Source organism: Ceratotherium simum, chromosome 5 (assembly GCF_057802395.1).
Source record: "Ceratotherium simum simum isolate JZ-2026a chromosome 5, ASM5780239v1, whole genome shotgun sequence".
In the NCBI taxonomy this organism is placed as follows: Eukaryota; Metazoa; Chordata; class Mammalia; order Perissodactyla; family Rhinocerotidae; genus Ceratotherium; species Ceratotherium simum.
This window is the reverse complement of record NC_141904.1, coordinates 32,524,078-32,668,256: the sequence shown is the minus strand read 5'-3', so window position 1 is coordinate 32,668,256 and position 144,179 is coordinate 32,524,078.

The following is a 144,179-nucleotide window of genomic DNA, read 5'->3' as shown; positions in this document are numbered from 1 at the left end:
TTGGCTTTAAACATGTCATATTTGAAGTGCTAAAAAAATGCACAGGAGGAAATGTCCAATAGGTAGTAGGCACTGGTGGTAATGGTAATCATGCCTTCCTTCTTTCAGTTCTCCCTTCTTAGTGTCCTGAGAATACAGAACATTAAGCAGGCCTCTGTTGTCTCAAGTTTGTCCCTAACAATTTAAAAGAGTAAGTTTCTTTTGTTGGATTCTAGTTTGAAATCTTTGAAAATTGGTTATCCATATGTGGTATATGTGGCACATCCCATTAACCAGAATATTCTGTTTTCTGAGTGCCTCTCAAACATTAATGTGCTTAAGAATCACCTGTGGATCTTGCTAAAATGCAGGTTTTGATTCTGTAGATCTGGGGTGAGACCTGAGAATCCCCACGTCTAACAAGCTCCCTGCTGCTGCAGCTGCTGGTCTGCAGACCACATAGACCACACTTTGAGAAGGAAGGATCTAAAACACACTTCACTTACTCCGAAGTGTAATTTTCTAAGAAATACTCTGAGACTGAGTGACACACTGATAGCAGCAGTAGTAGTAGAAGCAGTAATAGCTGACATTTATTAGTTACCTTTGGTAAGTAAGTATCACTTACCCATATACCAACCCATTTATGCCTCACAATGACTAAGAGGTATAAGAATAAAAAATGGTCGATCTTTTAATAAGCTGATTACTATTCCATGCTGAGAACTTCAGAATACATGGGTGTAAACCTATACAAGTCCAAATATTTGGAGTTGTTTTGCCAGAAACCACATTATTTCTAAGATGAGAGGATATTTTTGGGAAATGAACACAGCCTAACATATTCTTATCTAGGGAGCTATGGAAAGGAACCCAGAAAGGGGTACAAGGTAGCAATGAATGCAGTAGCCCCCATGGCTGATGTCACAGGTGACCACCTATTTAAATTGTTGGATTGATTTCAAAACTCCGTGTAACCCCCTCTTCATCCCACCCCTGTGACTCAGCTTTGGACAGTTGAGTCTGAAAATGACAAGGATGACTCAAGCTTTGAAATCTCTGTGAAAATAGGAGACACCTCTTCCCACCCTCGGTGATCTTTGTTTTCTTGCAAATGCTAAGAACCCACACTTAAAAAAAATACAGAGGGCTGGCTGGTGGCGTAGCAGTTAAGTTCGCGCTTGTTCTGCTTCGGTGGCCAGGAGTTCGCAGGTTTGGATCCTGGGTGCGGACCTACTTACTGCTCATCAAGCCACGCTGAGGTGGCGACCCATATAGAAGAACTAGAAGGACCTACAAGTGGGATATACAACTATGTACTGGAGGCTTTGGGGAGAAAAAAGAAAAAAAAAAAAAAGAGGAAGATTGGCAACAGATGTTAGCTCAGGGCCACTCTTCCTCAAAAAAAAAAAAAAGATCAATTTAAAAGAAAATATATCATCACAAAATATGTACAGAATCTTCTGACTTAATCAAAATAAATATTTCTACAGATCTGATCCATTTCTACTTTAAAAAAAATTGAAATAAGGTTCAATTAGCAATTGAAAGAGGAGTATACCACTGTATTTCCTTGTTTTCAGAAATCAAAAGTTAGGGTATGATCAGGAATATTCAGAGTTGTGATGAGAACCTGTTTTTCTTTTGAATCAGGCTTTATCAACAAGAAGATTGGCTATGGCTTGAAAGAAAAGTATGGGCATATCTATTTCTATCTTATTAAATATCTAGGATCTTTCATGAAGTATGTGTTATGGCTACTCTCTAAGGCACAGATTTAAAAGTTACAGTTTGTTAAGATGGAGCAGAAGGAAACAAGCTGACTGTCTGGTGGGGAGATAACATAATATGTCCCTGGGTTATGAATTAAGTTGGGGGAATGTGAGAGCACGTGCATTTTGGTGTTATCATATGAGTGAAGTAATCGTAAAGTATAACGGTAATGAATCCAACTCTGAAGGTCCACTCATCTGTAAAAAGAAGTGTCTTTTATAACACCCAAGGAAATCAGATGATGGTAAACTCAGGCAAGAGAAATTGGACTCAGGCTCTGTCAATTATGCTTGTTCAGCAAATGAGCACGGAGCTGGAGGTGGGATTCTGACCGGAGGGTGAAATACAATGTCAGGTGTTTAAAACAGGAAGTAGTCTTTCCTGTCGTTGGGAGGGGAAATTAACTTATGAGGTTGGCAGAAATTCCCAAACTATATTATATGGAACAACAGGTGTTGTGGGTGATAGAATTAAAAGGGCTCCTTTGTCAAATAAGTGTGGGAAACCATGCATGCCACATTTGCTTGTGGAGATTCACAAGGTGCACAAACATACAAGGGGTTCTGAGGAGGTCTGCTTCTTGTTTAAGTTTGCTGAAAAAGGATTCTCACAAATTAGTATTCTGTGAAACTCTGTTCAGGAAATGAGAGAGAATTTTTGGAAAAGTACTTGATTGCAGAGAGGAGTGTTGTCACTTGATCAGTAGGTTGAGTTGCCCACTAAAAAGATGCAAAGAAGCATGCTTTCTTAAAAGTATAGCCATAATACTTGGCCAGATAATGTACTTCAAGCAAACTGGGAGAGAAAAAATTGAGTTGAAAAACTACCATGTGAGTTAAGAGACCTGCCCAGGAAGCAGGCCAATCAATTGTTTTACTTTAGGTACTTCAGTAATAAATAATCTGTTCCCAATGAGGTCATTTCTTTCTATGCCTTTGGATGAATGTATGTGGGGACGTGGGGGTGATGGTGGTGAGGCGTGCAGCTCTCCCCTCAATTTTCTTGTAAATAAAGTATTGATTCTTATTTTTACGAATTTCTAAAAAATTCTATTTTTACCTAGGTCTTGGAGGTAGAAGGATTACATTTTTGAACAGAAAATGACAAAATCTGAATATTTGACATCAAAATTGCCCAGCTTGAATTCTTGATCAGCATGGCAAAGGAAACCAAGGTACCCTGGAGTCCAGGCATGGTTGTACCATACACAGAGCCACAGCCAAAAGTCAGAGAGCAACTGGCTAAGATTTATAGAAAGAATTAAAAACATGCCTAAGAGAGCATGAAGCTGAAACTGTTCTCTTCCCGCCTGGGCTTCTTTTCACGATCTCTATTTGCTTGAATTGTTGGTGCCTTTACTCACGCTTTGGAAATTCTCAACTACGATGGAGAGGAACAGGGGATTTCTGCCTCATCACTCTCTCTTTTTCTTCTTGTCTTTGTTCAGTTTGTGGCCCTAGTGCCATGCTGATGCTGAGCTGTCACTTCGGGCTTGTTAGTCAAATTATGGTGATTAATGCAAACAGCCAACATGAACTTTGGGCTGCTCAGATGTTAGATAACCCACGAGCTGGCAAGGAGCCATCCTTCTACATATCCTAAGTGACTCAGACATCTTTCAACACCAAAGAAGGTCTTCCTCAAGCACAGAACTCTGTGATTCTTAAGTGACTCAGACACCTTTCAAAACCAAAAGACAGCCTTCTGGTATTTGATATAAATTTGATGGCCAAGTTCTTTTCAGAAGACAAAATTAATGAGGCAGTTCAAAAACAAATGGCTTCTGGTGAAAAGGGTTATCTTCTATTGACTCCTACTGTGTATGTGATGCCGATCCTTACTAGACGGTTTTCAACAAAATCCAAGCCTCTAACATCTTTTTCTCGAAATGTGGTCATTTTCTTTAACTGCGTTTGAGAAACAATTAAGAACCCACTCTATCGCTGGTTTACTTTTTATATGTGGTAAACGGTGATGTATCCATTGTTTTCCAAACTTGAAGCAGATGTTTTGGAGACTAATAAGAAAAATAAATATAAGATACTTAGAACTTTGAAAGAAACTTACTATAGAAACTCGAGAGGCTGTTGTTTATTACATAAGAAGGAAGACTTCATTCTGAAATTCTCCAGAGAATATGTCACCAAACTTTGTGACCTAATATGAACTTAGAATTCTTGCCTCAAGGGATTTCCTGCCTAGATTGGTGCAAGGAAGTCAACTGTGAGAAAAATGTTCCATCAACATAAACTGAGGTTTTATTGCTGGGGAATACCCTATGAAATCAGCTATTTCCATTAGTGCATCATTTTATGATTCTATAAAGTATGCTCAGAAGGGCCAACACTGGCAAAATTTTGATACAGTTGGTTTTTTCCAACTGTTTCTTTCCTGGGGGCTCATCATTCAAGACCAGACTTCATTCCAAGGTCCAGCGCTTCATTCTAACCCCAGTGCTCACAGCTTATTGATACTATATTTTATATTCCGTCATGAAGAAAGGTCTGTCTACGACTCCATCATAGAGAAGTGAAACAATTTGGTGTTGTCTTGGACCAATTTTTCTATTTAACCCATTGGTTAGCGTTGGAAGTATGGAGTTCAGGCTGAAGATTCATTATTTGGAGATGGTAGACTGACCAAGCATGGTCATCTAACTATGATTTGTTTTTAAAGTCAGGTTTCACAAGGTATTATTTATATAAAGTAAAATTCATCCTTGTAAGTGTATACTTCTATCAGTTTTGACCAACATAGTCATGTCAGCTACAATTGCTATCAATATGTAGAACATGTCCATCACCCCAAAAAGTTTCCTCATGCCACATGTAGGCAGTCACTCCCCACACTCCCAGTCTCTAAGCACTCACCGATTTATTTTCTGTCTCTATATCTTTGCCCTTTCAATGTCATATAAATGGAATCGTACAGACTGTAGTCTTTTGAGTCTTTCTTCTTTTACTTAGCATAATACCTTGAGATTTATCCATATTACTACATGTGTCATTAGTTTGTGACTCAACTACTGGGTAGCATTCCATCATTTAGATAAACCATAGCTTGTTTATTCATCCACTAGTTGAAAGACATTGTCTTGTTTTCAGTTTCGGAAATAATGAATAAATCCCCTATAAACACACATGTGCAAGTTTTTCTGAGTTATAAGCATTACTGAGTTATAAGACAATTGTATATTTTACTTCTAAGAAAGTGCCATGTTCTTTTCCAACATCAGCAAATTATGAGAATTCCATTGCCAAATTTTAAAAATAAATTTTAGCTATTCTAATAGGTATGTAGTGGTATCTTATTGTGGTTTAAATTTACATTTCCCTAATACTTAGTGTTTAATCTCTGAATATTTATAGAATTTCCAGATATCTTTTTGTTACTGATTTCTAAGTTAATTCTGTCATGGTCAAACAATATATTTTGTATGATTTCAAATTCTTTTACATTTGTTAAAGTTTGTTTTATGGCCTAGAATATGGTCTATCTTGGTGAGTGTTTCATGTTACCTGTTGGGTAGAGTGTTCTATAAATGCCAATTTTGCCAACAATAAGTTTGTTGGTGGTAGTGTTGTTCAGGCCTTCTATATATTTACTGATTTTCTGTCTACATATTCTATTAATTAATGAGAGAGCAGTGTTGAGTTCCCCAAGTATAGTTGTACATTTGTTTATTTTTCTTTTTAGTTATATCACTTTTGCTTCATGAATTTTGAAGCTCTGTTGTTATATGCATACACATTTAGGATTGCTATGTTTTCTTGGAAAACTGAATCACTTATCATTATGATATTCTCCTTTTTATTTCTGATGAAATCTTCCTTGTTCTGAAGTTTCTTTTGTCTTATATTATTATTATAGCCACTTTAAAGTCTCTTTTCAAATAACAAAATATCACTTCACAAGAACCTTACTTTCAATTCTTCCCTTCCTTTTTTGTGCTTTTGTTGATGTTTGTTTTACTTTTACATATGCTATTTACCCAAAATACGTTGCTGCTATTCTTGTAGTCAATGATCTTTTAAAACAATTAATGATAGTAAAATACGTTTTTTATGTTTACCTTCATTTTTGACCATTTCCAGAGCTCTTCATTTCTTTGTATAGGTCCAAGTTTCTGTCTGGTATCATATTTCTTTTGCCTGAAGAATTTCTTGTAATATTTCATGTAGAGCCAGGCTATCGATAATGAAAACTCTCTGATTTTATTTGTCTGAAAAAATCTTTATTTCACTGTCACTGTTGAAAATATTTTCACTGGGTATAGGATACTGGGTTAGCCATTTTTGTTTTTAGTATTTTAAACATATCACTTAACTGTCTTCTGGCTTGCATAGTGTTTGTCAAGAAATCTGCTATAATTCCTATCTTTGTTTTTTGGAAAGTAGTATGTATTTTTTTCTTTTTCCTCTGACTGCCTTCCAAGTTTCCTCTTTATCTGTGATTTTCAGCAGTTTGGATTTAATATGTCTAGTTGTGTGTGTGTGTGTGTGTGTGTCTGTGTGTGTGTGTACACATGTGTCTGAGTGGGGGGTATTGATCCAGCTTGAAGTTCTCTCATATTCTTGGATCTATGGTTTATATCTTTCATTATTTTTAGAAAATTTGTGGCTATTATCTTTTCAACTGTTTTTTTTGTTTTAATCTTTCTCTCTTCTTCTGGGATACCAGTTACTTGTATGTTAGGATGTTTGATATTGTCTCACAGCTCTTAAATGCACTGTTCTTCTCTTCCTCACTGTTTTTCCTCTTTGAGTTTCAGTTTTGGTAATTTCTATTGATTTCTTTTCATGTTCACTGATTATCTCCTTAGCAGTATCATGTCTGCTACTGAGCATATCAAAGTCAGACTTCATCTCTATTATCGTGATTTTATTTCTAGCATTTCCATTTAACTCTTCCCTATAGTTTCTATTCTTCTGCTCAAATTCCCCATTTTTTCATGAATGTTGTCCACTTTTTCTGTTAGAAATTTTAACACGTATATCATAGTTATACTAAATTCCCAGCCTGATGGGTTCCAACATCTGGGTCATGTCTAGGTCTGTTTCTATTAGTTTCTTTGTTTCTTGTTTCTTCTTGCTTTTTTGTATATCTCATAATTTTTTATTGAATTACAGACATTGCATGTAAGACAGAAGATACAGAGGTAAATAGTATTTATTCCTGCAAATAGGCCATTTTTATTGATGCCAGGCCATTAATGTGAGGGTTGAGTCAATCAGTCTAGAATTGAGCTGAGTCTGGGTTTTGTCATCGCTGTGGTCACCTTCAGTACACCACTGGCTTCAAATTGCTTTAGCATTATCCTGTGCTTGGAGTGGTGGCTGAGATATTGGAAGACTTTTCTTAATATTTCTGGTCCCCCCTTCAGTTTTTGGCCTTCCCTGGGATCCTGCACCACAGAGAAGGTCTCTCTTTTTGAGATAGTCCCCCAGTGGGAGAAGGCTATTGCTGGTTTCTCAGTGCTTACTGGCTTGGAGTGGGGGTGCCAGGGGTGGTTCCCCATTGTTCTGCTCTAGCCTCAGTCCCAGTGACCCTGTGTGCCTGAGTCTTGTGTGGGGGTTATCTCAAACCTGTACTTCCTGCCCATGCCTGTCAGACTGGGATGTAACTTTGCCAGTTTTGTGTAGAAGATTTTTGCCCCTCTCCCAACAGTAGAAGACCTCTAATAATATTTGTATGGGATCTTGTGCCCAAAACTATTTCCTGCCCTTCCATAGGGATGGTTTTTCTCTTCATTTTTCCTTCCCTAGACACAATGAGTTTTCACTCGTGTCATTGAGGTGACAGGATTTGCTGCTTCTCCTCTAGCATCTTAAGGCTTATGTTTGGTAGGGTAGAAGGGTACAGGTGGGGTTTCGTTCTTTTCTCCAGTAACAGCTCCTCCCCTCCTCCAGACTTTCACATGAGTACTTGGTGGAGTAGCCATGGGGAAAACCCTGTGAGTGAGGGGAAATTCCTCAAATGTCTGAGTATCCCATGGGTTCTATGCTGTCATGATTGCCCTCACTCAATCTTTAGTAATATGTTAAAAATTTTAGCTGAATCCTTCATACCTGCTTATGTGGTACCCAGTGTCTTCATTTCATCTTCTGCTACAAGCGAGCCAATGCTCTTATCCTGTCTTTCCTTGGAGGAGCCTCTCTTTCTTTGCATTTCAGGCTACTTGTTTGCCCTGCAACCTCAGCAATCTGAAGAGTTCAAGAAAAGCTATGATTTTGTAATCCATTCAGCTTTTTCTTGTTGTTGTTAGGTTAGCAGGGATAGTCTCTCTAGTTTTCTATATCCTGGGCCACAGTGGAACTCCGAACCATGATTAAAAAAAAGGGTAGGGAATGGGTCAGGAAGGGGATGGGAAGACTCCATTCAAAGATGTGATTCCAGCAGAACTTGCAGATCATGCAATTTTGGGCTATGGATCTGAACTTGAATTGGCCTGCAGAAAGGAAGGGGTGTTCTCTTACTTCTAGATCAGCTTAAAGAAGCCTTAGGAAGCTAGATTGATTCCAGTTTGGATTTTATTTCTAGCTATGCCCCCTCAGCTGACCCAACACTGGTGGTAGGTACTAAGCCTGTCCTCTGGTCCTGACTACTATAGTGCATTTTCAAGCTACTTCACCCACAGTAGCTTTTCCTGGTGTGTGTCTGTAAATGTAACATAGGCCATCTGGTCTTTTCCTCCTGGGTGAACAAATATTATCTTGCCTACCGCCTTCATTTGCTAACACTATGTGCTCCTGAAGTGATGACTCTGCCTGAATGAAAGTGAAAAGAAAATAGAGTATGAATGAGACAGTAACAAAAACCAATGCTACTTGTTATCGAGCACTTGCCACATACCAGGACTATGTGAAATGCTTTACTACATTGTTTCTTTTGATTCTCATAATAAGCCTATGAGTAGGTACTATTATTGTCCCATTGTAAATATAAAGAATCAAAAAATGAATTAAATTAATGGTATTGGGAAAACTGGACAGCCACATGCAAAAGAATGAAACTAGATTACTATCTTATACCATACACAAAAATTAACTCAAAATGGATTAAAGACTGGAATGTAAGACCTGAAACCGTGAAACTTCTAGAAGAAAACGTAGGTAGTAAGCTCCTTGATATCAGTCTTGGTGATGATTTTTGGGTCTGATTCAAAAAGCAAAGGCAACAAAAGTAAAATAAGTAAGTGGGACTACACCAAACTAAAAAGCTTCTGCACAACAAAGGAAATCATCAACAAAATGAAAAGACATTGTACTGAATGGGGGAAAATATTTGCAAATTGTATATCTGATCAGGGATTAATATCCAAAATATATAAAGAACACATACAACTCAATAGCATAAAAACAAATAATCTGATTAAAAAACGGACAGAGGATATGAAGAGACATTTTTCCAAAGAAGACATACAAATGGCCCACAGGTACATGAAAAGATGTGCAATATCACTAATCATCAGAATGCAAATCAAAACCACAAGGAGATAGAACATCACACCTGTTAGAATGGCTATTATCAAAAAGACAAGAAATCACAAGTATTGGTGAAGATGTGGAAAAAAGGGAACACTTATGCACTGTTGGTGGGAATGTAAATTGATGCAGCCACCATAGAAAACAGTATGGAGTTTCCTCAAAAAATTAAAAATAGAACTGCCATATGATCCAGTGATTCCACTTCTGGGAATTTATTTATCTGAAAAAAATGAAAACACTAATTTGAAAAGATATATGCACCCTCATGTTCATTGCAACATTATTTACAATAGCTAAGATATAGAAACAACCTAAGTATCCATTGATGGATAAATGGACAAAGAAGATGTGGTCTATATATACAACGGAATACTATTCAGTCATGAAAAAGAATGAAATTTTGCCATTTGCAACAACATGAATGGACCTTGAGGGCATTATGCTAAGTGAAACAAGTCAGAAGGAGAAAGAGAAATACTGTATGATCTCACTTATATGCGGAATCTAAACAAACAAAGAAACAAAAAGCCCCACTGAGATCATAATACAGAAATCAGATTTTGGTGGTTGCCAGAGGCAGAGGGTAGGGGGTGGATGAAATAGGTAAAACAGGTCAAAAGGTACAAACTTACAGTTATAAAATAAATAAGTCATGGGAAGATAATGTACAGCATGGTGACTATAGCTAATAATACTGTATTGCATATTTGAAAGTTCCTGATAGAGAGAGGGAGTCTGAGGTACAAAGAATTGAAGTAATTAATACAGGCTTGCAGATTTAATAACAGAGAGATCCAGCATTCCAACTTAGTATCTTAACTACTCCTAAAGTATTTTGCTATCTGTCTGATACTGTTTTTTTTTTAACTGTTTGATTTGAGAGTGATGACTCGCAAATAGAATGTCTTGAGTTAATGGAAATTTTCTGTGGAAGAGCTGACTTTTGTAGATGATACCAAGAGTCTATGAGAAAGAGAAAGTTTCATTCCCTCTGAGAAACCCTGTCATTCTTGGATGGTGGAAGTCTTCCCTCTCTCCCCAGCGTCAGAAGCCTGCTCAGATGTCACCCCTAACAACAACAGTAGCTGTGACAGTAAAAGGCAGACAATGGAAGGTATAACCAAAATCCTGAGTCCCTGCCTCCCACATCAGGGTTGACAAGCTACACTGAGACCTGTGGCCCGGGTTTGGGACTCAGCTGCTAAAAGCACTTTCTTTGGTTTCTCCTAAGTGGGCTCTCTAAGAAGCCCAGTGATTGTGAATGCTTTAGACAGGCACAGCTGTGGGGGAGCAGGGACCATCTTGTTGCATTTCTATAAGAAAACAAGCTGGCCGTATACTTGGATCTATTCAAGGATGCTGAATGTACTTCTTCTAAAGGTTTTTGGAAATTTCAAGGCAGAATAAAAGCATTCAGGTGGTAGTGGCCATACTTTTTCCCAATCTTATACACATTTCATTTTTCCTGTGTGTCTTGTGAGCGTATGTCAGTACATTTTATTCTTGTTATAAAAAGTGATAATGTCATACATTGTGTGGCTCTTTGTATTCTGCAAAACATTTTACATACCACACTATTTCATTTCTTCTTATGAGAGCAGTAGGGCAGTTGGGGAAATTGAAGCACACTCTAGCAAAGAGACTGCACTAGAGAACAAAATGAGGAAGGGTCAGAGCTGGGTCTGGATCTCCATCCTTTATGATGATGTAACTTGTTGACACAACTTGTCACCTGGGTACCTATGGTCCACTTCCCCAGTCTTCATCCTGGAGATGAGTCAGTGGGACCATACCATTCTTGTTCCCTCTCTCTGTGGCTCCCCACAACTTGGAGAATCCTGACCAATTTACAGTTCTGTCAGCAGTGTCTGTTTCTCTACATCCTCACCAACCCTAGCTATCAACAACTGTTAAAAGTTTTGCCCGTTTTATTACAAGTGGAAAATGGTACCTCACAGTAATTTCAGTTCATTTTCTTACTCGTAGTAGAGGCTGAGTATCTTCTCATAGATTTATAGACCATTTATATTTCTTCCTTATGAATTGCCTCTTCATCCTCTGTGATATATGTTTATAAATCTCCATATTTTCAATCTTTTCAGATCAAATTTTAAAGTATTTTCCTTATAAACACCATATATGCAATTTTTTTCTTTTAAAAACTAATTTGAAAGTTTTTGTCTTTTGATGGGGAAGTTCCAGCCATTTACTTTTACTATGATTACATGTATATTTGATCTTATTCCTGCTATCTTCTTTTCTTTTCAACTTGCTGTGATCTTCTTATTCCCGTCACTGAATTGACTGAACTTTCTCTATTCCTTTTCTGGTTTTGGGTTGCATTTTGCTTTGTTTTATATCAGTATTTTGGAAGCTACATCTTATTTCTAGTTATCTCATGCTTAGTCATATATTTTTAATGCATTTATACATATTTTCCTATTGTTCAGAATAAATCAATATTTATAACCCACACCCCTCAAACAAATGTTTTGCATACTTTTCTCTCTTTCTTTTCTTTCTTTCCTTCCTTCCTTTCTTCCTTCCTTCCTTCCCTCCCTCCTTCTTTCCCTCTTTCTTTCTCCTTTTTTTTTTTGGTGAGGAAGATTGGCCCTGCGCTAACATCTGTTGCCAATCTTCCTCTTTTTGTTGGAGGAAGATTGTCCCTGAGCTAATATCTATGCCAGTCTTCCTCTATTTTGTGTGTGGGATGCCACCACAGCATCGCTTGATGAATGGTGTGTAGGTCTCCACCCGGGATCCAAACCTGTGAACCTCTGGCTGCTGAAGCAGGAGTGTGCAAACTGAACCACTACGCCACCCAGCTGGCCCTCTTTTATTTCTTTCTTTTTCCCTAGAATTAATTTAGTCCCGGATTTTAATTTTTTTATTTATAATTTATGTCTCTCAAATGTTTGGTGATTCTTGTTTTTGCATTTAATTTTATAAATTGAAGGCTGGAATGATTAGCATAGGCAGCTAATGCGGGTTTTTCTCAACATATATGAAGTATTATGTCTGCAGTGGGTCTCTGCTTTCACTGGGAAGGTTCTCTTCAGTGAACAGAGAAGGGCAGAATTTAGGCTTCTCTAGGGATGTGGGCCAAGAGCATGGTACCTCCATTCATGGTCGCCAAATTTAGGAAGCAATGTGTTTTAATACTTTGCTCTTCAAGAAGGAGCTGCCTTTCTATTTTATACCCAGATTCAGAGTTGTAGTCCACTTTTATCTCCTGTCGCATTACTCACTTTTCATCCTCAAAATAGAGCCCTTGATTTATTTGGAAACTGTTCTCATATTTTAAACCTGGGCACCAAACCACGGTCAACTTCTGAATAAGAGAGGTGAGTGGAGGTGGAGATCATGTGGCATAGCTATTCAGCTGTCTTTTCATTAATTATTTCAGAGACCATCACTTGACTCAGCCCTTGCTGAGTTTCCATTGAAGATGGTTGTACTGCCTTAGACAGTACCTCTTACTCATGGTACAGTTTGGGATCACCAGTCTATGCTTTGATTTTTCTATCAATAAATCATTTCTTCTTCTGTCTTCCAAATAGCCCCAAAATTTCTGATCCAGAAATGGCAGTTTTCCTCATTTACCACCTTTAACCAGAATTGCTGATATTTCACAGACAAAAATACCTGAGGCTTAGAAAAGGCAACCTTGAGAAGTAGGAGATATCATACAGGGACAACATGGGGCTCACAGTAGTGATAAAGTGGGGAAGCAGAAAACCATTCTTGGGAGCCAGCTCTGCTTCTCCCATCACTGGGCAGATGAACACCTTCACACTTTTTAAGCACCAAATGGTACTCTCTTCTCAGCCCGACTCTTTAGTAGGATGCTGTTTACCTGGTCTGATCCAGCTATGTGAGATGTGCTGTGAGCCATCAAGAGCTCATTGTCTTTGGGCAACTGGAGAAACATGGTAGCTGAAGCACATAGAAATTTATGAGGAACCCATCCTCCCATCACCCTTTTGTTAATTTATTTAACCAAAATGTGTTGAGTGCCTACCAGGTACCATATACTCTGTTAATACTGGGTTCACTATGGTAAAGAAAATAGGCAAGCTTTCTGTCCTCATGGAGCCTATAGTCACTACTGTGGCTTCACACTGGCCATCAGCACTTGGTTTCTACTTTTCTTCTTTTCTCTCAATTCTCCTCAGTTAGAGACTCTACTAATCAATGTAGTGAAGCAACTGTTTTAACAGAACTTTGAAACTATCTCTAGTATCGTATTATTAAAGTAAAGTAAGATTTTACCAACATTTAAATTTGATTAAGAGGGTCATACGTTTTTTAAATGACTTTTTTTTAGGTCCCTTTAGAAAGACATTGGATGAAGATTACTAGCCCAAAATTAGTATATAGATTCAGGGAAGGCTTCTGAACCGTCTTTCTCATCTTGAGTGGTGTATTGCCATCCTAATCAAATGGGGGTGTATAAAATATGCAGCAAAGGGGAGAAATGAAGGGAGATTTATGGTGGGATCAAACCTTGAGACAATGAATGTCTTTGGGGATATTCAGGGCTCATATCTGGGACTCGTTCTCCTTCTCCAAAAAATAGGAAAATGGCACTAAAGGATGTCTAAGGTCTTCTAGCACTAATGTTTACTGGGCCTATGTTAATAAAAAATAATACAACAAACTCTGTTTTCATCTTTTTTATTTCCACTCACATAGGACTTTCCTTGAGGTTAGTGGAAGTTCTATGGAGGAAGAAAAAAGGAGAGAAATGGCAACTGGACCTACAAAGTAATAGTCTTACAAATCCACAAGATTGCTGTTGGTGATATATCTTAAATTCCCTAATAAGGAATCAAAATGAGCTACTTTCTGAAGAAGGGCTCGTGTTTTAATAACCAGGTAGATGCCTTCCTTTGTTGTTCTGTGAAATCTCAATGACAATAGAGATCAGCGTGGGGAAAAAAATCAAAGCAGGATGGTTACTTTGTATAACATAGGGTGAGATGCAAAGATTCTTTCTGAGTTTTGGATTTTTTTCACCCTTCTGTTCTCCCCTCTTTCTCATCACCCCTACCTGCTACTCCTGCCCCCTCTCAGAACAAAGCTGTAGAAAGCAAGCTTTGGGACCTGAAAAGGCTAGGACTTACTTTTTACTGCAGTTCACACCTTTCCCAAGGAAATTCCTTAGAAACCCCAGTAATTGGTGAATGATGTTTATTGAATTGGTCTCCTCAAATTGTCACTGGGATGGAGTGAGAAATTGTGATACATCCTGCCAGCAGCCTGCTGCTGCTGCTCTGTTTTAAAGGGCCCCTTTGGACTACGCATAGAAGATGTGTCCATTAAAAGTTGTTCCAAGGCTCCTAAGTTGCCTCTCTTCTCTTTATATTTCTTTTTGCTCTTGTGTCACCTCTAGCACCTTCCCTCCAAAACTCACTTATATACATGTTGGACACACACATACACACACACACACACACGTACACAAGGGACAGGAGAGAAAAGTGGGTGTCCTTGTGGAATATACTTAAGGGCATGAGCTCAGGAGCCAGATTGCCTGGTTTCTCCATTTAGCAGCTGAGTGATCTTGGGCAACTCACTTAACCTTTCTGTGCCTCAGTTTCCTCTATATCACAGGATTGTTATGAGGATTAAATGGCCTCATCCTTGTCCAATATTTAGCACAGGGCCTGGCACATTGTGAGTGCTCTATAAATGTTAGATATTATGCTCATGATCAACTTGCATTCTTTTGGAGTCCTGGGGGAATGGATACGTTGGGCAGTGAGACTTGCAAGTAAGGTGCTCTCAAAAGACCAGCCCAGATTGAGCTAGGTTTCCACGTGTGGGAGTAGGGTAGGTAAAGTGCTATGTGGCTTACCCTTTGTTCTCACATAAGTTCAAATCCCAAAAGCAGCTTGGGGACTGGGTGGTAATGGCCTCCAAGTGCCCTTTCAAAGAACGTAAAGTTAAATGTCACTTGCCAGGTGCTGAAACTTAACTCTAAGGACAATAAGTTAAGGGAACTTGTTGTATTAAGCAGAGCTGGGTAAACGATCTGCTGTGGTCAAAACCACTCTGGCAAAGCCCCACAGTGTGTTCTCTTAGGTACGTGTTCCCATTGCTTCTGCACACAGTTCCCTCAGCATCACTTCAGGAAGAGCGAGGGAGAGTAAGTGGGCGGGTACTTCTGATTTGATGCTGACAAATACCAGCAATTGGAAACTTAGTTTCTGTCCATATGAGCTCCCTTTGTTTCCTTTTTTCTCAGTTGTGATGGGCTCTGGTTTCATTTAAATTTAGTTTTGAGTTTCAACCTTAAGTAAACTCTGGTTGCAAGGTCAATGTGATTGCCTTGTACAAGAGCTGTGGTCACATGCACAGGGATGAGAGAGACACCAGCCTGGTTGGGAAGGATCTACCCTGCATTTCCCAAACTTGGCTTCCATCAGGTGAAACTGAATCGTATTCCTTTTAAACTCCCTCTTCTAGTTTAACAATCATCCACAAAGAGAGCAAATGAGAGATACTTAACTGCCATACATCTTGGTGTTGTGGGTGATGGGGCACAAATTTTCTACGCTGCTGAGAAAGGAAGAAAACCCATGCATCTTACAGTTTGAGGAACGGGACCAAAAATATCTTTCCTCCTTTCCATTTAATGTAATAAATGGTTCTAGTTAACACGCATAGAACTTACCACACAAACTTTCTGTAGCATAAACTTACAGGTCCCCAAAATGGACAAATTTTATAAGAAATCAAAAGAACAGAACGTAGAGAAAATGCTCCACCCCCAGTAGTACACAAAGCTTTGTGTAAACGCCAAAGAAGCTATCAAAAACTGGCAGTAGGAAACTGTTATGAGTTTATCGGGGCCCTCTACCCTGTTTATGGTAATAAATCTAAACCTTTCATGAATAGAAGTTCTTTTTCATTTTTTTGAGTCCTGATGCCTGGGAGGGGACAACAATGGTGGCACTAAGCACACCAGGATAGTGTCTGGCAAAGCTATTGAATAGAGGTGTGAGAATAGTGTTTTGTGCCTGTATCGTGGGCTTTTTCCAGCCAGCATTTATTCATTATTCATCCACTCATCCATTCATACTTCTAGCTAAGAGTATCAGCTAAAAGTAACAGCCATAGCTGTTGGCTAGAAAAAAAAGCGGGAGCTGGCATAATGGCTGAGATCAACTATTCTTCCTTCTTCTCCCAGAGAAAGTCACAGATCTAAACATCCAGAGATGTCTAAATGCTGTCCTCCGGGAAAAACAGAATTTAGGAAAAAGCTATGCATTCAGGGTCAGGCATAAAGCTTTGCTTATAAGACTTACAAATTCCTGCAAGCTATGGAGGTTGGTCAGGACTTAGGCTGCTGCTCTGGAAGCTGCGTGGGAAATTAACTGCTTATGTCTTTGCAAACTACTGGAAAATCCAAGTGTCCCTTTCAAGGGGCCCACTCCAAGATCTCCCTGAGGAGGCAATCTTTCCCCCATGAGCCCTGCACTATGAAAGTATGTAAGTCCCATTTGCAAGAAATCTTATACCCAGAAACATACTCTCTTGTTGATCTTTGTCTGTGAAGTACGGGTTCACCCACAACATGTGACTCAAAGAAACAAAAGAAGTGGCAACCCCCATGGCCAAGGGTAAGGTCGTTATCTTATGAGAGAAGGTAGTTTGGAGATTAGTCACACCTCATGCAGGGTAACCTTTGCCATTCCCTGCCCACCTTCCTTACAGCTAATTTCAAAATAAATCCCTTTCTTTTTCAAGACATTTAAAAAAAAGAAAGACAGCCTCTAGCCAATTTACATATATGATTATATCAGCCTTCACAAGAGTTCTGAAATGTGTCTCAGACTCATAGCTGGAAATTTCTTTTATTAAGTGATCTGCTGGTATACCTTGTGATCCTTGCTTACTCCTGGTTACGTCTCTAAATGCAAGGAAGAGAATTTGAGACCTTCAATTTTTAACTGATTATATTTTAGCTTCCAAAAGTAAGATGATCATGGATTTGCATATCTCCTTTAAAGGCATTAATGTTTGAGCTGGAGAAATAATAAGCCTAAAAAATTCAACTCTCTTTCCTAAAATGTGAGCAAATTCCATGGAGTCCAACTGGATAATAAACAACAAACATGAAAACCAACCTATCTATTGGACTATATGTCCAACCATACTCACATGGAGACTGTCTTACAGTTGTTAGTTGCGTCTATAATCGTCATCACAATCCAGATACCAGTAGCTCAACGAGAGGGGCAGAAATAAATTAAAACTAACATGTCAATGCATGTCTTTTAAAATACACATTTGCTGTCTTTTGTAAAACCATACTATTAAACTATTCATAATCATTACAAAAATTCAGATTGGCCAGAAATGTAAAATTTCAAAAGCACAGTTTTCTCTCCCTCTACCTCTTAGTAGTGTCTCTTCAGATACTTTTTCTCTTTTTATATAGAGGATTCCTTTTGGACCGTGTTTTTCTCAATCACTCAATAAACGACCAATCACAAATAGTCACCAAGAACCATATCTATACAAACTATAGCTCTTCCTTCTAAACCATATTAGATCTTCCTAGCCCACCAGATGGGATATGCCCCATCTGTGAAGGTATCTAAGTAGTACTGCAGATGACCTTTCTTTCTGTTTCCATAGCACTTAGTACATATCTTAGAACATTGACTTATACTAAGTTGTATTCATATGTGATTTTCTAGTGCATAGGCCATCATATATAGATTTTTATATGGTTTTACCTTACATCCTGGTCCCCTGGCTGGCACATGAGTGTTTCAACTGGCTTGTATATGAGTGCATTTCAAACTTCATCAAAGGATGTCACCATCTCAATTCCAAACTTTTTAAAATTAGGTTTTCATTGGTACTACAATCTGGTGTATTAGATTGCTAGGGCTCGCATAACACAATATCACAGACTGGGGGGCCTAAACAACAGAAATTTATTTCTCACAGTTCTGGAGGCTGGAAGTCCAAGACCAAGGTATCAGGAGATTTGGTTTCTCCAGAGACCTGTCTGCTTGGCTTGTAAATGGCCACCTTCTCTTTGTGTCCTCACATCGCCTTTCCTCTGTGTCCCATCGCACTCCTAGTGTCTCTTCCTCTTCTTATAAGGACTCCAGTCCTATTGGATTGGGGCCCCATTACAACCTCACTTAACCTTAATTACCTCCTTAAAGGCCCCATCTCCAAATATAGTCACATTGGGGCTTAGGCTTCAACATATGAATTTTGTGGGGACACATATAGTCCATAACACCTGCTATGGTAGGCAGGATTCTAAGATATCCCCTAGATTTCCCTCCCCCCATGCACATGTCCCAGAACTATGAAGATGATGGATTTTACTCCCTTGATTAGATTATGTTACATGGCAGATTTGACCTTCAGATAGTGAGATTATCCTAACCTAATCACATGAGACAATTAAAAACTGAGTTTTTCCTGTCCAGTAGCAGAAGGAAAAAAATCAAAGAGATTTTACCTGATATGAATTTGACGCCAGGGAGGTAATGTGTTGCTGAGATGAAGTCACATGGCAAGGGCTTAAGAGTGGCCTGCAGGAACCAAGGGTGGTCCCCAACTGACAGCTGGCAAGACAACAGGGACCTCAGTCCTACAACTACAAGGAGTTAACACTACCAACAACCTGAGTGGTCTTGAAGTGGGATTCCTCCCCAGAGCCTCCAGATGAGAACACAGTCCGGTCAGCGCCTTGATTTCAGCTTTGTAATGTCCTGAGCAGAGAATCCAGCCTGTTCTGCAGGACTTTTGACCTAAGAACTGTGAGATAATAAGTAGATGTTGTTTTAAGGTGCTAAGCTTATGGTAATTTGTTACACAGCAATAAAATACTGATACACTTAGGTATTAATAGGTCTTCTGGGTCACCCACAGACCCATGGGAAGAGAACCGACTGAACCTAATTCCTCTGCTGCCACATCCATGTCTTTTGTACCAAGTTTCCTAGTGTTTCTCACACCTTAATATACATGAACATTTCCTCGGGACCTTGTTAAAGAGCAGCTTCTAATTCAGTAGTTCTACAGTGACCCTTGAGATACAGCATTTCTAACAAACTCCCAGGGGAGGCTGATGCCATGGTCTGAGAGTCGTACTTAAAGTAAAAATTATAGACTTTGGAAATTGGTTTTATCCTCAGAGCTGTGAGAAGGCTGGGTCTATCTTCTCTTTGCTTTTTAGTAGTTGATTGATCACATTGCTCAAAGGACTTGGTCCAGAATTTCTGATGTTAATGTTAATGGTGTCAGAAATTTGAGGTTTGTAATAATGATAGTAAATATTCATTGAAGATTGCTATGTGCCATGCACTGTGTTTATATGAATTACCTTATTTAAATCCTACAACCTCTAATCAATCAATGCTGTTTTCATCCCCACGTTTGGAAACCAAACCTCAAGGAGGGTAAATAACTTACCCAAGATCACATTGCTTATAGATTGGAGTTATGGTTCTAATCTAGAACTTTCTGATACTCTTAATCATTACTCTATAGAACCTTTCATTCTTAACATTACTGAAAATATAAACAAAAGAAAACCCACATGTTCTTCCCTTGCTCTACTAGGGAGAAAACGTATTTGTCTTTTCTTCCCCTCTCAAAGACTTGTTTGAGAGGGACCTCTGCCTAAAATTTTGATCTGGAGTATGTTCAAGAAAATACTGCAGTTTATAAGTTTCTGAGAGATTTTTTTATAAAGCTGCGATTGGAGGCCCTTTGGTTTAGCAAAGGCCTTGCTGAAGTTTTTGAAATGCAGAAATAGACCAAAAACTTAGTTTGGGTGGGAGAGCAAAACATAATAAGTGAAGAAGATGCAGGGGTGGAGGGTCGGAACTGGCAGCTGCAGGTTGAGGACAAGATGGGGATAAGTAACATGGTAGGTGTCAGGGCCTTAGGAGAAGAGATGAACCATGAATAAGTCCTAGCAAGAAAATATCTTTGAAAAATTGAATTGAAATATCTTTCAATTCAATTAAAGGACAATTGAATGCCAATGTATCAATCTACTCCCTTTACTGAACTCGCTGTTCTGTCCCTCCTTGACCTCAAAACTTTCAGTCAAAGGCTTTTGTGTGAGAGAGGAATGAAGGGACAGTCCAGTGAAGAGGAGGGTAATCTTTTCCTCTCAACACTGTACTAATACCAGCATGGTGACAGCAGCAGCATGCAGAGAAATGACAAAATCGCAGAACTGCAGTCAGTGAAACCAGCAGAGGCACAGGGCCAAGCCAAGGACTGCAGACCAGACTCTGTGATGACTGAGTAGCAGCCTGCAGTGAGCAGGGCATTGGCAGGAACTCAGGTCCCTACTACAGGGTTTCTCAGCCTTGGCACTATCTGGGGCCTGATCATTCTTTGTTGCAGGGGGCTGTCCTGTGCATTGCAGGATGTGTAGCGGCATCTCTGGCCTTTACTCACTAAATGCCAGTAGCACCCTTCTCTCCCCAGTTGTGACACCAAAAATGCTTCTAGACATTTCCAAATATCCTCTATGGGCAAAATCTCCCTGGTTAAGAGCTAGTACCCTACATCAAACCCTCCAGAGATACCGGGGAGGGTTGAGACACCTGCAAAGCATGGGATGTTGACTTAAGCCATAGGACTAAAGGAATCCAGGCTGGAGATCTAGGTTACAGTAGTGTAAGCAGAAATGTGGAGTCAGAAAGGGTTTAGGATGCAGTGGGAGTTAGAGGTGGTTGTATCTGTGTGTCTAGGTGTTTATGTTTAAAAAGAACTTTGGTCTCCAAAGCACTTTTCCCTCAAGAAATAAAAGTTCTGAGTGTCTTGCACTATTAGCAGGCTATGCTGTTTGCCCAGCTCAAATACAGTTTTGCTTTTTAAAAAAACCCTACGTATTTAATCGAAATTCCAAAAATGAAGACCCAAAATGAGATTTTTCAATTTTGGTTACCAACAGGCAAAGATTGTGATTTGGTTCAAGCCTCTTGTGAGCCGTCTGCCTGCCACAGGCGCTGCATTTACAGCGCCCTTGATTAGATGTGACATTTTCTCACTCTGAGTATTTTGCCCATATTTGAAGAGACCCACACAGGGGACCTTATTAAAGTCTGCAGAAGCCTGTGAATATGTGAGGATGCACTTATGTGAACGGGAGGGAGAGAATGGATTTTTCATCTTCTGGGAATCTGGTGGTTTTATTTTATAGGAGCTTACAAAGAGATGAGCTTACGAAGGGGAAATAAGATGCTGATCTCATTTCAAATGGACTGCAGTGCCTCCTCTGCTCAAAAGTCCAAGAGGCCAGGGTAAAGCAGAGTTTATTGCTTCCATGACCCATGAAAGTGGGAATTGCTTCTTCTGTTAAACTCTAAAACCTTTGCTAATTATACTGAAGAGACGTTGTCGGTAGCACAGAGCCACAGATTACAATGACTCTAAGTCTGCTAGGTCTGGCCCACTCGGGTCTGTGTTCATGCTCACAAAAGATGTGAATTCCACCCTACTCCAGTCCTATTTGTCCCTGATTTGCTTTTCTAGTAAATGATCTGGGCGACAGGAGGACAGAATGCAGACAAACCTCCAAAAGAAGGCTGACCCTGTTGAAGACTGTGAAGTAGCCAGTTTGTCCTCAGTTTCCCTTTTCTGTCCCCTTTCTATCTTGATAGGGCCCTCTCCTCCCACATGTTCATAGGCCCTCAAATTCTAATACTTTTCTAGATAAATCATTTTAAGTGAAGCACTCCCCTTCACAGGCTCCTATGCAGACCACCTGACTCTGGTTCTGCCGTCGTCACCCACCCACCCACAGCCACATATGATTGGATCAGGGGTGGGAGCTTGAATCAACTATGACAGGAGAGAAAAGATGAGCTGGATCTATCAGATGTTACTTTAGGAATCTACATTAAAAAATGGTGAAAAGAAACAAACATTAGCAGCGGGAGCTGACGCCAAGATTTTGAGGCCAAGTGGGGCTGAAGAAGAGGAAGTGGAAGAGATGCCATGGAAAGCAGAAGGTCATTGATTCCTTTAGCAAATATTTATTGAGCACTTACTGTATGCCACACACAGTTCTAGGTCCTGGGGACAGGACAGTGAGCAAAGTGGGCAGAGCCCCAGGTTCATGGAGCTTGCATTCCAGGGGAGGCATTTTGGCAATGAAGAGGTAAACAAATACAAAAGATATTAGATAATGGTGAGTGCTATGAAGAAAACAAAAGAGGAGGAGTGATAGAGGGACCACAGTGGCCGGGGGCGGGAGCGGGGTGGTGGTGGTGCTGCTTTGGGTTGGTGTGGTCAGGGAAGGTCTCTTTAAGGAGGTGAGATTTGAGCTGAGTCCTCAGTGACACAAAGGGATAAACCTTGGGAGACTCAGAAAGAACATTCCAGGCAGAAGTCTCAGCAAACACAAAGGCCCAGAGGCAGGGTGGGCATGGCACGTTCAAAGAAAGAAAGAAAGAAGGGTGTGTGGCTGGAACACAGAGAGCAAGAGAGAGTGGCACAGGATGAAATTAAGAAAGGTAGGAAGGGTAGGTCACAGTGAGGAAAACAGGGCTTTATCCTGACTGCAATGAGAAGCCACTGCAAGCATATAAACAGCACCTAGAAAGTGAGTAGAAAAAAATCAACAATGCAAAGTCCGTGAGTGGACTGGTTATAGAAAAAAGAAAAACGGAAATACAAACAGCTCCTACTCATATGAAAAGATGCCCAATTTCAACTTCTGTTGGCAAAGCAGTAGAGAAGCAAGTGCTCTCATACACTGCTGGTGGGAGTGCAAAATGGTACACCCCCTTCTGAGGAGGGGACTTGCTGATGGATTAGATATAGGAAGAGCACAAAGGTAAGAATCAAAAATGATGTCTAAATTTTTACTTGAATAGCAGGGTGATTATGATGTCGTTTACTGAGATGGGGAAGACCACAGGGAGAACACGTAAGCGCACAGATGGGTGCAGGAGACCATTTCCAATATAATCAATCCAAGTTCAGTTTTGGATGTGTTATGTTTGAGATTCCCTATTATGAAGTCAAGTGATGATGCCAATAGGCAGTTGGATATGCAAGTTGGGAGTTCAAGGCTAGAGACATATATTTTGAACTTGGCAGCCTATCTACGGCATTGAAAGTCACGGCCTGAATGGGATCCTACATGTTTGCTACCTCCATCACTGTCCGCACCTGAGGTAGGTCATAGTGGTAATCAAACTTCAATGTTCATAAGAATCACCCGGAGAGCTTTTAAAACTCTATTCCTAGGCCTCAGCCCCAGAGATTCTGATTATGCCTGCAAGCATTGGGTTGGGCCCAGGAATCTTCATTTTTAATACGTATACCAAGTAATTTTGATGCTAGTGATCTAAAGACCACACAGTGAGAGACACAGCCCTAGAACTCTGCAGAGCCCAATTCACAAACCACAAGAATACCCTGTTAAATTATATAAACCACTAACATTTATACCTACGTAGATCTGGAATGCTGGCTGAGTATTTTATGTTTGTTAACTCATTCAATTCTTTTTTCTAAATTTTTATGTCTTAAAAGATTACCAATTCACATGGTTAAAAGTCAAAACAATATAAAAAGGGAGATGTCAAAAAGTATTGCTTTCCACTATTGTTCCCGTCCATTTTATTTCCACCTCTGTGTCCCATAATGACTCATTTCTATTAGTTTCTTTTGTATACTAAAAATATTTCTTTTTGAAAATTAAAACAAATATAATTATATTTTCTTCCCCAACTCCTCACCTTTTTATACAAAGAGCAGCCCACTGCATACGGTATCTGCTCCTGGATTTTCTCACTAATAAATATTAGAGATTTTTCCATATCAGTACACAGAGAACACCCCCATTCTTTGTCTTATAGCCGTCTTATAATATTCCATAGTGTGCATACACCATGGTTTATTTCCCTGTTGATAGGCAGTTGGATTGTTTCTTATCTTTGGCTGTTAATTAATGCTGTATATTAATGCTTATTCATTGTGTGATATATATGAGGTATATCTGTAGGATAAATTCCCAGAAGTGGGATTGCTGGGTCAAAGGGTAAATGCATTTGTAATTTTCATAACGATTGCCAAATTGCCCTCTGCAGGGGTTGCACCATTTTGCACTCCCACCAGCAATGTATGAGAGTGCTCATTTCTCTACCACCTTGCCAACAGAGCGTGTTGTTAAACTTTTGGGGTTTTGCCAATCTGATAGGTGAGAAATGTTATTTCAGTGTAATTTCACTTTGTTTTATCTATTATGAGTGAAATTGAACCTCTTTTCGTATGTGTAAGTGCTGTTTGTATTTTTTTTCTATAAACAGTCAATTCATGAACTTTTTGATCATTTTCTTCTCAATTTCTAGAAGCTCTTTATATATTAAAGAGATGAGTTCTTTGTGACATAAGACACAGATATCGTTCCCAGTTCTTCTTTCATGATTTGATTTGCTTACCTTTTAAATGTATTTGAATGTACCAATTTTTCTTTTATGGCCCCTGGATTTTGTGTACTTGTTAAAAGGCCTTCCCCTCTCCAAAGTTATGAAAGAATTAATTCATTACCTTCCTTGTTTCAACAATCCTCTAAGTAGGTATCATTAGCCTTATTTTATGGATGAGCAAACTGAAATCCAGGATTCAGAGCTAGGTCTCCCTTACTCTTAAGCTTTCTCAGAACACAATTCAAGGAGTAAGAAAATGATTTCCTCTTTTCAGAGTTACTTTGCAAACATTTTGCTGGAAGATTTGTGAAGGTTATTCTTTGTTTTTGGTTCTGAATCTCAAATTTTAATGCTAAAACACCTGCGGCCAATGCAGGAAAACTTTTGCAAAGTGTTATTTAGGTTGTTAAAGAGAGTGTCCTGTTATTTCTGAAGCTTTAGAAAAACATAAAATTGCCCAGGTTCTGTAAACATTGATATTTGCATTTAAACAAACACAAAAAATCTCCCAAATCTTATAAACATCGATGCTGGAAGCCAACATGTTAAAACTGCCAGGACCATGAGCACCACCTACGGACGTCAGCAAATGTCCCTTTTAATTGAACGCTCAAAAGGATATCTGCGGGCAAGCAGAGAGGCCCTGCGGGGGCCACGTTGGACTGCATTAAGGGACACCTGGAATCCGTGGCAGCGCTTCAGCCCTGTCTCTCCCTTTCTCTCTGCCAGAGCCAGCAGGTGGGGAGAGTGCTGACGTGTCTATTGAGGACTAGGAAAAATACTCCGTTTGAGAGCCAGTCCTCTGAAGGAGGATGACCCAGTTGAAGCCTTACACCTGCAGTCTCCTCTTCCTACAAAACTCCAGAACCCTGAGAGGCCACTCTCCACAGAAACAGGGTAGTAAGATATTCCCTCACATGTTTGGCAGGGGAATGGCTTATGCAAGGTCACCTTTCAGACCCAGAGGTTGTGATAAGTTTTTCTCTAGCATTAACTCTGATCAGTTGGTAAAAGCTGCTTAATGTGCTATGCTGAGATGGATTCCAAGGCCACGTCTTGGCCCAGAGCTGTATAATGCTGAGATTCATTAGCCATGTCTGTTGCCGACAGAGTAGGGGCAAGAAGTCACATCCGTGCCAAGCATCTGCCAATCCCTATTTAAAGGGTTACGGTTAGTTTATGGAACCAAGGCGTGATGGAGATGACTGAGATAAGCTTACCCACCCCAAATGCCCAAATATTAGCATGCTTGGTTCTAGAGAACTTGCTCTGGCTCGTTTTCCAGAGGGTGATATTTACTATCTAAAAGGAGAGCCTTGCGCTTGGTTTTGCTTACCCTGCAATTTGCTCACTCCTTCATTTTCTGCTCTCAAATCCAGTGCTCCAGGCTCTAACACAGTGCTTTTCAGTAGCAGACATTCAATGAACCCTGAATGGAATTACATCACATATAGCAGATCAAGTTTTAGAAAGTACTTTACACATATTCACATTTTCATTCAATAAATACTTATTTAGCATCTACTTACTAGCACAGTACTAGTTAGGTGTTGGGATTACAAGATTGAATGATTAGATATGGTCCCTAAAGTATAGATTTTCCCCAAAGGCATGCATGAAAAATTTTAAATTTTGATGAAGTACAGTGCATTAATTTTTTCTTTTACGGCTCATGCTTTTGGTGTCAAGTCTAAAAACTCTTTGCCTAGCTCTAAATCTTGAAGGTTTTCTCCTATTTCTTTTATATAGTTTGGTATTTATGTTAATTATTCACTTTGGGTTAATTTTTGTATAAGGTGTGAAGTTTGGGATAAGGTTCTTTTTATTTTATTTTATAAAATTTATTTGTTTATTATTTATTTATCTATTTATTTGTTTGTTTATATATGCCTTTGAATGTCCAATTGCTCTGGCACCGTTTGTTGAAAAGGCTATCTTTCCTGTAATTAGTTGCATTTGTGTCTTGTTCAAAAATCATTTGGGCATTTTTGTGTGGGTTTAGTTCTGGATTCTTTACTCTGTTCCATTTCTCCATGGGTCGATCCCTCCACCAGTACCACACAGTCTGGATTACTACAGACTTGAAAAAAATAAATCTTGAAATTGGCTCCTCTCACTTTATCCTTTTTTTCAAAACTGTTTTTAGCTATTCTAGTTCCATTGCTTTTTTGTATAAATTTTAGAATAATCTTGTCCATATCTACAAAAAAATCTTGCTGAGATATTGATAGGAATTGTATTAAACCTATATTCCAATTTGAGGATAATTGATATCTTTACCATGTTGAGTCTTCCAATCCATGAACATAGTATGTCTCTCTATTCATTCAGATATTTATTGATTTCTTTCATTAGTGTTGTATAGTTTTCAACATACAAGTCCTGCACAGATTTGTTTAGATTTATGCCTAAGTATGTAATTTTTTGAGCAATTGTAAATGGTATTGTATTTTTAATTTCGATATCCATGTTTTACTGCTAGTATATAGAAATATAATTGATTTTTGTATGTTTATCTTGTATCCTATGACCTGGATGAACTCATTTAATAGTCCAGGATTTTTTTGTACAGTCTTTGGGACTTTTTTCATAGATAATCACATCATCCACAATTAGGGACAGTTTTATTTCTTTCTTTCAGATCTGTAGGCCTTTTACTTCCCTTTAATGCCTTATTGTACTGATTAGATCTTCCTGCACCTTGCTGAATAAGAGCTGTGCGAGTGGGCATTCTCGCCTTGTTTCTGATCTTAGGAGGAAAACCTTTCATCACTAAGTTTAATGTTAGCTGTAGGATTTTTGTAGATGCTCTTTGTTGTGGAGGTTCCTCTCTATTCCCGTTTTTCTGAAGTTTTTTTGTCATGAATGGGCGTTGGCTTTTGTCAAATGCTTTTTTCTGCGTTGATTGCTGTAGTTGTGTGATTTGTCTTCTTCCGCTTGTTAATATGGTGGATTACATTGATTGATATTCAAATATTGAATCAGCTTTTGATCTCTGGAATAAATTCCCCTTGTCCATGATGTATAATTCTTTTTATTTATTGTTGAATTCTATTTGCTAACATTTGAAAACACCTTTTCCTTCTTTGTACTGTTTTTTTATGGTCTTAGTGTAAGGGTAATACTAACTTCATAAAGTGAATTGAGAAGTATTACCTCTTCTATTTTCTGGTAAAGACTGTGTAGAATTGATGTTAATTCTTCTTTAAATGTTTGATAGAATTTCCAGTGAAGCCATTTGGGCAGGAATATTTATTTTGTGGCGTTTTTAAATTAAAAATTCAAAGTCCTTAATTGTTATAGGGCTATTCAAATTATCTATTTAATATTGGGTGAGTCATGGTAGTTTATGTTTTTTGAGGAATTGGTCCATTTCTTCTAAATTGTCAAATATACATGCATAGAGTCTTTTTTGTAGTATTCCATTTTGATATCTGAAGAATCTGTAGTGATATCCCCTGGTTCATTACTGATATTGGTAATTTGTGTTTCCCTTTTTCTTTTGTCAATCTTGCTAGAGGCTTGTCAATTTTATGTTATAATTTCAAAGAACCAGCTCTTTATTTCATTGATTTTTCTCTACTGTGTTTCTATTGTCAATTTCATTGATTTCTCCTCTTATTTTTATTCTTTCTTCCTTCTGCTTGCTTTGGGTTTATTTTGCTCTTCTTTTCAAGTTCTTAAGGTGGAGGCTTAGATTACTGATTTGAGACTTTTATTCTTTTCTAATGTATGCATTTGGTGCTATAAATTTGCTTCTCAGCACTGCTTTAGCTGCGTCCCACAGATTTGGATATATAGTATTTTAATTTTCATTCATTTCAATGTATTTTTTATTTTTCTTGAGAATTTAATCCATGGATTACTTAGAAATATGTTGTTTATCTTCGAATTATTGGAGATTTTCTTGTTATCTTTCTGTTATTGATTTCTACTTTGATTCTATTGGGTTAGAGAATGTACTCTGTATTATTTTAAACTTGTTGGAGTTTATTTTATAGCCCTGAATATAGTCTGTCTTGGTATATATTAAGCGGGCACTTGAAAACAATGTGTATTTGTTTTTGAATGAAGTGTTCTATAAATGTCAATTAGATTCTGCTGATTGATGGTTTTGTTGAGTTCTTTTATATCCTTGCTCATTTTCTATCTAATTTCTCTATTAATTGTTGGAGTGTTGGAGTGTTGAAGTCCCTTATTATAATTGAAGATTTGTCTTTTTTTCTTTCAGCTCTATCAATCTAACTCACATGTTGAAGCTCTATTGTTTGGTGCATATACATTTAGGACTGTTATGTCTTCTTGGTGGATTGACCCCTTGTCATTATACAATGTCCCTCTCTGTCTCTGGTAATTTTCTTTGCTCTGAAGTCTACTTTTTTCATATTAATATAGCAACTCCTCCTTTCTTTTTATTACTGTTTGCATGAAATATCTTTTTTTACCCTTTTACTTTCAACCTACCTATATCATTATATTTGAAGTGAATTTCTTATAGACAGCATACAATTAAAACATGTTTTAAAATCCATTCTGCAAATCTTTGTTTTTTAATTAATGTATTTAGAACATTTGTATTTAATGTAATTATTGATATATCAGGGCTTAAGTTTGCCGTTTAAATTTTTGTTTTCTGTCTTCTCTCTGTTTTTCATTTCTCTGTTTCCTTTTTCCTGCTCTCCTGTGGTTTACCTGAACATTTTTTCAAATTCCATTTTGATTATCTATAGTGTTTTTGAGTGTATCTCTTTGTACAGTTTCTTTAATGGTTGCTATAAATATTACATCATATAAACATATCACAGTCTACTGGTGTCATCATTTTTCCATGAATTTCTTTAGATTTATCCTATGTAGGTTCACTCAGCTTCTTGAATCTGTAGGTTTATGTCTTTTGCCAAATTTGGGAAGTTTTCAACCATTATTTTTTCAAGTACTTTTCAGTCCTGCTCTCTTTCTCCTCACCTTCCAGGACTCTGATGGTATGAATGTTCAATCATTTATTATCGTCCCCCACAGGGACCTGTGGGGGACGATAATAAATGAGCTCTGTTCATTTCCACTCCTCCCATTTATTTTCTTTTTGTTGGTCAGATTGGATAATTTCTATTCCTCTATCATCCAGTTTACTGATTCTTTCCTCTATCCCTTCCACTGTGCAGTTGAGCTGTTCCACCGAGCTTTTCACTTCAATTAGTGTATTTTTCAGTTCTAAAATTTCCATTTATCTCTTTATATTTTCTCTTTCTCTGCTAAGACTTTCTATTTCTTTGCTGAGGCTTTCTGTCTTTTTATTTGATTCAAATGTGTTTTTAATGGCTCATTAAAGCATTTTTACCATGGCTTCTTGAACATCCTCACAAGCTAATTCTAACATTTCATCTTGGCCTTGGCATATATTTATCATCTTTTTTCATTTAATTTTAGATCTTCCTCATTCTTGGTGTGATGAGTGATTGTCAATTGAAACTCGAACATTTCATACTACGTCCTGAGACTCTGGATATTATTTAAACCTTTCATTTCTCTGGCTTTTTCTTATACCACTCTGGCAGAGGAGTGGGAGACACTACTTTGTTACACCAAGTGTAGGTAGAAGTCCAGGCTCCCCACTTGGCCTCCATGGACAACTGAGGGATTGTGTTCCTTGTTACTGCTGGACAGGTGTGGGAGTTCTAGTTCCTTACGTGGTCTCCACTAACACCACAGTAGAAGTGGCCACATTACTGCTGGGCAATGGTGAGAGTCCTGACTCCCTACTAAGCCTCCTCTGACACCACTCCAGTGAGGAGGGGAGAGGTACCTTATTAATGCAGGTTGGGGTGGATATTCAGATTCATAATGTGATCTCTACTGACACTGCAGCAGGGAGGAGGCCTTGTTACTGGCTGGAATCAAAGATTGGCTCCCTACTTGGCTTTCTCTGACACTACCCTGCAGGGATGTTGGGGCATCTCATTTCAGCCTGGTCTAAGCTCCCAACTAGGTCTTTGCCAGCATGGAGTGGAGTCAGGCTGTAGTCTTTTCTGTGGTGTTTGACTGGAATAGAGAAGGTGTTGTCTAAAAGTTTTCTATCCTCCTAAGCACACCCTTTCCTGGTCCTTTGGCTTTTGCTGGGGCTTTGTGTGTGTGTGTGTGTGTGTGTGTGTGTGTGCCTCTGTGTCTATCAGCATTTCCACTTTCCCTGCCTCAGTTCTGGGATATATGAGGCAAAAAGAAAATCCGAGGAACTCACCATGTTATTCCTTGAGTCCCAAGGTCCCTAGCCAGACTTCTCCCTACTTTTCAAGTCATCTTATGTTTATTTTATATATAATGTCCAGGGTTTTTACTTGTACCTAGAGAAAGGAATAGAGATATGTACATCTATTCCATTTTCCCAGAAGTAGAATTCTGTCACATGCTTCATGTCTTTTTTCTCCTTGGATCTTTTAGACGAAGGACCTATCACAGGACTCTGCACACAGGAGATGCTCAATAAATGCAGTTTTATTTTATTTCATTTTAGAAACACTGAAAACAAGTATTTTATTTTAGACCAGGGTTTCTCAACCTCATCATTACTGACATTTTGGACCAGAAAATTCTCTGTTGTAGGGAGGAGAGAAACTGTTGTGTGCTTTGTAGGATGTCTAACAGTGTCTGTGGCCTCTACTTATTAGATGCCTGTACCAGTCTCAAGTTGTGATAGTCAAAAATGTCTCCAGATATTGCCAACTGTCCCGTTGAGGGCAAAATCACCCCAGGGTGAGGACCACTGATATAGACTCACACATTCAGTTTTTCTCATAGATAGTGGGTTTTTAAAAAAGTACCACCGAAACCCTAGCTTGCCAGATATACTGCCTTCTATACTATTGCTTTTCTTTCTCCTGATAGTCTGGCCTTTTAAAAAACAACAAAAACAACATGAAAGAAAGACTTTCTCTTTGAAAGTTGTCATATTGACTGAAGTGTTGCTTCACTTAGCACTTTTCTTGCTTGTAGGACCTCTGAGGGCCTGATAGGGTGAATGAGTGTCTTCAGAGTGGCAGTGCAGTAGGAGGGGAAATTTTTTAGCCTTGTGTGCTCTCCAAATGCTTCACACAGGAAGATGAGAGAGGAAGAGAATTGTATTTCAGAGTTCATATTTCTGTGTCAAATCTAGAAATGGCAGATAGATTTTTAGCAAGATCCTTTATCCTTTTGTTAAATACAGAATGGAAAGACCTTTAGCTATCCACTGGGCAATATTGACTTGCTCGGAATTTGAGTTTATAGTAAAAGACAAAAGGAGGATTCTGACCTTTCCCTGTACACTTCGGAGACACCGGAGTCACTAACCTACAAAAGATGAATAACTGAGAACAATGAATGGACCCAGTTCTGCTGCTAAATAGCTGTATGTGCAATCACTTGGTGCCTGATCCTTCACCTGTGACATGAGGATAATAATAGCTACTACTTTATAACTATAAATGAGTGAATATATGTAAAAAGCTGAGAACACTGTCTGGTGCAGAATGTGGGATAGAGAAGGGTCTGCTATAGTTATTGTTATTGTTTTTGTAAGTTGAGGGGCTTTGGCCGATATCAAGAGTGCAAGTAAATGCAATGTCAGGTTTTCAGATAACACTCAAAGTTTCCAGGTAAATGTCTCATATCAAATTAACAGAGCCCTGTGGTGACTGTTTTGAGACTGATGCTCTGGTTAAGAACCCCATTCAGGTGAGTGGTACTAGAACTACCTCTTAGACCCACAGAACATACATCAGGTTACGGTTTCAAGGTGGAGGGAGAGACAGTCTTTGATTGAATTTGCCAGGGTGTGTTTCATGTAAATCTATTCTTTTTCCTTGTTACATTTTGTTGTTTTTTTCTTAGGACATTTACACAATCAGCAATGAGATTAAGTCACTTGTGTGTGTATTTGTTTAATATCTCTTCCCTCTGCAAGATTGTGAGTGCAATAAGGGCAGGGATCACATCTCTTATCCTCACCATTGTATTCGCAGCGTCTAACACCGTGTTCAATACGTGGTTGGTCCTCCAATAATATTTGTTGAAGAGATGAGAGAATGTTAGAGAATTGTTATCCAGATAGGATCAGTTAACAGCAACAGGGTACACAGATAGCAAAAAATAAAGGAAAGAAAGAAAAGAAAAAATTATATAAATTCGGTTTCTGAAAATTAATGTTATTTTTTGAGCTTTACTAGAGCGAAAGTGTGTAAAGTGCCTGTTAAGGGGTCTGGCTTAATGGGGGGCCTAAGGACTTACTAAGAAACAGGATGCCTTGCCGTCTACACAAAAGCCAAAATATAATGACGTACCCCTGAAATTTACACAATGTTATAAACCGATGTGATCTCAAGAAAATTTAAAAAAAAAAGGAAAAAGGATGCCTGCTGTTCCCTTTAAAGTTGTTTATCTTGATGCTTCCATCTCAGCTCAGAATTCTTCAATAGAGTCTGCTAAACTTACAGATCCTTCCTCTATCCCTCCCTCCTTGCCTGCCTTCCACTATTCATTTCATAGAGACTTAGTGACCCTACTATGTGCTAGGCACTCTTCTAGACTCTGAAGATACAAGAGCAAACACATCAAACTCCCTGATCTTGTAGAGCTCACATTCTAGTGGGGAGACACATAACAAGCAAATAAATTAATATCCATCAAAATGTCAGCTAAGGATCAATTCCAGAAAGAACAATAAAGCAGGCTGAGAGGAAAGGAGAGTAACAGAGACAGAGGCGCCATTCTGTACAGTGGAGGTCACGGAAGGCCTCTGGACATGACATTTGAGCTGAGACTTGAATGAAGTGAAGGCAGAGCCATGTGGATATCTGGGAGATAGTGATCCAAGCAGAGGGAAGGCTGAGTCAAGGCCTGTGGCTGAAATGAACCTGGTATGCTCCAAGGACAACAAGGAGACCAGTGGGACCTGAAGCAGAGTGAGTAGGGGGAGCAGTAAAGGGGGACATCAGAGAGGTGGGTGGGGCCAGTTTATTCTGGGCTTTGCAGGCCATGCTTAGGATTGACGTTTTATGTTGAGTGAGATGGGAAGCTATTGGAAAATTTTGGTGGAGTAACAAGATCTGATATGTGCTTTAAAAGGATAGCTCTAGCTGCCTTCTCTAAGCATGAAAGAGCATCTCCAGGCTCTGCTCCCACCCTGCACTCCAGCCTTCAGACCAGCAGCACACCCCGGGACCCTTATGCTGGGGCCAGTTAGAGCCCCAGCCCTATGACCAATTAACTCCCCAGACAATGCCTGTAGTTACATGGTGTGAAGTATCACTCTGCTGCATGTAACACCTTATAAGAGGGGATTCATTCAGCTTGAATTACTGGAAATAATAATGGGTCTGGCAGTCAGGAAACCCACACTCTAATCTCTGTCAATAACTAACTTTGTGCCCCTGAGCCATATTTCTGACCTGGGTCTTGGTCTCCTCATCTGTGAAATGTAGGAGGTTGAACTTGAAGACCTCTGAGGTACTTTCCACCAGACAATCGCTGTAGTCTCCTGACCGTTGATGCACAGCTTGTGCATCAGGACAGCTGCCTTTGGATAGTAGGGCTGTGGGGAGGACTTGGGGGCCAACTTATTTATAATAAATAGTTCACATTGATGGGAGCTTACCATGTGTCAGCTACTGTGCTAAACACTTTATGTGTGATATTTCCTTTCCACTTACAGATGGAAAAACAGAGGCTTAAAGAGATTAATTTACTCAACCTTACAGGTCTAGTAAAGGCTAATTCCCCTTACTTTGTGATTCTGCCATTCACTATACATTTATATGTGAATAGGAACCTACCTTGTGAAAAAGAAAATTGACGAGTGTCTTATTGCCATTGTGGTTGACGCTGAAACTATAGCTGGATTTAAGTTAAACAGACATCTGTGATCTCTGTCAAGATTATTCTCAATAAATACTTTTTGATCTGTTTTTCCAAAAATGTTGGCTAAATTGTTGCATATTCTGCTGAGTAAATATCTATGTAACAGAGCACACGAACTCTATTAGTATAGGTTGGAACTGTAAAAAGATGAGCAAATCCCAACATTCAAAATATGTTTAAAGACAAGAGTTCTAGGTGGATTGAAATGAAAAGCAGAACAAGGTTGCAGGTTTGGAGTGCTCATCGAGCAGAAATAAGTTAATTATGATGTATTGAGCCTTAAAATAAATCTAAAATATTTTCAGGAGGTTTGGGAAGAAGCATGTTTTCTTCCCTTCCATTCTTCTCTCTTTCTTTCACTCTCTCATTGGTTGTTCTTCTCTTTGGAAATTTCTATTAGAATAATATTCATGAAAAATGCTCTTCAGCTAAAATAACTTGTTAACTGCCCGAAGACTGAAGATGAATATCTATTTCCAAGGTTGATAAAATCTGCAAACTTCAGAAACGAAAGATTCTGACCCATATCTCAATAATTTCTGTGATATTTCCTTTCTTCAAGATATGAAAAGATGGAAGTATACTGATACATGTTTCCAAGGTGGCTATGTAGTTGTATAGATTAACTGAAGATTCTTTTGAGCAAATCTCAGCTCATTTGGTTATACAATGTGAAACAAGTACAGTTATCATCTATTCAGAACTAGAAATAGTGGGGTGATGAGTAGAAATATCTTTTAGGGACATAAAGACAAAATACTTGAAATCAGGATCATCCCACAAAGTCCAGGAAGTACACTCTACAAAGAGGTAAGCTATGATTTTTATTGTTGTTTTTAAGTTTGTTTTTATTGTGTTGCTGTTATTGCATCTTTAAAGTGCAGTGGCTTTCTAACTGTTCTGGGAAAAGTCACTATTGCTGTTTAGATATCACTAGAAATGACGGGTGAAAGGAAACAGGACTTAGGTTAGTGAGAGAGAGAAATCTGGAGGATGGAACCCAGATCTGCAGACAAAGAAATAGATCTGACCCTCAACTCCAGCAAATTTGCCTGATTTGCTTGCAAAGCATCAACTTCATGGAAACATGGGGGTATTTCTGTATGGTTTGCCATGTCTAAAAATAAAAGACATAAGTTTTTAAATTAAAATAAAGGAAAATATAGCCACAGCATTAAGTAAACCAAACATTCAGTGCTATAAATAAACTATTGTTTGAGAGAAGCAACACAGTGTAATGGAACTGATCATGTCGTGCTCAAAACCGTCTTCAAGCTTCCCATAATACTTAAAATAAAATATAAAGTCCCACCATGGCCTACAAAGTCCTATATGACCTGGCTCCTGGCTCTCTCGCCAACTTCATTTCCTACCACAATTCCCGGAACCTACCATCATTTCTAGCTTCTTATCCTCCATTTTCTTTTTTCTGGCTAAATGTTATAGTCTTTGGTCGACTTTCTATCTTCCCCACCAGACTTTTAGCTTCTTGAGATTTTAGCAGAGACATTTTTTCCTTGCTATATTCCAGTGTCAGGCCTATGGGAGTTGTTTAAAAATTGTTTTTTAATCAATAAATCAACAAGCAAAGCAACAAAATACTAGACTACATATTTGTTGATGTGAAAGTCAATTTCTTCAGTAGATGACCTTTGGAAGATTGCTTAACCTTCTTGTGCCTCAATTTTCTCATCTCAAAACTAAGGAGTTTAATGAAGATTTTAAAGTCTGTGTACTAAAAAAATTATTTTTCAAAAATAATGAAAGTCAGTTTTTTAGATTTGTGTATGCTTAACATCAATTAACAATACTCTTTAAAGGTCCTAAGGAATGAGGACCTGCATGGCTGAATTTTCTCCGTTTTTATTTTGAAATTTGTTTCGAAAAAATTGATAGTGTGTGCATACCTATCACTCCACATCTTTGTATTGTTGAAGTGCATTTCATTTTCTGCCACTGGACATCAAAAAGATGGAAGCCCAACTTTGTCATTTTTGCCACCTATATTTTATGATTCTCATACAGTGACAGGAACTAGTTGGAGTAATGTGGGCTTCAAAGCAAGACTGAAATACAGTGAAATGATTGAAACTAGATTTTTAAACAGCCCCCATTAAAGTCGCAGGGAAAATCCACACTCAAGTGTTTTATGATTTTCAGTTTGACTGATACTCTTTGTTTCTTACAATTAACTCAGCTTAGAGGTGTTGCTTTAGAGAATATGAAAACTAGATTGGTATATAAAACCCAGTGATCAAAAAACATGCTAACATTTGATGGATAAATAAAGTATAATAAAGAATTCTATTTCCCTTTAAGCCTATAAGTCTATGGATTATATCCTTATGTAGGATCCAAAAGCTGGGACATTTTGAGCTAACCAAACATTCTCTTTCTTTTATGCCTTGTACACCATTGCATTTGTATATATATATATATGTTTTTAAGCTATGTTTCAAATTAACTAACCTACCTCCTATTATATAGCCATGGGAATAAACTGAAAATGAGAATGTACAAATCAAAAATAGTAATGTTTAGAAAGAATCAACATGAACACTGGCCACTAACTCTGCTGTAATCTACAGTGTCCCGATAAAATTGTACACACCATTTAGACATTTATAACATAACATTTATGCACTAGCTTTAGTAATGAGCATCTTGAACAAATATCACATTGAAATAAACAAACCAGGTGTTGGTTAACATCTTTCCACTCTACTCTTCAAGCTAAGACGTTCAGAGAGACAAGTATTTCTTTTTTCAGACAAACAGGATTAAATGAGAAAGCCAAATATATCACCAGCTCTCATTAAATATGTTTCCCTTCTCTGTTATGTCAATGCACCCCATTACACTGGTCAATCTGCCAATGGCTCATCCCTAACCAACTATTTGAATGTTGTTTTATTTCTTGCCATCACCCAGAGGAGCACAGTAGCCCTATGCTCTGTGATAGGGACAATCTGTGTGGTAGTGGAAAGAACACAGACCTTGAAGTTAGACTAAGCTGAGTTTGTTTCTATTTGACATTTTAACTCCATATGTCTAAGAAATATGCCTATATTGCTACTTGTTGACGTTTCAGTTTTAGGCATTCTGTATTGACTTTCCTTATGGAAGACAAAGACTTAGTTCTCTTTCATCTCTCTCCACTCCTACCCACTCATGAACTCATCTTATCTCCTTATACTGTTATACTATTGATTATATCATGGTCAGTGTTCATATGACTGTAAATTCTTGTCACAGTTGAGCTGTGGAATATACTATGCTTTTATTTTCCTGTATAACTTTATATTTTTCTTTCAGTTAATAATAGTGTTATTTGTTATTGTTGTTACCAGATTAAAAAACAAAAAACACTAATCAAATTTTCATTCACTCCATTTATCATCTAAATCTCCTCTTAAGATATTCAGATGTATCAGGTACATACCAAAACTCCATTTATCATCTAAATCTCCTCTTAAGATATTCAGATGTATCAGGTACATACCAATCTCTCATTCCTGTAGAAATATAGAAATAGAAGAACTTCTGACCTGCTTCAGTGTGGACTTGCTGTTGTCTACTCCTGCGTGGCTAACAGCTTGGGATCTCCCTTCATCTCTCTTCTGAGCTGAATCCTCAATTTCCTTTATCTCATGTCTTTCTCTTTCTTGGTTTACTTTCTCATTTTGGTGGAGCATATTTTCCAGTTGCATCCTAAGAAAAGATAAATAAGAGGTAAATTTTTGAGAAGTCATGTCTGAAAATTTCTGTATTGTACTCCATATTTGATTGATAGCTTGGCTAAATATTGAGTTCTGGGTTGGAAATCACTCTCCTTAAGAATTTTGAACGCATTTCTCCAATGCCTTCTAGCTTACAGTGTTGCTCTTAAATATTCCAAACCTACTCTGACTTCTGATTTTTGTATATACTAATTTTATTTTTTTTCATTCTGGAAGCCTGTAGGATCTCCTGTGGGGTCTTATCTCTAGTATTGTGAAATGCTCTGGTGATATGCCTGGGTGTGGGTCTATTTTCCTTTTTCCTCCTGGGCACTTAATGGGCTCTTTCAATCTAGAAACTCATTTACTTCCTCCTTTCCTTTCTTCCTAAGAGTTCTTCCTTTCTTCTTAGGAATTTCAGTTCTTGAAAACTGTACTGAATGATGTTCTCCCTAACTTTCTCCCATCCATTTTCTCTGAATGAGACAGTCTTGAAGATCATGTCACAGATTTTAGGAATGGAAGGGATCACAAAAGTACATCAACACCAAGCCTCCAGGGGCTGAAGTCCTGCTAAGGATTATTATTACTACATAACAGATAAGGCCAACTGATATCTAGAGTTTTTAAGTGATTTGTCCATTGTCACTCTGCCAGTTAGTCTTAAAAAATAACTAAATCCCACTTCCATGATTGCTAGGCTTTCCTCTACATAAGATTGTCTCCCAAGTAAAGAATACAAAGACTTTTTATGAGTTTGTTAAGTTCTTTCTTGGCATTAATTGAAAGATGATGAAAATTTTGTGGGAAAAATGATTACCTCTTAGCTCCATTGGTATCCTACCAGCTAGCTCCAAGCCCAAGTGACTTTATATTTATGAAATGACAATGCCATTTGCTTACTTCACGTTCATTGTTAGATTTCATTTAATGGCTTATCTTATGTATCTTTTGTATTCTTCAGAATTTCTAGCACATGCTGTGCACATAAATACTACTTAAGCTCTTGTTCAATTATTTTCTTCCTATTGCGTTCTTAGATATTTATTCATTGACAAATTGAGAGTTTATTCCCTATACTCAAGGGACTCAAATATATGACAAAATAGTCTTGTGTCACACATAGTTTTGGGGTTTTTTTTTTCTTGGATCTTATTGTTTACTTCTTAATTCATTTGACCTCAAAATGTTTAATCTATTGCTGTTTTTCACTTGGAAAACTTTTCCTCACCCAGAGATTTAAAAAACATTCACTTTACCCCACCCAGAGATTTTAAAGATATTCATTTGTTTCTTTTAATTCTTCAATTCATGTGTATGGTGTGAGCAAATGGTCTTAGCTTGTATTTTTTCCCCCAGTAATATTTCAGAATTGTTGCTGAATAATATTTTCCTTGCCTATTGATTTACAATGTCTACTTTATTATACATTACACTTTCTTTTATTCTAAGATTTGGTTCTGAATAATTTGTTGTGTTTCATTGTCAAAGTATTTTAAAATTAATACCACATTGACTTAATTGTTGTAATTTTATAGTGTTTTTTAAATAATGTGGCAGTCTTTATTACTGTTTACAAAGATTTTTGAAAAGTTAATTTGCACATGTTTATGGCATCAACTGAATTCAAGAACAGTGCTTCCCAATCCCAGAGTCTTCAATCCCCTGAATAGGGCACATCAGAACTCAAGCGATACCCTCCTCCCTTTGCACAGATTAGAATGTGCCCTGTTGGGAATTACTCTGTGTGAGGAAAGACATTGCAGCGGGGTTTATGTAATGCCTAGGAGCAGTGTGGAGGCAAGAAAAAGAGGATACAGAGATTTTTTAAAAAATCAAGTTCTAAATTAAATTCCATTGAGATTTTGTTTAGGCTGGCTTTACATTTATACATTATTTTGAGGGAAAGTGTGGATTTTTACAGTATTCAGCCTACTTGCATGGAAACATAGTATGTCTTTCAATTTATATGTCTTCTTTTATTTCTCTCAGTCATTTTGTAGTTTTTTTCATTGAAGCCCCACACGTCTCTTGCTGAGAGATGGTACTTAGTTTAGGTTTTTTGTAATTTATGAAGTGGAATATTTTAATATCATGTCTATCTGAATGTCTTAATGTTAATGATTTTATATATTTATTTACTTATTTCTTGTCACAGTACCAAACTGCTTTGTTATAGACCCTCAATCCTGGGAGACAGATTTATTTTGAAATTCTGAAGTTTAAATTTTTGGAAAGTAACATCGCACCTATAGCATGTATATAGAATATCCTCAGTAGGGCCTAGGGCACAGCCTATAATCAATGTGCTAGTAGACTGATAGTCATATTTAAAAAGGATAAATAAAGACTATAAAGAGCCTGACATCCACTGAACTCAGATTTTACTGACAAATGGGCGTGGGCATCAAACTTAGGCACAGAAGTCTGACTTCAGAACTTTCTGGATTTCTGAAGTATAGCTAAGAGTTGGTGACCAGTAGTTCTAATGTTTTCATGGTTCACTCTCTTATATGTTCTAGGAAAAGAATCACTTTTTTCCTTTTCAGTGGATATACCTACATCTGTTTCATTTCTTACTGTATTTGCTAAATCTTCCAAAACAATATTTAGAAAATAATCATGACACTGTTGTGTGCTGCTCCTTAAAGTAGGTTGTTGACTTTGTCATGCTAAAAAAGTGTCCTTTACTAAGTTTCTAAAAAATCAACATTGAATATGAAATTTTATGGTCTTTTCCCCTTTGTGTTAGTTTCTGGTTGCTGCTGTAACAAATTACCTCAAATTTGGTGGCTTAAGACAATAAAAATTTGTTTTCTGACTGTCTGGAGGTCACAGTTCAAAATCACTCTCACTGGACTAAAGTCAAGGAGTTGTCAAGACTGGTTTCTTCCGGAGGCTCTGAGGCGAGAATCCTTTTCCTCGTTTTTTCCAAGTTATAGAGGCCACCTGCATTCCTCAGTTTGTGCCGCCTTCCTCCTCTTCAAAGAACATCACTCCAATCTCTGCTTATGTTGTCACATAGCCGTCTCTAACTTCTCTATCTCTTCCGCCTCCCTCTACTACCTTATATGATGTAATTCAGGATAATCTCCTCATCTCAAGATCCTTAACTTAATCACAACTGCAAAGTCGCTTTTATGTATAAAGTACATATTCATCGTTTCCAGGGATTAGGACACAGACATTTTTGGGGGGTCAGTATTTACCCTACTACACCCTGCTTTTAAGATGATCATATATGTTTTGTTATTTGAACATTAATGTGATTCTGTAGGTTATGTGGACAATTTTTTTCTAATATTAAACCATCTTTGTGTCCTGGGGTAGACCCTATTTGGTTATGGTAGGTTAGTCTTTTTATATTTATATATAGTTTTAATGTTTTTTTCATGATATTTTTTAGTAAGTTGGTTCTATATTCATACTTTATATTAGCCTACAATTGTGTGTGTGTGTGTGTTCTGTTTTTTTTACTTAGGTTTGGTAACTGAGTTAACCTGACATTGTATAGGAGTCAGGTAATAAAAACTCAACTTACACTAGCTGAAGTGAAAGGGGAGTTGTCTTTACTTATATAGCTGGAAAAGATACTGAAATATCTCAGAGGATTGAAGGAAAAACTGAATTAATTATACCTCAGGGATTGCAAGTAATAACTGTTGACCCCAGAGCTTTCTCTCAGTCTGTCTTTCTCCCTCTGGATGTCATCTGCATTTTATATTAGGATAGACAGGCCCTCTCCATGCGCCAGGAAAGATGGCCACCAGTAGACCAAGCCCAATATTTCTAGAGTAAAGAAGGAGCTCTTCTTTCCCAGCATTGGGTGTTAGAGATGCCTCATCCAAGGTCATGTCCCTTTCCAAAGGTGACCTACATCCAAAGGCTGATTGATGTGGGAGTAAAAAGCATGGACCACCTCATGCAAACTTAGGGCTTTTCTAGCTTCAGAGCTCCATGTGGGTCTTCCTGAGGATGTACTGGGGCCTGTATCACAAGTCAGCTTCTCCCTCTGTCCACTCCTGTTCCTTCTGTCTCCCTTCAGAGATGTTGATCCTTAGGACACTCCTTAATAAACATCCTGTCCGCTAAACACAGTATTTCAGAGTCTGCTTCCCAGGGAACACAACCTGGACTACTTGGGATGGAACTGTTTGCTGGGAAGATTAAAAACTAAAACTGCTCTAATCATTTCAATTTTAGTTGATGCTATCATATTTAGTACTTTTTTCCTACTTATTCATACCTGAGATTTAGCTATAGTATTCTTGGCAGGGGTAGGAGTTGGGGTTGGTTCTTATCCAGTTTTATACCAGTGTTGATGTCTTTATGAGAGAAAATGGAATGAGGTGTTTTTTTTTCTTTCTTTTTTAACTCTGCTATGGCATGGATTACTATAATTAGAAATTTTCCATTTTTCAACTTTAGGGAAAATTTTCCTATAAAACTAGCTGGGCCTAGAATCTTTTTTAAAGACTAATTTTTTTATAAAGGAAGCAAATAATCGCCATGTGATTGGTGAAGAAGAGAGGACTGTGCCTAAGGTTCAATTCTGTGCTGCATTTATACCCTTGAGCTAAATAAAGGCAGGCAAACTTATTTAACTCCTCCATCCCGTTTGTTTTTACAGCTTTAACCCATACATGCTATTTTGCTTTGGCTTCAGAAGGGAAAATGTGGGAATTTCAAGATTATGTTTCTCTGACCAACCTCATCAAAGCTATAGTTAATAGAAATTCTCCCCTCACTGTAGCATATAGCTTTGCCTTTTTCCCACTTTAAGAACTGTTTTAGTCTCTCTCTCCTTGTATTTTTCATGTCCATGTCCATTGAACACTGAGAGAGGATTTATCAGGAACTGTTAACATCCCACCAAATTGACACAGAAATCCTAATGTCTTCCTATAACAGTAGAAAAGTTCACACTGGCCTATGCTACAACCTCTCCTGCTCTCTTCACCCAAAGAACAGCTCTTACACACACATACACACCAGAGTACTGAAGGTGTTCTCTTGATTGCATTAACTGTGGATAACAATGCATAATATTAGCACTTCTATGGTGTTTGATAAATATGATCAGTTTCAACTTGGGGCAACATGATACTGGGGAATTCTTAAGGCAGAATTTCCCTCTTGGATTCCACAGTTGTCTTAAAGAGTGGTGAAATGACAAGGTGCTTCTCCAAGGAAACTCCCTGACAAATCTTGTTTTCTAAAGAAAAGTAGAAAAGAGGTGAGGAGTGAGGAGAGGAGAGAACAAATTTAATTTCATAGTCTTGTACTTTCATTCAATTGGTCATGTTTCTTGTTTGGCTATGAGCTTGCCCATGTATTTAATTTTTTTTACTACAACTGGTATAAACAATGCCTTATATCTGGCAATATGATTGTAGACCAAAATAAACTCCGATTTTCTTAAAGACAATTCATATTTTTTAAATCTTATAGAGAACTGGATTTGAAATGTAGGGTATTTGGTTCCAGTAACTGAAATTTTAGAGTGGCCCAAAGGTTTTTAGTGCACCCTTGAAAATTGCTGCGCTAGGGACCAGCCTCGTGCTGTAGTGGTTATGGGTTCCCGCTCCGCTTTGGCGGCCTGAGGGTTCACAGGTTCAGATCCCGGGTGCGCACTGATACACTGCTCGTCAAGCCATGCTGTGGCAGTGTCCCATATAAAGTAGAGGAAGACAAGACACTGATGTTAGCTCAGGGCCAATCTTCCTTGAAAAAAGGGGAGGATTGGCATCGGATGTTAGCTCAGGGCTGATCTTCCTCACCAAAAAAAAAAAAAAAATTGCTAAACTAAAATAAAAACCATTTAGACAGAGTAGGGAGAAAAGGTAATTGCATTCATTTGTTTAACTTAATGGAATCAGCATGTTGCCGATGCCTTTTCATGTGAGCTGGTAGAAGGAGATTTTATTTTTGATCCCAAATAATAATTATTGGTCCTGAACAAATGAGAATGGATGCTAACAGTGTCATTGTTTTTTGTTTGTTTGTTTTGTCCTAGACTACCTCTACGACTGGTAGGGGTTGATGAAAATATATTTATCTGTAAGATTTGATTAAAACAAACATTTTGATCCCTGAAATCTTCGAAAGCATTCTCTCTTTTTCAGTAGTATGGTCAGTGAGCGGAGCTTCTCAAACTTGAATGGGCACATGATTCACCCGGGGATCTTGTTAAAATGCAGATTTTGCCTCCATAGATCTGGGATAGGGCCTGAGATTCTGCATTATTGATCAAGTCCCAGGTGATCCTGGTCTATGAACTACACTTTCACTAGATCAGGATAACCCAACCCTTCTTGTCCTAGGTCTGTCAGTAAGGAACTATGTGATCTTGGGTATGTTACCAATCATCTTGAGAACTTGGATTTTCTCTTTTTTAGTGTAAGGTTATTTGCCTACCCACATGTATAGAGCCTCTTAAAAAAATCTAATATGGGAATTCCAAGGTATCAAATGATGAATCACAGGTAGCTATCTTCATTTAAAAAACATTTCTTTAAATAGCATCTTAGAATTCACAAGGGTACATTGAAGGGATATTTTGGGCCAATAATTCCACTTAATTCAACAAATCTTTATTGATCCCCTTTTGGGTGAAGGCTTTTTGCAAGATACCTTCAGGCAAACCAAAGATAGTGATGACTCTGTTCCTACCCTATTAAAATTTGTAAACTGGGAGGTTATTAGGAGTACTGAGTAAAATTTACCTAATATCTTGGGAAGGATCTCATGTAAGGGTGAAAACTTACCCTGAAGAGGGAGAGAGTCTAGTGGGGTATCTATGGCAAACCTTAGGAGCTTCTTTTTTTTTTTTTTTTTGCCAGTTCATATACTAAAGAGAAGTTTGAGGTACAAGCCTGTGGGAGCTGTGCTGGAAACTTTGGGGCCAACCTGAGGAACGCTTATGAGTTCGTTTTTCATACAGCGTCTTGCGTACTCATGTCAACAATTACAGACAGAAAACCAAGCAGTCTTCTGCGGAGCTCTGTCAGCTAACTATCACACATAAGCCCCAGGAGGGTTTTTCCTTGCATACCTGCTTAGTCAGGGTCTATAGCGGGGGGGACTATGACTATATTTCTGCTATTTGTTGGCTATAATGCCCACAAATATAATCTGGTAAACAAAGATAGAGAAAGATAAATGCAACAAAAGAAGGACAGATTGTCATAGTGGTCAAAGGAGTCAGAGATTATATTTTAGTGCAAAACCATCCAAGACTCCATAGAGAAGGTGGTGTTTGAAATGGATCCAAAAGGAGAAAGAGGATTTCAACAGGAATACAGGTAAAAGAGGCATTTGGGATGGGGGAGATGCAGCTGGGAAAGCAAAGGGAAGTTCATCAACTCCTCTAGTTTGGCCAGTCCAAAGCACATGTTTGAGAGTTTAGTAAGAGAGAATAAGACTACAATGGTAAGCAAGAGTCAGATTGTGAAAAGCTTTGAATGGCAAGTGAAGGGTCTGTAATTAATCTGCCACACAGTGGTGATTCATTAAACATTGCAAGTAGGTAAATAATATATTTGAATGTGGGCATTAGGAAAATTTATCTGGCTGCTGTGTAGAAGATATATTGGGAAGGAGGTTGGTAGGGAGAACCGTAATGAGGGCAGTGGCAATAGGAAAAGAAACAAGGGGTGATTTGAGATTCCTTTTAGATGTTGATTGAAAAGACATGGCAATTTGTTTCGTATAGAAAGAGAGGGAGAAGACAGTCACAAATCAACTGATAAGCTGAAGATTGGAGAGGATAGAAACTTCCATTTTAAATGTTGGTGCCTGCTGTTGATGGAAGGTCATTGGAAATAGTCTCTGAAATAATAATAAACAAACATTTAAAGTGCAATTTGTCTGAGACCCTGTAAGGGTTTTTGGAAACACATTAGGCCCAGCCCATTTCTCTGGGGATTGATAATTGATCAGGCCATATATGAGTAAATTACCAAAAATTTTACTTTCTCTCTATTAACATAGGTCAGTTATGTAGGCCATTTATTTTATTTTATTTTTTTGTGAGGAAGATCAGCCCTGAGCTAACATCCATGCCAATCCTCCTCTTTTTGCTGAGGAAGACCGGCCCTGAGCTAACACCTATTGCCAATCCTCCTCTTTTTTGTCCCCAAAGCCCCAGTAGATAGTTGTATGTCATAGTTGCACATCCTTCTAGTTGCTGTGTGTGGGATGTGGCCTCGGCACAGCCGGAGAAGTGGTGCGTCGGTGCGCGCCCGGGATCCGAACCCAGGCCGCCAGCAGCGGAGCACGCGCACTTAACCGCTAAGCCACGGGGCCGGCCCCCTATTTTTTTAGAAAAAAAATTTACCAGTTATCTTATTTATGGTTGCCCTTCTATTATTTTAATCACGGAATTTGGGAACTAGAAAGGATCTTAAACTTCCTCCAGTGTGACTCATGTATTACACTCAGGGACATTTAAGTCCTGACAGAGTAAATGATTTGCCTAAGGTCATACAGCTAGTTAGCAATAGAATGATGCTGGTCTAATTGAGAGAGAACTATCCAACACAGCACTTTAAACCTGGCCAGTTAATAGCAGAATTTTGGATATTTTGGATAGTTAGGCCAAAGCACATTTCTTAAAACAAAATAACTCTGAATTGGCACATTTACTAAAGATTAGGAGCTCTCAAATCAGTGACACTTGATTTATTTTAAAATCTGGTTGTTTCTGCTTTCCACACACACAAAGCAGGTGGGGGGGGGCAGCAAAATAACCACATTATTCAGCAGCCCTTGGAAAATGGTCACTAATCTCTTATCCCTCATCTACTCTTACTTTTTTTGTTTTGGTAGAGGTTGTAAATAAACTCTTGTCATTTGACCAGTTGGCATGGGGAAAGTCTTTTTTTCCTAAAGTATAGATACCATTTTACCCACTATACTCAGAATCCGTTCAGCCATAAAAAAGAGCTCCATTTTGCTGGTTGCCATCATGGAGCACTGCTTTGTCTCTCCACCAAACATCAAGGGTGGCTGACAGATCAGATCATTGACAAGCATTCTTGTCTTTGTGTCACACTTTTCAGCCCTTTTTGACACTATCTCCATCTATTGATACCCTCCTCCCCAAATCCTCTTTCCATTATCTCATATGACATACAAACCGATGAGGGACAGTCTTCAGCTGAATACGCTGTGGCCCTCCTCATTTCTCGCAATTCCCCTTGCCCCTACTTCCCCTGCTGGCACACAGCAGTCACAGCTTCAGGAGTCCCCTTCTGACGCTGCACGCTCTCTGAAATGGTTATGTTGGCACTGTATTCCTAGAAGAGCTGGCAACTCTACACTCTTCCCTCTTACCTATTTCAGCCATTACCAGGTTTTTACTTTGTTTTTTCTCCCCTTATAAAAAAACAACATAATGTGCCATCTTGGGTACTTCTAACTGCGGGCCCTGCCTCTATGGCTCATTAACATCATTTCTCAGTTCAGCTTCATCCACTAGTCTCTGCAGTGGTTTGACATCCGTCTCATTTCTGTGTTAAGTCTGACCCAATAAAAGACATCTCTTCCCAGCTTATCCTTTTCTTCTCGCAAGTGTGAATATAAGATTTATCAGTTATTAAGCTGTTTATTTTTTTAAAGGTATATAGCTTTGTGTCACTGTTGATTTCACTATTTGCAAACTGGCTTTGTCATTTTATTGATAGCACTTGAGTGAAGAGCTCCCTGTTAATATATGCAAACTCACAGCTCCCAACAAGCTTTCCAGCCCTGCTAATGAGAGGATTAGCAAGAGCACTGCAATGTATTTAACCTGCAGCACTAGCTCTGTTTCAATAAGACTTCAACAGTCTATTAAATGGAGTGGGGGCTCAATTAACCCACACAAAGGCCACTCTACTGAACGTGGCAGGGAGGACCACATTTAGCATCTGCCTAAGCAGCTTGTTGGAAGCTGGAAATAAAGAGGGTGACATGTTCTTGCCTGGAGCTATGATATAACTGAAATGGTGATTTTAGTTCATCTGGACTGACTGAATAGGTGACAGCATTGAAACCTACTACTATCTCACCATATGACAGTTTTTTAAAAAATCAGAATATACTCAACGGTCACTCCATCCCCCATGCCTTCTTCCAAGGGAGCACCTCCATTGTTCCTGGGTCAGTAGGAGTCATGGATTATGGATTTGAAGACGGAGGGTGTCAGGGTGTGACATTTTGTGGTTGGGGAGGAGGCACGATGGTGTACACAAAGATGTCCCAGGAAATGCGTTATGTTCACACAGCATTTCGTCATATAATTAGAAGCTAGAATTGGGTCCTCATCTGTTGTAAGTAAGCATGTTTCACCAGCCAGCCAGCCAGCCAAGGGCCAGCCATTTCCTTCTGGGATTCAATGTACAAGTAATAGCAAATCACTATACTGGATTCTTCTAAACCTTCACTTGAATCGTGTTAGAATTGTTCGCTTATGTGGCTTGTAGAGTCAACTATCTGTCAGGAAATCCAATGTGTCTTGATTGTTCCAGGATTTCAAGTCAAAAATGGAAGTTGACCAATTAAGTAGAATGGTATTTGTTTTCTCAGGATGACTTGAATCCAACTGTAGTGATAAACCTAAATCTCCTCTAATTTTCCACATGTGATAAAATCAGAGACTTAGTTTAAAAAAAAAAGAAAAAAGATATTTTGGTTGATGTTTTCTCTCCAATTTTTGGTCGGGAGTTTCTTTTTTAAACTACATTTTCCCTTGAAACTCAACCATACGCAAATATTATTATGTATTGGGCATGGAACTTTGTCTATATGCTTTGATTTTTTTTTCCCATTGCACTCCCAAGGATAAAAGTATGAAATACGTGCCATATCTAAATATTAATTAACTCCCCCTTATCCTGCTTTACTCCCCCCTAATTGCTTGTCACCTTCTAACGTACTATATTATATACTTATTTATCATGTTCATTGTTTATTTTCATTATCCCCTCAGTAGAATGTAAGCTTAACAAAGGCCAGAATTTTGTTTTGTTTACAGATGTAATTCAGGTCTCTAGAATGATGTCTAGCATATTGTAGGCATTTAATAAATATTTGTGGAATTAATGAATACAAAGAAGAAGCACAGGTTATATTCTGGTTATGGAACCATAACCAAATAGTTCATTAGACAAGTTCCTCTATAAGAAAATAGTCGCTTCCATGCTCACGAAGTAAAGAAAAATCTCTACATTCTAGATTGACAGCCTAGGTGACACGCTAGGTCACCAGAGTGGTTCCAGTAGGATGGTGCACCATCCCTTTATACTAGAGTGGTGAGGGACTGATTTCCAAAACTGGATTGGACCACATGGTCCAATGATGAAGTGGGCTGCATACTCACTAGATCTGAATCCTTTTAATTTCTTATTCTAGGGTATGCTAAAGGCACAGGTTTAATCAGAGAGAATTAGAGACACAAATGACTAAGGCAAGGCATCGCGTCCCAGATGCACACGTAGGGACTGATAGAAATGCTGCGTTAATGCACCACGTTCATTGCAATTTTGCGCAAAGAATTGAGCTATGGATTGCTAAAAAGGGATCACATATTGAAGATTTCATATAACGCTATTTATTGTAAAGTTATACTAATAAACCATTTACTGTGTAAACTCATTCACTTATGTTTCCAGACTTAAGGCTACCATGAAACTAGAGAGCGTTTACACTCTTGATCCTGAACTCTTTGTATTAACAGCACTGACAGCTATAACTTTCATTTGTATATCTGAGTGGTCTCAGAGCTGGGACAAATTCTAAGTCTTTTCCCTTTAGATATTTTTTGTAAGCAGATTCCCCCCTCTTCCTTGGGGAAGCTATTGCTGGGGTCAGTTCTAACTCCAAGCCTTAGATATACTTTGGGCATCTTAATGTAAGCCGGGTGAGTAAGAGCATTTTTGCGGCTGTGTCCTGTAGAGTCAAGAGGCATCTTCTGTTTGCAAAAAAAGAGAAATGAGCCTTGTTCAATGTAAAGCGCCTGAAGTGAGGCACATGGATTTGGAAAAGGATGTATCCTAAGACAGCATTTTCTCGCTGTTAGACTAGGAGCACACCCTCAGGTAACGAGATCAGTTGTGCTCAGGGTTCTTAGCTATGTTCTAGTTCATTCATCCCATGGTTGATGAGGAAAGATCAGAAAGAACCGTGAAAATATTTTACTAATTGTGCCCCATTTTTACTCCAAACTTCTGGGCACCAAGATACTTGAATGCATGCCCCATTCTCAAAGAGCGTCCCTGTATCTCTGCGGTTGATGAAGAAAATTGATATTTTGTGTTTAGGATTTTGATTGTAAAAAGAGACGTAAAGCCAAGCCAGTAAATGTTCTAATGGCACTGCTTTCCAGAACAAAGATTTTCCTAACTAGTTGCAAGGTGTGACTGAAAAGATAACTTAGAGTTAATTATTCTTCCACTAAATCTGCTATATAATGAGTTCTTGTGCAATTTGACTTTTGAATGAAATCTCTGTAGGATATCTGAAGCAGCCACCTCATTCTAACTCCAGTTGGGTCAAGAGGAGATATGATAGCCTTTATCAGCCTCCTGTCTAAGGTACTATCCATCACTTTTTGTCAACAAATTTTTTTTGTGTATATGACCATATCCTCCAAGATTATAAAATAAATTTACTTTTATAATTTATTTTGTGGAAATAAACTTCATTTAAGGTTGCTCATCTCTCTCCTTATTTAAGAGACAAAAACAAGAAATAAACAAACAAAAATCCTCAAATGACTCTCAACTTTTTTTCCTTTTATCGAAACTGCAAGTTGTTTTATTTTTGCTTGATGCTCTAAAACTTCATGATAGTGGAAAAATTACTTACAAAAAAAAATAAGGCAACTTGGAGTCTAGACGGTCTAGATGGTGCCAGAGTGAATAAAGTAAACATATCCCTCAGAAACAACATGTAAATAAAAAGGAATCTCCTACAAAACTTTGGCAAAAAGTTTAAAAATCATTATTATTGGGTGTGGTTATTGGTTTTGTGGGTCCTATTTTCAGCCTGATTGGGGAATATAAGAATGTGGAGATTTGCTGCTTAATGTGGATTGATTGGAATGGGGGATGGGTGCTATATTTTATATTGTTAAGCCAAGAGTTGAAAATCTTGAGAATTATTTCCTATAATAGCCTCATTGTTATTGATGAGGCATTGTGCAAGATGCTGCAGTTACAAAGATGAATAAAATCCAATGGCTAACATCACAAAAGTTTGAAGGTATAGAAAACAGGTAACCAAACAATTTCAATAAAATATGGTAAATGCTAAGATAGAGGAATAAGATCAACTGTCATCTCTGTTATGTGAACATGGATCACTCATGATTGAAACTAACGGTGTTTCTCAAATGGATTCTGGGATTTGGAGCTTACTCTGTGTCCTTCATTTTCTGTGATGTATTTGCCATTTTATGTGGTGATAAGGGCAGTCAGATTAAAACTAGATTCCAGTTATGATTTGATCCCCTGTTAACTTGGTTGAGTCTCAATTATCTCATCTGTAAAATGGAGATGAAAATACCTACTCCATTGGCTTATTGTGAGGATCAAACAAGACTAAAGTTGAGCGCTTAGCCCAGTGCCTGGCATATACTAAACCCTCAGTAAATAACAGCTATTGTTGATGCTGCTCTTGTTATTGTTGTTGTCATTAAATTCTGAGAAGCTCCAGTAAATATTTTTCTCTTACTATAGTGTTAGATTGTGGCAAACTTGTGATTCACCTACTTGCGGTTCACCTACTTGCTGTTGTTAATTCCTCTCTTCCGCTTCTTTTCTCATGGCCCAAGTTCCTTTCCATTTCACCCATGGCTCATGGGCATTTCCCCTCACAGATCGTTTTTCTTCACAAATCACCCTCCTTTCTGGAAAAAGAGCATGATTTATGGGAAGCCAAAGGGTTTGGGAGTCTTTAGGGGAAAGGAGATGAGAATGAAGTCGATGAGGGCTTTTGGTTGATTCAGACACTCAAGCACATCACTTGTAAACTCTAGTGGAGTCTAGAAACTTACAGGGAATCAACTCAGTTGTTTTGAGGACAAAGTGAGAAAAGCGTCCTGTGTTTATCAGGATGCTTGAAAGAAGGTATTGATATCAGTATCCTGGAGGCAGAGAGCCTAGTATATGGAGAGATGTGAGAGAAGCCATGAGAGGAGGAGAATGAAGCCCCAAGAGAAAAGAATGATTAAGACTCTGACAACCAGAGACCATTCCAGAGTCAGCCTAGTTTGTAGATATAAAAGAAGATGAGTTCAGAACCCAAACTATCGTTGAGCAGCTTTTAAAAGCTGGTTTTAGTTCTGCAGATATTAATAACTAATCTAAATGAACTGAGAAAATCCTGTGGCTTTAGAGATTGTGGAAGGTTAGAGACATTAAAGCTACATACCCAACTCTATGGAAGGTTTTGATCATCTGTTTCCTATATGTGGTCAAAATATATCTTTACTCTTTAATATGTAATGCATTTTTCTGTGACTTATAAAGAAATTTTTTTATTGAAGTATAATGTACCTATTGAAAAGTGCACGTCATAAATGTTCAGCTTGGGGAACTTTCACAAAGCGAACACACCCCTGCAACAACCCTTCAGATTAACAAACAGAACATTACTAGAACCTCCCAAATGTCCCTTATACTCCCATTTAGTTTTTAGCACAACTTCCCCACCTTGCCCAGGGTAATGGAGAACTGTCTTGACATCTAGCAGCTTAGAATAGTTTCCCTGTTTTTGCGGTTTATTTATATGAAATCATATAGTAGGTACTCTTTTAGTGTCTGACTTCTTTTGCTCAACATTGTCATCTACCTAAGACTTATAATATTAAACATTTTATATATCTTTTTAAACAGAATATGCATGGAATCACTATTCAAGGTTTTTGTGTACATATAAGAAAAGTTAGTAAATGTTTTATAAGTTGGTTCATTCATTTATTCAGTTGGCATTTATGGGATATAAAGAAAGAAGAGAGATAGTTTCTGCTCTCAAAAGCTTCATATTTCTAGTGAAAGTGAAAGTGTTCTGTGGCTTGGTGGAGGCACAACTCTAGAGGATGGAGTATGTGGGAACAAAACTGAAGCTCCTTTAGCAAATTTGGTCAGGAAAGAAGTCAGTGGAGGACCAAGGGTGGGGCATTTGCAGTGGTTTTCCCCCAGATACAGGCGTTAAAGTATTGCATTGTCTGTAGACAATTTAAAAACCATAAATCATAAGTGAAAATGCTTTTTATTATCACCACATACCAACAATTCTAAACTTATCAGTGACATAACATCTCCCCTCCTTACAAAATTTTTGTGGGTCTAGGTTCTAGACAATTACTAGAAGTGTAATCTTCAAATTAGCACATTTTTATTACTTACATTTTACTAAACAGGTAGTCTACATGGAAGTTAATTTAGAAAATGCCCAGTTTTATGGGTGACGTCTGACACTTGTGGACTTAGCTAAACATGTTTGTTTCAAGACTGGATTCCCAATGGTTCTGAATCATTCAAGTTCATTTCAGGTGCAGTTTGAGCCTTCACCCCATATGGTGGATCTGATATAAATGACAATTAAGATGAAAAAACAGAACTTGAGTTACTTCATTTTTGTCTTTCCTTCTGATCACTTGGAGTTTTTGTTTGTGAGTGTTTAAAATTTAAAACAGTGAACCAGGTTGTGGACCACAAGATGCCCTATTTTGCTTGGTAAGTGCAAATTTTAGATCATATGTGAAATATTTTAAGTCATTTGAACACTTTAAAATTGATAGTTCTTCCTTTGTTTGTTAATCATCTAAGAAGTGAATGATCAAGAAATTACAATGTTAAATCAGTGATATGATTTCATAATTACAGAAATTGGACTTTTTGCATTTGACTGGAAAGTATTAATCCATTTCTTTCTCTTTTTTTAACTTTGATATTTTATTTTATTAATATTTTTCACTAACATGATTATATATACAGAGTCCAGTAAAAGAAAAGTTTTCATTTATTTTCTGGCCATTTAATTTCATGATTATTGCTGAAAATATTTTTGTTATATAGAGGAGGATGTGTTAAAAATGACCCACTCAGGGCATCAGATAAACCGGGTACACCCACTGAGGGAAGAAAAGCACAAGGTATTTCAGGTATACAAAGTGCTATTGCTAGTGGACTTTAGAAGAGAGTTATTTACCTAAATTATTGGGAGGACTGGTTCACATCTTTCTCCAAATGAAAGTGAAAATGGGGCTTGCCTGAAACTGGAAACGCTTAGTGAGCGTTAGATTTTGGAATTAACATGAATGCATGGTGCTAACATGGCGTTTTGATGGGTCCAGTGCAGCCCGTTCAGTTTGGGACGGAGTTGACCATCTGCTTAGAGCTTTTTAAATATGTTTAAGTAGTCTGAGATGGGCTTTGTTGCTTTGGGTCTTTGTGTTGGGGTGTATTATTATTCCAAATTGTTGGAAGCCAGTCTTGCAGGAGGTAAGGTTTTGAATTCCTGATGGTGTGTGAATTTTTATCCCCAAGGTTTCTCTCTGGGATGAATTGATTTGCTGGCCAGAAATGAGACTGAATTCCTACATCAGGTTCAAGGCACCAGGGTGTTTGGTTTAGCAGCCTGCCCCAAGTGCCTCATCTGCATACTGATAAAGCCTTCTTCCCTCCCAGCCTAAGCTTGCCAGTGGCCAGTTGCTCATGCAAGCTGTTTGGGGAATAAAGCAGAAATCAATCTAGCTTTCACCTGAATGTAAGGAAGGCCAAAAGGAAAGGTCCCTCATCCTCATTAAGGTCTACTTTTATTTTTTAAGCAGGCAACTATCTCTAGTCACATTTCACAGACTTCTACCACCTCAGAGACTGAAAGAACCTCAGTTTTTCTTTATCTTCCCCTCTGTCCTAATCAGGCTTCTCTTCTCTAGATTTTCTAAGACAGTGTATTATTTTGCTAGGGCTGGGGTAACAAAATACCACAGACTTGGTGGCTTAAATAACAAAAATTTAATTTCTTACAATTCTGGAGGCTGGAATTCCAAGGTCAAGGTGTTGGTAGGGTTGGTTTCTTCTAAGGACCTCTTTCTTTGGCTTGCAGATGACCATCTTCTCTGTGTCTTCACGTGGTCTTCTTCTGTGTCCTAATCTCCTCTTCTTATAAAGACGCCGGTCGCATTGGATTAGGGCCCACCCATATGATCTCATTTGACTTTAATTACCTCTTAAGACCCCGTCTCCAGATGCAGTCACATTCTAAGGTACTAGAGGTTAGGACTTCAACAGATGAATTTCGGGAGGGACACAATTTTGGGGGGAGGGGGACGGGGCATAAAAGATAGGATCTTCCAAGTGATACTTGAACCTGAGAATGACATTTCTGGTTCTAAATGATGGATTAGCCATCTTTTTCTTTGCCTTGGAAAAGATTCCAGATCAAAATAAAGTATTGCCTCAAGACAGGTTAGACCTACACAAGTCCTGGCAAGTCAGCTTTCAATGGTAGAGATGGGTATTTTCTCCTGCTTTTATTCTTGAGTGTGAGTCCTCCAATCCAGGGCTTTGAAACATTCTAGACTAAATGAAAAACAATCAAACATTGGGGAAGCCTAATACGCTGGGGAGAGGATGGGGGAGGTATTATTAAGGTTATGAATATTATTATTTAAAAATAATGTGTAAGTTTTCTTAATGAAGCAAAGGAATGAAGTGTGGTGAACATTAGCAAGCTGGTCAAGAGTTCTAGGAGGATAGGATTTAGTTGACATTTTCTGTATAAATGGATCCAAACACATTATTTTAGCCATTGTTTTGATGGATGAAGGTTATACAATCCCAAGGCCAGACACTAAGAATTGGTAGTGGTGGGGGAATCTGATAGGACTATTTCTTCACGATTCTAGAATGTTCTGCTTATAGCCAGAAAAATGGGAAATTTGGTCCATTTTAAGGCTTGGATATTGCTAGGAGAGAATATCAGCTAGCATTGGAACTTAAACAGATATTTCTGCCTAGAACTTCCTAGATTAGAGAAAGAGAAAGAAAATCTATACTTCTTGAAGAGAAGTAATCGAATCTAGTCTGAGAAACTAGGAAAGAATAACTTGGATTTTGGTTTGCTTTTTTGCTGAGGAAGATTTGCCCTGAGCTAATATCTGTCGCCAATCTTCCTCTTTTTTTTTTTTTCTGTGCGGAAGATCAGCCCTGAGCTAACATCCAATGCCGATCCTCCTCTTTTTTGCCGAGGAAGATTGGCACTGAGCTAACATCCGTGCCCATCTTCCTCTACTTTACAGGGTACGCTGCCACAGCATGGCGTGACAAGCAGTGTGTTGGTGCGTGCCCAAGATCTGAACCCACGAACCTCGGGCCGCCAAAGCGGAGCATGCGAACTTAACCGCTTGTGCCACCAGGCTGGCCCCATCCAATCTTCCTCTTTTTGCTTGAGGAAGATTTGCCCTGAGCTAACATCTGTGTCAATCTTTCTCTACTTTGTATGTGGGTCACTGCCACAACATGGCCACTGACAAGTGGTGTAGGTCCGTGCCCGAGAACTGAACCTGGGCCGCTGAAGTGGAGTGCATGGAACTTAACCACTAGGCCACAGGGCCAGCCCCAGGAATAACTTATTTTAAAACTCATTAGAGCCACTGTTATTGTGTGGTCAGAAGAAAGCAATGACCAGTGTGACACAGATAGTATTTTCTGGTTTTGTTCAAATATAGTTGACTTTGATCTATTTTCTCTGTTCTAACTGCTTTTATTTTTTTCTTTGCATATGCATTGTTATCAAGGCTAAAGTGGAGCTGCGAAGATGAAAAGAGTTACAATGTGTCAGAGTGGTATGCTCCAATGTGTAGCAAGATGAAATATTATGATAACAGTGATAAAACTTAATCTAGGCCTTGAATTTAGTAATAAATTCATTCAGTCAATAAAAGTTCCAGGTACTGTGTCGTGTTGTGAAGATGTTGCTATGAACAGCCAGAAAGTCCTTGTCTTCAGGAAGCTGACATTCTTAATGACACTGAATAACAATGGACAGGCAAATTACTAAGATAAATACTGATTTTTCCAAAATCTTAAGTTTGGGTAGAGCTTATAAAAACTGAAAATATGAATTAAAACATAACAGAGACTTTCAGTTTCTCCTTAGGCTTTGAAGGCTGGTTCTGCTCCAACATACTAGACCTGGGAGAGTCTTTAACAGGGGAAGATAAAAGCACTTACCTCACAATAGGATTAAAGGAATTTGTCCATTGGGGGTAAAATCAAAGAAAAGCTTTCACCTAGTACATTTGAAATTACTCATAACTCTTCCTATGACTAACTATCATGAATACCCAAGAAACTTCACTCAGAGCCCAAGTTACATCTGAAATAGTGTGTATCCCAATGGTTATAGATCTGACCTTGTTCCTTAAAAAATAATATGCTCTCTACCCTTGATCTTTTCTAGAGTAGTAAGGTGTTTGGTTTAAATAAGGTGTTAATTGCCTTACATTTTGGAGAGCCATCCATTCATTGACAAAACCATCAGAAATCCATCCATTCATTTACCCATCCATGTATCCATCTTTCATTCATTCATCCATCTATCCACCCAATGCCTTGTCCAGTGCCTGGCCTATCATAGACCCTCAACATTTATTCATTTGTTGAATGAATAAATAAATCCACTAAACCTTGATTGTCTACTATGTGTTATTTATAATCTACAAACCCAGTAGCCTAATTATACCTGGAGACCATTTGGAGCCATCAACTTTGTACAAGTTCACACATTGGTTTTCAGGAGTTAGTATTGGTTGTTATTTTGGTGACAGGGGAGATGTAAGTATAATTTTTGTTACAAATAGCTTTTGTAACACAAAAACTTTACAACAATGTGCAACTTTTAGGTATACATAGGAAGAATTGTTAAGAAAGTTGAGCATCAGGTTAACTTTTAGAAAATCAGGCAATATAAAGTCTGATACTCCTGTGAGTTCTAACAATATGGTAGCTTAGTGTTTGGGCTGAGAGTTGCCACTTCCTCTAAAGGGAGAACACAGCGAACGAATGAGATTCACTTGAAAACCTCCAGGGACTTGCTTAAATTATCCTAATGTCCCTTTAGGGGAATTAAATCCACAACATTAACCAGCCCTCAAAGAATTTCTCAGTCCCCCAAGGGAAGTAGGGCAGCCTTTTGTGGAAAGAGAGGTTGGGAGGAGGGAGACTAGCAATGATGAGATAGGCTTATGCTAAGAATGTAGCAGAATAAATTTATACTTGTTGTAGTCTATGTGTGTCTTATGTCTGACTCTTGGTCACACTGAGGAAGCTTAGCAGACACCAGATGCATCATTTCAACTAATAGTTTTTGGTGTTTTATGGTTTACCAGTCATTTTCTCACAATGCTTTTCAAAATGTCCTCCAAACTACCCCTAACAGCAAAGTGAAGTGAATATAAATTCCCTAGGGTCTGAGGAATAGCACTAAGTATTCTGAAGCAAACCAGAGATTTGTTCTGAAGTCTCTGAATTTTTGATAAGAACTCATGCATATTTTACTTTCTACTCTAATATAGCTCTGTGTTTGCTTTAATGTGGAAAATAATGTTTTAAATTCATTGTCATGGAGTAAAATGTATACTCAGGACAAAACCTCTGCACCATCACTGCCCTCCACTCTCCCCTCTCGGGTGCACATACACATTTAATCCCCACAATATCCCTGTGGAGATGAATATTACTATGTTCTCCTCCTTTTCAGAGGAGGCAATCAAAGATCAGAGAGGTTAATCAACTCTGATAATTTATTAGTATGTACTCACTAAAGTGCCAGGTGTTGTCAAATAGTCTCACTCACATTTAATTCTTGCAGCCACCTCCTCACCACCATTTTTTAGAAAAGAAAACCAAGAATTGTAAAGGTTAAATAACTTACCTCTGGTCACAGGGTTATAAGGAATGAGCCTGGATTTGAACCCGGTTTGTCTGATTCCAAAGAAGCCACTCTCAGTTCTGCCATCACTCTTTTAAATGTTTCAAATACATTTTGCAATCTGAATAAAGTAATGTTGGGGTGGCGGGAATCCTTTTAAGAAGGAGGCCTGTTATCCATTAATTATTTGAAGGGGATCAGAAGGGAAACTTTGAAAAGTCAAGTGACTTATCTCCTTGAATTTTGAAGAACCTAATGGAAAGTAATGCAGAGACATGGGTTCCTTTCCTCTCAACTGATGAGATCATAAAACAAGGGTTCTTCCATCACTCAGTCTGCAGCGGTCAATGTGTGCTATACACTTAGCCAGGTGCATTCGAGAAATACAAATGCAACCATGGCCTTGTTTTTGAATAATATAATATTGTCACACACTCAAGAGAAAAGTGAAACACCACTATCAAGCAATGTGTGGTTAAGTGCTGGTAAGTGGGGTAGATCTCATTACTCTAGAAGTTTGGGATTTATGGAGAAGCTACATCACTGAAGAATTGTAGAGTAGGATTCATTTGGGAGAAGATGGCAAATCTTCCCTTCCATTTTCACCCAAAGCATTATTGTTTTTCTTCTACAATGCTCTGCTAGTGAGTCAGTTCTCCAACACATCCAGATCATTTCTTCCAGACTTTCTGGTTCTTAGAAGGTCCTGAAGGAGCTGAAAGTGACTCAACTGGCTGGTTTGCTTCCTGCAAACCTTTCCTCCTCCTCCCATCAAACTTGTGTACATCCTCCCTTACCTCATTCCCTCTATATGTGTGTATACCTATATATTCATTTAGGCAACATTCATTTATTTATGAAATACTTAAAGCATCTATCAGATGTTGGATATGATAGTGAACAATATAGAATCTCTCTGCCTTCACAGAGAGATAAGATGTAAGGTAGAGAGGAAGGACTCAGAGAGAAAAGGTAAAAATAAATACACATATTTTCTATATTCCACATTTCTCTTTTGCTATTCACCGTTTTAAAATAACTGGGCCAGCCCCATGGCTTAGCGGTTAAGTGCACATGCTCCGCTACTGGCCGCCCGGGGTTAGGATCCCGGGCGCGCACGGACGTGCTGCTTCTCCAGCCATGCCGAGGCCGCGTCCCACATACAGCAACTAGAAGGATGTGCAGCTATGACACACAACTATCCACTGGGGCTTTGGGGGAAAAATAAATAAATAAAATTATTAAAAATTATTAAAATAACTGAGCCTCCACGTAGTGAGAGAATTTTAGCAGAAAGGAGGATGAGGTCACAAATCTGTGTCTTTAATATTCGTGCCTTCCTGAAATAGTCTTTCCAGACTCTAGCCCAAACAACATGATTTGAAATAAACTTACATTGTGCAATGGCTCTTTCTGAACCAAACAGCCCAGTTTTGGCAGATCTCACTAACAAATGAGAAGCAGTTGTGGGATTGCTTGTTAGCTCTAGTGATTAAATAACCATCACTTAAAAAATAGTATATGGATCAGTTGGAAGCAGTAAGATGCTACATGTTAGGTATAAAGTTGCCTGGACCTGCTGTGTCTGGTGTTGATAAGGTAGCAGATGGTCTAATAGACTCCATCCTTGAGCAGCTAAATTGGTAGGGTCTTGGTTTAATAATCTTGTGTCCTAATGATTTAGGCGAGTGATGAAAGGCAGTGCAATTACTCACTTGTAATAATGCCCAGTTGGCCTGGATGGAAGGGGCACTCACTCATACATGGTGTGATGTAATTAACTCCTGTTCCCCAGAAACATTGCTGTTTATACACAGACTACCTTGATCAGACTTATCTCACCTTTATGCTAAAACTTAAAAGCATTTTCCAAGTGGAAAATGGCTCTTAATTATTTAAATCATTGGAAGAGAGAACATCTTCTAACCTTATGTTGGTGTCATATTTCTATGTTTCAAAAGCATGTCCACAAGTATGATCTCATTGGATTTTAAAGTATGTTGCTGGGGGAAAAAAGAACTTATGTAGTGTGAACCATTTATGGATGAAGAAGTCATTCGGAGGCTTGCCTGAGCCATGGAAAAAAATCTGAAGGGCAATTAGAACCCAGGTATCCTGAATCCTAGCCCTGGCAACTTTCCATCCCGATGTATTCTTCAGACTCATTTTATCCAACAGTTTCTTCCTGTCTGTTGCAAAATTTCCCATCAGTGCTTCAAATATGCTGTATAATCTATGGACTCAAGTTATAGCTTCTCATATTTTTCACTTCTTGAACCTCTCCCAGAGGTAAATTGAATGTATAAACACAATCAAAATACGGGTAGTGATTAACTACACTTTAATATTCCCCATGATGTGATATCATTTACACAGAGTAGAATACTAATAAATATTTGTTAAATAACATTGCTTCTTAAAAGATGGATTTACAAGACCAACACACAAAAATCAATTGCATTTTTATATACTAACAACAAACGTGGAAAGCAAAATTAAAAACACAGTACCATTTATAACCACTTCCAAGGAAATGAAATATTTAGATACAAACTTAACAAAACATGTATAGGATCTGTATGCTGAAAATTACAAAATTTTGATGAAAGAAATTTTAAAACAACCTAAATAAATGGAGAATATGTCCTGTTCATGGATTGGAAGACTCAACATACTAAAGATGTCAATTCTGCCCAAACTGATACACAGATTTAACATAATTCCTATTAAAATACCAACAAGATTTTTTTTTGTAGATATAGTCAGCTTATTCTAAAATTTATATGGAAAAGCACATACCATATAATACCTAAAAAATCTTGACATAGAGAAATAAAGTGGAGGAATCAATCTATTCAATATTGTCTTGTTATATACCTACAGTAGTCAAGACTGTGTAATACTGGCAGAAGGATATACACATACATCAATTGAACAGAACAGAGAACCCAGAAGTAGAATAGAACCCACACAAATATGCCAAACTGAGTTTTATTTTCAAAGGTGCAAGAGCAATTTAGTGGAGGAAGGTTAACCTTTTCTGCAAGTGGTTCCGGGGCAATTGGACATCCATAGGTTAAAAAAAAAATGAACCTTTACCTAAACCTCGAATCTTATAAAAAATTATCTCAAAATTCATAATAGATGTAAAAGTGAAACCATAAAACTTTTAGGAATAAACAGGAGAAAATCTTTGGGATCTAGGACCAGGCAGTGTTCTTTGACTTGAAACCAAAGGCATGATCCAAAAAGGGAAAAATTTGTAAGTCTGACCTCATCAAAATTAAAAACTTTTGCTCAGCAAAAGACCTTGTTAAGAGAATAAAAAGACAAGCTACAATTTGGAAGACTATATTCACAAACGACATATCTGACAAAGGTTAGCGTGTCGAATATATAAATTATATTCAAAACTCAACAGTAGAAAAGCAAACAATCCAATTAGAACATGGGAAAAAGACATGAAGAGACATTTCACCAAAGATATACAGATGGCAAATAAGCACATGAAAAGATGCTCAACATTATTAGCCATTAGGGAAATGCAAATTAAAACCAGAATGAGATATCACTATACACTTATCAGAATGGTTAGAATAAAAAAATAGTGACGATGCCAAATGCTGGCAGGATGTGGAGAGCTGGATGACTCACACATTGCTGATGGGTATGTAAAATTGTTCAGCCACTCTGGAAAACAGTTTAGTGATTTCCTTAAAAAAAAATAAACATGTAACTACTGTACAATCCAGCAATTGTACACCTGGGCTTTTATCCATAGAAATGAAGATTTGTGTTCACGCAAAAATCTGTACAAAAATATTTATAGCAGCTTTATTCATAATAACAGCTCCAAACTGGAAACAACTCAGGTGTCCTTCAGCTGGTGAAGGGTTAATCAAACTGTGATACATATATACCATGGAATACTACTCAGCAATAAATAGGAATGAAGCATCAATTCCCCCAACAACCTGGATGAAAATCCAGAGAATAAAAAGCCAATCCCAAAAGGTTACATACTGTATGTTTCCATTTGTGTAACATTTTGAAATAACAAAATTATAGAAATGGAGGACAGATTAGTGGTTGCCAGGAGTTAAGGAGGGAATGGGGGCAGAAGGAAGCAGGCGTGATTGTAAAAGGATAACATGAGGCATCCTTGTGGTCGTGAAACTGTTCTGTATCTTGACTGTATCAATGTAAATATCCTGGCTATGATATTGAACCATAGCTTTGCAAGTTGTTACCATTGAGCGGAGCCGGATAAAGGCTACCTGGGATCTCTCTGTACTATTTCTTACAACTGCATAAGAGTCTACAATTCTTTCAACTGCATATGAATCTACAATTATCTGAAAATAAAAATTTTTTAAGTTAAATAATTTTTCCTAACTCATTTATTATTATATGCTCCATACTTTCTACTTGGCAACAGTTTTTTTTTTTTTTTTGAGAGGAAGATCAGCCCTGAGCTAACATCCATGCTAATCCTCCTGCTTTTGCTGAGGAAGACTGGCTCTGAGCTAACATCTATTGTCAATCCTCCTCCTTTTTTTTCTCCAAAGCCCCAGTAGATAGTTGTACGTCATAGTTGCACATCCCTCTAGTTGCTCTATGTGGGACTCGACCTCAGCACGCCGGGACAAGTGGTGCGTCGGTGCGCACCCGCCAAGCCACGGGGCCGGCCCTCTACTTGACAACATTTTGATGAAATTAGGTAAAATCCCAGAACCAGTGTTTGTAGGATGAGGATAATCTTAGATTATTGCTGGTTTTTACTCTATTGTTATTTAATATCGTCAGCAAACACTCACTGATTTCTCGCTTCATAGCTCTGTTTGCTATAAATACTATAATTGGCCTAGTAGACTTTAGAATAACTATCAACACTGTGTCATCATTTCTCTGTAACAACAATTCTCCACTATTGTTTTCCTCAAGTGAGCATCACACCATAACTACCTACCAACCAGCCTGCCAATTCTCTAGTTTCTTTTAATTAGTGACCTACTTTGCTTTTTAATTCCAAGTACTTTCTTGCAGTGCAATTTGCTGGGGGATAATTAGAGTTTACTGAATTCTTACTATGTGTCTAGGTGCTGCCCACAAGGCAATGGTAGCAGTCAAATTGGTGACCAAGAGAACCGAAAGAAAATGGAAAGAATTGAAGAGGGTCGTCCTAACGAGATACCATCTCCACGATGAAAGTCAGGCTTGTGGTAGGACTTTTTAGGAGAAAGGACCTGGTGAAACTTGATGCTGAGCAGCTGGACTAAACCAAATATTGCAAGGTAGGTTCTGAGCAAAGTATTTCATATACATATGCTCACAAACTCTCTGGGTAGGTCCTAATATTATCCCCATTTTACAGATAGGGAAATTGAGGCTTATTGTTGATACATTGTGCAAAGTCTAGTTAAGTCAGGAACTGGTACTCAGATTCAGATCTTCAGGATTCTGAAACCTATGTTGGCTTCCCCATATGCTACAATGAGGGGCCACTGTAAAGGAACTAGAATTTTCTCTCAGGAGTCTTCTTAGTCACTGTCTTATGAAGAGACAGAGATCGTGACCAGTAATTTTTGTTTCTAATATAATTCAGTGCCTTTAGCTCTTAAAAGGAAGAGACAGGAAAATTCTACTCCTATATTATTCATCCATGAAAATATTCCCTCAAAGACCTCATCCTCGCTGTTTGCCCCTTTCCCAAGGGGTCTCATCGTTCTCTTCTCTACTCATCAGTGATTTATTTTCACAATAGCTTTGTGGTTTTTTGTTATGCAGTAGCATGGTGGCAATAGTTAACTGACAGAGTAGGCCACCGGCAATATCCACTATAACATCAAATGAGTCCAGTTGCCTTTTCATGAGTGGAAGGAGCCCAGCCCTGTCTACCACCCCTGAGTAGCTAAAGATTGCAAGTCCGAGTCAGTAAGCTGAAAGTGTTAAGTCTACAGTGGGGATACATGGTTCCCTATAGAAATATACTCACCCTGGGAGACAGCTTCCCTTCCATCATAGCTGGGATATTCGGGAAGAAGCCTTTAATAAGAAGAGAGATAAATACTTATTGATACAACAAATATTAATTGCATGCTTATATGTTCCAGGCACTCTTTGAGTTTATTAAGCTTTATGTAAGTACCAAACTCCATGTTAAGTGCTTTATCTGTACCATCTCATTGAATCTTCAAAAGTTTCAGTTATCGTGCCCTGATTTTGCATATCTTTTCAAGTTTGCCACATACCACGTTTTTCATTACTTGGTCTAAGTTCCATACGTGTGTTGGAGTACGGCAGGTTCCAGAGTCTTCCAGCATATACAGAACTAATGACAGACTCAGCTTGTTTTTCAAACTTCTTTCTTTACCCTCCCACATTTCTTACCTGCATAAAAGCTGTGTGTTATAGAGGAAAGAATATATTTTCTTAGTCATGGGACCTAGGTTCTAATCCGAATTCTACCACTACCTAAAAGTTGGTTATTAGCCAAATTAATTAGCTGTTTTGTGCCCCAGTTTCCTCATTTGTAACATGATGTCAAAGACTAAAGATTTTTTAAGGACTCTTTATATTTTAAAATTGTGTACATCACCATCTGATTGTCTGTAGTAATTTAATCAGGAGATTTGAGAGCAGATTTTGAAACTTAAAGCCAAATTTCTGACAATCCAGAGAATCATTGGGTACAAACTTAGTGCTGTCTCTTCCTGGTCCTGCTGTCCAGTTGGACCTATCAAAGCATGCATCCCTTGGTGTGGGTCTGGACAGCCACAGCAGATGAAGGCTTAATTTCTTCTGCCAAGCATTGACACATACGTAAGCAGATGTTCGGGTTGAGTTTTTTTTTGTTTGCTTTGTTTTTTGTTTTTAGCCTCTTGGCTTCCAGCTCTTGTGACGCATTTGTTCCTTCGGAGGCACACTGCATTATTTTTCAAATTGGGAAAAACCCTCCCGGCAACAACAACATTTTAAGCGTAAGAACATTTTCAACTCTAGCCTCCTTTAACCCAACTGAAAAATATTCAGAGAAAAAGAACATGTGGTTTCAATTAAAAGAAAAAAATATAATTGAGGATCTCCTTATAGGTCCATAGATGATTTTATTCTGTCTCTACCCTACATAGCAAGAAAATAAATGCTGAGATATTTGTAAAGCTATAATACTTCAAGGCTGTTGGTGAGAAATCAAAAAGCATTGGGTGGGGACAGGGGAGGGGGTTTGTCTTTTTGATTATTAAGGAAATTATGTACGCTTAGTTTCAATTGCTTCTTGGGAATTCCACATCAGAGAATTTTAGTTTGCCTGGTATGGCAGCTGGCATACAAGGTCTGAGATTGTCTACTTTGGTGTTCACTTGTCAAGGAATGGCATGATTTTATTGGTGGTACTAACTGGCATCCAGGTAAAATGTTTCTTAAGCAAGAGGGAGTATTGAATCACGTGATTTGGGGTTAGCAGGTAGGGCTGGAGAGAGATGGGGGAGAATTTGCTCAAAATACTGTAATACTGTCAGAGGTAAGCATTCCAGAACATCCATGCAGATAATCTCTCTCTGAGTCCATACAGAAGACATTTGCAAGACTCATCCTCAATAACTTGCCCTTTACCCCACTTCATTTCTTGGGTCTCTAATTAGCACGCCTAGTACACAGAGCCTGACACATGGTAAGGCCTTGTGGTGAGCATTTAACATGCTTGTTGAATGACAGCAAGAAATGAGTGGATGAACGAATAAATGAATGAATTAGAGACCATGCTTCCCACTCCCACGCCTATTACTAGAATGAAAAATTTACAATCAATATGTGGTTGAAGGATTCTGATTCCAGAAGAGGAAAGACATAAGTCTGAAGCCTTGCTTTATCATTTACTAAGTGTGTGTTTTTGGCAAGTTACTTAACTTCCCTAAGACTTTGTTACTTTGTCTAAAAATGGGAAGAATAAAAGCACAAATTTCATAATGTTGTGGTAAGGACTGACTTACATATTCATATAAATTTCACAATGCCTGTCATGTAATAAGCAATAAAATAGATTAGCTATTATCATCATCATCATCATTGATAGAACAAGTTAAGTTTGTAGTTAACAAACGTCCCACACACACAAAAAAACTGAGGCCAAATGACTTCATTAGTGAATTCTAACATTTAAAGATGAAATAACATTAATTCTACACAAATTCTTCCAGAAATTACAACAGGAGAAAACACTTCATGATTCATTCTACGAAACCAGTATTACTCTGATACCAAATCAAAGATGTTATAAGAGAAGAAAATTACAGACCAATATCCCACATGAACATAGAAGGAAACTTTCTTTAAAAAAAATTAGCAAATTAAATTCAACAATACATAAAAAGTATAATCCATCAGGGTCATTTTTGCGTCATGTTGGTTTAACATCTAAAAATTAGTAGCACTAGATTTTAACAGATAAATAAATAAAAATCATATGATTATCTCAATAAGTGCAGAAAAAGCTTTTAATAAAATTAAACATACATTCATAGTAAAAACTCTCAGCAAACTAAGACTAGAAGGAAGAGAATACTAAATAAACCAAAAGAAAATAGAAGGAAATAATTAATTTAAAAGCTAAAATTAAGTAAAATTGATAAATGAAAGTAAAATAAGTTTCTTCAAATACGTGAATAATGGATAAATACCTGATGTACTAAGTAAGACCATAAAATAGAAAAACAAACAAAAAAATACTACATTAGGAATGAAATAGGAAAGAATTACAACAGCTGTGGAATAGATTCCAATGATTTTAGGTAATTATTTTGTGTCCCTTTTGCCAAAAATTTGAAAATCCAGATTAAATGGATGATATATAGCCAAAGCAAAATGGAAAAAAATGTTGAAGAAAAGATAGAAAAGCCAAGTAGACTAAAATCCAAAGAGGAAATTGAAAAGTTTGTCAAAGATCTACCATTTGAAAGGGTGCCAGGCTCAGAGTATCCCTAACAGGTGATTTCCATGTTATTCAGACTACAAGGCCAACACAATTTTTCCATCAAAGCTAAAAATAATAGCACTAAAAGAAAAATCCTAGTAAGTTACCACTTATTCATTTACATACAAAAATTCTTAAACAAAATATCAGTAAAGCAAATGCAGAAAAAACTAAAAGAATAACACACTATTTTCAAGGAAGATTCAACATTTTAAAAATCTATTAACACACTTTTAGTCCCTTAGTATATTAAATGAAAAAATATTAGTGTATAAAATGATACCAAAAAGGGCAACAAAAATCTTAATATACCTGGGAAACTCTAAAATTGTATTGAAAGACATGAAATAATGTCTGAATAAATGGAGTGATATGCCATATTCCCTAATGGATATAGTGGATATATAAATTTAAGATGAATTCAGTACAAATCCCAATTGTTTCATATGTATGTTTGATTTTTAACTTGACAAATTGATTCTAGAGTCCTCCTGGGAGAATAAATGAGTGAGAAGAAAATGTATGGGCTATATTTTTTCTAAGCTTGAGGTTGGGAAAGCTTTGAAATCCACAATTCTAAAGCAAAAGCTTAATCAATATAACTGCATAAGTACGAAAAAGTTTATTAAAGCAAAAAACACGTAAACAAAAATAAAAGTGGCAGATTAGGAGAAAACATTTGCAATATATTACAAATAAAGGGTTAATAATCAAAACACAAAATGAATTTATATAAATTAACATGAAAAAGTCAATCTAGCAGAAAATTGAGCAATGCGACAGGCAGTTCACACAAAAGGCTAATAGACATAGAAAAAGATGGTAAACCTTGACAATAACTAAGGAAATGCAAATTTAAAAGCAATAAGAGGGCATTTTGCTTAGCGGTGGCAAAAATTTTACAGATTATTAAGAGCCAATGTTGGCAAAAGTTGTGGAAAAGAAGCATTCCGGGTTGCTAAGGACTTACAAGTGTGATGTTTTGAAGAAAAAGTTGGCAGCAACAAATCTAACTTTAGGAATCCATTCTAAAGTAATAGTGTCACAAGTACATAAAGATAAGTGTACAATCATGCTACAACAGCAAAGGCGGTAACAGAAACTGTTAAAATGCTCACCAACAACAGAATGTCTAAATAAAATATGGTATGCTCATACGGTGGAACAACATCAATACGAAATAATGAGGTAGGTCTGCATTTCCAGACCTGGAAACATGGCCAAGATGTTACTAAGTTAACAAAAAAAGTTGTAGGACAATATCTATGGTATGATTTTATTGTTGTAAAAAAGTTACAACGGATGGAGTTGTAATCTTGACGTTCATTTTGCTATCTTTAAGTCTTCATTTTGGCAGTGAGCTGTTTCTTCAGCTTCTCCTCAACTCCATAGCTTCCTCTTCAAATCTTCCTTAAGCTCTTGTGCTCATGAGAAAGCTGAAATTCAGGAGTCCCATAAACCACCCTTACTCGGAATGACTTTATCAAGACCACTGAGGAACCCTAGGGTATTCACTTCAAGAGGGGAGCACCTAGTACGTTAAGAAAATATATAAAATATACAAAATAGTGTGTGTGTGTATGTGTGTGTGTTTCGTTTCACTGGTATTGCAATTAGAGAAAAAACAGATGTTCTTAAGTTGAATAGCGATTCTAAAACTGGTTGTTGGTACATAGAAAATACATGATACAGCTCTTGTTCATGTATTCATTTAACATTCAGTCAACAAATACTCCTTGACTGCTTACTGCGTGCCTTGCACTGTCAGAAAGTGCCAAGTGCCTACTTCCATGGAGCTTATATTTTAGTTTCACCACTACTGAGAAGCCAGCTGGACATGAATTGTCTGTCCTCTAGAGGTCACGTCCTCAAATCTATGCTTTATGCAGACTGCCTGAGCTCAGTGTCATTTCTGGCTGTGATATTTTCTGCCTCTTGTGACTAAGGAATCTATCCACCTGGAAAGTGCTTCACATCCAAGAAGGTTTTGTGGAAGCGAAAACAAACAGAGCATGGGATTGTTCTACTTCATGCTCTGAGGTCACATTTTCCTGATCCCTAAAAGATAACTTTGAATCAATGAAACTTAGAGTTTAAGATTAATTTTAACGCTGGCTTTGAGCATCAACTGACTTTCCTTTTCCAACTTCGAGTCTTTTTCTTACCTTTCCACGTACATCATTATCGTCATCACCACAGACTACTTAGTAACTACGACACTGAAATATTTGCCAAAACACGCTCTCCAGTAACCATAGAAAACTTCTCCACTCTTCATGATCTAATTCAATTTCTCTTTTCCTCAGTTCTCAACAGATGTCTACCTCTTATTTAAGGGATCAATCAATCTCCTTCCAAAGGAGATCTCTCATCTTCTACCTTGGACACACCACTAATTCTGATCCCTTAACATTCTCTCTAGTATTCTTTTTTTTTTTTTTCCTGAGGAAGATTCGCCCTGAGCTAACATCTGTGGCCAATCTTCCTCTATTATGTATGTGGGTTGCCTGCCACAGCATGGTAGGCAACTGTCGATGAGTGGTGTAGGTCCTGCGCCCAGGAATTGAACCCCAGGCCACCGAAGCAGAGCACACAGAACTTAACCACTAGGCCACGGTGCCCCTTTCTAGTCTCCCTTGCAAGTTCTTTCTGCATTTACCTCCTTCCTTTCCCACAACATTAGTCTCTTCTGTACTGATTTCTTCCTCCTTACCTTCAAACATAAACAAGTTCTCTTCTAAAATGAAGAGAACAAAATGAAGATCTGCGTGACCTATCAAGCTATGGTTTCCCTTGTTGTCAAGCTTTTTAAGTTATGGCTTACCCCTGAGGCTCCCATTCCTCCTGCCAATTGCTCTTTACTCCTAGTGGTCTTTTCTTACCACTGAAGCTGCACTCACAAACTTCCCTAGTGAACCAATTGCCAAATCCAATCCTCTTTTCTAAGTTCCCATTTGCTTTGGCTTTTGGTTTTTTACAAATTATTTTTGTTTTGTTCTGGACATAATTGCCCATCCCCTAATTCTTGAAACCACTCTCTGTTGGCCCCCTTAGCCTTCTGGTTTCCTACCGACTCTCTCATTGGTCCCTGTCTATCACTTTTACTAAATCCTCTTCTTCCAACTACAATTGCAGCTATTTACAGCTGCCTAAGTCATTATTGACATAGCTTCCAGTATCTCCTCTGTGGGAATGTCTCCTCTATCTAATTCTCAAATCCTGAATTTTTTTTCAAGTCTCACCTCTGCATCTCTAATTGTTTAGCAGATAGCTCTAGTTAGGTATCGGTGCGACATATTGAATTCATAAGTCTGTAGCCAGGCCCTTCATCTTCCATTAGAAACTCATCCTGATCGCCCTGTTTTCATAATTGGCTCCAGCCTCTTTCAACAGTCTGCTTCTCTGACCACCCTTACTCTTTTGTTTTCCATATTCCATATTTCCACATTCTTTTTAGCTTTTCTCATTTCCATTGTTTGCTTTCTGTTTTCACTGTCACTAATCTAGCCCTCTGTAACTCAATCCCAATATTCTTTTCAAATCATAATCTTCTAACAATTTTCTACACATAAATGTTCTGTTCAGCCAACCTAGACAAGCTATCCCTCCAATATACCAAGTATCTTCTACATCCAAACCTTTGGTTGGCCCCTTTCCTCCTCAACAAATTTCCTACCACTCCCATGAAGCCTCTCAATATTTGCCTTTTCTGAGTTTATAACATTGATCCCATACCATTCCTGTGGCAGCCTATTATGTCCACTTCTTGTAATATTATCATTTTGTATGTACATTTGTTCTTGTATTTACATTTTCTTGTATTTTTACATTCTCCACTTAAACAGATATAAGTGTCTGAAGGAAAATGGCCATTGCATCAGTTAAGAATTCTATTTGTTCACTAGTAACAGAGACCCGAAATAACAATGACTTAAACAAGATCGAATTTTATTTTTTCTTAGTATAAAGAAATAATATGATAAGCAGTTTGGAACTGGTATCCATAAGAGGGACCTAGACTCTTTTTAACATTTTGTTTCACCATTTTTAGCCTATGGCTATAATCATTAGAGTGTCTTCATTGACACAATATGGCTACTGGAGTTTCAGCCATCAAGTCCACATTCTAGGCAGGAATGAAGAGGAAATAAGGAAGAATGAAATGTGTGTTTCTCAGATGAGTCATTCCTTTCCATAGGGCTCTCTCAAAAGCCCTCTACCCACCCAATGACTGAGGCTTAAATCTAATCAATCACTCCTAGACACAAGACAGACTGTGAAAATGCAATCTTTTAAAAAGGTACATACCATTTTGAATAAACTTGGTGTTCTGCTCGTGAGGAAGAAGGAGAAAATTGGTTCCACAAATATTTATTGAGTATATTCTATGTGCCAGACACTGTCCCAGGTGGTAGGAATAGAATGATGAACAAAATAGACAAAGATCCTACCCTCGTGGACCTCACATTAATAGTATATAAAGAGAGTAAATAGGCAAATAAACCAGGAAACTGGTAGTCACAAAAGTCTTCTCTTATAAGATAGTATTTCAGTAGAGATCTAAAGGAAGTATCTGAGCAAGCTGTGCAGATATCTGAGGGAAGAGCACTCTAGGCAAAGAGAACAGGGAATGCTAAGGCCCTGAGGCAAAACAGGGGTGTTTGACATGTTGGAGTAACAAGAGGACCCGTGTGGTTGGAGTGGAGAAGGAAGAGAGGAGCGATAGGAGATGAAGTCAGAGTAGCAGTGAGAGTCCAGATAGCAGGGACACTAGGACAACCCCTTTTCCACTGAGTGAAGTGGAAAGCCATTGATGAGATTTGAGAAGAGTAGTATCATGCACCAGCTTGATTTAAAAGAGTCACTCTGGCTCTTCCTAGAGAATAGACCAGAAAGACCCAGGAGAAGCTAGGAGGCCAGTTAGAAAGCTCTTTACAATAATCTAGGTAAAAGACAATGACAGCTTAGGAATAGGGTTTTGCATCTATTTTGAAGAAGATAGGACTGATGTAATTTGCTAATGGTTGTGCTACTGGTTGGGGTGTGACAGAAATGATTAAAGGGGTATTGAATAGAAAACTAGAATGCTCTGCCACTGCCATGTATATATTTTTTCATATTCCTCCATAGGGCCTATTACAGTACTATGCACACAATAAACGCTTGATAGATATTTACCAAATGAATAGGTTTTAACCTTTTCAGAAGGCTACTTTCAGAATTTTTTTTTCCCACACTACAAGACACCCACCATTAATGATGAAACAAATTTAGGGAGAAACCTAAATCCGAAAAGCATACACCGATACTGTATTTTCCTTTTGCTTCTTGTTAGTGACAACTACTTCTGGAAGCTTACGGGAGAGAAAATACTGGAAAAGAAATTAGTTTGTGACATTATTAATAGAACACTCAAGAAGAAGTCAGGTACAAAATCTCCCATCCAACCAGGATGGAATTTACCTGCTGCGTAAGTGGCTGTTCAAACCAAGTCATTTTCACACTTGTGCGTGGGGGTCACTTGAGGGCACATTTGGTGAGAAAAAACAATTGAGGTGGTAGCTGTGCGTAGGAGATGGAAAAAGGAAGAGAAGGGAGATTTTACAAAGACATCCCCAAACTAACAAATAGGCTAAAGTTAATGAAAGGAGAAACATCACCGTCATGGTGGAATCTCACGTGAAATGCTCGGTGCCATCGGCTGGCAGGTAAAGCTGTGAGTTGGCGATAAGAAACTGTTTCCAGCCATTTTTTTCTCATATAATAACTCTGTAACTTCATTCGTTGAGTGTCCCTGGCCTCATGGATCGGTGAGACACAGAATAAAAAAGCTAGAAAGGAATTCGACGATATTTTAGGGCATATTCCAGCTGTTCAATGATTTTGTGTTAAATGAAAGCATTTAGCTAACAACAAGGTGGCTCTAAAACCCGGTCCTCCTGACACCAAGGATGAGGCCTTTTATTCATCACTTCTCCCCAACCACTAATGCTTATTTCTCTACTACCACCGCCCACCCATGGGGATTAAATTAATGATGTCTCTAACATAAGACATATTCATCTCACCCACCCAAAGGGCGGCGTGGAACTCTTTCTCCGTGTGCCTTTGAATCTGAAACTTAGACGCAAATGAGATTCTCAGAAAATTGTTATTTGACCAAATTCAGTGAAACTTGCGCCTTGGCGAGCTTTTTAGGTCCAAGCACTCTGAGCGTCTAATGGGACAGGAACATAGAAGGATCCCCTTCAAGTAAATGGGCATCCTTTCCTTTCAAAGGTTGAATGAGGAGAAACACTTAGGACTGAATAGCCTGTGGTGAGCTCTCATTTCCAATTCATCTTCTTCCCGTGGCTGTGGGGAGGGGAGTATTTCATTAATAAAATCTCAGCCAGATCAGACTCTGTCATCATTATTGACTCTCCTTTCAGAGTCCACTGCGACCCCAGCACCCTCCTTGGTTTCAGTCGATACTCTCCTTCCAAGTTTAAGAGGGTTTTCTGGCTTTTGTTTTGATGTCTTTGTGTCTTTCCACTGATCTATTTCTCTTCAGGGAAATTTAGAGAAAAAGAAAAAGTCACCAAGATAAGGAAAAGTTAAAAACAAGAGCAGCAACAACAGTGCCAATGAAAGATGAAGATTGAAGCCTGGGGAGGGAGAAAGGGAAAGGAATGACTTTTTTGATGATTTTTTTAAAATGTTATAATTATTATTTTTTAAATCTAGCTCCTTCTTAGAAGTTTGGAAAAAAGCTACCAACACATCAATTCACAGGGACATAGATTAAACTCTATCTTCCTCAGATCTCATCAAAATCTTGAGTCATTATACTATTTGTATTAACTCTAGAACTGTTGAGCTTTATTTTGGACACTGGGATCTGACATTATGATTTTCTTGTGTTAACAAGGAAAGAACATCCATATCTAGATTTCTCCATGTTTAGAATGTTGGACAGAGAGCAGAGGTACCTATACTCTAGTCACAGAGTTTCTCTTTGCAGCCAGCATGCTGGCTAAGTAATTGGTTCTCAGGGATATGCAAAAGTTAGAGAAAACACTGGCAGGTTGGCCTTTTTCTTTGAGAATAGCTTTGGTTACCCCATACTCTTCACTGCATGTTGCTCATCTCCTCTGCTTTTTGGTTTTCTATCATTTAGACTGGGCTATCTGTTAGCAGCCCAAGCTGAAATCCCCTTTTTCCTGCCTAGAGTGACAGAGATATAATTGATATTTCTGATATTTCAAAATTCATTTGAACCCTCTCCTGGCTTTGATTAAAAGCTAATTGGATCCTGGGGGCCGGCCCTGTGGCTCAGCGGTTAAGTGTGCGCTCCGCTACTGGCGGCCAGGTTTCGGATGCCCAGCGCACACCGACGCACCGCTTCTCCCGCCATGCTGAGGCTACGTCCCACATACAGCAACTAGAAGGATGTGCAACTATGACATACAACTATCTACTGGGGCTTTTTGGAGAAAAAGGGGGAAAAAAAAAAGGAGGAGGATTGGCAATAGACGCTAGCTCAGGGCCGGTCTTCCTCAGCAAAAAGAAGAGGATTGGCATGGACGTTAGCTCAGGGCTGATCTTCCTCAAAAAAAAAAAAAAAAGCCAATTGGATCCTGTGCCACATCTTGTGCCACCACCTATCTAACTACTAACATTTTATTTAAAAAATAATTTTTAAAACCACCAAGGAAGGAAAGAAGATTTGCGATGGAAGAGTTGGTAGCATTAGAGTTAGAAGAAATGTGATTAACAGGAACATAGCTCATTCAAGAGCCTCCCCCAGGTAGTCATGGAAGTAGCCAAAGTCTTCATCTATTGAGATCCCTAATTTTTTGAGAACATTGAACAGGTGCTGTGGGGCATGACGACAGAGATGCCAACAGCATTAATCTAGAGAGACCAGGCATCACTTTCCTCCAAATTTTGTTTTGTTCTGTTCTGTTTTTTGCAGATAAAGGAGAAGTGAGAGATGCTGCTTCGGGCACCGGACTCTACAGCTTCTCGGGCCTCCAGTCCTATTCTTGGCAAAGAATCGGGTGGGGGGTTATAAATCAGAAAGAATTACGCCGAAAGTGTACAGTCACTCTGGACTAAGGAATATATGTGCTAAACGGAGCGTCGGATGAGGAGGTGGGGGAAGAACCCTATAAATTGTTTTGTTCAAATGCAGGATGGCAAAACATCTAGCTGTAAAACTCTATTTCCTTCATTTCTGTCCTTTGCTAAGCTAGCGAGTTATAAAGAACCACAGCTGAAAAAAACCCTATTTGTTTTTCTCTCAGGAATTCACAGGAGTGCTGTTTCTCAGCCTCTGGGGTGTGATCCTGTCTGCATTTATAAATCATTTAGTAAATGGAAAAATGATACCCTTCTCCTTTTGTCTGTGGTCTATGAGTGGAATGGGCTCTGCAGAGTCAGATGAAAACCGATGCTGAGCCAGCCCACGTAACATGGCCGAAGACCTCCTGAGGCTTTGAAGGACAGGGCCTCAGAGTGGTTATTTAATGCATGAATGCGGCCTGTCACAGAACTACGTTTGTGCCAGGGGCAGTCAAGGAGGGCTGTGGGTAGGGTAGTTTTAGGGAAAATAGTCAGTTTCATGAATAGAAAGATAAGAAATGACCCGCCATGGAAGCCTGGAGGATTGCTAGCAAGCAAATCTTGGGTTTATCCTTATATATCAAGCCTGGACCTCTGAAAAAGAAGTGGTTTTGGAGGAAGGATCTGTATTAGAAATGTCAGTCATGGTGTCTACTCCATTTAAAAGCCCTTTCGTATGAAACAGCAGACGAGCAGCCCCTGAAGAGGACACAGAAACCATACTGTCCTCCCAGGCCATGGGACAAGGGATGGGGACTTGCCCCAAGGGCAGCCATGTTGCACAGCCACTGAGCCATAATATAGTCAAGCTGGTTCAGAGTCTATCTCTTGGGAACTGGAATAAGGCAATACTGGAAGAACCCAAAATCACAATCAGAAATTGAAAGGCTATGGCAGAGCCAAGGCTAAGAGGGGGCAGGGAGTTCCAAGTTATGAGCAGGACATAACTGCAAGTGGCAGAGCTAGGAAAAAAATACAGAGTCCAGGGTGACGATGCCTGATCGTGGGGAGAGGAGAAGGGGCTGACATATATATACAGAGAGAGAATAGGAGACAGAGACAAAGAAATTCAGACAGACAGTGAGTCAGCTTTCTGGTATAGCTTTGGTATCTGAAGATGTCCCAATTGTAGTTCATTCCACTTATATATTTACAATAAATTTCCCCTTTTCTTAAGCTGGCCTACGCGAATTTCTTTCCCTAGACACCTAAAGTGTCCCGGAAGCACAAAAGGCTCCTCAGTGACCCACAGGGCTTAAAGCCCAGCGCAGGCAGCAGTGACGGACCCCTGATACTGGTGGGCAGTGTTATGAGCAGACAATGATGGCTGTCTCCACTGCATAGCCTCCGGAGGGAAAAGCAAGCAACGTTACTCTCTTGGTCCTACTGCTCTCTCTGACTTTTGTGAGCCTGTCTAAATTAGCTGCCCCACCTCACCTTACTCCCCTTTGTAAACTGAAAAAATTAATTCATGAATATGGTAAAAAAAAAAAAAATCACCCAGTAAGTACAAAAATGAGAAGTAATTCTTCCAACCCAAACTCCTGGTTCCTTAAACACTCTCCTCTGTCAGAGGTTATGCTGGTATTTCTTTCTTTTGTATGTTTCCAGAGATATTTTTTGCATGTTCTGGCATATAAATATACTCACACATATGTCCCTTTTACATAAAATACAGACTGTGTTTTTGCACAAATGTGAGTAAATCTGCAGGATACATTTGTAGAAGTAAAAAACTGGGCTCAAAATTATGTGCCTTTTTAATTTTAATAGATAAGGCCAAAGTCCCACCTTCAAAGTTGTATTTATTAACATTCCAATCGTTGACACATAGCAGCACCCCATACTCTCTCTTATCATGTATCATCAAATCTTCAGAGCTTTGCCAAATGGATAGGCAGAACATACTATCTGGTTGTTTTAATTTGTATTTCTTTAATTTCAAAATGAGACTGAGTGCCTCTAAATTTTCGTTTAACACCTCTGTGGTCTACCTTCTTTCCCCTTTTGTGCTTTGAGTACTGCAGGTCTGAAGTAGCTTGTTAGAAATGCGGAATCTCATGCGCTACTTCAGAGCTGCATGTTAACAGGATCCCCAGGTAATTCATAAGTACATTATACGTGAGGAGCACCGTTACGGACATTCTTCCCTGGACCACGATCTAAAACTCGTTTCAAGGTTATAAACTTTCAAGGAGTTCAGCTTGGTTCACGTGAAAGGATTCTGTGATGCTTGGTCACAGTGTGCTTATTGTCACCATCACAGTTTGACTTATCAAAGCTTCTTGCCTTCGTTCCTCCTCTACCTCAAGGGCCTAGACAGCCTATTTCTAACTTGTACCACTGTCGCCTCTCTACATGTCACTTTTTTATTAATGGGGCAGCTGATGATTTAAGAAAATACGCCAAGCCCATGAATGTGCTTACCAGGCCACATAAGTATAGAAAACATTACCATCAACTGAGTAAGATATTCTCTATTTGTCACCTCCAGTTAATCAGAAATTACACATCTTGGGCTCAGAAAGTCCATTTCAAAGTGTGAATCTAGTTCTCAATAAAGAAATAATCACTTTCCTAATTCTGTAAAATAGATTGATATCATTGCCCCTACTCATGCAGTTTCAGCCTCGTGAAAGTATCCCCTTAAAAAGCAGACAAACAACAACAAGAAAGACCCTTCTGTATTCCTTTGCTGGGGCTGCTGCAACAAAGTACTGCAGACTGGGTAGCTCAAACAACAGAAATTTATTTTCTCACAGCTCCTAGAAGTCTGAATTCAAGGTGTCAGCAGAGGTGATTTCTTCTGAGGCCTCTCTTCTTGGCTTATAGATGCCCATCTTCTTTTCTTATTTTTCTTTTACATTAAAAAAATTTTTTTTATTGTGGTAAGAATACTTATCATGAGATCTACCCTCCTAACAAATTTTTAATACAATACAATATTGTTAACCAAAGGCAGATTGTTGTACAACAGATCACTAGAACTTGTTCATCTTGCATAACTGAACAGCAAATCTCCATTTCCTTTTCCCCCAGCCCTTGGCAACCACCTTCCTACTCTCTGTTTCTATGAGTTTGACTATTTTAGATAACTCATGTAAGTGAAATCATACAGTATTGGTCCTGTGACTGGCTTATTTTACTTAGTGTAGTGTTCTCCAGATTCATCCATGTTGTTGTATATGGCAAGATTTCCTTCTCTTTTAAGGCTGCCTAGTATTCCACTGTATGTATATACCACATTTTCTTTACCCATTTATTCGTGAGTCGACATTTAGTTTGTTTCCGTATCTTGACTATTGTGAATAACGTTGCAATTAACATGGGAGTGAAAATATTTCTTTGAGATTCTGATTTCAATTCTTTTGTATATATACCCAGAAGAGGGATTGCTGCATCATATGATAATTCTATTTTTAATTTTTTTAGAAACTTCTACACTGTTTTCAATAGCGGCTGCACCATTTTACATTCCCACTAATAGTGTGCAAGAGTTTCAATTTCTCCACATCCTCGTCAACACTTATCTGTTTTTTCATAATAGCCATCTTAACGGGTGTGAGGTGATATCTCATTGTGGTTTTGATTTGCATTTCCTTAATGACTAGCCATGTCGAACATCTTTTCATAACTTGTTGGCTATTTTATATCTTCTTTGGAGAAATGTCTATTCAAGTCTTTTGCCCATTTTTAAAACAGATTATTTGGCTTTTTCCTATTGAGATGTAAGAGTTCCTTATATATTTTGGATATTAACTGCTTATCAGAGAGACGGTTTGCAAATATTTTCTCCCATTCTGTAGGTTGCCTTTTCACTCTGTTGATTGTTGCCTTTGCTGTGTAAAAGGTTTTTAATTCCATGTAGTCCCACTTGTCTATTTTTGCTTTTGTTGCTTGTGCTTTTGGTGTCATATGCAAGAAATCATTGCCAAAACAATCAATGTCGTGAAGCTTTTCTCTTATCTTTTGTTTTAGAGTTTGTTTTTTTTTTTTTTGAGGAAGACCGGCCCTGAGCTAACATCTGCCAATCCTCCTCTTCTTGCTGAGGAAGACTGGCCCTGGGCTAACATCCATGCCCATCTTCCTCCACTTTATATGGGACGCTGCCACAATGGCTTGCCAAGCACTGCGTAGGTGTGCGCCTGGGATCCGAACCGGCGAACCCTGGGCCACCGCACGCACTTAACCGCTTGCGCCACCAGGCTGGCCCCTGTTTTAGAGGTTTTATAGCTTCAGGTCTTTCATTTAAGTCTTTAATCCACTTTGAGTTGATTTTTGTGTATGGTGTAAGATAAAAGTCCCATTTCATTTTTTTACATGTGGATTAGATAGCATCATTTTCCTGTCTTTACATGGTCTGCCTCCTGGACCTGTTTGTCTCCAAATTTCCTCTCCTTATAAGGACACTACTCATACTGGTTTAGGGCCCACCTTAATGACCTCATTTTAACCTAATTACCTCTGTAAAGACTCTATGTCCAAATACAGCCTCATTCCGAGGTATTGGGGGTCAGGACTTCAACATAAGAATTTTAGAGGGATACAATTCAGCCCATAACACCTTCCAAATAAAATACTCCCGTCAAGAGTAAGGACATAATGACTGGCTTCCTTTTGTGGGGTTTTTTTTGTGTGTGTATGTATGAGGAAGATTATCCCTGAGCTAACATCTGTTGCCAATCCTCCTGTTTTTGCTCAGAAATATTGGCCCTGGGCTAACATCTGTGCCCATCTTCCTCTGCTTTATATGTGTGTCGCCTGCTACAGCACGGCTTGATAAGCAGGGCGTAGGTCCGTGCCCAGGATCCAAACCTTCAAACCCCAAGCCAACGAAGTGGAGTGTGTGAACTTAACCACTATGCCACCGAGTTGGCCCCTCCTTTTGTGGTTTTAATGAATATAAATACTATTAGAATATTCTAGAGAAAATATACAAGTGAAAAGTGGCCCATTGCATGAATTTAGGTACGTTACCTCAATTCTCCATATTCCAGTTTTTCTGTTTATGAACCAAGAAACAAACGTACTTCCTATCCTCTCCAAACTTTTTCAATAGACAAAAAAATTTCAGTCTTTAAAAAGACTTTTGTCATCTTCAAAAACTAGAGTTTATTCTCTTCCCTGTGGTTTTCATTACAGTGTAGCCATTTCCAAATCACTGTCCCATGATTCAACATTCACAAAAGCTCCAGGATGCAAGTGGCACAACAAGTACTGCTGCCGTTTTATGGGTCAGGAGATCATTATATGAGGAGGTTAAGGAAGCAAATAACATTTCCAAAGTCACGCATAATTAATTGTGACTTTAAAAATGGAAACAAAGTTTTCTGGCCCAATCTCAGCTGGCATTTCAACTATACCCTTAATATATCACAATTTTGATCTGCAGTTTTTGATGGGAAATAGAAAGATAAGAGGACAATATTCTGAGACTAAAGAGCTAGAAGCACTAAGAATCTTAGTACTTTTCTCTAGAGCTGTCCCTGCTTTTCATAGTATTAACTAGAGTAGTGCAACTTAGCGTGGCTTCAGTGAGGGTGGAAATTTTGGCATGGTCATGATTATGTATCTTTAGTACCTTTCCAGGCACTGTGTTTATAAAATGAGGGTGACTGTCTCCCACAAATGAGTCATGTTCTGTGGTTTAGATAAATTTCCTCAGCTGATAATCATGAGCTGATTATCGCTATGGTTTTTTTCTGGGCTGGTTTCAGTGCTGAATTTGGTCCAAAGATCATGCTCACACGTCTATTTTCTTGTAATATCCTTTGGCAATTTCATTTCTGTTGGATTGTTGGGCTTCTATTTATTAATTTTCCCAAGCTCATTACGTAGTATTGATGTTTACTTCTTGTCTCACATGGATTGCAAATATTTTTTGACAGATTGTCAACTATCTTTTTATGGTGTATTTGCCATATGGAAGTAAATTTTTGTTTTGTTTTTCATAGTAAAATCTATCACATTTTGCCTTTATTATTTCTGAATTCCATGACTTTCTTGCCAAGATTATATAATAATTATTTACGTTTTGACCTAGTATTTTAATAGTTTTAAAAACACATTTCGTTTTTTGTGTTGTGATGGAAGAAAGGGATATAACTGTTTTTTTTTCTGACTGCATAATCAATTATCCCAGCAATAATTTTATTAAATCATCCATTTTTTTATGCACCTTAATTATATACCCAACTTCCATTGTACACGAGTCAGGTTCTGGTTTCTCTATTCTTCTTCACTAATCCTTTTTTGGTCTATTCTTATACCATGATCGCACTTTAATTTCTGCAAATGTCTATTACGTTTTGATATCTATTAGGCAACTTCTGTGTCTTTCTTAAATTATCTTGGACCTTCTAGTACATTTACTCTTCCAGATTTTTTCAGTTTTCCAGTTGGTTTTTCTATCTTAATTCAATTCAGTTTTTATTTTAAAAACAATTAAACCACTAGACCAAAAAATAAATGGTTATTATATAATTCAGAATTGACTAAGAAAGCAGATTTTACTACTAAAAACAAACAAACAAAAAACTAACTTCCACATGGCACATACATCATAAACAGAGTTAAAATGCAGTTGACAGTCTGTTAGAAAAATATTTGCAATATTTGTTGTGCAACTTCACGTGTTAGGCAGAACGCACTGGGCATACCTCATTGAATAAAACAGGTAACTATTCCTGCTCTAGTGGAATTTACGTTCTAGCAGAGTAAGGCTGACAATAAACAATAAATAATAACGCAATAAATAATTATTGGGTAATTGGAAGGCACGTATGCTATGGAAAAAAGCAAAAAAGTAGAGCTGTTGGTAAGGACGTCATAGTGCTGGGGTGGGGGAACAGGTTGAATTTTGAATCAAGTGATGGGGAAAAACCTCATTGAGAAAGGGACATTCAAGCAAAACTTGAAGAGGGTGAAGGACTTAGCCATGTGGATAATGAGAATTATTGATTAGGCTTGGTGTTTAATTTATAAAATCATTTGGAGAGAGTTGATACATTATTGATACCTCTTATCCAGGAAACACGTATGTCTTCTCATTTATTTAGGTCTCCTTTTAATTCCTTCAGAAAATATTTATATTTATAGATCTTAAATATTTATAGGTCTTCCACATTTTCAGTTAAGTATATTCCTAGGTAATTTATGATTTTTTACTCTTGCTATTTGTAAAAAGGGAATTTTCTATTATACCTTATAATTGTTTATTTCTGGTACATAGAAAAAGTATTGATTTTTGCTCATACATCTTATAGCCGTCTACCTGACTCAACTCTTTTATTAGTTGTAGTTTTTCAATTTGTAAATAAATTGCCTGGTTGTCTATCGACAACCATATTAACTAAGAATAAAAATGGTTCTCTCTGTTGTTTTCTTCCCTTTGTCCCTTTTATTTACTTATCTCAAGTATTGGCTAGAACTTCTAAAATAACATGGATTACTACATGTATTAATTGGCATCCATGCCTTGTTGCTGACATAAATGGGGCTGTTTCAAATCATTTTACCATTAAGTATGATGTTTGTTGAAGATTTCCAATAGATCACTTTCATCAATTTAATGAAATTTGAGTCAGAACCAGACGTCAAAATGATGAACGTTAAAAAATCACCTATTGCAATAATTGTGTTGTTTTGCTACTTTAAATGGAATATAGTGAATTACATTAATGAATTTTCTAATCTTGAACCATAGTTAGAGTCCTGGTTTTAAAAAATTTTACTTGAGGGGCTGGCCCGGTGGTGTAGCGGTTAAGTTTACACTTTCTGTTTTGGTGGCCCGGGGTTTGTGGGTTCAGATCCCAGGTGCAGACCTATGCACTGCTTATCAAGCCATGCTGTGGCAGGTATCCCACATATAAAGTAGAGGAAGATGGGGATGGATGTTAGCCCAGGGCCAATCTTCCTCAGCAAAAAGAAGAGGATTGGCAATAGATGTTAGCTCAGGGCTAATTGTCCTCACCAAAAAAAAAAAAAAAAATTTACTTAATTGTGGGGATAACTTATTTTTAATATGATACTGAATTTGATTGATTAATGCTTTATTTGCATGTTCACATTATACTCCTAAGTGAGTTTGGTCTACACTTTTCTTTTTTAAATAATAATAGCAATTATCTCTCTTGAACCTTGAACAAACTGACCCTGAAAATTGTCTGTACTTTGTACATCTTTTATTGTCATCTGTCCAGTTTCTTCAATGGTTACAGATCTATTCCTGTATCTAGCTCTTGATTTTGCTAAAAGATCATCTTTTAATCTAGATTTTGACATATTTTGGTACCAAGATGTATAAGCTATCTTCTTACAATTTCCTTCCTGTTTCAGTGGTTATGACCTCTTTCTTATGCTAATATTGCTTATTTCTTTGTTCTCTCTTTTTCTTGATCAAACTCACCCAAAGTTTTACTGTAGCATCAAGCTTTTATAAGAAACGATCTTATTGATCGTCTGCTTTTATTCTTTATTTTATTTCAGTTTTATCTTTATTAATGCTTCCTTCTACTTTCTTTAGTTTTTTTGGTCTTCTTTTTAACTTTTTAAGTTTAGCGCACATATTTTCCTTTTTAAAATTAATGCAAAATTGTAACAAAATAATATAAACACAAGGGTTATAAAATCAGTTACTACTACTAAAAATTTGATAACCAAAAATAAGCAACAGTCCCCTGCCCCACTCTGTCACACATTCCAGTTCTGTTTTTTAGAGGAAACCACTATCAAATCTTTTGATCTTGCCTTTGGTCCTTACTCACTCTCCTATATCAAAAGAATACTTCTACTGCTATTTATTGATTTATCAGTTTTAGATACTTCTGTTATGCTTTGCTCTGTTACAGAAATGTCATACAACTCAACATCTTATAATATAATTTGGTTTAAATTATAGTCAATATTTATATTATTATGACTATGTAAATATAGTTTACTATTGAGCCATATAGTCATTTCTTTCTTGTGCACTTTTGTTTTTTCTGGAGTGAATATTTGTCTCACCTTTTTCTTTTGTTTAGTCTATGTATGTAAGTCTATGATTTTCCAAATGCTCCAATAGAAACCTATCAATTTTTTCCCAAACATTAAAGCTCATCAAATAATTTTTTCACTCCATTTCTGTCCTGGTGGCTTCCCTACCCTAGCTCTCCAGTCTCCCAGTCCATCTGGACTGGTTGCTCTCTAGGCCAATTGTATAGCTGTTGCCGACGGGCTTCCATTCATTCTTTTCTTATATAAAATCCTGTATTTCCTGGATCTCATGTTTTCACTTTTTTGTTTTACTCTCTTATTTCATTGAAGCACATCCTCCAAAATTTTGCCAGAAAAGGATGAATAGGAGATCCTTATAGTTCTGAAATACCTCAATTTTAGACTTGTGTTTAATTGATAGTTTGACTAGGTATGGAACTCTAGTTTAAAAATCATTTTCCCTTACTTCCCAAGGCATTGTTCCACTGTCTTCTAGCATCTAGTATGGAGGTTAGGAAGTCCAGTGATTCTCATTCCCATTTCTTTGGTTATAATCTATTTTTGCATCTTCTTTACACCTATAGCATTTTGAGATTTTATAATGATGGATGCTGGTGTGCGTCCTTTTCACTCCTTGTGATGGGCCCTTTCAATCTGTGGATGTGCCCTTTGGTTTTGCAAGTTTTTCTTGTAATTTTTCTTGATAAATTCCTCGCCTCTATTTCCTCAGTTTTCTCTCTAAAGGTCTAATAGGGGTATGCCGAGTTCTTGGATTGATCCTTCAATGTTTTCCTATTTTCCTTCTCATCTTCCACATATTTGTTTATTTATTCATTCTTTGATTTATTTTAGTTTATGTGAGATTTCCTTAACTTTATCTTCTAATTCATCTACTGAATATTAATTTCTAATAGTATGTTCTAACTTGCTAAGAGATCTTTCTTATTTGTCGATTATGCCTTTTTATTATTTATCTACACGTGTTCTTTTATCTCTCAGGGTATAATTACTATTTAGAAACTTTCTTCTGCTGTGCCCATAATTATTTTGGGATCCCTTTTCCCTGTTTTGTGGTGGATTTCCTCTTCATTTAGGTGAATTTCCTGAGATGTTTAAAGATCATTGGCTGACCTATCTAATTTAAGATGTAGGCGCTAAAATGCTGCTTGGAGGCTCTCTGTACACAGGCAAGTTAGTTAAATGGTGGAGGGACTACAAAATGTTATTTTTGTTGAAGAATTCTCAAATGTCAGCATTCGTAACTCACTTACACTGGAGTCAATCACTTTTCTAACTGCTGGCATTCTGATGCAGAGTCAGGAAATTTATCTTCCTGATCTCAGTCCCGCTCCTCTCCCTTGTTCTCTTGCTCTGTACTGTTCTTGATGTCCTCAAAATTTAGACCTCAAGGGTTCAAGTCCTCTAGAACAAGCACCTTGAGTGTCATGTGGGCAGCTGCGGTCAGCCAGTTGCTTGGCTACATAGCAGAGAAGGACCTAAGGGTCCAGCCACTCCGAGTAGACACTTTCAAACCACCTTTCTGTGTCAGCCCCATGACTCAGTCATACCTTCTACACTCCCTGGCGTCATTTAGAGCCAAGCGCGACTGAGGTTCTAGTGTGAATTGCACACCATTTATTGGTATCATTGTCTATAGATACTTGGATAATAATTTAAACTGTTCAGTTAAATCAGGTGCTTTTCAACTTTCCAAAATAATTGAAACTCCTCAGCTAAAGCTTTCTCCTCTCCCTCCTTGTCAATCACCAGTGCATTAGTATGTGTACTGGCATTCTACTGTGGCTTGGGGAGGAAGCAAGTATAAATCCCTGTGTTCAAGTGCCGTGTAGTCACTTTTTCTTTTTTTCTAACAAATGTAATTGAAGACTGTGTATTGTGCTATGAGTAGTGTGGAGCACAAAACACAGCTTTTCATATGAGGTTTTCTCACCACTATTTCTAAAAGCTTTGTAATTTCAGTTTTGACTGAAATTTATCTCAAGAGTAACTAGACCATACCGTGTGATCATTTTTAATTTTAAAATGAATTGATGGTTTTTGGCTTTTATTTTCTTGTTAATTTCTAGTTTTATTAAAATGCAGTTAGAGAATATGATCTATATGATTTCTGCTTTGGGGATTTATTGTGATTTTTTTTTTTTGTTCGTGTGTTGTGAAGTTTTCCATTGTTCCATGGATATTTGAAAATGATGTGAATTTGCTTTTGTTGAATACATATGCATACTATGTAAAGTTAATTGTGCTACTATGTTAATTATGCTATTCATACTCATTATACCATTAGACCTCGCCTTCTTCATCCATCAGATTTAGAGAGAGGTAATTTATCAGCCCCCATTTTGTTTGTGGTTTTACTAATTTGTCCCTAAAATTCTGATAATTTTTTTTTTGCTTGATGTGTTAGTAAGAGCTTAAAGGTTTGTAACTGATAATTTTTTTAATGCTTTTACTTGTTTATCAATATAAAAACCTCTTTTTTAATTATATTTTTTTACTTGATTTCTGTTTAGTCTGTTTTTAATATTGCACACCTAGTGTCTTTTGTCAGTATTTCAGGGTGTTTCTGTTCCCTTTATTTTGAACCTTTCTGCGTCATTTTGTTTCTGGTGTGTCTCTTGTGAGTAAGATATAGCTGCCTGATTTTGTTATCATTGCATAAATGAGGAGGTGACTATGCTAGAGTCAATTGGTCATGGAGGAATTTTAAGCAGATGAATGGCATGATTGGATTTGCATACAGCAATGGTACCCTTACTGGATGTGGAGAAAAAAGTGGAAAGGGACACAATTGAAGACAGGTAGAATTTGTACTCAGGTTTCTGCTTAAGATTTTAGGGTTCTAATCCTCATATTTTAATGCTTATCTAAAAGTGAAATGATATCATTCAGACATCTACAATTTTCTGGAAGAAAAATGATGAAAATGGGATTTTAAACCACAGTTCAAGAGAGTTTGACTACCAGGTATGAATAAATCATTGCTTTTTCAAAGATGTTTTAAATGTTTCAAAGCTTATTTTCAATGAGTAATGACCACAGATTAGATTGTAAACTTCTTAAGTGATCTGTCTTGTTCCTTTTTATATCCACAGTACTTTACGCATAGTAGATGTACAATTGATGTTTGTTGGATATACTTGAATTGAATTTAGAAGAAAATGACCTTGTTTTTCAGAATTATTTTTATGTCATTCATTCCATGTTTCCTAAGACTGTCATGGTAGGTCCCTAAAACTGAAATTGACTCCCATAATCAATGCATAAACTAACTTTAAATGCATACATTGACTTGACCTTCTTGGAACAGCAATGAGGTTAAAAATAGTTGCTCCAAAACCCACCCCAGGTAAAGGATTAGTTGACAACCAGGTATATGTGTTCACTGGAAAGCCACTTAGTCATGCTTCCTACCCCCACTTGATAGCAACTGTATAGTTGTTAGAACAATCACAGTCACCTCACCCCCACCAATTCCTATACAGAAACCTCTCCTATACAGACCTCTCCCTGTCTATAATCCCTTGAAATTGCTCCCTAGTACCTCTAGCTCAGCAGGCACTGTCTTTCATGCATTCAGTGAACACTTAATAAATCCGAGGCACTGTTCTTGGTGCTGGAGATACAGAAATTAACAATGCCTGTCCTATTGCATGGGCCACTGGTGAGATCTGAAGCTGGGTGGGAAAGGGCTGCAAAGAATGGGCAGTGTATGATATATGCTACAATATGGATGAAACTTAAAGACATTATTCTGAGTGAAAGAAGGCATTCACAAAAGGCTACTTATTTTATAATTCCATTTATATAAAATGTCCAGAATAGGCAAATCCACAGAAGTTGAAAGCAGATTAGTGGTTGATATATATATTTATTATAAGGAATTGGCCATGTGGTTATAGAGGCTGACAAGTTCCAAGATGTGCAGGATGAGACAATAAGCTGGAGACCCAGAAGAGTTGATGGTGAAGTTCCAAACTGAAGGTTGGCAGGCTTGAGACACAAGAAGAGCCAATGTTTCAGCTTGAGTCCTTCAACTGATTGGACGAGACCCACTCACATTAGGGAGGGCAATCTACTTCGCTCAGTCTACCGATTTAAATGTTAATCTCATCCAAAAACACTCTGAATAATGTTTGATCAAATATCTGGGCACCTTGTGGCCCAGTCAAGTTGACACATAAAATTAAACATCACAAATTTCTTCTTGGGGTGATGAAATGTTCTAAAATTAGATAGTGGTGATGGTTGCACAACTCTGTGAATATACTAAAACCTACTAAATTCTACATTTTAAAAGAGTGAATTAAATCTCAATAAACCTGTTTAAAAATAAGCAAAGGTAATATATACTCAAAATTCAAACAAGAGAACAAGTACAAGAGTGGGCAGTATAGAAAAATCCTAAGAGTGATGTGGGTGCCCTGAGATGTTCATCCAGAAAGTTCTTCCAGTACCTTGCTTTTCAAAGTGTGGTCCATGGACCAGCAGCCTGGGCATCACCTAGGAGCTTGTTAAAAAGGCAGAATCTCAGGCCCCCCCCAGACCTGCTGACTCAGAATCTGCATTTTAACAAAATTTCCAAGTGATTCATATGCCCATTAAATTGAGAAGCCCTGAATTAGTGGTGTTAAATTTTACTTGTAGATTTATTTTGAACAATGGAGTAATTTCTTAACATTTTACGTTGAAGCTTAACATAAGAAACAGTGAAAAGAGAGCATCTCTGGTTGAAGAGAGTCAAGGAACCCTGAGCCTACGTGCTTGCCCCCATCTGATAGCCCTAGGACAGCTCACTGATGATCCCCCCCCTCCCCTGCCCCAGCCCCAGGATTCCAATACAAGCAGGCCAGCTTGCTCTCTTTCTCTCTCTTTTTTCTTTTTGGTGAGGAAGATTCACCCTGGGCTAACATCTGTTGCCAATCTTCCTCTTTTTTTTTGCTGGAGGAAGATTAGCCCTGAGCTGACATCTGTGCCAGTCTTCCTCTAGTTTGTATGTGGGTTGCTGCCACAGTATGGCTTGAGAAGTGGTGTAGGTCCACGCCCAGCATTCAAATCCGCAAACTCCAGATTGCCGCAGCGGAGCATGCCAAATTTAACCACTACGCCACACCACACCATGGGACCTGCCCCTTTCTCTCTCTCTTTTAAGTAAAGTTTATAATAAAAACCAGCAGGCAAAGTAACAGGACAATCAGTCCTCTCTTGCAGAAAAAAAAAAGAAGAAAGAAGAAGAAGTCCTAAGATAGACTTACTTCTCTGCTCCCCAGATCCCATTGCTTTACCCAGATTTGCTGTCTTTTCCATCATGACCCAGGCTGTCTATGCTACACTTCATCTGATAGCATGGAGTTGGCCTGTCCCAGTGCACACCGCAAGGAAGAGACATTTCCTGGCACCTGTGTGTCCATGGGTGCCTCCAGCCAAACCCGGCAGTTGAACCATGGAAATGCAGCTGACCTTCCCTTAGGAGTCAACACCCTTCACTTATAGCATTCACTGGGCAATCAGACGGCATCCCAGTGACATTCTTCACAGCTGCTGGTAACGGCCTTTAATTCATCTGGTATTTAACCGGGGTGAAGCATCCTCTGGCTATAACACGTTTGTTGGTGTGAGCTGAGCCTGGCTCATCTTCCGCTGTCTCTAGTTCAGGGTAACACACAAACTTGTAGTCTGAGGGCAATGCAGCTGCTACACAAAATGCTCTCCTTCCATCTTCTGTTTGTGCTTTTGCATTTTTATTCTTCTTTTGGATGGCTCTTGATCTACAGAGAATCACAGGATAGAGATGGAACATATCATTTTATAGATAAGTAAAATAATACCTAGAATATCAAGCAACTTGAAAATATTAGAGCCAGAATGCCATTTGAACCCAGTCTTTCTGACTCCAGGTGCCTTTCTCCTGGACAAACGTTGCCCCAGTGTTAGAGTCCTCAGCTCATAACAGGTCAAAGTGTTGGTCAGCTGGCAGCTAGATCTGAAAATCACAGGAAATCCTATAGCATCTTTAAAAATCCATGGATTTTGGGGCTGGCCCAGTGGCATAGTGGTTAAGTTCGCACACTCCACTCTGGCGGCCTGGGGTTCGCAGGTTCAGATCCCGAGCGCAGACCTACACATCACTCATCAAGCCATGCTGTGGTGGCATCCCATACTGAAAGTAGAGGAAGACTGGTGTAGATGTTAGCTCAGGGACAATCTTCCTCAGCAAAAAAACAAAACAAAACAAAACACAGATTTTTAAAAATATCCAAAAAGATGTAACCATGCAACCATGTTTTTATTCCTTTCCAAAATTCCTTAGTGTGAGATCTCATGGAAGAGAATGATGACAAATATCCCCATATGTAGATTTTGGAATCAAAGCAGGGCCATGCAGGAGGGCTCATGGGTGTGTGTAGAAGAACTGTAACAGTTTTTCAGTGTCCACATGCTTCTGGCTTCAGCCTTTTGAGTCACTTAATATTTGTCACTAGGAAGAAAGATATTCATCAATGATCAGGGACAGAAACTATTTTTGGTGGAGTAAATAAGAAACCTTCTATGACTTGCCTACAGTCACACTATGAGTCTCAGATTTGGCTGTTAGGTTCTCAGTCCTTCCATCATGGAAGTTTTTGACTTTAGGTATTTGATCATACAAGGATGCCCTGTCTGAAGAGAGGACAAAAGCATCATAACCATTGGGAAGAGATTTCCCCAAGCATAACTGAGTACATTATTATTTTGGCTAGTCCTCTATTCTAAATGACATGGCAAGGATACATCAATCCTGGAGTTCATTTAAGGAAACCTGTACTTCCTTAATCACTTTCTCAGTAGCTCTTTCCTTACTCAGCTGTAAACTCCATGAAGATGAAGGCTTGGTCATATTCAAAGCCCTATTCCTCAATTCTTGTGCACAAGATGCTCAATAAATATTAGTTGAATGAATGATCTTTGAGTCTATTTTCTGTTATTGTAAAAATATTGGTTAGAATTCTTGTTATTTGTGAGTAGCCAAAACACATTAAGCTTAAGCAAAACAGAATCTTTGTTCCTGGGCCTCAGGAACAAACCGAAACCAGAAGATCTTTCTCTCTCTCTCTCCACCTCTTTCTTATCTCTGCTTCTTTCAATTTCTTTCTGTTCCTTTGCTTAATTTTCTTTCCCACTGCAAACCAGCTTTCTCTGTGTCTCAGTCCACAGGCAAAAGTTTTACATGTCTTCATTCCAGCTACTCAGGAAAAAATCAAAGCGATTTCATTTTCAATGTCAAATTTCTGAAGAAAAGACGTACAGGGCAACTAATCACTTGTGGCCAAGAGAGTGGGATCACGTCGTGGGATTCCTAAAAAGAGCTCCACTTCATGTGCTTTCTACTTATTTGCATTTCCTCTTGTGTGGTCTATTTGTTCATTTTATTAATTTTTTTTCCATTTTTCTATTCTTGGGTCTTTTCTTTTCACCTACCAATACTTCATATAATAAATATGTTAATTCTTCTGTTTTGTTTTCTAAAAATATGTTTCCAGTTTGTATCAGTCACAATTCAGTGCAGAAAACAGAAGATATTTTAAACATAAAGGGATTTAACACAGAGAATTAGATGCCTATAAAATCCCTGGACGTTCTGTATGGACAGCCTCTAGGCTGGGGCTCTGTAAATGACTCCTGCAACATCACGGAACTGGTCCTTAAAGGTTTCTACCACATCTGCCACCATCAGGAAGAACACTCCACTGCGGCTGAGACCCAAGGATCAGGAAGCCACCACCATTGCAACATAAATGTCTCCTGGCAACCACAAAGGTGGGGGTTAGACACTGGAATGCTGCTCCAGAAGACCTCACAGCTCCACAGCTGTGCCTAAAAACAAAACCAAATAGCCAAATGCAGGATGGGCCTCACTTCTGCCTCCAAATCCTCATTGGAATGCACTAATGAGTGAATCTAATTTGAATCTGCCACATTAGCTGCAAAGGAGCCTAGGAAATGTCATTTTTTACCTTTCAACCTCTGAAGTACAGGAAGGCACATGGAAAGGAGGTGGGGTGGAATTCTAACAGCCTTTTGACTATGTCTAACACACACACACACAGTACGTTCAGAGAAATTTCACACAATTAAATTGGTTGATCTTTTTCTTTATAATTTTTTCTATTGCTTCAAAGCTTATAAAGTCATCCTGCTCCAGAGAGGTTTAAGTATTAAATTCTGGTTTCTTCTTATCTTCTTATATTGATACTGCCATTTGAAATTAAGATGGATATGGAAACACAAAAATGAAAATAATTGTTGGAGAAGAGTGGATTTTTTTTTGTTGTTTCTCAAAATTGTATTTAACGCTACTGTTTTTACAATTAAAAAAAACAGTGATTAAAAAGTAATATACAAACTGATTCAAATTCGACTTTGAGTGGCATTTTTGACCATTCCAACTGGTTGTGGGCAAATCATGCCATAGAACAGGCACCAGTAAACTCTGATGTGCAGTTTTTAAACACATAGGTGAGAAGTTATTCTCAGCTTTGTGCAGTTCACAAAAGTACAGTTTTGGTCAGTTCTCAAAGGACATCTGATGACGCAGGATGCCACAGGATCAGGAAAACAAGCAAGTCGGGTATCATAATCAGTAAGTGATACTCTCTATTACATATGAAGCTTAATTCAAAAATGATTCTTCTTTTCTTCTAAGCTTACCTTGAAGCTTTCCAAAATCTTTAATTTTTTTTTTTTAATGTCAGACTCCACTAAACCTCTCAGAATGCACTTACTCTGTTCAGTAGTTCGAAGAAAACTCCCACCCTGCAGAGATTTGTTTTCATTACACCATATTGGCCATGCTCTGCCTCTTCCTTGAGCTGAGCCAGGGGGACTGAATGCCAACCTATGGAGAATGGTTTTCCATAGCAGTATCTGTCTCTCCACACAAGTCCCGGGGCTGTAGCTTGCACCATGGTCCTTGGAGTTCTCCCAGCACTATAGTTGGTTGGTTTAGTCAATTGAGGGTTCGCTCCAGCTGTTACGTCCTTGAGGAAACCAACCTTCTCCGTATGCCTTTCAGTAAGACCTCGTTGAACAACTTTCCCCATCTTTACTGTGGACAACTATGTAAGCTTATCCCTTTTGTGTGGTTTGCTGAAGAAAGAATGTCATTGATATTTTATTCTAAATCAGTTTCCCAACTTCACTGTATATCAAAATAACCTTCAGAGTTTTTTTTTAAAAAAATCAATGTAGATACACCCAAAGATTGAGATTCAATGATTTGGCATGACACTTAGGCATTAGCATTTTTAAGCTCTATGGGTGATTCTATTCTGGTTCTGGGTTGAGAACCACTGCAAAAAATGATGGCCCAGCTCCAGTGACCACTTCGTTCTTGTTTGCCTGAGATTTTCCTGGTTTTAATACTGTAAGTCTCGTGTCCCAGGGACACCTCAGTCCCAGGTAAACCAGGACAGCTGGTCACCCCAGACCTAGAAATCTCTCCTCTCAACCTCCCCAGAAAGCCCGAGTCATGTAAATGCACAGGATCTATAACTATGCAGAGCACACAGCCTTGTGTTTACGACCAAAAGACCAGGTTGCAGCCCTTCTTCTGCCTTCCCTAGTGTGACCTCAGTGGAGGGGAGTCACTTGACTCTTTAGGGTCTCCTGCTTGCTCACGGCCATGTCATGGGGATCAAACAACAGCATGCCTGACAGAATGGGAAACTGAGGTTCAAGGAGGATAAATGATGATGCTGGGGCCGTTGAGTTGGTATGAGATGTGCCCTGACTCTCAGGCCTGACTGTCTTCCACTGCAGCTGTCCTGGAGGAAGGCAAGGAAGTATTCTCCTTTCTAGGACTCATGAATCACCACCCCAGGCTAAGAGCAAAGCAGTGAGCACCCACCTTCCACATGCTCCCTTCAGTGTATACAGTTTATAGAATTTTCTGTTTGATGTTTATTTGGAACTAAGCTCATCTTTATAAAATATATTTGGAGGAAATAGCTTAATGTGTCCCAATTTCTATGTCCTGAGGGTGGGTTTAGATTGTGCCGATTAGGGTCTTGAAAGGAAGGTTCGAGTTCCTCCTCTCCATTCCCCCAATTCTGTGGTGGGGCGCAGGAAGATGCATGTGTAAGTCTTTAGGTCTCTCATTGAGAAACGCTGTATTAGAGTTTTATCACTGATTTTTTTTTCATGTTCCATGTTTCGGAAATAAAGATGAATATTAGAATCAACTTGTACATTTTATGCAGTGCTGTTTTCATTTTCTCCCCACGTATCACACACTGAATGGAGCTACCAGTATCCAGCAAATCAAAGTATCCCTTTTACTTCAACCAGCAACCCTGTGAAGTGGCTTTTGGAGGGTGGAGTGCCTGCCCGAAGCCATCACGCGGCACCCTCTGGGCGGGAGCCCACCTCAGCCTCCTAAGGCAATAGAGCACGTGCATACCCCTTCTCCACTGTGACAGCTTAGAGCGCGTGGATCGCACGTTCTAGGAGAACAGGGGATTGCAGCTCAAACAATATTTTTGGAAGTGGTTATCTAACCCCACTCTCAAACTCTTCCATCACAAAATTTAGCTAGATATCCCTCAAAGTTATAATAAGCTTAAAATTTTATGTTCACATCTGCAGTGACTACGAACTTTCTACCATTTGACATCCCAGCAACAAAAACTTGGTACCAACAGACATTTATGTGAAACAGGGAAAGAACTGAGGCCCAACAACTCTAAGAGGATTCCCAGAGGAATCCAGGAGTTGCCTGTTCTACATTCAGAGTTATTTGCCTTATACTCTTTGACCAAACACTTGCACAATATAACCTTTGAATAAACTTAAAAAAAAAATAAATAAGGGCAAGTGGCACCTTGTTTAAGTGATGTTCTCATCACAGTTTGACTGAACAACTTGGTAGAACCAACTCACCCATCTGGAGTTGAAGGAACAGAAATGAACAGATTTTTAAAATAATTATTCATAAGATGTCAACTCTCATAACACTGTTTTTTGATTATCTGCCGACCTAAGGGGCTCCTGCTCTGCTCTCAGAATAATGTGTGACATGCTGACATCCGGCTGGTCAATGATAATGAGATATTTAGTGGGTGAGAGAGAAGAGCCTGATAAGTAAGTCCAGCCTGAACTCTGCTTTGTCTGCGATTGGTTAGGATAATTCACATAATATTTCAAAGGGTACATAGTGAAATGAGCTGAAAGTGGAGAGTCTAAGGTCCCAAATATTTGCATTATAGGTGATAGGGGCAAAGGATAAATCATGATGCAAGAAAAATGTAGGTTCTCTTGAGGGAAATATTTAGGCATCAGCGAAAAAGTGTAGCATAAGAGAAAACGGTAGCCAGGAAAATTTCAAATCCCTCTCTTGCCCATGTTCTAGCTGTGTGACCCTGGACAAGTCACTTAAACTCTCTGAGCCTGTTTTCCCATCTTAAACATGAGACAAAATGCCTCAGAGGACAGTGGTGATGATGAAATGGAATAATCTACGCAAAGAATCTTGTGCATAGAAACCTATCCAAGGATACTAAATAGTGAGATTTAAATATTAAATATTTTTTATTATTAAATATTATTTTTTCATTTTGAACTCCTGGATTCCAAAATATGTTTTGTTGAATATCACATTTTACGCAGCATGTGTGCTGTTTTAAAGCTATATAAGAACACAGCGTGAGTATAAATTCTGGTTTAGAGAAAGATTCTGTGATTCTCAAAAGGCAACTACATTATTTTGAGTTGAAATTGTCTTCTAGGTTGGTTTCAGAAGGGTTCAGGTCTTAGTCATGCTTCTGCCACGTTAGCTAAGCGGCCCTGAGAAAGGCAACCATCTGAGACAGGGTGCTTATCTTATCTGTAAAACGAGATAATCCTACCATTCCCACCTCACAGGGTTGCGGAATCAGATCAAGAGAAAATACATACGAAGGTGTAAAGCTCTATAGTAATGAGAAAGATCTTTATTCTGAAGAGTCCAGTGACCTCCTGACATATATTTACACCTGTGCGCTGAGAGAACTAGGTTTTCACTGAATAACACGCTCTAGAACCCCAGAGAAATCTCTTGGAGACACCAGGGTGGAAGCAAGGCTGCCTCCTGAAGTTAAGCTGTCTTCTTCCATGTTTTATGGGGAAATTACTCTGTCTTGGCAGGTATCCTGGGCTGAGCTTCAGGTGGAGCCATTGTTCCTCCTTCCCTCTTCCCTAACACTACCTGCACAGGTCATAAAATAAGCCCCACTCAGAGAAGAACATCAGTTAGACTTAGGAATTTTCCTAACATAATGTCATCCTTGCCCCATAGCACAGGGATCCACTTAAGGCAAAAATTCAGAACCTCTAAATTCAAGGGCCACCAGAGAAGGCAACATTGAACTCAGTTTTTTCTCCATCTCACCTAAAAAAATCCAGTTAAGAAAATGGATTTGTAGGAAAGATATTCAAAGTGCCATGCACCCATTTTGCTGTCTAAATCATGGCTCTTAATTTCTTAATATATAAGGATTCCATATTAGCCAAAAAAAATTATCAAGGCCTTCCCTAAATGACAGCAGCTTTATTTAGTGACCATTGATTGAGAAAATATATAGTGATCATCAAGAATACTAACCACCATCATAAATTCAAAAGTACTATAATCAAAAACATCTACTTATAGTTGTAAAAACAGTCATACATATTTGTGTGAGAGCTATTTATTCAGTCTGCAGGCAATGCGTGGTGAAAAAACTCTTAGGAAAGCTACCAAGGTCCCCATGGGGGCTTTCGACCATGGTTGAGAATCCCTGCTCTTAGCTTGAGAATGCCAAGTTCCACGACCTCCTTAGCTCTGCGCCAGCAGAGACGCTTTCACTATGCTTTAGTTGAATATGTTATCCTCAGATTTTATGGAAGTTTGAAGATTGACCACTGTGGTCTCATACCACTTATAAACAGACAATGAATTCCTTTCAGAATTTAATGCCAGGAAATGCTTATATTCTCTGAAAACCCTTGTGACTATTTTCTTAAGACAAGGGCAAGAACATCTAAACTTTACATCCTGCCTAGTGTATGGTTTGGTTTGTTTTTTTTTCCCCCCTCCAGTGTTGTTCTGATTGTTGTGTCAGTGTGGTTAGGGGCATTCTTCTGAAAGTACAAACAAATTGGACTGGATGTTGAGGTTGATGAGGCCCCAAAGCTGCAGTGAGTAATGATCCATCTTTACCAAGTTGCACAGGCAGAAAGGGGACATGAAAACAGATATTTTCTCCTTTTTATTTGTCCATATTGGACATATCCTTTATTTATCGAGTGATGCCCTTGCAGTGTTCCCTCATGCTGAAACACAAAACTGCTCTGTGTCTCAAGATATAACTGTCTGGGTTCAGTGTATGGTTTTGATTGCACAATAAAAATTGTGAGGGTAGTGACAAATCTATAAAAGGAATCTCCCTGTCTACCCAGACAGAGACTTTTGGGGTGGCAGCTCTAGAACCTGATCCTTTTTTTTTTAACTGAAGTATAATTGACATACATTATAATAGTTTCAGGTGTACGACATAATGATTTGATATTTGTGTATACTGCAAAATAATCACCACAATAAGTCTAGTAATCAGCAATTGCTGCCAGAGTTGACAGAACTTTTGAAACTGACTCACACTAATCAAACTCATGGTACTGATGTATAAATCAGAATGCTAGTATGGGATTTCACAACAGGGGAGATATCTATCCAGTGGAGAACATCAGTGTCGACCATCCAGCACACTGTCTTCCCAGTATTGAAGTATTTGGGGGTCAAATTATTCATCAAAGTTTGGCTAGTAAATATTGATTTTGACAAATAGACTCAATAGTTTCTGGTCAATTTATTTCTCCTTTTTCATGCACTTTGTCTAGAACACTCTTAGTTATCTTCAAGACAACCTCTGTGCTTGTTTTTGTCCTTCTTGATTGGATTTCTACCAAATTTCCATCCAACTTGAAGGGCCCCTACTTCTTTGGTTGAATTTACCCAGAAGCAGACCCTGAGAAAAGGAATTAGTTCAATCCATTTATTTAGGGAGGAGATTCCAGGAACCACTGGTAAGAGTTGGGAAGTGAGACAGGAAGGGAAAGAAACCATTACAAAGTGTGTTAAGGGATAGGTTATCATCTTGGGCACCTGATCTCAATCCCACTGGGGACTTGTGGGAAATGATGTAAAACATTCCTTAGAATGGCTGCACTTGAGGACTGAGGAAGCTGGGGCCTTTATCTTCCAACTCTATCCACCAGTGGCTAAGAGATGCTCCCAGAGACATCAACTTCCCAGAACTTTTGGCCTGCCCCACCCACCAGCTGAGCATCCCGTAGAGTGTTTGCTACTACAGAGTTACTGGTGATTGCAGCAGGAAGTCCTCAAGTGAACAGGCATGGTGAGTGGGGAGGGATAGGTGCAGGGCTCTGGAGGCATCTGCTAATGTCCTATTGGGCAGAATTTCTATCAAGCCATTTCAAAGATGGTTGGCTCTCATAATTTACATATGACTATTTAGGTTTTAGATGCAAGATATCAAGGCAGGTTTCCCTCAATTCGTGGGTAAGGACCCCGAAAACTTGTGTGACTATTTTCTTAAGACAAGAGTAAGAACTTTTAAACTTTACATCCTGCCTAGTTATCTTAGTTCCTAAGGTTACTGAGGTGATGAAATAAGATAAAGGATCTAGAACAGAAACATGGTTCATAGCAATGTACTGGCTTTCCACTGCTGCTGTAACAAACTACCACAATTATAGCTGCTGAAAGCAACACAAATATTTGTTATCTCACAGTTTCCATGGGTCAGAAGTCCAGACACAGCTTATAATGGTCCTCTGCTCAGGATCTCATAGGGCTGCGATCAAGGTGTCAGCCAAGCTTCGTTTTCATCTGGGGAAAGAACCTGCTTCCAAGTTTATTCAGGTTATTAGAAGAATTCATTTCCTTGCAGCTATGTGATAGAGGGCACTGGCTTTTTGCAGGCTGTCAGCTGGAGACTGTACTCAGGTCCTAGAGGTCACCCACAGTTTTTTGCCACTTGGGCTTCCTCAATATGGCTGTTTATTTCATCAAGTCAGTAATGAGAATCTCCGCTGAGATGGAATCTCATATAACGTAACAGGAATGACAGCCTATCACTTTTGCCTTATAATGTAACCTAATCAGGAGAGTGACATCTCATCACTTTTGATGTATTGTGTTGGTTAGAAGCAAGTCCCAGGTCTTGCACACACTCAAAGGAAGAAGATCACACAAAGGAGTGGACTCGGAAAGTGGGAAATCATTGGGGGTCACCTTAGGATCTGTCTGCCACAGATACATAGTGAGTATTCAATAAATATTAATTTGCTTCCCCTGCTTTGGATTCTTCCATCACTGCATATATTATTACCATCATAGTAAATTTAGGCTAGAATAAAGACTTGTGATGGACATTGACTCTCTGGGATTGAGAAAACAATTCAGACATGACAGCTCCATGGTGACAACAAACAGTGTCAGATCACATTACCTGCCCATGCACAGTTATCACACATTTAATGTGGTGAAATGTTATGGCCACATCACAGCCAGGCTGAGCTGATGGTTTTAATTTGGGTCTAAGGCTAGAGCTATGCTGATGCTTTTTACCTCTGGCTAGACCCGAGGAGTCACATTTCCATGAGTTTCTGCTATCAAGAGGAAGGCTTTGTTCCCTCTTCATCTTGAAGTTTTCAAGTAAGTGAAAGCTAGTATTTCTCAGGTGAAAAAAACTGTCATTAGACATTAGTCCCTTGCATTTTGTATTGGATGAGATTCTGAGTCAGTTATGAAAATGTAGGGGTTGGCACATTCAAGCTCTGGGAACTCTAAGTTACAATCAAAATTCAGCTTTCCTAAGGACTTGGTGAAAAAAAAAGAGCCCATAAAAGTCCACAGGCAGCAGCTTCCAAGAAGTCACCTGAGGATAATCTGGAATAATTCTTTATGTGCATGTAGCTACAGTATTGTCATTTCCCATCCCAACCCAACCAGTAGTCTCCAAAAAATGACTTGGCAGTCAGCCTTTACTGCAACAAGAAATGTTAATTACTCAACTTTGGGGATTATATTTTTGGAGTTGATCTCTGTTGATTTTGGAGAGATTAAGCCTGTTTTATTGATTGGTGATGGTATTGCCAATGTATATGGACCGAGGACTCCATAAGCAAAGTAATGAAATTTTTTTTGGCTTTAAATGTCTTGTATATGAACTCACAACCTGAAAAGTCTGGGGTTGTAATATTAGAAACAATAAACATTGTGAAGAAGACAAACACTGTCCCAGAAGTTCCAATTGATGAAATTCTCTTGTCTACGAGCAGATCTCCTTGATGACGTCTTTGATGGAAAGGGTCCAGTTGGCTCTAAAATCCACAGGAGACTTGATTCAAAAGCCACTGGGAACATTCCCCAATGTCTATGCAGACCACCATTAAGTTTGTGAATAGCTTGGAATTAATTGGCTGTGGTCAGCTCAAGTTGGATATTGGTGACAAACTCTCAGAACATCAATTTTTGTTGACACTATTATTAACCAGGCAAGTTTAATATGGAACTAATAAAAAGAAATGTTACTAGTAATCACAAGAAATCAAGTGTATCCCAGTTGATGAAGAGGCTTACAGATTTAGGTGCCATGAGGTACACCACTGCAACTTCAGCCACTGCTTTTTTTTTTTTTTAAGGCTTTTTTTTTTGTGTGTGTGTGGGAGATCAGCCCTGAGCTAACATCCATGCTAATCCTCCTCTTTTTTTTGCTGAGGAAGACCGGCTCTGAGCTAACATCTATTGCCAGTCCTCCTCCTTTTTTTCCCCAAAGCCCCTCACTAGATAGTTGTATGTCATAGTTGCACATCCTTCTAGTTGCTGTATGTGGGACGCGGCCTCAGCATGGCCGGAGAAGCAGTACGTCAGTACTCGCCCAGGATCTGAACCCGGGCCGCCAATAGTGGAGTGCGCACACTTAACCGCTAAGCCACGGAGCCGGCCCCTCAGCCACTGCTTCTGATATTCTCCTTCCTTCTGCCCTTCAATACCTAGCTCTATATTCTGGTTTTTCATCAGATTATTTCATGGATGACGGAAAGCACACTGTACTTATCTATGAGGACTTATCCAAACAGGCTGTTGGTCATTGTTAGATGTCTCTGCTGCTCTGCATCCCCCTGATTTTGAGGCCCCCCCCTGGTGCTGTTTGTACCAACAACAGAAAATATTGACTGCACAGTCGGAATGAGTGATATATTGGTGGCAAACTTCCTGGCTCCTCTGCCAGGCATTGAAAGAAAGACTGATGATGTGTCTGCTTACATCTTAAAAAGTGTTATTTTCATCATGGGATAACAGATATTCTGGTGAATAGAATTGTCTGTAAAAGAATTCACCCTACCTTTAACAGCCTATCTGTGACTAAGCTGGTAGGATATAACATGGAGTGATTTCATAAAGTTATGAAGTTGCTGGTTTTTCTTGGTTTGTTTCTATCTAGACACTGCCAATTAAATTTGGAGAGTTTTCTTAGCCGTGTGACCAGCCTTAAGAATTATTATGGGCAACTACTAAAAGAAACCCGTTGATCAGATGCAAAGCTGAGGAAGATTGTGTCAAGCTTCCTGGATGGCTTTACATCTTAAATATCTATGGATATTTACACGTTACGCATGGAGTTGGTCCTGTCATTATTTTTTTCTAATGATCTGCTTCTACTTGATATAGACTTGAATAATACAGTTATCATTTTAACATACAGAAATTTCATTGAAAATAAATGACTTTTTTTCAGTACACTGTATAGCAAAAAGAAGAAATACGGGGAAATATAAAAAAGCATGTCCTTTGGGGTCAGATGAACCTGAGTTGAATTCTGACTCTGTCGCATATCATCCAGTAGCCTTGAGCAAGTTATTTAAACTCTATGAGTTTCAATTTCTTTATCATTAAAATAAGGATAATAACAGTGGCTTTCTTATAGCTTATTGTGTAGATTACACGAAACAATCCACAAAAGATGCTAAGTACAAGGACTGGCACATACTAAACATGAAAGAAATGCTTATTTTTTCTGCTCTTGTTATTATTTCAAATAAGCCCTGGCTAGTTTAGAACTAGAAAATGTAGACTAGGAAAGAAATCATCCTTTAAGAAGATCAGTTAGAACAACGCTCTCCAACAGATATATAGTGCAAGCCACATATTTAAGTTTAAATATCCTAGTAGCCTCATTAAAAAGTAAAAAGATACAGGTGAAACTAATAATATATTTTATTTAACCCAATATATCTGAAATATTACCATCTCAACGTGTAGTCAATGTAAAACATTATTAATGAAGTATTTTTCATTCCTTTTTCATATTCAGTCTTTGAAATCCAGTGTTTACACTTACAACACATCTTTATCTGGACCAGCCACATTTCAAGTGCCCGATAGCCACATGTCTACTGTCAGGGACAGCACAATGTTAGAAACTTTCATTTCAAATAGATTCTTGAAGAAGCTTCTTCTGTCATGAGGGTATTGAATGTGGTGAGGGTAAACCAGTGCCTCTCAAATGTTAGCAAGCATAAGAATCACCCGGACAGCAGGTTAAAATGCAAATTCCTGCATCCCAACTCCAAAGATTCCGATTAATTAGGTCTAGGGTAGGACCAAGAATTTGCATTTCCAATGAGCTCCCAGTTGATGCTGACGTTGGTTCATGGACCATATTTTTAGAGTACCATTGGTGCAAATTCTCGCTCTTTGAGTTTTACCATTAACCTTGCTGTTTTCATCAGTTTTCCAAAAGAAGATTAGATGTACCTATTTTGGCCACAGTAATAGAAATGAAGGACTTTTCCACGGCACACATACAGTCCCTCTTTATACTAACCCTACATACTCATAGGGTTGAAGACTTGCGGCCTGTTCACTCTACTCTGCCAGTTGTTGAGCCCCTAGGACCCAAGCCTAGTCACATTTGGGTAGCCTCATCTCCTCCACCAATTGAGGACCAGCTTGCTCTTGTTTCCCCAAACCTAGTGATCTGGCATGGATCCCCCTCGGCCCTGTGCCTCATCAACTGTTACTTCTCTCTTTCAATTATCTTGGGCTCTGCCATTATTATTACATTGAGTATGCATTTAAGATAGTTTGGTACAATGGACTTGCTGAATTTACATGATAATTTTGTCCTAAAATCAGTTTAGTATGTCTAACAATGTCTTTCTTCATAGTATATATTAATCGCCTCTCCTTTTGCTTGAATACAAATGACACTAATATTTAGGCAGCAAATCATCTGCTTAAATATATATCTTCATGTCAGTATTCACATATCAGATAATCTTCGTGATTTATGATATTGCCATTACAAAATGCTGTTGAATAAGGGCTATGTTAGAAATTATGGGTTAGTCTTAGGTTTATATATAACTTACGTTATAAGTGTCCACCATCTTGTACCATCTAAGCACTACTTAGATGGAATACAATTTCAGCAATCTGCCTGGCAGGTGGCCCTCCATGAAGATATTTAATGAAAGCTCAGTAGTCTAATCTCCAAAAGAAGTTGTTTATAATTTAGTTGGGGAATTCCATGCAGACTAAGGAAAAATGTCTTAGTAATGTTTAAGTTCACTTAAAACACGATTAAGTTCCGGGTGCCTAGTGACCCAGTACGATAGGAAGCAGAAAACGGACTGAAGAGACAGATTCAGGTTTGAATGACAGCCCTGTCATTTACCAGCATATAGTATTAGGCCAGTTAGGCAACTAATTTACTTCTCTAAGCTTAGTTTCCTCATCTGTAAAACAAGAATAACAAAACTCCTAGTTAATAAGGTGACTGTGAAGATTAAATAAAGTAATACATGTATATGTACATAGTGCTCAATAGAAGTCAATTGTTATTGTTGTTCCAGAAGAAAAAAAATGTTTCTAGCTTGGTAATTTGAAAAGGGATCATGAAGGAGATAGCATTTGAGTTAGATCTTGAAAATTGGTAGGATTTATTTGGTCTTATTTTTTTTTAATATTTTTATATGTGAACTATAAATCCATTGTATAAAATATTAAAGTTATAATGAAGGAAAAAAAATCACCAATGACTCCACCATTCAAAGATAGTTCCTATTAATATTTTGGTGTGCTTTCTGATCCCTTCTGTCACTTGGATCTTTTTTATTATTTTATGTGGAACAACAAGATTCAAATACAACTCTTTCTATCTCAGAGTTGGTCAAGGTCTTACAGGGTGCCAAGAGTCCCCACATTCTAAAGCAAGATTTGCATTTGGGGTATACTTTTGCCAGCATTAGCCCACCACCCATCTTCATCCTAAAAAAGAGAAGGTGAAGACATCATTAGAAAGTAGGAAAGTCTGTAAAAAGAACGCCTTTAGGTCAGCAGCTCTCAACTGGAGGCAGTTTTGCCCACTAAGAGACATTTCGCCATGTCTGGAGATATTTTTGGTTGTGACACCTGGGTGGTGGTGCTACTAGCATTTAGTGAGTAGAAGCCAGGGATGCTGCTTAACATCCCACAATGCACAGAATAGCCTCACAGAACAGACTTATCCAGGCTCAAATGTCAATAGTGTTAAAGTTGACAAAGCTTGCCTTAAAGAAAGAGCTGTCCTAGAGCAGATGCACTGCTCTGCCCCACATCTGTGGGTGGTGTGCTTCACTCTTACCTTGATCCAAGTAGGAAGATTCAAGAAAACTACTTGGATAGGTTGCCCAGGGTCCTCGGGAATTTGGTGGACACAAGTACCGGTATTTGACTCACTCCTGGAAAATCTCTAAAAGAGGAGAGGCTGTGAGAAGCAATCAGTGGCAGCAGAAAAAAGAAAAAGAAGCCCAAGTTAAGAAGTACCTGCACTTGGAGAGTTCAGTGGGACAATTGATTTCTGTTTTTCTGGGCCATGCTGCAATCATCTCAAAAGGGACCACCTCCAAGAAGATATCTAAAATAGAGATGGACCACCAGGGTGAAGGTTGAGAAGAAAGTAGTAAGACACTAGTCAAGGAAGGCATCTCATGAGTGGAAAAAGTAGGAGGGAGATCTGCAAGGAGAGAAAGGATAGGAGGATTATGTGGGGTCAGGGAGATGGTCTTTTCACCCTCTGAAAATCAGCATTTAAATACTGTCACATTCAAAGGGCCGATGGTAGTGATCTTTTCTGACCTTTCCTTTCCTCCCTACCTTCCTTCAACCCAGCAGGATGGAGAGGCAACTGAGTGGGTAGGAAGGAGGATGAAAGAACAAAGTGGGACAATTATGAAGAAACCAACCAATGCCTTTTTCCCATCACAGGTTTCCTTAGCTGGGCCAGGAAAGAAGCTTACATTAAATAAGAGATTGAAGTTTTGAGGTTAGCCCAGGTTAGACTTTTTAATATCTTCACATGACTCAACAAGCTAAAGGATCTGCTTACAAGTTCATCTTGGCAACAGGAAGAATGAATCTCCAGAGTTTATTTGAAAATGGCAGTTGTGTGAAAGAAGAAAGTCAGTTTATATTCGCAGGTTACTAAGTCCAGCTTATTCAATAAACTGGTTACATGCGTGTATATAATAGATATGATATGAAAATGTATCTATATACATGTTTAAAGAATATATCTGTGTATGATTATATCATATATAGAACAAATAGTTACACATATATGTGTGCATGTATGTATAAAGAGTTTTGTATCACGATATATTCACTCAGCATTTTACTACAAAATGTTTTTCATGTCATTGAAATAATCTGTCATATAGATATATCACAATCCGTGTAAGCAACCCAAATTCTGTTGTTGGATATTTCAACAATAAATTACAATTTACTACTGGAAAGAACACTGTAATGAATATCCTTATGAATCTCTGCCTATATTATTATTTCCTGGACTAAGGTTATGAATTTTATTTTAGTACTATTGATATTTTTTGTCCAATTGCTTTTGAGAAAGCTTTATCAATTTTTTTCCTTTTTGATTGTGGTAAAAGATACATAAAACTTACCATCTTAATCATTTTTAAGTGTACAGTTCAGTGGCATTACGTATATTCACATTGTTGCGCAACAAATTCCCAGAATTTTTCATACTGCAAAACTGAAACTCTACACCCATTAAACAACAACTCCCCATTGCCTCCTCCCCTCAGCCCCTACTAACCACCATTCTACTTTCTGTTTCTATGAATTTGACTATTTTAGATAACTCATATAATTGGAATTATACAATATTTGTGTTTTCATGGCTGACTTATTTTACTTAGCAAAATGTCCTGAAGGTTCATCTATGTTATAGCATGTGACAGAATTTTTTTCTAAGGCTGAATAATATCCCATTGTACGTATATACTACATTTCATTTATCCATTCATCTGTCAACGGACATTTAGGTTGCTTCCACCTCTTGGCTATTGTGAATAATGCTGCTGTAATTATGGGTGTACAAATATCTCTTTGACACCCTGCTTTCAATTCTTTTGAATAAAGAACTTAAATAGACGTTTCTCCAAAGATATAAAAATGGCCAACAAGCATGCGGAAAAAAATGCTCAACGTCACTAATCAAAAGAGAAATGCAAATCAAAACCACAATGAGATACCACCTCACGTCTTTCAGGATGAGTCCTATAAAAAAAAAGTGTCGGCAAGGATGTAGAAAAACTGGAACCAGTGTGTACTGTTGGTGGGGTTGTGAAATGATGCAACCACTATGGAAAACAGTATGGAGGTACCTCAAAAAATTAAACATAGAGCTACCGTATGATCAAACTTTGTCAATTTATATGCACATCAGCAATGTGCATCTTTACATATTAGATGCACAGTATCGCTTCTACCTCATTCAATCACTAAAAGCAAGTCATAGACCAGCCCAGATTCTAAAGAAGAAGAAATAAATGCCACCTCTTGATGAGAGGTGTGACATGCATGTACAGCAATAGAGGAATTATGGGTGGCTATCTTCAGAGACCATTTACTACAGATAGATTGATAGAGGGATGATGTTAATGTTTTATTTTGCATTTCTTTGATTACTTGTGAGATTTTTTTTCACTTTTCCCAGTCATTTGTAGTTCTGTGAATCATTTGTTCATGCTTTGTGACTTTTTATTTCTCTAGCAGCTTTTAAAATGTATTTGTAAGAAGTCTTTATATATTAAGTTTGTTGATTGTAAGAAAATAGGATGCTAACCCATTTTCTATCATATTTGTTGTAAAACTCTTCCTCAGTTTTGTTCTATAGCATTAAATTTTTTGTATATATTTGTGTGTGTGTGTGTGTGTGTGTGTGTGTGAGAGAGAGAGAGAGAGAGGAAGATCAGCCCTGAGCTTAACATCCATGCCAATCCTCCTCTTTTTTTGCTGAGGAAGACCAGCCCTGAGCTAACATCTATTGCCAATCCTTCTCCTTTTTGTTTTCCCCTTTTTCTCCCCAAAGCCCCAGTAGATAGTTGTATGTCATAGTTGCACATCCTTCTACTTGCTGTATGTGGGATGCGGCCTCAGCATGACGGGAGAAGCGGTGCGTTGGTGCGCGCCTGGGATCCGAACCTGGGCCGCCAGTAGCAGAGCTCGCGCACTTAACCGCTAAGCCACGCGGCCGGCCCCTATAGCATTAAATTTTTACACGCAAAAAGTATTCTAAAATTTTTAATTTTCAAGTAACAAAATCTGTTGAAGTTTTTTTTGGTAATGTATTCAGTAATAATACACAAACTATATAATCATAATGAACATTCATCATCTTTTTGGCAGCTCAACATCCTAATGCCTTTCCTTGTTTAAGGGAATTTCCAATTGTCTGGGTTTGGTATAATACGAGGCACATACCCCTCGAGGTGAACATGTGGTTCACTAGTGGAGCAGAGAAAGAAATATTGACATTGCTCTTTTTATTTATTTTGTATTTAAAAAATATAGCAATTAAACTTGACCAATACTTCATATAGACATGAAGCCTGGGGCCTTTGCTTGGCTCACATATCAGGTATAGGAGATTCCCTGAGAGAAAATGGGGGCTCTAAAACATGGAAAGTTGATGGTGCTGCCCTTCTGTCCTCCTTCTTTTTCAGAGGATATCATGTGTTGCCATTTACGTGTGCCGAAAAAATAGATTTATACATTCTAGCACCCAGCTTTATTTAAACTAAACTTTCAAACTACTAGAAAGTTTCCTGCAAATAAATGTGGACTGAATACACTATTATCAGTGCAAACATGAGTGAACAGAAAGAATATAGTAGAATTGAGTTGAGACTACTTCTTGTTACCTACCTTAAAAGCTCATATCTGCCGGAGAGATTGGCCATAACAATGAAAATGAACAAGAAGACTGTTTGACGTATATAGACTTATGTCCCATATGTACATTTTATCCTGATAGCTAATGGGAGCATGAAGTCACTATGACTGGCAAGATGGTCTACATAACCATCTATCATGTAAAGACAAATCATGTAAAGGATAAAAACTAGACTATTGGTGGTGAGCACGATGCAGTCTATACAGAAACTGATATATAATAATGTACACCTGAAATTACACAATGTTATAAACCAGTATGACCTCAACAAAATAATTTTAAAAAAATAAATAGTGCTCTTTCTTCAAGTAAAAGTTTTTTATTAGTACATCCTTTATTTGGACAAAATATGAAAGTACGAAAGTATTCTGTATAAATTACAAAAATAAAATTATTGAGCATAAAATAATATAAAATAAAAAATTTAATCAAAACAATTACAAATAGCACAGTCAGAATATATTTTTTAATTGTTGTTTTATGGAAATGAAATTCTTTATGGCGATTTCAGTGCTTACTTGCTCTGGTATCTCATTGTCAGCTCAGATTTACTTGCTGGTTTTCTTGACATGTTGTGGACCTTAAGTAGTTTTAAGTACATTTTAATTTTGAAACTCTATATTCTCCACTGGCAACTGAAATTGGCAAAGTTGTTTATAACCTTAGAGCTAGAAAAGTATTAGGAAATGTGTCCAGTAATTTATTGCTGCAAACATTTCAATATTGAAATTGCAATATTTCAGAGGAAATCAATCTACTTTCTAGAAAAAAAACTTAAAGATTTTAGTTTCTCAGATATTCATGACCCATTAATATCATCTCCTCTATTATAATCATCAATAGAAACCAATTGCATAGATACAAATTGTAACTTTTTATGTAGCTGTAATATTTCATATCCTCATATTTTGTCAAATGACATGTTACCTAGAATACCAAGACAGGCATAGTATTCTCTTAGCATCATAAAACTCCTTTATGATGATATTATCACACCTGATATAAAAAATAGAATTCTTAACTTGGAAATTTTGGTTTCGGATCAGAGATGTGTTGATTGCGGGATCCCCAGTCAAAATTGGTCTTCTTCTCACTTTTAGTTTTTGTCTACAACAGAGAGGTTCATATCTATGTCAAGAAATTGCAATCTCTTTAAGAGCAACAATAGCATATTTTTCATTGACGTCACAATTTATTTTTTAAAGGAATTTTTTAATCTCTTTGAAGTTTCAATAATATTGTACCTCTTGAATCTTGGTTCTTGCAATATTTTGCTTATAACATTAATACTTTTTAAAATATATTAATTTAGTACTAAACAAATACATATAAATGTTGATTTTTTTCAAGTATATTTTGGCTTCTATTCTAGAATTTTTATCTTTATTAATATGATAAAAAATTCTAAAAGAATTTTTAACCTGCCTCTACTTGTGTTTTTAATAACGTGATGCTACCAACTGCATTTTCTATTGCAAATTCAGTGATGACTAAATACTTATATGTGATAAATATGTTTCCAATACTCTTCAATTTTTATCAAGACTAACAAGTGGTTGTATAGTTTGTGCAATATAAAAAGCTATTCAGTGTTGCCAAAGAGATTTTTGCTGTCTCATTTCTCTCTAGTTTAAAAAATTCACAGAAAGCAGAATATAGGGTATTATATCATTTCCAAACATTGTCTGTTGCAATTTGTTATGTTTTCTGTGCACATTTATGCTATTATTGTAGGTAGATTTTAGATTTCCAGATTTTATCTTTATAAGTAGTCTACTAAAAATATATATAATCCTTTTTTAATTATGTCACCTATTGGACAAAGTTGCCCAAAATAGTTACATGTAGAAATAGAAGACTTGCATTTAGAAATTCACAGATCTAACAACAATTGTCATCTGTTCTACAAGGCTTAGATTATATGTGTATGGGGTGTGTAGGAGCCAGCTTGCACTGGCTGGTAAATGCCTACTGTCAAATATTCAGGAATTTTGTGAGCCAGCTATCAGACCACTGGGAGCTTGAAATCAGCCTTACTAGGAGTGTTTATACCATTGAAATTGGCAAATGCCACAAATCAGGACTTTTTTTTTTCTTTTTTAAGAGAGTCAGTTTATCATCACACCACTTGTATCTAAAATAATTGAACAATAACTAGCGTTGCTTGCCTTATTAAATGATCTCATTCATTCCATCTGTTATAATCTTAATTTTTTGTTTTGCATTTCATCCCCTAAATAATGTGCAATATTGTTATTTATTGTTGGTGTTTGTATTATGCATAAGTGTCAGTCATAACGTTATCAAATTTTGCTATGGTTTCTACCAAACGAAGAAAATTCCCACTGTCGTTAGTTTGGTAGATTATTCTCTGAAAGCTAATTTGCTAAACAAGTAATCATTTATAGTGTACATTTACTAACAGCATGTTAATATTTTCTCATCTTCAAATAATTTATTTTCTATAGCATCAGTAATTATATATTTTTTCAAGCCAGGTTTTTATTTTAAGCACTTAATAAAATGTAGGTGGTACAGTTCACTCTATTCTTGTTTTACAATAATTGAGTGATAAAATCTGCCAATCTGTGACCCCATTCTCTTTATTCAGTTGTTTTCTTTCCATCCTTAAAGAGTTTACAAAATAAAATTTTTTAAGAAAGAATGCTTTTAGCTTAAAAAGAAAAGTAACAGGAGTTAGAATTTTTTTTCACCATTTGTCAGAATTCTTGCGTAAGAAGTAAGAAGAGAAAAAAACCTTCCTATCTGTGCTTTCTTCTGGAAGATAAGCTTGTCTTACTTGAGATGGGTAGTCTCCACAAGAGTGTTTTGATGTTTAATATTCAAATACCGGCACATGTAACTGGATCAACAGAAAGTATATTTCATTTAACGGATTCTACATTTTTCTCTCTCTCTCCTTTTTAAAGGAATTCATCCTTTCTTATTGACATGGAAGAGGGTGTCAATAAGGTGAATTCACCACTTGCTGCCTCTGGGCAGTGTTTGTGCTAGACTCTTCTGAGACTAGATATTCTTCCTTATTTACCCCTGGCATTTAATGATCCAAATAATTTTCTCTCATTTTATTGTTTAGTGGATTCTCATTTTCTGTGATATATTGTTTTCTTATCTGGACAGAGATAATGTGATCATTTAATACATTTACCTTAGAATGTGTAATATTTTAAAATTATATTTATTTAATGAGCCATTCAATTTTAACACCAATTAAAATTGTACGATAACATTTTCACAGCAACCAATAAATAATAGCTATGATATAATTTGATCATTATCTGGTTATGGTAAATAAATATTACTTATTATATAGTGATTTGTGTCATATGAAAGTATTATTAGACCTAAGTTGGAAACTCTACAGTATCATTTTAGTAAAATGACAATGCTGTGAACTGCAAAATGAAACACAAAATTTAGCCAAACTTTACCAATAGGGAATTTTTAGTTTTCATTTTAAGATATTTTCTTATGAGCACATGAATGTGAAAAGTGGCTTCTACGGTTAGAAGCATTGTTTATTGTTACATCAACCAAGTCGTTTGTTGAACTTGTTTCTTCTTCGTGAGTCAAAGCAAAATGGTATCTATCTACTCTTTATGAGAAGATATTTTACTTGGTGGAATTGTCATAATAAACATGCAAATAGCCTATCTTTGAAACCTAAAAATTTATAATAAAAATATTTCAAAATAATAAACATGTCTACAGTGTGAATGGCACTCTAGTAGTTGTATGCCCTTGTATAGGACACAAGCTGGACATAGGTAAGCAGCAACTGTGTGCCTGTGTTGGAGATGCACATTCATAAGATCTGGAGACCATTACATTAGCATAGTGTAAGCACTAACAAAGGCAGGTATTACTGTTACTGTAAATAAAAACAAAATTTAAAGTAGTTAATTCTATTCTTCTGTGATTCCCTCCATTGGTTATGCTTTCTGTTTTTGCTTATAGAGTTATTTCCCTCTCTGAGATCATGGCACTAATCATCTATATTTTCTGCTATTTTTTATATTTTAAAAAATCTGTTTAATTCTGTTAAATTTATTTTAATGCAAAATATATACTAAGAATCTAATTTTCTCTCAGAGTTTTATCTATTGTGTACTCACCCTTTATTTAATAATCTTTCAGTACTCATTTCTGATGTAATTTTTATCATAATAATTTTTCATGAACTAAAGTCTGCTTCTCTAATCTCTTTTATTTGTTCCTATTCTTGTACCATTAACATGCTATTCTATTCAGTATAGCTTTATAATGCATTTTATTATTTGGCAAGATGACTCTTCACTCATTAAGCTTTGGTTCCCTTCTTTCATAAGACATTTTTGCCCATTTATTCTTTCAGATGTATAACAGAGGACTTGAAAGAGTGGAGATAAAGAGACAAAAGATATTTCAGAGGGAAATAGAGTAAAGGTAAAAGAATTTCCACTAAATAGATGCCCCTTAGGCCCAAAGCAATGTTGAGTTTGAAAAAGGAAGGTCATCTTTTTTTTTTTACCTCAGCTACCTTGAAGCTAAACTTGTCTTCTGATATCAAATTATCTAGGTAATAGAATTAGAGAAGGAAAAAAATATATATAAATTCTCTAATAGAAATGTGTATCAATACAGCAGTCTTGTTACAGTGCTTGTTGCTCATTTAATTTACTCTTCAGAACATGCCAGGTAAACAGAAAGTTTCTGAAAATATTCTGAGAAAGTAAAACCTTATTTTTATAATGATTTCTCCTAAACCTAATATTTGTTTCACACTGCCCTCCACAGAAAACTTACCTGTTACCGACTTTTGTGAATTATCATATAGTTTTTTAGTAAACCTGAGTCAAGATTCAAGGAAGCCCTGGTTTTTAAACTGAGAAGTTTTGGCTTAGTTTCGTTTTGAGGTTTTGGGGGTTATAGAAACTCAAAACAAAATGAAAGCTCTATAAATCCTCCATTTTATAATAGATATTTTGTAATGCCCTCTGTTTTACCCCAAATGAAATGTATAATAAGTTAACCTACCTACACATAGATTTTAAAGAATCAATATAAGTCTAACTTTGATATAAAGGATACATAGAAAGAAAGAAATTTATAATTTCAATATATAAATGCTTGTCACAGTCACACTAAAAGGTAAGGAAGTTGCTAGATTTTTGCAATTTTAAGTAGCAATCACCGTAAATGAGATAGTTCCAAAAGCACATTGATGGGGTAAGTGGTATTGGTAACTCAAAAGCATAAGTGGAGAGACAGTCAGTAACATGATTTTCCAAAACGTTAAACCACTTTTGATAAAGTTCAATCTAAAACAAAATACAATCTTCTCTTGATTTTTATGTGGTTGCACACTTTAAAAAAGTCAGTGTATGCATAAAACAAGTTCTGAGCTCATTTCATTACACACATCCCGTTTCTGAATGCATTCCAGAAGTACTGTAAACCATCCATACATTCCTAAGGGTTAGGCCTTCGTGGACCACCGAATATGACATTCCCAATATCATAATGAGATGGAAGACTGAATCAACCTTATAGTCTCAGGTATGTTAAACAGATGGGTGTGGGCACAGATAGAAGAAAGGGGGCTGGGTGGAGGACCACCCAAAATGAGCCCTCAAACCCAAATTCCAAAACATGTAGGGAAAACTAACCCCTGGAAATTCAGCCAACAGAATTAACAATCAGGGGATGAGAGGCACCCCCTCCAAAAATATTTTAAAGTGTAAAAGAATCGGAAAATAATTTCCCCAAGTCATCCTCAATTAGTTCTGTAGCTACATAAATAAAATATTTTCACTTACAAAAGTCTGCTAATTTTCAATGGGGTACTTCTAATTATAATTATGGACATACAATGAATGCTACATAACCTGAGCTAGATTTTTTTTTTTCAGTTTTTTCTTGAGTAAGTCTCACATGCCACTTGAAGGAGAAAAAGCCTATTTCAAACCGAATTTTTAAAAATTTTAACTAACAAATGAAATGTCAAGGGAATAATGGCCTCCCTGAACTTCAGAATCAGAGACCTTGGAGTCATTCTGCCTAATGCCCATCTCCACTAGAATCTTGAATCTCTCGTCACCATCCATGACACCTGCAGAACCCACCCTCGGTGAAATCACTGCTTCTAACGCCAGTGTTCCTTTCTAACTGTAGAGTTCTTCATTACACTAACTCAGAACACAACAGGGAGCAAAGTGAACCATGGAGCAAAACTGAGTTTGAATCCTGGCTGTGCCACTAATTAGCTGTATGAACTTGGGCAAATTATGTAACCTCTCCACACCTCCATTTCTTCAGCTGGTAAATGGTGATAATAATAGTACCTATTGCTCTGGTTGTAAGAAACAGCAGTTAACTTCTATGAAGTGCTTGAGACAGTGCCTGGAAGACAGTAAGCGCTACTTAAAGGTTAGCCAGAATTCCACCCTTGGTCTTCATCATATTCTTTGATTACTAGAAAACTGCTGGAGTCCCAGCAAAGGATCCCAGACCCTTGTATGTTTTCTCAGATTGCATGATTTTTATTCTCTCTCCATCCTTATCAGGCTCCAATTTGGCAATACTTTTTAGAAAATTAAGTCCCTAGATTGAAACTATATCTCAGGTGTGTTCTGATCTGTGCAACATAGAATGTGTTCATGCAGCAACTTAAAATCAACACTTACTCTACTTCTAGTAATATGTCCAAAAAGCTGAGATGTCCAAGAACTTTTGTTTGTTTTTCTACAACTGAATTCAATTTACATTGTGAGTTTCCATGCTACTGAGTGGCAGAGACTTAATAACTCGAGTTAATTCAAAAATTCAGCTTTCTCAGCTTCCCCAGGGTTGCATCAGAATTTTGGGAACAATAGGTTCACAGAACTCATTGTCTCAATGTATCAGGATGGAATAGGAGAAAGCAGCTTGTTGCCGGTGGGTGTCTACACTATCATCCACTCAGATGTCCTGGTTCCCTTCTAGACTTCAGTCATTGGTCGTTGGCAGGCTTATGCTGTACCCTCCCACCCTACCCTGTCGTTCCCACCGTTAAGGCCTCTTTAGGCCCCAAATTATCCTCTAAGTCACATGTATGTGTAGGGAAAAGTCTACTCTGTTTTCCACTGCTCTGATCTGTGGAAAACTCTGCTATATTTTCAGGTCCTAGATTCATCTGCTGTTGCAATGCCATGCTCTGACACAAGGAGCTCCGTGAGGCTTATGCGACCCAGACAACAGTTAAGCTTCCTCATCAGGCTGATGGTGGGAACTGGTGCTTCTCCCCACTCTCTCCCCCAGGGACGGAAGCTAAAGTCTTCTCTGCTCTCCTACCTCTAAATGTATCCAGTTTCCTCAACCCTCAGCCCACCCTCCTTGCCCCAAGAAGCTACTTCAGGATAAGGAATATTTGTTCATTTCTATGAAGCAGAAACTGACTCTGATTCATCATGTATTCTTCCAAATAGGCCTAAGTTCTTTTGGAAAAACAAAACTTATCAATTTTACCATGTTTTTAAAGTCTACTTTCTCCTATGGCACCCCTTTCCCAAAGAAAAGAAGGAAAATGCCTAGCTCCCCAAATTGGAGGTAGACAAAGGGAGGGAGAGAGTTAAGGGTAATAGGAAACATGAGAAAAACACATCAGTTAGAATTACAAAACTTCTCACCTCATTACCTTTTTTGATGACATTCAATAAAATTGAGTCAATTCTATGATCAAAGAAGATATATCTCAGCACTTACGGTAGCCCAGGCATTGTGCTAGGTGCTAGGTACACCAAGATGAATAAGACATGGGCCTTACTCTCAAGATATTTACTCTCTTCAGTCAGGTAGGTCTCATTCTCTCCATTTCTTTTTCTGCTTTATTTAAGATCGTGTAATTTTTCAGCTGTATTATAAGTTATTGACCTGTCTTCCTGCTTCAAATCTCTTGTTTTCAATTTTTATGTGCCTCCTCCTCATTACTAAAAAATAAATCTAATTGTATCATTCTTTTACTTAAAAATTTGCAGTGGACCCCATCATCTTCAGGACAAAATGCCAGGCATGATCTTAATGCTTAAAAATAATATTTCCTTTAGTTCTCAAAACAATTCTATCAGGTAGCTATTATGATTTCAATTTTACAAACAAGGAAACTGAAGCTTAGAGAGCTTAAACCATCTGACCAAGTTCACAGAACTGGGAGAACTAGGACTCAGAATCAGCCTTCATGTCTCCAGATCCACTGCTTTTAATATTAGACTTATTGTTCTGGTCTCCTTAATCAGTTCCCTCTCTCGCATTAAGCAGTGATGTATAGTAAGACTACTAACTGCCATTACTATGGTTACTGCTATCACTGTAATAAATAACTATCACTTTGAATTACACGCCCTTATTTATCTTCAGTATAAAGAAGGAAGAAGGAAGAAGACACTTACCTAGTTGGCCAAGTTGGTCAATCAGCCAAATGAACCTTGGCAGTCGATGGGTGACAAATTTTGAGCCAAATCACCATTGCATGCAATATATGGTATACAAAGACTTAAAGATAAAATACTCAGGGACCCGTTCCAGTTCATACACCATATCGTTGTGAAAGTAGAATGGAAATCCAAGTCTCCTGAAGCCTCTGTCCACTAAACCATAATGCAACACGTAAATCCACTAATCTGAATGAACAGAAACCTTTTCATAAGTTAGCGTGGTGTAACAGGCAACTTAACACTTTTGAAAGCTTTAAAATATGACAATTAATCACATCTCTAGGAAGCATGTGGTACAGCTAAGTGGCGATTCACAGGCAAACCTCAAAAACACCAACGTTGCTTATGACTGTAAACCTCACTCAAAATTTTTTCCCAAGTGGTTTCAATGTTCAGTTGGAAGAGTGACAGTTGGACTTAATGGTTTTCTTTTCTCACTTTTCTTCAGAAACAAATCCATGTCACTACGGCAGTTCTTTGCAACCTTTTAAAACTCATGACTCCTTTGGATAAACCTGAAAATCTCATGACACCATTCCCTCCACTTCGAACTCCCACCCTGACCGGTGAGCTTTGTGTGTGCAGAAAATAAATTCCATTTCCTGCATATCACGTCAGATAAGAAAAAATTACACTATTAAATTTTTTAAGTTACTGTATGAAAAGAAGTGTTTTACTTTCCAAATAAAATATATTTTAATATTTTTTTTCAAATCACAAATCGTCTTCTCCTAACACCCCACTCTGTTCCTGCCAGCTACTACATCAACTATAAGCTTCCATTTGTTAACAATTCATGGCCTATTCTTGTGCAATATTGAAGTTCAGTTTAAGGCTCTAAATGGGTCTACAAGTGTCTAAATATTTAGAATATTTGTCATTCATAAAAGAGTTCTCAGATAAAAAGGAAATCAAGAAATAGAAATGAAATTCAAAGACTCACAGGATATCCAAGTGTCAGGGGCCCCAAAAGATTATTTGGCCTCATGTTTTCCAACTTTGACCTATGGAATCAGAATCTTTGGCCCTGTGGCCTGGGGAACTGGATTATACACAAGCATCTAAGCTGATTCTATTAACCACTTGGGTCGGGGAGCCAGTTACTCAGTCTTATTCCATTATTTGACAAGTAAGCAAACCAAAATGCAAAGGGATTAAGTGCAGTTAATCCAGTTCACAGACCTAATTTTACTTTCTACTAGATATTAAAGCAACTTTTTAAAGCAGTCTTTAGAATTCTATTTTCATTATCAACTCCAATTTCTAGTCAGAAAAAATATATATTTTTACAATCACCTTATCTTCCTCCTTTTACAAGTTGCCTAGATAACTAAAAATGACAGATTGAACACATTCCTTTATCTCCTCCAATAAAATGGCAGTAAAGGGATAAAAAAGGTATAATACAGCAAGGAAACAGAGAAGCTTGTTCACATTTTGAAAGACATAAAGCAGATGGTAGAGTGGTGACTGATGTGATAGAAGAAAGAGCTTAAACCTAAAATACATACCCAAGGGGATACCAATGAGAAGTGGACTTATTTGCCTTAGAGAACTCAGGGGCAACTACCATGACACATGGCAAGGAGTAAGGCTTCAAGCGAAAAAGCATGTGGATGGTTTGAAATGCCAGGTAAGAAGGTACTCATATACCACCTTCCCCCACTCCATGGAGAGATGCCAGCAGCCAACTGCTTCCAACTCCCAACCACTGACAGCCAGAATTTTATTCTCCATTGAAAGTGTAAGGGCAAGACTTGTATTCAGAAGCGCCAAACACAGCAGAAGGTGGCAGTGAGGTACAAGATTATAATGAAGTAGGAGATAGTCAATTGAAAATTTTGCCTTATGAATAGCTGGACCATCAAGCCTTTACATAACTAGGTGTCTACCTCCAGGCAGGAGCCGGAGGATTCATCTCTAGAGATACCGAGTGACCACTACATACTGAAATTGTGTGTACGTATTTCTGTGAGGCAAAGGGATATGCACCCATGCAACAGCCAGTTCTCTCGCAAATCACCACAAAGGGCACACAGCCCTGTGCCCGAGAGCTTCTGTATTGGTTTGCTAGGACTGACATAACTATGTACCACAGGCTGGGTGGCTTAAACAACAGAAATTTATTTTCCTGCAGTTCTAGTTCAGACCTCTAGAAGTCTGAGGTCAAGGTGTCAGCAGGGTTGGTTTCTTCCGAGATCTCTCTCCTTGGCTTATAGGTCATCATCTTCTCCCTCTGTTTTTGCATGGTCTTCTCTCTATCTGGGTGTCCCAATCTCCTCTTAAGGACACCAGCCGTATAGGATTAGATCCCACCCATATGACCTCATTTTACCTTAATTACCTCTTTAAAGACTCTATCTCCAAATACCATCACTTTCTGAGGTACTAGAGGTTAGAACTTCAACATATGAATTTGAGGGGAACACAATTAAGTCTATAACAGCTTCTAAAAGATTTTTAATGTTTTACTCATAATCATGGCAATCAAGCATCCCTAGACATATGAAGAAAGGTCTCTAAACACATTCACTCACTCACTCAAAGAAACCCCAAAGAAAGATAAGTAGGTAAGAGTGAAACTTCAAAGATATCAATTAATATCTTCAGAGAAATACAAGAAAATCTTGAATTGATAAAACCAGAGTTGAATATTATAAAAGAAGAGCAATCAAAAACAAAGAATTTGAAAAATTAAACTATGATAACAAAATATAAATACATAAATGGAGAGAAGAGAAAGTCAAGGAAATCTCTCAGAAAATTGAACCCCCCAGTATGCAGAAACTAGACATATGAAAGCAAAGAGAGAGATTAAGAAACTCAATCTGAGAGGTTAAAAATCTGATTAATAAGAATTTTAGAAAGAGATAGCAAAGAAAAATGGAGGGGAAGATATTATCAAAGAAACAGTACTAAATTTCCTCAAATCTATGTCTACAACCTGTGTCTCCCCCTTGAACCTCAGACTGGAATCCCAACTCGGCTGCCTATTCAATATCTCCAGTTGGATCTTGAATGGCCATCTCAAAATTAAACGTCTAACATTGCACTTCTCTTGCATAATCTCCTATCTTAATAAATGAAAATTTTATTTTTTCAGTTGCTCAGACCAAAAAAAAAAAAAAACACCACTCAACAAATACCTCATACCTTATAATAAATTAACCAAAAATTGATCACAAACTGAATGTAAAATGTAAAGCTATAAAAGTTCTATGAAAAAAACAGGACAAAATCTCTACAACTTAAGTTTGGCAAAGAATTTTTGAATACGAATCAAAAAACATAGTACATACAAGAAAAAATTGATAAATTGGGTTTTAACGAAATTAAAATTTTTGGTCTATGAAAGGCACTGTTAAGAAAATGAAAAGAAGAGCCACAGACTGGGAGAAAATATTTGCAAAGCACGTATCCAATAAATGGCTTATGTCCAGAAATATAAATAACTCTTGTAATTCAAATAAAAAACAAAGAAAACAAAAAAAATCAAATATTTTAAAATGAGCAAATGATCTAAATGGACTCTTCATCAAAGAAGATATATGGATGGCAAATAAGTATAAGAAGGCATGTTCAACATCATCAGTTATCAGGGAAATGCAGGTTAAAACCCAGTGAGATACAACTACATACCTGGCTAAAATTTAAAAATCTGCAATACCAAGGGCTCACAGGGAAGCAGAGCAACTAAAACTCTCACACGTGGCTGATAGGAATGCAACGTTTCAGCCATTTTGAAAAAAGTTCGAAAGCATCTTATAAATAACTTTGGAAAGCAGTGTTTTGCTTAGACACTGTAAGACTAAAGACAAAAAACTCTACAAACACTGTGCTCTAGTTGGTAAATTTCTTTCTCACAGGATACATATTAGCAATTTTAATGTATACTAGGATTGACCAAATGTTTGTTTATTTATTTATTTATTTATATAAACAGCCAGCCCTGGTGGTCTAGTGGTTAAGATTCAGTGTTCTCACACCGCGGCCTGGGTTTGTTTCCTGGTCAGGGAACCACACCACCCAACTGTCAGTTGTCATACTGTGGCAGCTATGTGTTGTTGTGATGCCAAAAGCTATGCCACCAGTATTTCAAATATCAACAGGGTCGCCCATAGTGGACAGGTTTCAGCAGAGTTTTCAGACTAAGACAGATGAGGCATAAGGACCTGGCCACCCACCTCTGAAAAAATTGGCCATGAAAACCCTATGAATAGCAGCAGAGCATTGTCTGATACAGCGCTGGAAGGTGAGAGAATGGTGCAAAAAGACCAGGCAGGGTTCCACTCTGCGGTACGCAAGGTTGCTAAGAGTCAGAATTGACTCGATTGGCACTAACAACAAAATGAAAACTAATTTTTCAGCCCTTTCAAAATTGGAGTTAATCTTCTCAAACCCTGCCCCTGCTTTATCAACTAAGTTTATGAAATATTCTAAATCCTTTGTTGTCATTTCAACAATCTTCACAGTATCTTTACCAGGAAATAGATTCCATCTCAAGAAACCACTTTCTTTACTCATCCATAAGCAACTCTTCATTCATTCAAGTTTTACCATGAGATTGAAGCAATTCAGTCACATCTTCAGGCTCCACTTCTAATTCTAGTTTTCTTGCTATTTCCACCACATCTGCAGTTACTTCCTCCATTGAAATCTTGAACCCCTCAAAGTCATCCATGAGGGTTGGAATCAACTTCTTCCAAACTCCTGTTAATGTTGATATTTTACCTCCTCCCGTAAATCATGAATGTTCTTAATGGCATCTAGGATGGTGAATCCTTTCCAGAAGGTTTTCAATTGACTTTGCCCAGATCCATCAGAGGATTCACTCTCTATGGCAGCTATAACCTTATGAAATGTATTTCTTAAATAATAAGACTCAAAAGTCAAAACTACTCCTTGATCTGTGGGCTGCAGAATGGATGTTGTGTTAGCAGGAATGAAAACAACGTTCATCTTGTTGTACATCTCCATCAGAGTTCTTGGGTGACCAGGTGCATTGTCAATGAGCAGTAATATTTTGAGAGGAATCTTTTCTTCTGAGGAGTAGGTCTCAACAGTGGGCCTAAAATATTCAGTAAACCACGTTCTAAACATTTGTGCTGTCATCAGGCTTTGTCGTTTCATTTACAGAGCACAGGCAGAGTACATTTAGCATAATTCTTAAGGCCCCTAGGATTTTTGGAACAGTAAGTGAGCATTGGCTTCAACTCAAAGTCACCAGCTGCATTAGCCCCTACCAAGAGAATTGGCGTGTCCTTTGAAGCTTCGAAACCAGGCATTGACTTCTCTTCTCTGGCCACGAAAGTCAAAGATGGCATCTTCTTCCAATACAAGGCTGTATCATCTACATTGGAAATCTGCTGTTTAGTGTAGCCGCCTTCATTAATGATCTTAGCTAGATCTTCTGGATAATTTGCTGCAGCTTCTACATTAGCACTTGCAGCTTCATCTTCCACTTTTATGTTATGGAGATGGCTTCTTTCCTTAAACCTCATGAACCAACTTCTGCTAGCTTCAAACTTTTCTTCTGCAACTTACTTACCACTCTCAGCCTTCACAGAATTAAGGAGAGTTAGGGCCTTGCTCTGCATTAGGCTTTGGCTTAAGGGAATGTTGTGGCTGGTGTGATCTTCCATCCAGACCACTAAAACTTTCTCCGTATCAGCAAGAAGGCTGTTTTGCCTTCTTATCATTTGTGTGTTCACTGGAGTAGCACTTTTAATTTCCTTTAAGAACTTTTTCTTTGCATTCACAACTTGACTAACTGTTTGATGCAAGAGACCTAGCTTTCGGCCTATCTCGGCTTTCGACATGCCTTCTTCATTAAGCTTAATCATTTCTAGCTTTTGATTTAAAGTGAGAGATGTGAAACTCTTCCTTTCAGTTGAACACTCAGAGGCCATTGTAGGATTATTAATTAACCTAATTTCAATGTTGTTGTCTCTCAGGGAATAGGGAGGCCTGAGGAGAGGGAGAGCGATGGGGGAACAGCCGGTCAGTGGAGCAGTCAGAACACACAGAGCATTTATCGATTAAGTTCACCATCTTATTTGGGAGTGATCCATGGCACCCCACAATTAATTAAAATAGAAACATCTAAGATCATTGATCACAGATCATCATAATAAATATAATAATAATGAAAAATTTGAAATATTGCTAGAATTACCAAAATGTGACACAGAGACACAAAGCGAGCGAATACTGTTGGAAAAATCACGCCAATAGACTAGCTCAACTCACGGTTGCCACAAACCTTCAATTTGTCAAAAACGCAGTATCTGTGAAGTGCAGTAAAGTGAAGCACAATAAAATGAGGTATGCCTATATGTGATAATGAGGGCCAGATTTCTCATGTCCGAGAAAGAAGAGAAGTTACAAATAAGAAAAAGGGAATGCTAGGAAGAACTCTATTGTGCAGTATTGCAGTGGGAGGTCTCAGGATGAACTCTTCATTTTGTAAATACATATACAGAGGGACAGAAACAGAGATAAATATAGATTAGTGCATGTACACGAGCTAGAATATATAGAGAGTTAAATAGATAGATATGTCTGTCTCTCTGTCTATTTATTTCTCTCTCCTAGCCAAGTCTGCTTCCAGGTCCCAGAAGCCACGAAACCCCAGCAGCAACCCAGCACCTAGACCTCGGTTTCGAAATACCATTTTACAATAAAAGAAACCAGGGCTTCTTGGAGAAGTGGTTGATTCCAGTGTTGGAGCAAGGAAAATACAAGATGAGCCTGAGAGCTTTTTGTGGTTCTATAAAGCCAGAAAGTGCTATTCCAAAAAAAGAAAAAAAGATCGGGGCATGTGAAAGGATTAAATAAATATAAATAAATAAATAAGGAAGAAAGGGCAACTCTTTCTTACAGAATTATTCCATTTAATAAGTGTGTAAGGAATAAAGGAAATCAAAAATCACCATTAGAACACCACAGTGATGTAAATCTGGGTCCCTGACTATCAGGGAACCGTAATATTTGTTAGTACTGCCTACTTCAGATTTCTTTCATGTGATGGAGAAGTGAAGTTCTATCTGGCTTAATCACAGCTATTTTGGGGTTTCTGGCACGTAAATTAAATCCAATCCCAACTGAGACAAGGATCTTTCTAAAAGTTTCATCTGAGGAGCTTGAGATTCTAGTTTTTCCAGTAAAGCCTCAGCAACCACTTATTTAATACTTACAAAGAGCATTTAACATACATTAATCCATTTAATCCTTGGAGCGACACTATATATTATTAGCCCCGTTTGAAGATAAAGAAAATATTTCTCAGAAAAAGTAGTCATTTGCTAGTTTGTGTGGCAGACCCTAAAAGCAAGTCCGTGTCTCGTTTGGGCCCACGGTCATGCTTTTTCCTCCATATCTCACGGCCACCTCAGAGAACTTTTAATATATTCACAGTTGGCAGGTAGAATTTAATCTTCTTTTTGAGAGCTGGGAGTATTCGAGGAGCAAGAAGGCTAACCATATATTGCTGCTGACTTCTGATTTTAATGATGCCTACTAGCAACATCTCACAGGTAATACCCCCTGGCATCCTCCAGAAGGAACAGCCCTAGAAAGTCCAACCCATGGAACTGGGAAGATGTCTCCCTATGCTTCCTGGCACAGCATGTCTCCATGGTTGCCACCAATTTATTCCCTCCTAGTATATTCATGACACTTCCCCATTGAGGATAGAGTTCATTCCTCCATCCCCTTGACTTTGAGCTGGCCTGTGATTGCTCTGACCAATAGCCACAGGAGAGGCATTGGAGTACCAGGTATATGAGTAAAGAAGCTATCTTGGACATCCAGCCTAGTTGAGCCTTCAGATGACCAGCCCCAGCCCTATCAGACTGCGACTGCATAAAAGACCCCAAAGAAGAACCACCCAACTGAGCCCAGGCAATACACAGAACCCAGAGATAATCATAACTTGTTTTAAGACATTACATTTTGTGGTGTCTTGTTACACAGCAATAGATAACAGAAACCCTGCTGGTGCCACTTTGCACTGACATGTGGACAGTACTAGGGACCACTGGTCAACGGACTTTTTGAGGCATTTCACAGAACAAGGGGAGAGAAGTGGACAACTCAAAGCAGTGTCTCATCCTTTTCTTCAGCATCCTCCCAAATTCTCCAAGAACGGGGGAGGGAACCAAATGTTTCTCCCAAAGCAGCTGCCGGATTCTTCGCTTACCTTCAATATAGGCAAGCTTGTAAGAAAGAAAATTTCCAAACTCTGGAGCATTAAGACACTGCAGAGGGTAGGACAATGGGTCTGGGTGGAGTAGGGGGAATTCCAGTCACAAGGGGTAGTCCCTGTTCTTTTTCACCTCCATGCCCTATTCATACTTTTTTCTTCTAGAATGCTTCCCCCACCCCCATAACCATCATACCCATCAGAGTTAAATTCTCTCAATTCTTAACCCAGACCTTTTATCTCTATGGGGGGCGTTCCCTGACTACCCAAGTAAGGCTGGTGCCCCTTCCTGTGCTCCCTCAGCAATCATATCATTGCAATTCTTTCTTCAAATCTCTGTCTTTCCCACTTCACTGTGAGTTCCTTGAGGGCAGGGGACATTTCTTTCATCATTCTGTTTCCCTCTTCTCTGAGTCCCCTTTACCTACACATTCAGAATGTTTATTGATGTATTTTTCCAACTAGGATACACTATAGTCTTCCAAATATATATGTTAAAACACTGCAGAGCCTGTTTTACTAATAATATTTGGAAGCAGAAATAATCCTTGCTTTCTTTTGCTTTGTTTTCTGATCTCAGAACAAAGGTCAATGAACTCAAATATCCACAAAAGTTGGACGGGTAGAGCACAGGAGAGAAGCAGGATGGTCACAGAGTACATGCTCATCAAAGGATGGCAGCTGTCGCTCACTCCAGTAAAGTGCTGTCCTGTAGGACTGTGGAGCCAGTGTTGCTTCTAAACCTATTTCAAGAGAAGCCAAAAATCCAGATTTTCATGTGAAATGTTGGCCAAGTCACCATTGCATGTCATCAAGGCAAATCACATCTGTGGTCAGAAGTTGGCCCAAATCCAGCCAATTTGCAACCTCTAAGATATTTCACCCTTGTCTCTACTCAAGTGTCTCCCCATCTAAAAGGCTTTCCTGACCACCCTAACTAACCTAGCACCTCACACACAAACAGACACACACACACAGACACACACACATACCACAGACACTCATATACACCTTCATTTTTGATCTCCTCGACTTGACTAATTTTTCTTCATAGTTGTTATCATTATCTGGTATTATTCTATATGTTATTTTGTGTATTTGTTTATTATGTGTCTCTGCTACTAGAATGTCATCTCCACTAGAGCAGAGTCCCTGTCTGTTTTGTTGACTTCTGTGTGCCCAGTATATGAAACAGTGCCTGGCATATATAAAAGCCTAAATATAAACTGCTTGAATATCGAGAGTTCCTGCCTCCTCTGCTTTTCTGCTGGATTTATTCCCTTTACAGACACCTAAATACATCATAAGGGAGATTCTTGCAAATTTTCCCTCTCTCATCCTAGCTAGGGTTTCACCCTAAGTGCCTTCCTCCTTCCTAGACTGTGAGCAGGACTGACACTATCAAATGAAACTCTAAAGCCCCTGACAACCCTCTTTCTCACAACCTAGAGCTGTAAGTCACCCAGCCTTCTCAGGCCTTCAGAGTCCTAGCAGTTTCCCAAGAATAAGACACACTCAGCACTAAAGAGCACCTCTACATTTCAAAAATGGAAGAGAAAGGGCCTTAATGGGCTGAAAAGTGCTTTCTCACTAAAAAGACCATACAGTTAGGTCTTATGCTAACTGGGGAAGGAGGAGACAAAAGAAGGGAGGCCACTTCCACAGAAGGTAGTGCTTCACTTTTCTCCAACATGTTCTGAAGCCTGGAAGATCCCCTCTCCAAGGAGGCTGGAGGAAGATGGAAGAAAGAAAAGGGAAAGGCAAACTGAGAGCCACGACAGTTGTCCTGTGACCATCGGGGCACGTACTCTGAAGAGTGGAGGCTGGAGGCCTATGAGGTCACCAGAACACGGAGACACTCATCTTAGCACCTCAGTCATTTGCCATATCTTGCTCAACACTTTCACAGACTTTGCCACATATGTTTACTTCCTGTGCTATCATTTATTATTACTTTTTTTCTATAAGTGAACATAGTTTTGAAATTATTACATTTATTTGAAAAGAAAATTTCATGTAACAAACACAAACGAAACACTAGAAAAACTATACATAAATAGGTAACTGACGTGCATGCGCACACACACAGACTCTCAATGAAAACAAAATACTGTTATTAAATCCTAGGTAGCTACTGTTGGCTGCCAAAGTTCTTTGCCTAAGCCTGCTCTTTTTGTGCAAATATAAAGGTTGGTTAGCAAGTGCAACTATTCTTGACCTAACCAGAAGAGTTACAAGAGAACTGAAAAAGGAATAACTCTATGTGATGCTGAAAATCAATGTCATGACCCTAAATTCATGGGCCGTAGTGTGCACAGGGAAACACAACTTTCAGGCTTAGGGACAACCGGATACCAGAACTCACCTGCAGGTAAACATGGGACTTTCCAATGCCAGGCCAGCAACTGGGTTTGGAATCTGTAACTAAAGATTCTTAGTAATTGCTAGTGAGTGAGGCTGGAGCAGGCAGAGACTGCTGATGTGGAAAAAAAATCCAGGAAGCTTTCTTGGTCACTTCTGCTGTAAACTTGTCTGTGGCTCCTCCTACTGGCTCTCGGCTGGGGCATCTCAGTTCTCCACCATGTGGCCACTCATACTCCAGTAAACTAGACTGGGCTCCTTCACAGCTTAGTGATTTCAAGGTTCCAAGAGGGCAAGAGCAAAAGGTGCAAGGCCTCTGAAGACCTAGGCTCTAGAACTTGAACAACACCATATCTGCCACATCCTATTTGTCAAAGCAATAGGCTAGCTCAGGTTCAAGGGGGAAGGAAAATAGATTTCGCTTCTTAATAGAAGGAGTGGCAGCAGCACATTGCAAAAGGGTCTATAAACAAAGAGGCTTATTGGGGGCCATTATTTTAACTCTCTACCTTCTGTTTATCTACTTCTGTGGACCCCAAAACTCTCAGATTCCTCTGATCTCACTCTGCCTTCTTTAAAAATTATTCATGCCGTTGTCTTATACTATAGTAAACTGGGTTGGGAGCTACTAAAAGGACCTCAGTGCCAATTAAATTGCATTTAACATAAGTACTCTGATTCCTCAGTTTGTTATCAATAAAGAGAGTCAAAGTATTTTTTGAAGGACAACACTTTTTCTTTTGTCTTAGCACCTGAAAAGTTAGTCCCCTCGCTTGAAGCAGTATAGTGTAGCACAGTGGTTCTCAAAGTGTGGTCCACGTGAGAACTTGTCAGAAATGCAAATTATCAGGTTCTATCCCAGAGCTACTGAATCAGAATCTCTGGGAGTGGAGCCCAGCAACTTGGGTTTAACAAGCTTTTCAGGTGACTCTACTGCATATCGGAGTTTGAAAACCACTGATATGGTGGTTAAACACAACTAGATTCAAAATCTCATCTCTACTACTTTACAAGCTGCATGATTTTGGGCAAGTTACTTAATCTTTCTCTTCCTCAGTTTCTTCACCTGGAAAATGGTGATAATAAAGGAACCTACCTCACAGAGCAGTTCCTGTGGGAGGATAAGATGAGGTAATAATATAAAGCGCTTAGAACCATTCCTGGCGCATTCCAAGTATTGTGTAAGTGTTGGCAGCTACCATTATTCAGTTCTAATTTCTGTTTGTGCCTCTGGACCATGGCCTTTTAGAGCAGCAGACTGGGTATGCTACAACTAAGGACATTTGTGAGAGAAGAGAATCTTGACCAAAGTTCGAGGGACAGGGGGAAAGCGTTGACAATCTGGATGCTTTCAGCTGTAATGAATTGGAAGTGGACATTTCTGCCAACATTATCACGTCAGACCAGGAAAGTTAACCTGGTTTCCCCGATATCAGTTTTTACTTCCATCTGTAGTATTAGATGGATGGCCAAAGGTGAATAAACTTTGGGGTAGATTTAGGAGTGAAAGCTAATAATTCTGAATTTAATGTAAAAATCTTGTCTCATAGATTATGTATTATATAACAGGATTGTAGAATTGGAAGGCACATGTCCCCACATAGCTGCTCCTCCTTGCTTTGCCTGCTCTCTTCCTTCAAGTCTGTACTCAAAGTCAAATTCTCAGTCAACCTTTTCTGGGCAATCTCTTTAACATTTACACACACACACACACACACACACACACACACACACACAAGCTTCCTATTCCTCTCCCTCTTCTCCAATTTACTTTTCACCCTTGAGAATTATCCCCATCTCACATGCTGTATATACTATTTACTTTGTTTTCTGCTGGTAACAGACAACAACTCAAACCCTGTGGAAGGAAGTTCTCAGAGGGTAGAGATTTTCATCTCTTTTATTCACTGTTGTAACCTAGTGCCTGGAACCTAGTAAATAATCAAGAACATTTCTAGACTAAATGAATGTTATTAACACCTTTAATCAAATGCTCTATCAAATTGAGAAAGAGAGTGAAACAGAATCTGGAGAACTGAGGTTTTGACTTGGGGAGAAAGTAGAGACTTAGGCCCTACAAGAAAGATAGAGCCATTCAGCCTCCAGGAAGTTGCACCTGGCTTTGGGAAAAGAGTCAATGGGTGGAAAGGGAAGAGGCGGGATGTTAATATGTGCCTACTGTGTACCAGGCGCAGTGGTAGAAATTTTTATTTAATCTCTCCACAAACCCATCAGATGGGTATTCCTCACCTTCACAGATAAGGAAATCAGAGACTTATAGCTAACTTGTCTAAGCTTACACACATGGGAAGTGGCAGTGCAGAGACTAGATCCCAGATCTTTAACTCCAAGTTCAGGTTCTTTGCTTGTTGCCAACGCAAGTGATGAATGTTCAGAAAGGTGAACTCGGAAGGCTGACTGAAAATGGAAAAGGGTTCCACATTTTCCAGTTTTGTCCAGATCTGCCCTAGTAATTATGATAATAATAACGATAATAATAATAATTTGTATTATCCCAGCTAATATTTATTTTGTGCTTAGTATGTGAAGATTCCCTACATGAATCATCTCACTTAATTCTCAAGATGACCCCTCTAAGACATTTTCTTTTATCATCTTGTTTTATAACAGAGGGGATTATTGGGGCCTAAAGATCTAAGGACTTACTTATCTAAGGTCACAACTACTTCGTGGTGGAGTCAGGGTCCTTTATTAGGTGTTTGAAATAATAGCATTAAAAAAATAAACCTGCGGATATTTATACCTATAATGTAACCAGGTCACACCTAATCCAATCTGCCTATTGGTAAATCCAGCCCTGAATACATTGACATTTGTGAATCTCTGAATGTTTTCCTGATTTCCTATCCTGGTGACAAGCAGATTCCCTTAAAAGAAAGAAAAAGAAGAACAAACACAGAGTTAGTGATAAAGAATATTTCCATGACCATCATCTTTCTTTGTAGGCATTACACATTCTTTGTTTCTCTGAAAACGTGAAGTGATTTCAAAGCAGACCTAGTGCTGGATTCCAGTATTCTCCACTTATTCTGCTGTATCTTTAAGAATTTCCCTAACCATGAGGATGGGAGGAGAGACTTCCCATAATTCTCTGCCCACCATATCCCCTGCCCTCATCCCTGCTTGCCAAATCCTTTATGTTGGTTTTCTGATGTAAGCTATTATCCACCAGAGTCCCAGAGCTAAGATGTGAACTCCGTTTCTGGGAGGGCTCAACCAGAATTCCCTGAAGTGAAAGCTTAGTCTTTTACCCACCAACCTCCCTTTTTTTGTACTTAATCAACTGGCTAAATCCTCTGAAGTGAAAAAATGCACGTTTTGTTGTCTGTGACTTATTGAGGCTGAATGCTTCTCACAATGGCAAAGTCTATGAAAAGACTATATATTAGGGATGAGTGATTTCTCACACTTAATCTGTTTCTATCCAAGATTGCCAAGTTGGTCCACCGGGCCTTGGAACTGAGATATCATATTTCCCACATTTCTTGCCTTTTCTTCTACTTGTGGTCCATTATTTATTAAGGTCTTGAGTGCATCTGGGGTTCGTCCCCAGCTGGGGTCAGACTTTTCAGGCCCCCCCTCATTCTCAGGAGTTGGATTTTTATAAGGGTGTGAAAGGCTCCTACCCCTGCAATTCTACAATCGGCCTGTTATTAAGACTGGAAATGGAGACACAAAAGCTCAGCTGAGAGAAGATATTGCCAAGACTTGAAGTCCAAAGGCCAATATACCAGCTCTTAAGGTTTGTTTTCTTCCCACTCTGGCATATGGCAAAAGCTGATCAATTGTCTGTCTCTATCAATTAGGCTACTTTTGCTTGCAAGTAATAGAAAACAACTCAAAAGGTCCCCCCATCTGCACCACATAACTGTAAAATCCAGAGGTAAATTAGGCTTTCAGGAACACTGGACGTGGGAGTTCCAAAGCTGTCCTCAGACCTCATGTTTTCCCCATCTCTTTCCCTTGCTCTTTTCTCTGTCTACTTCTCTAGCAGCATAGCAGAAACTGATTGTTTTCTATGCATGGCCCCTCACATACCTTTCCCTGGTGTCCTTTCATGTCCAACAGACAGCATCTGTGCTTCTTTGCCTTCTGGCTCTGAAGCCAGCGTTGCCTGCTGCTGCCCTGAAAGCTACACGTACCTTGGAATGTAAGTTCCCAGTGGGTAGATCTTAACCATGACTCACAGGTGCAGAAATATAAATACCCCAACTCCCTCACCCCTGAGGGGAACGACTTTGCAGTTGAGGTTGTCCCCAGAGCTGTCCCACCTCCCACAGAACTTAGCCAAAGCTATAGAACTTTGGTTGATATTGCATCCTCTCTAGGCCTCCCTACTTTCCCAATCCAACTTCCATATACCCCCTCAGGTTTTCCTGGGAACAAAATCCTTGTATTAGGAGAATCCTACCAAAGACAGGCAGATTCGTTTTACATGCTGGTCCAAACATTCCAGGTGTACATCTTTCTAGGCTGAAATCCAGAGCTGTCCAAGCAAAAGTCACTTAATTTAATTTAATTTGACTTTGACCACCTTGACTCGGGTACCAACCCTACGTCAAGCACAGTGGATATAGGATGTGCACAATGTTTGGCCAGACATGGGTCACATGTCTACTCCTGGATCAAGAATGGGGCCTGGACCACCTGGACCACATGGATTGGGAGTAGAGCTGGTGGGAGGGGTGATTCTGGAGGAAAACATGGGGCCTTTTATTGGAAAAATAGGAAATGGATGCTTCAGCACCGTACAGTGGGTGTCAGCAAACTCTGGTCCATGGGCCAACTGTCTGTTTTTGTGAAAAAACTTTTACTGGAATACAGCTACTTTCATTTGTTTATGTATTATCTATGCTGCTTTCAAGCTAAGGCAGAGCTAAGTAGCTGCCACAGATACTATATGGCCTACAAAACCTAAAATATTTACTATCTGGTCTTTTAGAGGAAAAGTTTGCTGACCTCTGAAATACAGTGTCACTTTGGAACATGCTCTGATGTCAGTTTGTGGCAGTTTCCCAAGAAAATGTCAGGAAGTAATTGATTGGTTTCGTCACACTTTTAGGCAGTTTTAAGCTGTTTTCTGCAGGCCTCCAAATTAAGAGAGTTCTAGATGTGTTGCGGTTGGCAAACTGTGCATCCTGAAAGCCTGGGCTTCCCAGGAAGGTTTTGGGGGCCACAGGACTGCAGAGTAGGGGCAAGACCAGGACACAGGGCTCCCAGAATCCTGCCCCAGATAAATTTCACGTTTATCTGTTTACCCAGGATGTTGAACTTGGGGGACTCATGAGTTGTAATCACAGAAACTTCATTTTAGTCTCTCAGTCTTGTTCAATGGGAATAGTCCTTTCCCACCTCTGGATGAAAATAGGTAGTACCATGATTCTTCTGTTAATTCTTAGGTACCAGAAAGTCCTACAGTCGCTTTAAATCACAAGCAGTCTTAACTCAGAGATTAAAATGTATAATAGCAAGTCACTTTTTAACAAAACAAATCTTCTCTCAAAGGTAAGGTTTCTAACCACCAAACCTCCAGCCCACTACTGACTTTGGGGAAGGGGGATGCTCGTCCTCTTCCCCTTTCCTCACTCTCCACCTGCCACTCATTAGCTCTTATTTCTGAATCCTAGCCCCATCCCACTCTTCTGACTGGAACAGAGAAGAGGGTGGAGAATTAAGGGGACAGGAACGTTTTTACCTGCCTGCTCCTGTCATGGCTTTGTGATCTCCAGCCCTCACTGGTACTCAGAACTGACTCTTTCTCTCAAGAGGCACTTTTCTTGGCTCCTTTGGAGATTCCATAACATTGGGAGCATTTTCAGATTATATCTCAGATGACGACCAACAAATACAAATGTAAGAGGTACCTCAAATAAGTAGGATATACACCAGGTAATAAGAAAGCATCTTTATTCTTGTCTTTCACTATCCCTTTAAAACTTATTCAGGGGAGAACGTTCTTTCTCTGCCACTGGTTGAAAACTAACCAGACTCTGTGCCTTTTCTGGTCACTTGAAGTCAATAGAAAATTACCCAGTTACTTTACATCAGTCTCAGTTCAATAATCAAAAATGTTCAGTCTCTATCAAAATTCCAAACTCGATTTAAAGTTAAGTCTTTCCTTTTCCCACTCTTCTTCAGTTTACTAATTTCAGTTTCTGACCTTTCCAAAACTGCAGTTTTGGAAGAAAAGAGATGAAAGGAGAGTAGAAATGGTTTTACTAGACTGGTATGGACGTAAGATGCTTGGACATATAAAGTGGACTCTCTGATGGGCAAGTTCATAGATTCTTTGTAGGTTCCCTTCTAGTCCCCTCTGATTGCCTCTTTTTTATACTAAACCAGAGGTTGGCAAACTGGTGGGTGTGCCAAATCCCACCCATTGACTGTTTTTGTAAATAAAGTTTTATTGGAACACAGCCATGCCCGTTCATTTTCACAACGTCTATGGCTGCTTTTGCGCAACAATGGCGGAGTTGCGTAATTGCAACAGAGACTACATGACTCCCACAGGTTAAAATATTTACTACCTGGCCCTTGAGAGAAAAGATTTCCAACCCCTGTCCTAAGCTCTGTTTTTCCTTTGGCTGGCTGCTCTTGAAGCCCCCTCAGTCCACCTTACAACTTGCTGGAGTCCCCTTCCCCAGCAGGCTACCCTGTATGGCATGATCCCTTTTAAAAATGACCTGAGGTCCACATTCCTCCCATGAGTTACACATCTAGTCCCTGCAATTCACACTCCTTGACTGCCATCAAAGGGGAATACCATTGTTCCCCAGTTGTAGCCATCAACCCTGCTGCCCCAGGCTATTTTAGAAATCTCAGGTACTGTTGTTCCACTGTGGCCCCCAGCTCAGGGGTAGGTGTGAAGGCTCCTAGTGGTCCTACTAAAGTCCCTCTCTTTTTCTAGCTTAGGATCAGAAGACAGCACACCACACCCTTCCACTTTATATATGTGGAAGGGTGGAGGGAATTACCAATGAAATCCTTCCACACGATCCTTCTATTTCCACTACTGGTTACTTTTATATATTTGATGTGGATGAGATTCTGTGGGTTAGCAGTCCCAGAAGCAGAGTCTGAAATATGAATTCTTATTAGAGTTGCCAGATAAAATGCAAGATGCCCAGTTAAATTTGAATTTCTGATAAACAACGAATAATTTTTTAGTAAAAGTATGTTTCAAATATGGGACACACTTACAGTAAAATATTATTCTTTGTTTACCTGAAGTTCAAATTTAACTGAGCATCTTGTGTGTTTGTTTGTTTGTTTATTTTTCCTAAATCTGGCAACCCTTATTCTGGTTCAAGTGATTTATGGAAGGAGTGCTTTCAGAAGAAAGGGAATGAGAAAAGCAAAATGGGGCAGGGGAAGAAGCTAAGCAAAGATGTGGTCTCAGTTGAAGACAGACTTCCACCAGATACCATGGGGAGCTCTGGAAGATGAGGTAGAGGACCACAGGGTGGGTCCTACCTTAAGGCCAGCCTTTGGACCTCCATGACAGTCAATGTTGAGATGTGGGTTGCCTCCCAGGTGAGGTGGGTCCCATTGGCGGTTCAGCTAAGGGCAATCCTCCAGACTAAGAGGCAACTGTGAGCCTTTAGGAGTCAACACTCATAGCAGTTGAGCAATGTATGCACTAGGCCTGTAAAGGGGACCTGGGTGGGGCACCAACAGCATTCAACTAGATCTCTAACAGGTTAGTGACTACTTTGAGAGTTCCATCTGATAGTTTATGATATCATCATAGCCCTGTGCACTTGGTCTAAAACTTCCAATTTAACATTCTGTTACATCTATTTTATGTAATGTGTATTATACTTCCTAATAAATAGGATTTCATGGTTGTAGAAAAGATTAGAAAGCACACTAGTCTGGGTGGAAGATAATCTGAGCTCAGATTTTGCCTATGCTATTTACTAGCTATAATCTTAGACAAACATTTTAACTTATCAATGTCAGTATACTCGTCTATAAAATGGAGTTTTAAAAAAAAACCCTCTCACAAGGTTATTGTGTTTTATTTTTGGCTCCTATTCACAGCGTCAAAATCTGCTTTTGTCTTTTTCTTTACATAGAGAGGTCTAGTCATCACCCTCCTCCCCTCTGTCTATGAATTTAGGCATTTCTTGGTAGCTGAGAATTGATTTAGGTTGTCAGTGGAGAGGGCAGATGCTGGGCCTCAAGTCTGCCTGGAGAGCAGCCCACTCGGTGTGATGTGACTGAGCTCACCTGTTGCCAGGGATGACAAAGTTCATTTTCTTATAATTGAGCATATTATTCAAGCAAAGTGGAACAGGACATTTGACCATGCCTTTTAAAAAAATTGCACTTCCCTTCCAGTGAACTCTTGGAGAAGATCTTAGAGTAGTTTTTAATCTGGAGAACTACCTCCATATTACATATACGTTAAAGCATTCTGCCACAGTAACTACATTGATAGTACTCAGAGAGCTCCCACCTGAGATTCTAATCCAGGCCTCCCCCACCTCCCTGCCCTCCTCTATCCCCAGACCACAAGCGAGTCATGCTACTTCTCTTAATGTTAGTTTCTCCCTCTATTAAATTACAGTGTTTAGACTAGATGGGTCTCCTCCCCTCAAAATTCTATGGTTTTCAGTATGGAATGTCTACAAAGGACTAGGGTTTCATTTAACATATTTTTCAATAATATTTCTTTTTATAACCTTTTCTGATTACAAAAGTAATATATGTTTATTGGATATAATTTGGATAACACAGATAAACAGAAAGAAGCAGGTAAAACTACGTCCTGCACCCACCACCTAGAGAGAACAATGGCTGTCATATTGGTGTATTTCTTTCCATCTTCTTTTCCAGTGTGTGTGTGTATTTGTGTGTTATGTGTTTTCCAAAATTGAGTCCTACTGTATGTACAGTATTTGGTCCTCTTCTTCAAACTAGGCAGTATTTGAAAACACTACCAAATTATTATTTGATATTGAATTGTTTTAATAACTACCCTTTTATCCTGGCATGTGAACTTCTGCAATGTTTTCTTCAGCAAAGTCCTCCCAAGCTGGAGGTATTGTGAAGAACTAGGTTAAGTCTTGGGAAATGCCATAAATGATTTGACAGCTTTGGTGTCAAAGTATGAACCCAGCAGAGTAGGTAAGTGCTTCAGAAATCTTGACGGCTCAGAGATAAGCAGTGCTTCCTGTTTCTTTTCTAACATCAAGATGGTGGTTTCCTGTAGGCTGTTGATGTGTAATGATTAGAATTTCTTTGATAGCACAGTGAGAAAGTATTTTAATTAGATCAAAGTACCACACATTGGATGGATAAGGAGGCAAAGCCGTCCTATACAACTCTAGGATTGAGCTGGCAAATATTATTTTGCCTGGAAGAGGAAGAAAAAGAGAAAAAATTTAGAACAAATCATGAACTTAAAAGAAATTTTCTAATGCATCAAATAAGTCTAGTAGACTTCACATATAGGTTCTTTTTGCAAATCAAATGGGAAATACTTCTATTTGAATTTCCAACTTCTCTAACAAAGCATTGGAAATTCATCCTTAAGAACTGACTTATGAGCAAATTGATATTCATCGTGTTATTGTATGTTTTCAAACAGACACATGTATCATCCAGCTATAATTTTTTTCTACTCTGGACGTGATTTCCTTGATACTGTTTCTTCAAAAAATGTCCCTGTTGCAGACAAAGAGAAAAAGACTCAAAGGAGACAAGCAAGTCATTATGGTTTTTGGCAAAGGAGGCACCAGAACCAAAGCATTCAGACTCCCAATCCATTGTTCCTCCTTCTCCATTACACGGTATTCAGGGAGATGTATTCTAGGCACTACCAGATGTTCTAATTTCTATAACATGTCTCCATAATATGGACTTCCCCCCCCACCTCATTCCTATAACAAAACAAGAGTGAGTTTGATTTTTGAACATAATAAAGAGTCATAGGAGTCAGAGTAAACAAATCAAGAGTCGGCCCCATCAAAGCTAGGCAAGGTGGCAGCACCTATAGGGGTATTACCTTGTTGTGGCCCATTCATAAAATAAGATCTGGCCCTTATTTACTCTATCTAGGAACCACCAACCTGAAATATTAACTAGTCTCTAAAAATCAACCTAGTCATATAATAAATAAGTGCTGAATTGCACAAAGCCTAACAACGTGATATTTTAAGCTCCAGGAAGACATTCAAGTCTGTAATTGATAATTGAACAAATACTAGTACCAGGTTCCATGCTACGGTCTGGGGATACTATGAACAGGCACAGTTCTTTCCATGCCTCATTCCCTTATTCATTTATTTATCAGCCAGGTATTTATATAGTCCCTGCTATGTCCCAGGCATTGTGAGAAGAACTGGGGATTCAATGGTGGGCAAAAACACACATGGTTCTCCTCAAGGAGTTTGAAGTCCAGGGGAAAAAAGAGATCTAAATGAGTAGGTTTAATGTGGATCCAATTCTTATTTTTCTTGTTTTTTATTCTGGGCACCAAGATTCCCCACGACCTTATGTAAGAGCCTGGCATATGTATTACTAATACATAACCTTTAGTTATTGCATAATCTTCAGTATTTACTGTAAAAGTCAGTGTCTCAAAATGTGGGAAAAGACAAAATTCTGAAAAACTGTAAAAGGTGGAAAATCTAAATAGCTTATTTTTCTTTAATCTATGAAGCATAAGCTGATGGAAAGGGCCTGAGGGCTGGCTAAGGAGGCAGAGTAATTAGATTAACTACAAATATATCTCTACCACCAGCACTTTCTCCTGCAAGTCAGCAACAAAACACTCCCATTTTCATAACTTCAAGCATGTCTGTAAATTTCTAGCCCTGGCAGAATCCCCAAAAGAATAATAGAAATGTTAAAAATTAAACAAAAGTCCTGAGAAATCTGCAGATTTTCTCAGGCAGCGAAATAATGAAGGAAGGGGGGCTGTGGTCAGAAGCGTCCCTTTCTTCTTTGCTCAGTGACATAACTGTAGAGAGCACAATACCAGTACGTAGTAGGATCTTTCTTTGTCTCCCCTTAATCACCCCACACACAATTGCAATTTTTCCTGAAGAAACCAAAGAGCAATTTTCAAAGTAAAGAGGTATTGAATTTTAAATATACTTGTACAACTCGCGTTGTCTTTTCTTATCTCTGCAAGTTTCTGAGGCTTGGTTTTTTAAAATGCATATTACAGCTTTCAAGACCTCATAATTGCCCTGATCCAAGTCCATCCAATAAATACCATAATGAACCTGCTTTTCAGGAGAGGATCCTGAAATCAAATCTGTTCAAGAAGAGAACATGACCCCAGGACAGGACTCAAAGGCTCACACGCCTGCTTCAGAATTGTCACTTCAGATTCCTTTAATATAAATCAAAGATGAGCTAGAAGGTAATTCAGTTCTTTGGTGCAATTAAGGTTCTAATATATGCTGTGGCCTGGAGGCCTTGCAAAGGTTGTGAGTTTTCATCAGTGTTCATTTTTAAGTGGTTTAATTCTGCCTCTGATTGCCAGGTGCTAAAATATGAACCTTCACACTTGTGAGTCACCCGATTTAACCAAGCTGCGGCTTTACCCTCAGAGAGTTTCCTAGGTGTGAACCTAACTGTGCCCTGGACCCACAAAAACATTTTAGTCAAGATTTCCAGGGTAAATTCTAGCCCACCCTTGTCAAAACCACATAGACCCCCACCCCCACCTCCCCACAGAGAGTTACTCCTACAACCCTGGGCTTAGCAAGAAGACCCTTTCAGCAACAAGTGGGGGAGTTAAAAGGCATGATTTGCCCTTCAAGAAGCTCTCTGCTTTTTTTTTCTTTTCCTGGCAGCTCCAACATACCCAAGGCATCCCAAATAGGTTGACCCAAAACGAAAGAGAGAAAGTAAAAATCCAAGTTGGTCTCATGCTAACTAGATTGCTCTAAACAAGGACATGAGATATAAATCATTCGCCCAATTGACAAGCATTTATTGAGCACCTACTGTGTGCACAGAATGATAAGAAGCTTTATGGGGAGTCCAAAAGCAGTACTAAGGCCTGATCTATGACTTTGAGAGAGCAGATGCAGGATGGCATGGTTGAAAGAGGAAGGACACTGGACCAGAGAGATTTGAGCTTAGGTCCTGATTCTCCCACTAAGTTGCCTATAGGACCTTTGGCAAGTAACTTCACCTCCCTGAGCCTCAGTTTCCTTGTTTGCGAGATGGGAATAATCAATCACACAGGATTATGGAAAGAATTCAGACTAAAATAGTGTGTATAAAGCGCCTGGCACCTGCTAGGGACTCTCTAATTAGAAAAAGAGAATATGGGCATGAGAAGCAACTGAAAACATGATTGAAATACATATAAGACAGACAATTAGCAAATGAGGTATGGCTTTAGTTATAGGGTGCTAGATTACCATCTTTCATTTATCTAAGATTCCATCTTTTGTAAAAGGAGCTTCGATTTCAAAGATGTAAAATGTGGAGAAAATATGGATATTAGAAAAAATGAAATTATGTAAGTGGTAACTTGTAAGAAACAACATTCTTGCAAATAAGTTCAAGAAAATGGAAGCTATTTGCAAGTTGTAGACTCATAAAGCTATCTTTTTATTTTTCCTTCTCTTGCTTTTTTCACTTACTTTTCTTTTTTAATTTTGGTGCAATCCATATATTTTTGTAACAGTCCTTAAAACTATCTTGGAACAAGGTGGGAAATAGATTTCTAGATGGAGAGATGGTCTAATTTATTGAACCAACTTCAGCCTTGCTCTTGGCAAAAGCAAACCATCAGCCTGGTTTCCTAAGCCCCAAACGGGCTACGATTTGTGGTTTTCCAAATTCTCAGGCAAAAGAAGACATATGTAAATTTATTGCCAAAATCAATTTTTACCTAATAAAATTGTTGCTGAAAGGAAGCATAAAGTTACAGAATTCTTTTAGATCCATCTCTTTTTCCTTTAGTTCATATGTTTTATTAGCGTAGTCTTACTAGCATAACTTTAATTTCTCCTTAAGGCAACCATACTTGTTGCATGCACAAGGTGGTGTCTCTATTGTGTATTAAGGCAATGCCTCTGTGTGCTCCATTCGATAATGTTCTATCATCCTATCACCTAAATCTTACTGAATGAATCAGAAATAATTCTTTTTCTCAGCCCAGAGACTATAAATGTCTTTGGGCATTTTGGGTAAATGTCTTTACCAGGAATAAGGAAGCAGGGCCTGTAGTTTTGAATGGGAGACTAGACTTTAAGCTCCAAGAAGAAAAGGACCAGGGCCTAGTCCAGTGCCTGATTCATGAAAGGTGCCTAACAAGTGTTTTTTGAATGTGTCGATGAGGCCGAGGACAGCTGGAGGAAAAGAAAATGATTGTGAGCTGTGGTTTAGGAGAGATTTGGATTTCAAGTAATCCCATCAGAGAAATATAATCAAAATTTATCCCAAGCACTAAAAGCAGAATAGGACAAGGTTAACCATAGAGACATTAGTGAACTGTGTTTTCATAAATTTTTGCCTTCTGATGAATACTCTGAAACTCTTTGTTGGGAATATTATCTGTTTTATAAGACTTACCAAGATATGCCTTCAGGGAAAATCTGCTAACCTTACTCACACTGAGGGGCTAGTGACTGAGAAGGCTTTAAACCTGCTTTCAGGTATTTGCAACTTCAGATGATCTCACCACACTTTTGTCTTCTCAAATGATGGAGTTTTGAATGTGGATTCCCCCAGAGATGGCTGAGGCGACTAGTAATGATGATGGGGCAATGGAGAGGTAGGTGGATGGATGGATGGATGAAAGGAAGGAAGATGAGTCTCTGTTCAGGGTTATAGAGCTATACAATGTGTTACTCCAGAGGTTACCACTCACACAGTCTAGGGTGTGAATCCCTCTGCCCAGACCTTTGCACTACACAACCTGCATGACAGTACATGGCCGCCATGGCACAGCAGATGACTATAAAATCTTATACCATTCAAGTTACCAGGCATAAGTGTGCAGTCGAGCTGGGGACCAGGCGAGACATATTTCTGGATAGCTCAGGAAGAGAAGACCAATCTGCACCAAGAATAAAAGCAGATGGGCATTTTAGAAGATAATAGACATCTCCAGAAGAAAGAAGGAACCTGGACCAGAAATAATTGAGGAAGCTGAATGGCAGTAGATCACACACTAAGTCCTCAGCATAGCCACAGTTCCAGCCTTTGGGGTATTTATAAACCAGACGAAGAGGTGTGATGCTTAATTTTATGTGTCAACTTGGTTAGGTTACAAGACACAGTTATTCAATCACATGCTAACCTAGGTGTTGGTGTAAAGGTATTTTGCAGATGTGGTTAACATCTACAGTCAGTAGACTTTAAAGTAAAGGAGATTAACTCTCAATTATGTAGTGGGCTTCATCCAATCAGTTGAAGGACGTAAGAGCCAAATCTGAGGTTTGCCCAGAGAAATTCTGCCTCAAGACTACAGCATCAGCTCCTGCCTAAGAGTGTCAAGCCTGCCGGCCTGCCTTACACATTTCAAACTTGCCAGATACCACAATAAGGTGAACCAATTCCTTAAAAATCAATCTCTCTTGATAGGTACATTAGTTAGATAGATAGACAGACAGATACATAGATAGATAGATAGATAGATAGACAGACAGACATAGATAGACAGATGGACAGATAGATATAGATGGATAGATGATAGATAGATGCTAGATATTTTATTTTCCTTTTTTAATTTAGAATCTTGTTAGCAACACATTAGCATCATTAACAGAAAAAAATCATTTACACAGTAATTCAAAAGCCAGCCACTTAAGAAAATAATGTAGTAATCAACCACTACCAGAGAAAATAGGTCCTCTCATTCGATTCCACCGGCAAGCCCAGGGGATACCATACATATATATGCGCCAAATACATATTTATCCATATCCATACCATATGTATGTAACCCAAATATATACATCCAGGATATATTCAGGCCTTTCAGGAGGGCCCCAAAGATTTCTGCATGCTGAGGGAGGCGGCCCTGGCCCAGCCCCAGACCCTGGAGACGTACAAGGAGCAGCTGTTGAGCACCGAGCCTGTGGGAGCCAAGCTGGACTCACATCGCTGGGTCTTCGGGCCTTCGCCCCTGGCCTCCTATACCCACCTGCCCCTGGACTTCTTCAACCTCGTGGCGGAGGAGGTCAAGCAGGAGCAGCGGCTCAGGACCGAGGCGGTGGAGTGGCCGAGCGGGCTGTGGACCAGGGCCACGCAAGAAAAGCAGGAGCAGAGAGAGATGCGCAGCTGCACGCCCACTTCCCCAAAGGCTGCCTCCTGCGGGGGACCTTCTAGACCCAGAGCGGATGTTGGCACTGTACAGTTCATCCAGGAGGTCTTGCCGAGAGACTGGTTGCCTTTTGAGCTGCTGCCCTCCGGAGAGCAGAAGTTGTTCCGTTCTGGCCTTCCACGAGTGCAGGCTAATAGGTATCTATGCCTGACTAATACAGGAGACTACATAGAATTAAAAGGCAGAATATATTAGCCTTCATTCAACTGTCAAC